This window comes from Phoenix dactylifera, chromosome 7, assembly GCF_051530095.1.
Source record: "Phoenix dactylifera cultivar Ajwa chromosome 7, Ajwa_hap1_PhDact_Kaust_v1.1, whole genome shotgun sequence".
Taxonomy (NCBI): Eukaryota; Viridiplantae; Streptophyta; class Magnoliopsida; order Arecales; family Arecaceae; genus Phoenix; species Phoenix dactylifera.
In genome coordinates this window covers 17,887,720-18,031,898 of record NC_143196.1, presented here as the reverse complement: position 1 = coordinate 18,031,898, position 144,179 = coordinate 17,887,720, and the positions used below count along the sequence as shown (strand labels likewise).

Genomic DNA, 144,179 nt, shown 5'->3' with positions numbered 1-144,179 from the left:
TAAACCATCACTATGCATCATAACAAACCCAAATGACAATAGTTTAGTTTTTAAAGGAATAAGACGTGGAAATGTGTATGTTGTAGACCTTAAGGATCTAGCCAAATACAACCCATGTTTAGTTGTTAATGAAACTAAGGATAATGATGCTAGTTGGTTATGGCACCGTAAGCTAGGTCATGCAAGCATGGACACCATATCTAAACTAGTTAAAAGAGATTCTGTGATAGGTTTGCCAAAATTAAAGTTTGAAAAGAATAAAATATGTGAAGCATGTCAATTTGGCAAACAATCAAGGAACTCCTTTAAATCTATAAATTGTGTCTCTACCTCTAGACCTCTAGAACTGCTACACATGGACCTATTCGGACCAACTAGAACCACAAGTCTAGGTGGAAATAAATATGGTCTAGTTATCATAGATGATTATTCTAGATATACTTGGGTCATGTTCTTAGGCCATAAGGATCAAGCATTTTCAATTTTCAAGAAATTTCATAAAGAAGTAACAAATGCTAGAGATACTTCAGTAATAGCTATTAGAAGTGACCATGGTACCGAATTTGAAAATCATTTATTTGATGAGTTTTGTAGTAAAAAGGGGATAACACACAATTTTTCTGCACCTAGGACACCACAACAAAATGGAGTTGGGGAGAGAAAAAATAGAACTCTAGAGGAAATGGCTAGAACTATGTTGTGTGAAAGTAACCTCCCTAAGTACTTTTGGGGAGAAACCGTCATATATTAAATAGAGTTTTATTGAGACATATTATAAAGAAAACACCTTATGAACTTTGGAAAAACAGAAAACCAAAGGTAAATTATTTTCATGTCTTTGGATGTAGGTGTTTTGTTCATAATAATGGGAAAGATAATCTAGAAAAATTTGACTCTAAATCTGATGAGGGTATATTCTTGGGGTACTCCACAACTAGTAAAGCCTATAGAATCTTTAATAAAAGAACCCTAGTTATAGAAGAATCCATACATGTTGTTTTTGATGATTCTAGTGATATCTCTTCTAGCAAGAGAGTTAATTTTGATGATGATGCTGAAATTCTTGAAGAAAAGATAGATGAGATGACATTACAAGATGATAATCAAAAATTAATTGGAAATGCATCATCAAGCCAAGAGGCTATTATGAATCATGGGCTGACTAAGGCTTGGAGGTTTGCTCACGGGCATCCTAAGGAATTAATTCTAGATGATCCATCTCAACCAGTTAGGACTAGAGCATCCCTTAGGAACTTAAATAATCATCTAGCTTTTGTCTCACATTTTGAGCCCAAACACATAGAAGAAGCCGAAAAAGATGTAAATTGGATAAATGCAATGCAAGAAGAATTAAACCAATTTACTAGAAACAAGGTATGGAATCTAGTTGAAAGACCTTCTGAATATTCAATTATCAGTACCAAATGGATTTATAAAAATAAACTTGATGAAAATGGAATTGTAATAAGGAATAAGGCTAGACTAGTAGCAAAGGGTTATAATCAAGAAGAAGGTATAGATTTTGATGAAACCTTTGCTCCTGTAGCTAGACTTGAAGTAATTAGACTTTTACTAGCATTTGCATGCTCTAAGGACTTCAAATTATTTCAAATGGATGTAAAAAGTGCATTTTTAAATGGGTATATTAATGAGGAGGTATATGTAGAACAACCTCCTGGTTTTGAAAATCATCAATACCCTAATCATGTATATAAATTGAGCAAAGCACTTTATGGTTTGAAACAAGCACCTAGAGCATGGTATGAAAGACTTAGCAAATTTCTACTAGATCATGAATTTTCTAGGGGAAATGTAGATACAACACTATTTTTGAAAAAGGAAAACAAAGATATGTTATTAGTGCAGATTTACGTTGATGATATTATTTTCGGTGCTACTAACAATCGTCTCTGCGAAGAATTTGCTGACTTGATGCAGAGTGAGTTTGAAATGAGCATGATGGGAGAGCTGAACTATTTCCTCGGGCTTCAAATCAAACAATCTGAAGAAGGCATCTTCATCAATCAAGCTAAATACATCAAGGAAATGCTTAAGAAGTTTGATATGGAGGGGAACAAGTCAATCAGCACCCCCATGAGCTCATCATGCAAACTAGACCAAGATGAATCAGGTAAATCTGTAGATCAGAAACTATATAGAGGTATGATAGGATCTTTATTGTATCTTACTGCAAGTAGACCTGATATCATGTTTAGTGTTTGCATGTGTGCTAGATATCAGTCTAATCCTAAGGAATCTCATCTAATTGCAGTCAAGAGAATCTTTAAATACCTAATAGGAACAAAGAATATAGGGTTATGGTATTCTAAAGAATCTAGCCTGAACTTAATAGGATACACAGATTCAGACTTTGCTGGATGTAAACTTGATAGAAAAAGCACCAGCGGGTCATGTCAATTCCTAGGAGAAAACTTAATTTCATGGTTTAGCAAGAAATAAAACTCGGTTGCATTATCTACTGCTGAAGCTGAATATGTTGCAGCCGGAAGTTGTTGTGCTCAAATCATGTGGATCAAACAACAATTGGAAGATTATGACATTAAACAAGATAAAATTCCCATTAATTGTGATAATACAAGTGCCATTAATCTAACTAAAAATCCAATTCAGTATTCAAGAACTAAACATATTGAGATAAGACATCACTTCATAAGAGATCATGTACTGAATGGTGATGTGACACTTCAATTTGTTTGCACTGATGATCAATTAGCTGATATTTTTACAAAACCCCTAAGTGAAGAGAGATTTAGTGTGCTTAGGAGGGGATTAGGAGTGATTGATCCATCCTAGTGGTATTTTCCACTAGTTCATTGATTTTGATGATAAGATTGTGGTTAATATAGAGCTTCTTTTCAATAATCATCAAATCAGATCATAACTTAGTGATTTTTCCTCATTCGGCACGAACATAGCATGATTTTAGGTGCGTGCCAGAGTTCGAGACGACTCGAGTAAGTTTCAGAGTCGGCTCGTAAGGGGGAGTCGACTCGCACATTTACGGGAGTCGACTCGAGATCGATGGCAACAGAGGGGGAGTCGACTCGCATATAGTCGGGAGTCGACTCGAGGTCAATAGGCGCATAAGGAGAGTCGACTCGCGCATATTTTGGAGTCGACTCGAGGTCGAGTCGACTCGCGACTCAGTGGAGTCGACTCGCAGTCGGGATCCGATTTTTTAACCCTAACTTCATCGTTTACTCAACACTTCTATTCACCGCCGCCACTGTTCACAGGCCCTAGAGCCGACTCCTAGAGCGTCTCCGGCCGACCTTAAGGTTTTTCCCGTCCATCTTCCTCGCTTCTTTAGGTTCCTTCCTCTTTCCTAGGTCAAAATGCCTCGTAAAGCCGTTGTCCGGAAGAGACCCCAACCCGCGACCGGTGCCGAGCGGCGTTCCAAGGCTCGGAACGATCCCGCGAGGCCACAACCTCCGGCTCGTTCCCCGCCGAGGGAGGTTCCCTCGAGGCCGTGCGCCGGGAAGGCGGTCTCCACCGGGAGATAAGTCGATTTCGACTATCTCTCCCGAGAGGGCTTTACTATAGGAGAGAGACTGCGGGCCCAGGGCTTAGAGTATTTTTGTTCCCTAGATCTCCCCACATATCCTGGCCTAGTTAGGGAGTTCTACGGTACTGTACATAGGGGCGATGGGGGTATCGAGGGCATGGTAGCCGGTGTCCCATTGTTCATTTCGGAGGATATCATTGCTCAGGTCCTCCATCTTCCACAAGTAGGGGTGGCTCCCACACACCCCGAGGATAGGACTGAGGCCCTTACGGCCATTCTAGGACATCCACCTCAGTCCTCCTTAGATGAGGTGTCCGCTAGCTCACTTTCAGTTGAGATTCGGCTCCTCTTGAGTATCATCTCTAGGTCCCTCTTCCCGAAGACTGGCCGCTTCGATTTTGTATCTGAGAGAGACCTAGCTCTTATGTTCTACATCCTCTAGGACACCCCAATCAACTTTCCCAAGATGATGTATAGATATCTATGTGAGCCACTAGATAGACCGAGGCTCACCCTCCCCTATGGCATGATGTTCACTTTTCTGTTTAGGGAGGCCGAGATTCCCATTCCTGAGGGGGAACCCTCTCGCGCATTGCGATGGACAGATCGCATGCGTCCGGGAACCCTACACAGGATGGGGTTTCAGAAGGTCGAGGGAACCTGGGTTAGAAAATCATCCACCTCCACACATACCACCAGACATTCCCCCAGTCCTGACCCAGACTCAGACTATCCTACCTTTTCCTCCACTTCTGCTCCCACCACCTCAGCCGGACCCTCCTCCTCAGCTCCACCTACTCAGCCCATGGAGGTCCGGATCGCTCCTGAGCAGCTCCGGAAGTTGCGGCAGGAGATAGTTAGAGATCTCCGGGACGACCTACTTAGGGAGCTCCGGGGTTCAGTGCCTGCTCCTTCTCCTGCACCTTCTTCAGCGTTGGTCCCTTCCCTGTCCGCCGTGGCTGAGATGACGGCCCATGTGCGGGAAGAGATCGACAATGTAAGGTTCCTGATCCAAGCCCAGTTCCACAGCATGAGCGAAGTCACGAGCACTACTCGGAAGATGCGCGATAACGTCCGACAGAATATGGGCACCACTACCCAGGGGGCAGAGCGCTTGGTGAATGTACTGATCGCCAAGTTGGACACACTGCAGGAGACCCTGACCGAGCTCTCCACCACACACAGCAGGGCCACTTCGGCCATTATCTCCCAGCTTGGGAATGTCACAGACGAGGTCATTCTCCTCATGGAACAGAACAGATTGAGAGGAGGAGCCACATCCTCGAGAGGAGGAGCCACATCCTCGAGGAGACCCTAGCTGCTTTTGTTTTATTTTGACATGTATCTTTTGCTTTACTTATTGTATTCAGAAATATATTTATATATACATCAATACAATGAGTAGACATATTCATTTCAATACTGTGCCAATTGATCTCTGCTTGCTTGTGTGTTCTATTCACTTCCTTTTTGATACGATGACAAAAAGGGGGAGAAATATGTAATAGATATGTAAAAGGAATAAATGAAAATCAATAAAAAAAAACTTTTAAAACACACAATAATTTGTTCTTAGTGGATTTGATACCTCGAGGCTCATTATCTCTCTGTTGGGGCTCCTAATGGAGTAATCTCCAGAATCTATTCAAGGATATTCGGAGATTAGTTGAATCCTACTCAAGAACAAATTGACAGATTTTCCCTCTAAAAACCAAATACTTAAGTTCAAAAACTTCAATGCATTAAAAGAAAATTCAAAGAATCAAAACAAAGTAGAATGCATATGTTGAGGGAGAGAATCTGAATTTTTAAAGCTAAATCATTAAATATATAAGCGAAACAATTGATTGCATGATATGAAGGCTTATATAATTCCAAATGGAAGGGAGAGCTTTAACTCCAAAATTTATTATTTCACACCTTTCAAGCTTGGATAAATTAAATAACCAGACACTTGAATTCATTTATAGATCTTATTTCCTTGTTTATTAAGCAATTCACTTTACATATACTCAATGTTTTGTCATCATCAAAAAGGGGGAGATTGTGGAGTGATTGATTAAAACCCTATTTGATTTTGATGAGCTCAAAGCATTTGAGTATATCTTTTGTTTACTAATGAATTCAATTGAGTGTTTCAGTGAAAATCTTGTCTAAGTGTTTCTAGATTTGGTTCAAGATATTTTGATAAGTTAAGAAGTCAGTTTGAGCCAAAGTCTGAGACTCGAGTCGACTCCAGAATAGTACGAGTCGACTCCAAGCGTATCAGAATCCCTGGCACGGGCTCGAGTCGACTCCGGATCATTACGAGTCGACTCCGACTGAGAACAGACAGACGAACAGAAAGACTCAACTCAAAACCTGTCAGCGAGTCGACTCCTGAAGTGCGCGAGTCGACTTCGATGCTTACAGAGTCGACTCTGGAGTAGTATGAGTCGACTCCAAGGAGTTACAGACAGAAAAGTCAGAGAGCGATTTTCGACCCTGAGATTCGAGTCGACTCCTGTAGAACGCGAGTCGACTCCGATGGTTGGCAGGTCGACTCCAAAGAAAGCGAGAGTCGACTCTCAGTGGTACACAAGGCAAAAGTCAGAGAGCAGTTTTCGGACTCTGAGATCCGAGTCAACTCCCGCAATGCGCGAGTCGACTCCGAGACAGCGCGACCCCAAAAAGACAGAAGACCGAATTATTGTCTCTGAGAGCCGAGTCGACTCCCAAACAGCTCGAGTCGACTCCAAGGCAGCGCTGCATCAAAAAGGCAGAAGGCTGTATTTCGGAAACTGAGAGCCGAGTCGACTCCGGAACAGTCCGAGTCGACTCCAAGACTGGACGAGCCAAAAGACAGAAGATCGGGAGTTCGGGCTCTGAGCGCCGAGTCGACTCCCAGGATTGTCGAGTCGACTCGAGTGGGCCAAGTTGAAAAATTAGCTCCATGGACTTCATGGGATGAGCCGACTCCGAAAATGGCAAGTCAGCTCCAGAAGTTGGCGAGTCGACTCCGGGTTAAGTCGAGTTGACTCCCAGTCGCGGAGGTCACTTTAATTCAAATCCGGAATCGTTGCCGAGCCGACTCCAGAAAAGCATGAGTCGACTCCCTCTACAGCCGAGTCGACTCCAGATCGCGCGAGTCGACTCCGACCCCAACGGACATATTGTCAGGATGTGCAGAGTGTGCAGAACGGGCAGAAAAAGGTGTCTAATGGCTAGTTTCCGTGGGGGATGGCTTAAATAGCCACAGAGGACTGTAGCAAGGTAGAGAAGCACTATTCCACTCAAAGAAATCAAGCATCCTATCTCTGCCAACTGGTTTTCAACAGAAAAGAAGGAAGAGCGCCATTAACTCCATCCAGCTACCTCTTCCCAGCATTTAAAGAAGTCTCCTCCTGCCTTCAAGTCGACCAGACATTCAAGAGGAGACTCACAGTTCAAGAAGCCCTACTCTACTCCAACTCAAACGTGTTTGAGGGCTCTTAACTTCTCTCTAGTTTATATCGCTGTATATCTGCTTTTTAGAAGCTCTGTTTTTCGGTTTGTCTCTGTTTTTTCCATCTTATCTTTGCTTGATTCAATCAGGGGATTGAATCAAGAGTGTGTAGAGGTTGGTTGGTGAGCCGAGGGTAAAACCAACGTGTAAGGGTTCGATTGTGATCCCGGAAAAACAATCGGGGTGGTTCTAGTCGGTGAGCCAGGGAAAACCGACCGAGTTCGTTGTGAGCTCGTAAAACAACAAGTTGGGTTGTGAGCTTGTAAAACAACCGGCTGTAATCCGAGGGGTTATAGTGAATTCCCAAGTGAGACTTGGGGAGTGGACGTAGGAGCTAGGGTAAGCTCCGAACCACTATAAACATTGTGTTTGTGATTGCTTGTGTCTCTTTCTCTCACTCTCATTTCACTCACAGCACATAGCAACTAATTATTCATCTTGCAAAAGTATTAATTAGTCATTCACAAACGTTTCAATTGCAAAATTATTTTTAAACCCAATTCACCCCCCCTCTTGGGTTGTCTATCTGGGCAACAGATTATCTTGCTTTTGTTTCACAATTAGAACCTAAGACTTATGAAGAAGCTGAAAAAGATACTAATTGGATAAATGCCATGCAAGAAGAATTGAATCAATTTAAAAGAAGTAATGTATGGACATTAACTGAAAGACCAAAGCATAACTCAGTAATTGAAACAAAATGGATATTTAGAAATAAATTAGATGAAAGTGGATTAGTCATAAGAAATAAGGTTAGACTTGTAGCTAAGGGATACAATCAAGAAGAAGGAATAGACTTTGATGAAACATTTGCTCCTGTAGCTAGATTAGAGGCTATTAGATTACTTCTAGCATTTGCATGTTTCATGGATTTCAAATTATATCAAATGGATGTGAAGAGTGCTTTCTTAAATGGTTTTATTGAGGAGGAAGTATATGTAGAACAACCTCCTGGTTTTGAGAATCATGAATTGCCAAATCATGTGTTTAAACTACATAAGGCATTATATGGATTAAAGCAAGCACCTAGGGCTTGGTATGATCGATTAAGCAAATTTCTGCTTAATAATGACTTTAGTAGAGGAAATGTAGATAAAACTCTATTTCTCAAAAGAAAGGACAAAAATCTATTAGTGGTACAAATATATGTAGATGACATAATCTTTGGTGCCACAAATGATACTCTTTGCAAAGAATTTGCTGATTTAATGCATGGAGAATTTGAAATGAGTTTGATGGGAGAACTAAGCTTCTTTCTTGGATTACAAATCAAACAAACTAAAGAAGGCATTTTCATTCATCAAACTAAGTATACAAAGGAAATACTAAAAAAGTTTGGGAATGAAAATCATAAGGAAGTAGGCACTCCAATGAATCCTACTAGTAAGTTAGACAAAGATGAAAAAGGGAAGAGTATTGATATTAAGCTCTATAGAGGACTAATTGGATCCTTGCTCTACCTTACTGCTAGTAGACCCGACATCGTATTTAGTGTAGGAATATGTGCTAGATACCAATCGGATCCTAAGGAGTCACATTTAAGTGCTGTTAAAAGAATCCTTAGATATTTAAGAGGAACTACCAATATAGGATTATGGTACTCAAGAGACTCCTGTCTAGATTTGCTTGCATATTCAGATGCGGATTTTGCCGGATGCAAATTAGATAGGAAGAGCACAAGTGGCACATGTCAATTCTTAGAAAATAACTTAGTATCATGGTTTAGCAAAAAGCAGAATTCAGTGGCACTGTCCACAGCTGAAGCTGAATATATAGCTGCTGGTAGTTGTTGTGCTCAAGTATTATGGCTTAAGCAACAACTAGAGGACTATGGAGTTAAGCTAGATAATATTCCTATTAAATGTGATAATACTAGTGCCATCAATCTTACTAAAAATCCAGTTCAGCATTCTAAAGCCAAACACATAGAAATAAGGTATCATTTTATTAGGGATCATGTGCAAAATGGAAATGTATGTATTGAGCATATATGCACTGAAAAACAATTAGCCGACATATTTACAAAATCATTGAGTGAAGATAGATTCTGCATGCTAAGGAGGGAATTAGGCATATGTGATCCTTTTTATTGAAGAAATATAAAAGGGAGCTAGTAGTCTCATGATACATTCCTCTAATTTCTAAAATCTCATGAAACATGAGTCAAACTTGTTATTTATAGATTCCTTACTCATGTATCATTGTCCCAGAAAGGATTTATAAGGATTGGAAGCAAAAAAAATTTTTAGAAGCAAAAAGGAAGAGAAAAAGAAAAATTCTGCACTTGGGTCGATCCAACCCAGAATAGGGTCGACCCAACGTTGAGTCGACCCAAGAAAATTCTTGAGTCGACCCAACGTCGGGACCCCACTGTTAAAAGGAGACCCGAGAGCAAAATTAGGGCACTGTTTGCCCTTGTCCTCTTCTGAATACTCTAATCGCCACTCTCCAAACTCCTCCAAACTCCTCCAAACAGTAGATTATCTTAAGATCTTGGAGAAATGGGACCCAAAAGAGCCGTAGCCAAGAGATCCGGAAGAGTCACACGGATCCAACGTGAGGAAAGGCAACCTACGGAGCCATCTATCATGTCTCCACGACGTGAGGCACGTGCGGAGCCACCTCCTCCTCCATCCCCCTCTACTATACTTGCAAGATTTGCGGGGAGACCGGTTACAACGGGGAGAAGGATCCATTCCGAGTTCTTTGATCAAGAAGGGTTTCGGTTGAGGGAATGGATCCAAAGGCAAGGTTGGGAGTATCTTTGCTCCCTAGATGTGTTGATCTACCCCGGATTGGTTCAATAGTTCTATGCCTTCCTTAAAATTGGTATGGGAGGGCTTGTTTCGGAAGTTCGAGGAGTTCGAGTTCGAGTTTCCGAGGAGAGCTTGAGTGAGCTACTTCATCTACCCTGCGTAGGAGCCACTCCGGAAAAGCCTGAAAATAAAATGAGAGCCCTACAGTTGATCATGGAAAATGAGAACTTCGACTTCTCCGAGAAGGTAATAGCTAGTTCTCTTTCTGCTGAAATGAGATTGCTGCTCAGTATTATAAATAGGATTTTATTTCCAAAGACCGGGAGATTCGATCTCATCACAGAGCGAGATCTAGCAGTGATGGAGTGTATGATTCAGGGGAGTCCCCTAAATCTTCCGGCCATGATACTGAGACAGATGAGGAAGGTGATCTGCAACTCGAGGGTATCACTACCTTATGGTATGATACTCACTTTGATTTTTCGACAGCACGGTATATCTCTCGAGGGGGAGGCATCCAAGAGTCTGCATCATACTGACACATACACTGCACGAACACTTATACGCATGGGATATGAAAAAGTGAACGGGCAGTGGCTTCACACTGGAGCAGGCATTCAGGGTGAGGCACCAGAGAGAGATGCACCAGAGGCTGAGGATGAGGAGGATATGGATCATCCTACTGCACCTTTAGAGGCTGGACCATCGTCATCCGTTCCTCCGAGAGATACGGATGAGTTCTGGAGCAGGATGACTGAGCTCATGTCAGCTCAGGCGAGGACGATTACTGACGGGCGGACGAGCCGATTGGACGCCCGATTGGACGTCATGTCTGCTGAGATCAGTGATCTAAGGCAGCAGATAGGAGCACTCCGGAGAGAGAGAGAGACCCATGGACCATCTGTGCCACAGGCTGCTGAGTCAGAGATTTCGGCACAGAGTCATCCAGCTCGTCGTGCTCCACGCCAGACACAGTCTCACCAGGCTCGACCTCCCCTCGCCACGTACACTAGAAGGATGAGGACTAGATCCCAGCCATTAGATTCTCCCTAGGCTGATCTTAGCATTTCTGTTTAGAGCCTAGGCTAGATATCTATGTTGCCCAGATAGACAACCCAAGAGGGGGGTGAATTGGGTTTTAAAATAATTTGGGTATTTAAAACGATGTGGATAAGTAATTAAAACTAGTGTAAGTTATTTAATTAATTACTATGTGCTGTGAGTGATATGAAAGGAAGAAGAATAGAGACACGCAATCACAAACACCAAGTTTTATAGTGGTTCGGAGCTAACCCTTGCTCCTACGTCCACTCCCCAAGTCTCACTTGGGAATTCACTATAACCCCCTTGGATTACAGCCGGTTGTTTTCCAAGCTCACAACCAAACTTGTTGTTTTACGAGCTCACAACGAACTCGGTCGGTTTTCCCAGGCTCACCGACTAGAACCACCCCGATTGTTTTCTCGGGATCACAATCGAACCCTTACACACGTTGGTTTTACACTCGGCTCACCAACCAACCTCAATCCCCTTGATTCAATCCCCCGATTGAACCAAGCAAATACAATGTGTAAATAAAAAGAAGAAACAGAAAAATACAGCTTCTCAAAAGCAGATAAAAGACAATATGAACAATAAATGAAGTTAAGAAGCCTCAAACGCTTTTAGGTTGGAGAAGAGGAATGGCTTCTTAAACTTCTGGTCTCCTCTTGAGTGAGTAGTCGACTTGAATGCAGGAGGAGAAGGCTTTAATTGCTGGAAAGATGTAGGTGGATGCAGTAAATGCAGATCTTCCTCTTTTTCGTTGAAGAACACGTTGCAGAGCTTGAATGCTTGATTAGTTGGAGTGGAATGGTTCTTTTCTTTTTTTTACCTTGCTACAGTCTTCTGTAGCTATTTAAACCAACCCCCACGGAAACTAGCCGTTAGAGAGCTTTTTCTGCCCGTTCTGCACACTCTGCGCAGCCTGACAATGTGTCCGTTGGTGGGTTAGAGTCGACTCGCACGATCAGGAGTCGACTCGGCTGTAGCGGGAGTCGACTCAAGCTTTTCCAGAGTCGACTCAGCAACTGTTCCAAATTTGAATTAAAGTTGCCTTCACGACTGGGAGTCGACTCGTCTTGACCTGGAGTCGACTCGCCAACTTCTGGAGCTGACTTGGCAATTTCGGAGTCGGCTCATCCACTGAAGTCCGTGGATCCAATTTTGAATTTGATCCACCCGAGTCGACTCGACTGTCCTGGGAGTCGACTCGAATCTCAGAGCCCGAACTCCCGAATCTCTGTCTTTTGGCTCGTCCAGTCTTGGAGTCGACTCGAACTTCCTCGGAGTCGACTCGGCTCTCAGTTTCCGAAACTTGGTCTTCTGCCTTTTTGATGTGAAGCTGTCTTGGAGTCGACTCGAGCTGTCTGGGAGTCGACTCGAATCTCAGAGGCAGTAACTTGGTCTTCTGTCTGTTGATGGTCGCGGAGTCTTGGAGTCGACTCGCATATTGCGGGAGTTGACTCGAATCTCAGAGTCCGAAAATTGCTCTCTGACTTTTTCTTGTGTTCCTCTGAGAGTCGACTCTTACTATCCTGGAGTCGACTCGGTGAACATCGGAGTCGACTCGCGCACTTTGGGAGTCGACTCGTTGACAGGTTCTGAGTTGAAGCTTTCTGTTCTTCTATCTGTTCTCAGTCGGAGTCGACTCGTACTGATCTGGAGTCGACTCGAGCCCGTGCCAGTGAACTTGATACGCTTAGAGTCGACTCGTGATACTCAGGAGTCGACTCGAGTCTCAGACTTTGGTTCAGGCTGACTTCTTAACTTATCCAAAATACTATGAACCAAGTCTAGAGACACGTAGACAGGATTTTCACTGAAACACTTAATTGAATTCATTAGTAAACAAGAATTATACTCAAATGCTTTGAGCTCATCAAAATCAAATGGGGTTTTAATCAATCACTCCACAATCTCCCCCTTTTTGATGATGACAAAACATTGAGTATATGTAAAGTGAATTGCACAATAAACAATGAAATAAAATCCATAAATGAATTCAAATGTCTGGTAATTCAATTTATCCAAGCTTGAAAGGAGTGAAATAATAAATTTCGGAGTTAAAGCTCCCCCTTTCATTTGGAATTATATAAGCCTTCGTATCATGCAATCAATTGTTTGGCTTATATATATTTAATAATTTAGCTTGCTTAAAATTCAGATTCTCCTCCTCAACATATGCATTCTACTATGTTTTGATTCTCTGAATTTTCTTTTAATGCTTTGAAGTTTATGAACTGAAATTTTTAGTTTTTAGAGGGAAAATCTGTCAATTTGTTCTTGAGTAGGATTGAGCTAATCTCCGAATATCCCTTGAATAGATTCTGGAGATTACTCCATTAGGAGCCCCAAAAGAGAGATAATGAGCCTCGAGGTACCGAATCCACTAAGAACAAATTTGTGTGTTTTAAGAGTTTATCTTTTTATTGATTTCCATTGATTCCTTTTACATATTTTATGCATATTTCTCCCCCTTTTACATATTTTATACATATTTCTCCCCCTTTTTGTCATCATATCAAAAAGGAGGTAATCAAAACACACAATCAAACACAAATCAAAAGGCACAGTATTGAAGAAAAATGCGGCTACTCATTGTATTAATTTGTATGTAAGTACATTTCAGAATACAATAAGTAACGTAAAGCAATACATGTCAAAGCAAAATACAAAAAGTAGCTACAGTCTCCTCGAGGATGTATCTCCTCCTCTCGAGGATGTGGCTCCTCCTCTCGAGGATGTGGCTCCTCCTCTCAATCTGTTCTCCTCCATGAGGAGGGTGACCGCATCTGTAAGATGCCCGAGCTGAGTGATGATGGATGAGGTGACCCTGCTGTGTGTAGTGGAGAGCTCAGTCACCGACGTCTGAAGTGTATCCAGCTTGTCGATGAGCACATTCGACAAGCGCTCGGCCCCCTGGGTGGTGGTGCTCATGTCCTGTCGGATGTTATCGCACATCTTCCGAGTGGTGCTCGAGACTTCGCTCATGCTATGGAACTGGGCTTGGACCAGGAACCGTACATTGTCGATCTCTTCCCGCACATGGGCCGTCATGTCAGTTACGGCTGTCAAGGAAGGGACCAACGCTGACGAAGGTGCAGGAGTGGGAGCAGGCACTGAACCCCGGAGCTCCCGAAGTAGATCATCCCGCAGGTCTCTAACTATCTCCTGGCGCAACTTCCGGAGCTGCTCAGGAGCGATCCGGACCTCCATGGGCTGAGGAGCTGAGGAGGAGGGTCCGGCTGAGGTGGTAGGAGCAGGAGTGGATGGAAGATCTGGTAAGTCGGGGTAGTCAGAATCGGGCTCAGGACTGGGGGAAGGTCTGGTGGTCTGTGTAGTGAGGGACGACTTCCTAACCCAGATGCCCTCTCTCTTCCGAAACCCCATCCTGTGTAGGGTCCCCGCTCGCATGCGATCTGTCCATCGCAATGCGCGAAAGGGTTCCCCCTCAGGAATGGGAATCTCGTACTCCCTAAACAGAAGGGTGAATATCATGCCGTATGGGAGGGTGAGCCTAGGTCTATCTAGGGGCTCACACATATACCTATAGATGAGTTTGGGGAAGTTGATCGGGGTGTCCTGAAGAATATAAAACATAAGAGCTAGGTCTCTCTCATTTACAAAATCAAATCTCCCTGTCTTAGGGAAGATGGACCTAGACAGTATACTCAAAAGGATTCTCACCTCAATCGGAAGTGAGCTAGCAGAAACCTCGTCTAGAGGTAACTGGGGTGGATGCCCTAGAACGGCCGTAAGGGCCTCAACCCTGTCCTCATGGTGTGTGGGAGCCACCCCTATTAATGGAAGGTGGAGGATGTGGGCAATAAGATCCTCCGTAACAAACAGAGGGACACCGGCTACTGTGCCCTCGATACCCCCATCTCCCCGATGGACGGTACCATAGAACTCTCAAACAAGGCCAGGGTAAGTGGGGAGATCTAAAGTGAGGAAGTACTCTAATCCCTATGTCCTAAGCCTATCACCTATGGTGAACCCTTTCCGGGAGAGATAGTCGAAGTCGACATATCTCCCGGTGGTGACGGCCTTCCCGGCCAATGGCCTCGCGGGAACCGCCCTAGGCGGGGAACGAGCCGGAGGTGGTTGCCTCGCGGGATCGTGCCGCGCCTTGGAGCGCCGCTCGGGACCGGCCTCGGGTCGGGACCTCTTCCGGACAACGGTCTTATGCGGCATTATGACCTAGACGGAATGAAAAACCTAAAGGACGGAGAAAGGTCGACGGAGGAGGCTTGGGACCGACCGGGGGCGACCTAGGAAGGGATGAAAAACCGAAGAACCGGTGAAAGATCGACGGAAAAGGGGTTGGAGACGATCGGGGACGACCTAGGAGTCGGCTCTAGGGCTTTTGAACAGTGGCGGCTTGAGAGAAAAGTGTTTTCGAAACGACAAATCTAGGGTTAAAAAGTCGGATCCCGACTGCGAGTCGACTCCACTGAGTCGCGAGTCGACTCGACCTCGAGTCGACTCCAGAATATGCGCGAGTCGACTCTCCTTATGCGCCTGTAGACTTCGAGTCGACTCCCGACTATATGCGAGTCGACTCCCCCTCTGCTGCCATCTTTGCGAGTCGACTCCCGCAAATGCGCGAGTCGACTCCCCCTTAGGAGCCGACTCTGAAACTTACTCGAGTCGTCTCTAACCTTGGCACGCACCTAAAAATCAGGCTATAATCGTGCCAAATAAGAGAAAAACACTAAAGTATGATCTGATTTGATGATTATTGAAAAGAAACTCTATTTTAACCACAATCTAGTCATCAAAATCAATGGATCTAGTGGAAACCACCACTAGGATGGATCAATCACTCCTAATCCCCTCCTAAGCACACTAAACCTCTCTTCACTTAGGGGTTTTGTAAAAATGTCTGCTAATTGATTATCAGTACAAACAAATTGGAGTGTCACATCACCATTCAATACATGATCTCTTATGAAGTGATGTCTTATCTCAATGTGTTTAGTTCTTGAATGTTGAATTGGATTTTTAGTTAGATTAATGGCACTTGTATTATCACAATTAATGGAAATTTTATCTTGTTTAATGCCATAATCTTCTAATTGTTGTTTAATCCACAAGATTTAAGCACAACAACTCCCGGCTGCAACATATTCAGCTTCAGCAGTAGATAATGCAACCGAGTTTTGTTTCTTGCTAAACCATGAGATAAGATTTTCTCCTAGAAATTGACACGACCCACTGGTACTTTTTCTATCAAGCTTACATCCAGCGAAGTCTGAATCTGTGTATCCTATTAAGTTTAGGCTAGATTCTTTAGAGTACCATAGCCCTATGTTCTTAGTTCCTATTAAGTATTTAAAAATTCTCTTAACTGCAGCTAGATGTGATTCTTTAGGATTAGCCTGATATCTAGCACACATGCAAACACTAAACATAATATCAGGTCTACTTGCAGTAAGATACAATAAGGATCCTATCATACCTCTATAAAGTTTTTGATCTACAGATTTACCTGATTCATCTTGATCTAATTTGCATGATGAGCTCATGGGGGTGCTGATTGACTTGTTTCCCTCCATATCAAACTTCTTGAGCATCTCCTTGATATACTTGGCTTGATTGATGAAGATGCCTCCTTCAGACTGTTTGATTTGAAGCCCGAGGAAGTAGTTCAGCTCTCCCATCATGCTCATCTCAAACTCACTCTGCATCAAATCAGCAAATTCTTCGCAGAGGCGATTGTTAGTAGCACCGAAAATGATATCATCAACATAAATCTGTACTAATAACATATCTTTGTTTTGCTTTTTCAGAAATAGGGTTATATCTACATTTTCCCTAGAGAATTCATGTTCTAATAGGAATTTGCTAAGTCTCTCATACCATGCTCTAGGTGCTTGTTTTAAACCATAAAGTGCTTTGTTCAGTTTATATACATGATTAGGGTATTGATGATTTTCAAAATCAGGAGGTTGTTCTACATATACCTCCTCATTAATATACCCATTTAAAAATGCACTTTTTACATCCATTTGAAAAAGTTTGAAGTCCTTAGAGCATGCATATGCTAATAATAGTCTAATAGCCTCAAGTCTAGCTACAGGAGCAAAGGTTTCATCAAAATCTATACCTTCTTCTTGATTATAACCCTTTGCTACTAGTCTAGCCTTATTCCTTATAACAATTCCATTTTCATCAAGTTTATTTTTATAAATCCATTTCGTGCCTATAATAGGATATTCAGAAGGTCTCTCTATTAGATTCCATACCTTATTTCTAGTAAATTGGTTTAATTCTTCTTGCATTGCATTTATCCAATTTACATCATTTTCGGCCTCTTCTATGTGTTTGGGCTCAAAGTGTGAGACAAAAGCTAGATGGTTATTTAAATTTCTAAGGGATACTCTAGTCCTAACCGGTTGAGATGGATCATCTAGAATTAGTTCCTTAGGATGCCCGTGAGCATACCTCCAAGCTTTAGTTAGCCCATGATCCACAATAGCCTCTTGGCTTGATGGTGCTCCCTCACTCAACTTTTGATTATCATCTTGTAATGCCATCTCATCTATCTTTTCTTCAAGAATTTCAACATCATCATCAAAATTAACTTTCTTACTAGAGGAGATGTCACTAGAGTCATCAAATACAACATGTATAGATTCTTCTATAACTAAGGTTCTTTTATTAAAGACTCTATAGGCTTTACTAGTTGTAGAGTAACCTAAGAATATTCCTTCATCCGATTTAGAGTCAAATTTACCTAGATTATCTTTCCCATTATTATGAACAAAACACCTACATCCAAAAACATGAAAGTAATTAACTTTTGGTTTTCTGTTTTTCCACAGTTCATAAGGTGTTTTCTTTATGATGGGTCTTAATAAAACTCTATTTAATATATGGCAAGAAGTATTAATGGCTTCTCCCCAAAAGTACTTAGGGAGGTTACTTTCACATAACATAGTTCTAGCCATTTCCTCTAGAGTCCTATTTTTTCTTTCCACAACTCCATTTTGTTGTGGTGTCCTAGGTGCAGAAAAATTATAGGTTATCCCCTTTTTACTACAAAATTCCTCAAATGACTGATTTTCGAATTCAATTCTATGGTCACTTCTAATGGCTATGACTGAAGACTCTCTAGCATTTGTTACTTCCTTATGGAACTTCTTAAAAACAGAAAATGCTTGATCCTTATGTACTAGGAACATGACCCATGTGTACCTAGAGTAATCATCTACAATAACTAGACCATATTTATTTCCACCTAGGCTTGTTGTTCTAGTTGGTCCGAATAGGTCCATGTGTAATAATTCTAGAGGCCTAGAGGTAGAGACACATTTTATGGATTTAAATGAGTTCCTAGATTGTTTGCCAAATTGACATGCTTCACATATTTTGTTCTTTTCAAATTTTAATTTTGGCAAACCTATCACGGAATCTCTTTTAACTAGTTTAGTTATTGTGTCCATGCTTGCATGACCTAACTTACGGTGCCATAACCAACTAGCATCATTATCTTTAGTTTCATTAACAACTAAACATTGGTTATGTTTTGCAAGATCTTCTAGGTCAACAACATATACATTTCCACGTCTAATCCCTTTAAAAACTAAACTATTGTCATTAGGGTTTGTTATAATGCATAGTGATGGTTTAAACATAACATCATATCCTTTATCACATAATTGACTAATGCTTAACAAGTTATGCTTAAGACCATCAACATATCTAACATTATCTATAAAAGTTGAAGGGGTGATTTGAACTTTACCAATACCAATGATGTGACCTTGGTTGTTGTCTCCAAAAGTCACAGCACCTCCCTTCTTAGCTTCAAGGGTGAAAAATTGATCCTTATCACCCGTCATGTGCCTTGAGCAGCCACTATCCAAATACCAGCAGTTTTTGTTGACCTTGGCTGCAAGACACTCCTACACAAGCAAATCATGTCAACTTAGGTACCCAAGTTTTCTTGGGTCCTTCATGGTTAGTCAAGTTGGTTTCTTTTGGAACCCATACCCTTTTAATTTTCCTTCTTGATTTACCTTTCCTAAAATTACACACATTTGCTTTATGACCTATAGTTCCACAACAAAAGCAGGTTATTTTCTTAGTTTTAGTTTCCCCAGCTTTAACAAAGAAGTTACTAAGAAGTTTTTGTTTATTTCTTGGTTTATATCCTAAACCCGCTTTATTAAATACTGCTCGTTGACTATTGAGTATCATATTTAACTTTTCAGAACTATATGTAAATTTTTCAACTAAGGGTTTGTATTTGTTAAGTTCTTTAGTTAGTGTTTGATTTTCTGTTTTTAGATCATTTAGTTTGTTTGTTAGATCCTTGTTTAAGATTTGTTTATGGTTTTTAAATTCTGAAAATTTTTTAGTTAGTTTTTCATTATCTTTAGTTAAGGTATTAGTCTTTTGAGTTAAAAGTTGGTTGCTTGTCTTAAGTTCTATATTTTCTTTGGTGATTAAATCCTTATCCTTAACTAATTTATCGTATTTATGTAGGTATGATTGATTAGTTATTTTTAGTTCTTTATTCTTAAGATTTATTGCCTTATATTCTATCATTAATTCATTAAAAGCATCATAAAGTTCATCATATGTAAAATCAAGCTGTGTTTCGGAAGTTACCTCATTTTCATTGGCCATGAAGCAGAAATTGGCCTTCTCTTCTTGTTCTTCATCCGATGATGAAGATGATGTGTCGGAGTCCGATAGGGTGGTGACAAGGGCTTTCTTCTTCTTGTACTTGCTGCCCTTCTTTAGTAAGGGACACTCAGCTCTGATGTGTCCCGGCTTTTTGCACTCATAGCACCCAATCCCCTCATTTTCTCTTTCCTTACCTTTGTCCTTGCGGTAGGAATTTGAGGGGCCTCTCCTTTGATGATAAGCCTTCTTGTGGTTGATGAATTTTTTGAACTTGCGCACAAGAAGTGCCTCACCATCATCTTCCTCATGTTCTTCTCCTTCACTGCTGCTACTGCAAGATAATTCCTTGTTAGATGAAGTAGATTTTAGAGCTATTACCTTTTTCTTGTGGGAGGACTCTTCCTCGTTGTGTTGCTTCATGGTTAGCTTGTGCGTCATTAAGGATCCAAGAAGCTCCTCGAGTGGTAATTTGTTCAAGTCCTTGGCTTCTTAGATTGCCGTCACTTTAGCTTCCCACGACCTTGGTAGACACCGAAGGATTTTCCTGACAAGCTCACTATTAGTATAGTTCTTGCCAAGGCTTTTTAGGCCATTGACAATGTCAGTAAACCTAGTGAACATGCTAGTGATTGTCTCATTAGAATCCATTTTAAATAGTTCATACTTATGAACCAATATATTAATTTTGGATTCTTTAACTTGATTTGTGCCCTCATGGGTCACTTCAAGTCTATCCCAGATCTCTTTTGCAGAGTTGCAAGTAGAGACCCTATTGAATTCATTTCTGTCTAAGGCACAGTAAAACACATTCATAGCTTTAGAATTTAGTTGTGCCTTTCTCATGTCATGTTCATCCCAATCCTTTTCTAATTTGGGTACCGTGATACCCTCTACATATGTGGATGGGATGTATGGGCCATTTACTACAATGGTCCACATCTCATAGTCTTGGGCTTGGATGAATATTCTCATCCTAGCCTTCCAGTATGAGTAGTCGGATCCATTAAAGAAAGGGGGTCTTTGGGTGGACTGACCCTCAATATGGGAAGATCCAAATAGGGTTGTCATTTTGATCTTTTAACTCTTGGTTGGAAGAGTTTAGGCTCTGATACCACTTGTTGCCCAGATAGACAACCCAAGAGGGGGGGTGAATTGGGTTTTAAAATAATTTGGGTATTTAAAACGATGTGGATAAGTAATTAAAACTAGTGTAAGTTATTTAATTAATTACTATGTGCTGTGAGTGATATGAAAGGAAGAAGAATAGAGACACGCAATCACAAACACCAAGTTTTATAGTGGTTCGGAGCTAACCCTTGCTCCTACGTCCACTCCCCAAGTCTCACTTGGGAATTCACTATAACCCCCTTGGATTACAGCCGGTTGTTTTCCAAGCTCACAACCAAACTTGTTGTTTTACGAGCTCACAACGAACTCGGTCGGTTTTCCCAGGCTCACCGACTAGAACCACCCCGATTGTTTTCTCGGGATCACAATCGAACCCTTACACACGTTGGTTTTACACTCGGCTCACCAACCAACCTCAATCCCCTTGATTCAATCCCCCGATTGAACCAAGCAAATACAATGTGTAAATAAAAAGAAGAAACAGAAAAATACAGCTTCTCAAAAGCAGATAAAAGACAATATGAACAATAAATGAAGTTAAGAAGCCTCAAACGCTTTTAGGTTGGAGAAGAGGAATGGCTTCTTAAACTTCTGGTCTCCTCTTGAGTGAGTAGTCGACTTGAATGCAGGAGGAGAAGGCTTTAATTGCTGGGAAGATGTAGGTGGATGCAGTAAATGCAGATCTTCCTCTTTTTCGTTGAAGAACACGTTGCAGAGCTTGAATGCTTGATTAGTTGGAGTGGAATGGTTCTTTTCTTTTTTTTACCTTGCTACAGTCTTCTGTAACTATTTAAACCAACCCCCATGGAAACTAGCCGTTAGAGAGCTTTTTCTGCCCGTTCTGCACACTCTGCGCAGCCTGACAATGTGTCCGTTGGTGGGTTAGAGTCGACTCGCGCGATCAGGAGTCGACTCGGCTGTAGCGGGAGTCGACTCAAGCTTTTCCGGAGTCGACTCGGCAACTGTTCCAAATTTGAATTAAAGTTGCCTTCACGACTGGGAGTCGACTCGTCTTGACCTGGAGTCGACTCGCCAACTTCTGGAGCTGACTTGGCAATTTCGGAGTCGGCTCATCCACTGAAGTCCGTGGATCCAATTTTGAATTTGATCCACCCGAGTCGACTCGACTGTCCTGGGAGTCGACTCGAATCTCAGAGCCCGAACTCCCGATTCTCTGTCTTTTGGCTCGTCCAGTCTTGGAGTCGACTCGAACTTCCTCGGAGTCGACTCGGCTCTCAGTTTCCGAAACTTGGTCTTCTGCCTTTTTGATGTGAAGCTGTCTTGGAGTCGACTCGAGCTGTCTGGGAGTCGACTCGAATCTCAGAGGCAGTAACTTGGTCTTCTGTCTGTTGATGGTCGCGGAGTCTTGGAGTCGACTCGCATATTGCGGGAGTTGACTCGAATCTCAGAGTCCGAAAATTGCTCTCTGACTTTTTCTTGTGTTCCTCTGAGAGTCGACTCTTACTATCCTGGAGTCGACTCGGTGAACATCGGAGTCGACTCGCGCACTTTGGGAGTCGACTCGTTGACAAGTTCTGAGTTGAAGCTTTCTGTTCTTCTGTCTGTTCTCAGTCGGAGTCGACTCGTACTGATCTGGAGTCGACTCGAGCCCGTGCCAGTGAACTTGATACGCTTGGAGTCGACTCGTGATACTCAGGAGTCGACTCGAGTCTCAGACTTTGGTTCAGGCTGACTTCTTAACTTATCCAAAATACTATGAACCAAGTCTAGAGACACGTAGACAGAATTTTCACTGAAACACTTAATTGAATTCATTAGTAAACAAGAATTATACTCAAATGCTTTGAGCTCATCAAAATCAAATGGGGTTTTAATCAATCACTCCACAATCTAGTTCTCATATGTATCTTGCTTTTATCATGTATCTTTAAATCTTGATTAAGGAACATTGTACCTGTTGTTGTTTTTGAACTTGAATGTACTCAAATGTTCCTATTTTGATCAATGAAGTTTGAATGGTTGTTATTTATTGCATCTTTTCCCATGTACCTATTTGATGATAACAAAAAGGGGGAGAAGTAAAGAAAGAGTAATAGGAGAGAAGTAAAGATATCTTTAGAGTAAATAAAGTAACAAAAAGGGGAGAAGTAAAAGAAAGAATAACAAGAGGAGAAGTAAAGAAAGAAAAATAACTTGTAAAACAAATTGAAAATCATGTAAGAAAGCATATACATCTAAGGGGGAGCAATTTGCAACAAAGAAAATGTTCAACTCAAAAATTTATATCAAATTTCAGAATTTGGCACACATAATTTCAGAATTTGGCACGCACCTTTCACACCTCGATACATAATCTGAAACTCATGTTTTATCTCAAATTTTTGGAGTTTCATCTTTAATGAATTATAAATGAAAGGGGGAGTAACACAAAAAGTCAAATTGGCAACATTTAAATGAAATAGGGGGAAACTTCACTCCTATATATGAAAAGCTGAAATTCAGCAAGTTAAACTCTTTCAAAAACTAAATTTAAGATAAGTATCAATTGGCTCATACTCTTTATTTTGTAATCATCAAAAAGGGGGAGATTGAGGATGATAGTGTTATTTTGATGATTAACAAGCAATTATCTAGAGTATGTTATAAGTTAAATCGATACTTCATTTATAAGTTTATTACTCTTAGTACATTTTGAATAAACTGATATAGATACATTTGAATGAATCTAACCTTGAGATGCAGCAAAGTGTGGATTGAGTCGACCCAAAGGATGATTGGGTCGACCCCGGCACATCAAGAAAACATTTGGCACACTTCTGCAAAAATGGCAAAGATGAACAGTGAGTTGGGTCGACCCAAGGAAAGCATGAGTCGACCCAAGGATCAAGATCCTCAAAACAAGACAAAAAAATGGTTCTCTGGATTTACTGAGAGGGTCGACCCAAACAGTAGTTGAGTCGACCCAAGCTTGAGTCGACCCAAACCCTGAGAGGGTCGACCCAAAGGCAAGATAGAAATGAAGACAGAAAAGGTTCTCTGGAAATCCTGTTAGGGTCGACCCAAGAAGAAGTTGAGTCGACCCAAGTGAACTTTGAGTCAACCCAAAGAAAGGTTGGGTAGACCCAAGTGAAGGAAGGCTGAATTATAAAGTTTCTGTGTTTCTGAGAGGGTTTGGGTCGACCCAAGCAAAAGTTGGGTCGACCCAAGGACAGGTTGAGCCGACTCAAACACGGGATGAAGCATAACGGCTAGTTCTGCAGATGTACTTTTTGTCCTTCCAAAAGTCAGAACGGCTAGTTTTTGAATTCTAACCATTGGGGCTTGTCCAATGGATGTAGGAAGCTATTTAAAGTGGCACTATTCATCAGATAGAACATCCTTTCCAAAGAATATCAAAGAGTACACAAGAAAGAGAAAGTGCCCTAATCTTCTTCATCCAAGTGCTTCATTCAAGAATCAAAGAAAGGGGTTGAGCAGATTCAAAGAGTCATCTAGAGCTCCATCCTCCCTTGAAGAGTGAAGCATCCTTGACAAAGAAGAGAGAAGTCACTACAAGCGATAAATACTTTCTAAACTCTTCTTTGTAGTTTATATTGTTTCATTTGCTCATCTAGGAGTTTAAATCTTCTTTCTTAGTTTATTAAACTACTTGTAAAGGTTGGTTGGTTAGCCCGCAAAACCAACAGAATAGGTTGATTGGTGAACCCGAAAAACCAATTATAAAGGTTCGTTGGTGTTTCCGCAAAACCAACAAAGGTTCGTTGGTGAGCCCGTAAAACCAACATAGGTTTTTGGTGAACCCGGAAAACCAAAGTGTAAAGGTTTTTGGATTGTGAGCCCGGAAAACAATCCAACTGTAATCCGCGGGATTATAGTGAATTCCCAAGGGGTTGCTTGGGGAGTGGACGTAGGTGCTAAGGAGAGCACCGAACCACTATATTTTGTGTTGTTTGTATTGTGATTTGTTTTAGCTTACTAATCATACAATTGACTTAAGTAAGTTAGTTAAAATCGAAAGAAATCAATTCACCCCCCCCCCCCCTCTTGGCTTGTCACCTTGGGCAACAAGAGGCATCATTAGTCTCATCAATAATAAGAGTTCTTTTGTTGAAGACTCTATATGCCCTACTTGATGTAGAGTATCCCAAAAAGATACCTTCATCAGATTTGGAATCAAATTTTTCTAAGTTGTCTTTGCCATTATTATGAATAAAACACCTACAACCAAAAACATAAAAATAGTTTACTTTGGACTTTCTATCTCTCCAAAGTTCATAAGGTGTTTTCTTATAATAGGTCTCAATAAAACTCTATTTAGTATATAACATGATGTGTTAATAGCTTCACCCCAAAAATACTTTGGGAGATCACTTTCACATAGCATGGTCCTAGCCATTTTCTCTAGGGTTCTATTCTTTCTTTCAACCACTCCATTTTGTTGTGGAGTCCTAGGTGTAGAAAAATTATGAGTTATTTCCTTTTTACTACAAAATTTTTTAAATAGATGATTTTCAAATTTCGTTCCATAATCACTCGTAATAGCTATAACTGAAGCATTTCTTGCATTAGTCACTTCCTTATGGAATTTCTTAAATACTGAAAATGCTTCATCTTTATGAGCTAAAAACATGACCTATGTGTATCTAGAAAAAGCATCTATAATGACAAGACCACACTTGTTTCCACCAAGGCTTATGGTCCTAGTTGGTCCAAAAAGATCCATGTGAAGTAGCTCAAGGTGTCTAGTAGTAGAGACACAATTTATAAATTAAAAGAACTTCTAGATTGTTTGCCAAATTGACACGCTCTACAAATTTTATTTTTCTCAAATTTTAGCTTTGGCAAACCAATCACAGAATCCCTTTTAACTAATTTAGATAGTATATCCATACTTGCATGACCTAATTTACGGTGCCATAACCAACTTGCATCATTGACCTTAGTATCACTAGCTACTAAGCAGCGGCTATTTTTGGCAAGATCTTCAAGATCTACTACATAAACATTGCCATGTCTTAGTCCTTTGAACACTAAACTATTGTCAATTGAGTTGGTTATGATGTATAAAGATGGCTTAAACAGAACATCAAAACTTCTATCACATAATTGACTAACGCTAAGTAAGTTATGCTTAAGACCATCTACAAACCGAACATTATCAACAAAGGTTGAAGGTGTGATTTGTATTTTACCGATACCAATGATGTGATCTTGGTTATTATCTCCAAAAGTCACCGCACCTCCTTTTTTATACTCTAGGGTGAAGAATTGCTCCTTGTCACTCGTCATGTGTCTTGAGCAGCCACTATTCAAGTACCAACAGTGTTTATTGAGCTTGGCTGTAAGACAGTCCTACACAAAGAAATCATACAATCTTAGGTACCCAAGTTTTCTTGGGTCCTTCAAGGTTAGTTATGTTGGTTCCTTTTGGAATCCAAATCTTTTTAATCATTTTTTTAGCTTCTATTTTTCTATGGTTATATATATTAGCTTTATGTCCTACTCTACCACAACAAAAACAAGTTACATTTTTAGTTTTACTTTCACCGGCTTTTACAAAGAAATTTTTGAGAAATTTTTGTTTGTTCTTGGGCTTATATCCTAACCCAGCTCTATTAAACACAGCTCTTTGACTATTAAGGATCATATCAAGTTTTTCAGAGCTATAGGTAAACTTCTCAACAATAGGTTTATATTTTTTAAGTTCTTTTGTTAAGTTCAGTTTTTCTGTTTTTAGTAAGTTTAAATCTTTTATAAAGTTATCTTTTAGAGTTTGATTACTATTTTTAAGTTCTGAAATTTTCTTAGTTAGTCTTTCTTTATCTTTAATTAAGGTACCAGTTTTTTGAATTAGCAATTGGTTGCTTGTTTTAAGTTCTAAGTTTTCTTTGACGATAGAGTCCTTATCCTTATTTAATTTATCGTTTTTATGATATCAGAGCTTCCTTAATTACGGCCTCCACCAGCGTCACCATCCTAGTGTTCTATTCCATCCTATTCAGTAGTTTGGATGTAGCAGTCGCTGAAAAATTCTTACCCCTTTTTTTTCCTTGTTTTTGGTGAAAACGGCAAAAAATTATTATCCTTAGCGTACGTGATGGCACTTCCAAGCAGCCGACGAGCCTCTCAAGTGATCGCACATTTGCTGGTAGGTTCCCGATCACGTACATCCAAATGTTTTAGATTTAGGATTGATTAGTTAGCTTCAATTCTTTGTTTTTAAGGTTTATTGACCTATATTTTGTCAAAAGGGGGAGAAATATCTGAGTATATGCTCATAATGTTTTATGTGTTGATTATGTTAAGTTGATTAAATCTAAAACATTATCATGAAGTATGTTTTAAATATGCATGTTTTCTACTTCATGCAACTTAGCTATGCATTAGTTCTAAAACACAATCTATTTTATATTGCATATACTCCAAGTTTTGTCATCATCAAAAAGGGGGAGATTGCTGACCCAAAGATTGATTTTGATGATTATAAAACCTTGAAGTATAATTACTAATGTTTGTGTTGCAAGAAGATAGATAATTTGTTTTGTAAAGAAAATAGCAAGTTGAAAAAATACAAGGAGGCCTCAAAAGCTCTCAAAAAAAGTTGGAGGAAAGCCACACTTCATTAGCCCAAGGTTCAAGTTCAAAGAATTCAAGTTGAAGGAGCAAACTCCAAGAAAAATTCAAAAGAACAGTCCTCGAGTCGATTCCTGGAAGTTCAAAGTCGACTCTAGCACTCTGGAGTTTCAAAGAACAGTTCTCGAGTCGACTTCGGGACTCTGTGAGTCGACTTTGACTGAGAACAGACAAAAAGACAGAACGTTAGTTTTTGAGACCCTGTCAACGAGCCGACTCGCGAAGCCTACGAGTCGTCTCCCATATCAGCCGAGTCGACTTCCCGTTTGTCCGAGTCGACTCCTAGAGGAAAGCAGTCAGAAAGGTGGAGAATCAGTTTTGGAGATCCTGTGAATGAGTCGACTCCAGATGTTCCAGAGTCGTCTCCCAAGTCATCCGAGTCAACTCCTAGTTTGGCCGAGTCGACTTGTGAGAGAAATACAAAAAGTTGGATTTCTGGAACCCTGAGAATGAGCCGACCCCTAAGTGCCCGAGTCGTCTCCAGCTGTTGGCGAGTCGATTCTAGTTTGGTCCGAGTCGACCCCAAGACAAGGCATGCACTTTAATTCAAATTTGGAACAGTGGCCGAGTCGTCTCCAGTAAAGTGCGAGTCGACTCCAGTAATAGCCGAGTCGACTCCAAATCATGCGAATCGACTCCGATCCCAATGGATACAGTGTCAGAATGTGCAGACGGGTCATAACGGCTCTATTCTAGTCTCTAACGGCTAGATTTTTGTTCCCACGCCATCCAAAGCTATAAAATCAAAGAGAGAGCTAGGGAAGAAGTTAAGAAAGTGGGAGAGAACACATAGGAAAGAGATTTCAAGAGAAACTTTCCAAAAGCACAAAAGGGCCATTCAAAGCTAAAGAGAGAGAAGAAGAGCATCCGAGTGAATCCCAAAGCTTTCTCTCCAACTGTATGCTGCCTCAGTGATCCTCTACCTCTTGCAAAATCAGAAGAGGGTCGAGTAAAGAAGAAGCCAAGTTTCTTCATCTACAAAACTTGTTTGAGGGCTTCTTCTCTTTACTCTATTTGTTTATATTGTTATATCTACTTGTTTAAGAAGCTTGTATTTGTTTTAAACTCTTATTCTAATATCTTGTAACTTGATTCAATCAAGGGATTGAATCAAGGGATTAAGGTTTGTTGGTGAGCCAAAGGGAAAACCAACGGTGTAAGGTTGTGGTTGGTGAGCCAAAAAAACCAACTGGGTTTGATTGTGAACCCGGAAAAACAATCGAGTGGTTCTAGTCGGTGAGCCTGTGAAAACCGACCGAGTTCGTTGTGATCTCGTGAAAACAACAAATTAGGTTGTGAGCTTGTAAAACAACCGACTGTAATCTGAGGGATTATAGTGAAATTTCCAAGAGGTCTTCGGGAGTGGATGTAGGTGCTGGGGTGCACCGAACCACTATATGTTGTGTTTGTGATGCTTTCTTTCATTGTTTAATTACCTCACTTACTTACTTAGATAAATACCTTATCCGCGCATCCTTTAGTTACAAGTATATTCAAATTGTTTAATCAAGTTTCATTTAATAAAATGCATTAAGATACATTGTATTGAAATGCTTGCTTGGGAAATCTAGACTAATTGTTTATTGAGTCCGCTGCTTAATAGTTTTAATTTTGATCAGACTAGAATCAAACTGTTGCTAAGTTTTAATTCCACTATGCATCTATACAACTTAGCTTAATTAATTGAAAAAGTTTAGAAGTAGTTGAAAAGTTTTTAAAAGACCCAATTCACCCCCCCTCTTGGGTTGTATCTACTGGGCAACAAACAACCTGACACATCTTTATTCTGTAGAAAGACAAATAGGATAAAGAATATGATGCTTGAATTATGGAGTTATTAAGAAGATGGATGAAATTGCTTTCACATATCAATAACTTCCATTAACCATGATCTTCATTATAAATATCAAATTTAGTTAATATTTTATTACAGATATCAAATTAATATTATATGTTTAATTGAGGGTGAGTCTACTATAATAGTAGGTTGCTTCATTGTGACTTGCAAGATAAAATTTCAAGACATGGGAAGTGCCTCTCTGTATATAGATATAAGTCTACATATATCCAGCTCTCCCCAGACCTTGCAATGGTAGGAGTCTTGTACATTAGACCACCATGTTGTTATATTAAGCTAGATTGAATTTGAGCCCAATACATGATTGGTGCATTCTATGTTTCCAACAACTTTGCCATGCTAAAAGTCATGCAATGCATGTGTACATTTCGATTTTTTTATCACAAGAAAAATATACACAAGATGCGAGGTATTATGGAATGGGATGTGTTAGCCCATCATATGGCATCAAAGGAGATGTTTGCCGATAAAGCAGTAAACAGTTTGTATCAAAAAAAAAGAAAAAAGGAAAAAGAAAGAAAGAAAGAAAGAAGAAGTAAACACTTGAAGCATTTCACATGATTCTTTTCTGCATCTCTTTTTGGGCATCTCTGCTAAGATGCTTGAGCGTTGAGAGGATTTTCACTTGATAAGCATCTAAAAGGAGAGGCTGGAGAGAAGGAAAAATATGGAGAGGGTAAAATGTTTGAGGATAAACCAAGCTTTGAGATATTTTAGTGGTGCAAATGGGTTAGGCAGGATTGGGGCATGAGTAACTTCGACCTGACTTAGTTTCTTGTTTAGGTCCAGATGTTAGACCCAAACCTAACCCAATAGAAGATTGGGTCGGATCCAAAGCTAAATTTTTTCAGTTTTTCATGCTCTAACCAAACACATTAAAATTGACTACTATTAAGTTCATGAAAAGGTAGCTCTTGGACATCTTATCATTCAGTACATACCCTTTTATTGTCAACTGGTTGACATTTTCACCAAGCCATTGTCGAAGCATGCTTTTGATTTGTTATATGTCAAACTGGGCCTATGGATTTCTCCTTGAAATAGTTTGAGAGGGGCTAATAATGATATGATCATATGAGATCAAACCTATTGCTGGAAATTGGACCCGGGGGCGATCGTCCGTCGAGGAGGGGGAGCTGTCGGCGGACGTGAGGGAGTGATGATGCGTCGGCGGGCGGCGTCCTCTGTCGGGGTGCCTGCAGAAAAGCCGGTGGCCGGGTCTTCCTGCGCCGGCCCTCCGATGCTTAAGTTAGAGGGGGCAAAATAGTGTTTAAAGAAAATGGGAGCAGTAGTCTTCTTTCCTTCTCTCTTCCCCCCTCCCCTTTTTATAGGGGGGTTTACCTGCGATGTGACCGGACAAGACCGTCGTACAGCTCGGCATGTTGCTTGATCCGGTGCACGGACAAGTAAATAATTACACTGATGTCGGAGGTAAGGCCGTCGTACGACCTGAGCCGTCACACGATCAGGTGAATCATTGCATTGATGTCGGCGGTGAGGCTGGGGTCAGACTTATCATGGCGGACAGGACTCTGGCGAGCTGATTTGCCGTGGAGAACTGAGGATCCGTAGATGAAAGGAGCCACGCGCATTAATTGTTGCGTAGGCCGGAGATTCACATTAATTGTTGCATAGGCCAGAGATTCACATTAATTGTTGCGTGAACTGAGGATTTGCCGGGATCATGTGTAATAAATGCTGGGGCAGTGGCAAGATATGGCCCTTGGCCGGACCTCGGAGAGGTACGGCCGCGGCAGGTGGTCGACAAAGACCCGCCTTTGAGGTCGGAAGTCCTTTAGGTCGGATGATCCGGGATCGGACGCTCTGGGGTCGGGCGCCGACCTCAGTCGTCCGGGGTCGTCGACTGCGTAATCTTCCGGTGGCAGGGTTATTGTATTACTGGGGGAAAACCGTATTCCCCCAACACTACCCCCCGACTTCCGAGTTCGAGCTGCAGGCTCGGACGTGGGAAGTAGAAGTTGTTAACGTAGTTATCGAGGTCGAAGGGGACCACGCCCGCACCCCTAAAGCTTCTGTAACGAAGTCCGCGCCTTTTGAACCTTCGAGGTCGCTTCATGTGGTGGATTTATGATGAGGTCCGCGCCCTTAGGCATTTCGAGGTAGTTATGGCGTGGGCTGCGCCCTTTGGCCCGTCGAGATCGCTTTATACAGCGGACTTATGACGGGGTCTGCACCCTTACGTATCTCGAAGCAGCCATGATGATGATTACGCCCTTTAGATCTCCGAGATCACTTTGAACGGCGAGCTCATAACGAGGCTCCCCGGGCCCGATGAGGTGGCGGCTCGACCTTATAATCGATGCCGCCTCCTTAAATAGGCACGCCGTTTTGCGCTTCGAAATGAGCACGTGGCATGATCTGAGGTCGGACGTTTTCGATTTTGTATTGGCGGAATAATGATCTGGGAGGCTGGGGTTATCTCGGCGCTCCACGTGTCCCTGAGGTTTATTAAATGAAGGGAGCGGAGGTGATGTCCGCTCGTCTTTTAAGGTGATCCGGTTTAGTGGGCCTATGATGAGGCCGTGAGATCTGATGGGACGGCGCCTCGATTGCATACCCCGGATATTGATCCGGAGTAAATGCGGTGCTTCGGGTTCCGAGGTTGAACCTGGCGCGATCTGGACGGGGGATGGAAACTAAGCCCGCCAATCCGGGCCGTCAGGGGGGTCTATATAAGCCCCTCGAGTTTGCCCTAATAGTCCTATTTGGTCGCCCTTTGCTTTTGTCGTCCCTACCTCCATTCTCTCTCCCAACGATACTTTGCCGACGGTCCCCGGAGCGGTTTCCGGCAACTCTTTCCGTAGGTTCTTGCCCCGTGCTATTTAGGGTTTACCTCCTTCTTCTCCTACCTACTCCTCTCATCTTTTAGTTTACTTCAATTTTCTGAAAAAATGGGTCTTGGTCCGGAGGAGGTAGGGTCAAGCTTATCGGGGGAGGAGCTGGAGTTAATCCGCTCCCAGTTCTTCTTCCAGCCCGGGTTTCGTCTCGAAACTGCATGGCCGGAAGACAGGGTGACGCGGCCGCCCCCAGGTCGGATCGCGATTTACCGCGAGACGCTCTGGGCCGGCCTGCGGTTCCCTGTTCACGAGTTCGTGAACAACTTGCTGGTGGAGTATCAACTCGTCCCAGCACAGCTTGCTCCGAACTCGTGGAGAACTATCATCGGGTTCTTGTCCTTGTGCCTCGCGCACGGGATTTCGATCTCGGTGAGCATTTTCCGCCGGTGTTTTTTATTAAAGAAAAACCCGACGGATGCAGAGTGACTATACTTCGCCTTTCGGGGCGGTATGTCGCTCTTCCAGGGTGCCCCTTCCTCTATTCATGAGTGGAAGGGGAAATTTTTCTTTCTTGCATCTGAGGCGCCGTGGGGGTTCAACCCGAGGTGGGGGCATCCTCGGTTGAAGACTCTCAACAGGCTCTCCGATCCCTCGGGGAGGGAGCTGAGGGTCTTGGACTCCCTACGGGCCCTCGGGAAAGGATTCAACCTAACCGAGCTCCTACGGGAGGGCGCCTTGGCGAGCGTGGGTTTGAGCTCGGCGCGCCCCGAGGGTAAGAATAGTTGTCTCGTCCTATTTTTACCTATTTCTTCTTTTCGCTAACACTGGTCTGACACTCGAAAAATTTTTTGGTTTCAGACATCCCCCACATGCCGACTAGCAGCACATCCCTCTTTTCTCGGCTGAAGAGGCGGGAGGCCGAGGCCGGCGGGGCCATCCCTCAGCCCCGGAAGAAGTCGAAGTCGGCCGCTGCTTCCACCTCGGCTGGGACGGGAGGCCCGGAGGCGGGGGTCTCTGCGGACGCCCGAAGGCGGGCGCCAGATACCGGCGATGCGGGCTCGGCAACCCCACTCCGTCCTACCCCTGTCGCCCAGCGGGGAGGACCGATGGTGATCCGACTGCGGCCTTCAGAGCCCGGGCCGAGCAGGGGCCCCGAGGTCCCCAGCTCAGGCGAGCCGAGCTCCCCGAGGGATCAGGCGGGGAGGTCAGCCGAGCCGGGGTCCCCAATCCTTGAGGGGAGCTCGGCCTTCCACAATGCCGATACCGCGCGCGCGGTATGTCGGCACGCCATGCTTCCAACGGACCGGGCTGAGTTCCGGAGGGCGTCGCTGGAAGAGATCGTCGACAGTACCTACTGTAATACTGTTCGGGTGAGCTATTGCCTTAACCTCTCATTGGCTACTAACTTATGCATACACTGCCTGCTTTTTACTTATAGCTGCTTTCTTCTTCTTTTTTCCTCTTTTGCAGCGTATCCATGAAGTCGACTCCCTGGTGTTTATTGCCCAAAGTTGCCAGGCGGAGACTCGACGACTCAGCCGGCAGTTGGAGCCGGCCAAGAAGAGGGTCGCTGAGCTGGAGGCCGCGCTGGCCGAAGCCGAAGCGCGAAGGGAAGCCACCGAGGCCGGGCCACTCGCCGTGGTCGAGGTGCTCGAAGAGGAGAGGGCCGCCCATTCGTTGACGAAATCGGCCCTGCGTGCCTCGGAGGCGCGCCTGGGGGAGGCCCAGTCCGAGGTCGCGGGTCTGAAGTACGAGGCTGGGGTCTTCCGCCTCAAGATCGAGCAGCTCGAGGCCCGGGAGAAGAGGGCGCTCGAGCGGGCCGAGAACGCCGTGGAACTCTTCAAGGAGTCAGAAGAGTTCCGCGATATGTTAGAGGAGGAGACTGTGGACGGGTTCCTCCGGGGCTTTGACAACTTCCGGAAGCAGATGGCCCGGATGTGCCCTCAGTTCGACCTCTCGACGGTCCGTCTGAGGATGAGGTTCGGGTACGGCCCCGACGACGACGACGACGATATCCCCGCTGCCCTCGTGTCCGAGGAGGACCTTGCTGAGGTCGAAGCCGAGGCAGTTGAACCGGCGAGGGCGGAGGCCATACCTCGTGAAACCAGCGAGGTTGTTCCCGCGGCGCCAGCCGAGGCCCCCGCCGTAGACCCTGAGCCCGCGCCTACTGAAGACCCGCGCAGGTCATTCCTGTAGACGACGAGGGTGATGCTAATGAAGCCGCCGCCTCTTAGGACTTCGGTTTTTTCTCTGTTCATTGTAAACGAGGTCGGCCTACAACTTTGTAAAAGGCCGGCTTCTAGTTTTGTACTTAGCCTTTTGGCGTTTCATCAATGAAAGCTTTTTCTTTCACTTCTACATTTATTCTTCTTCTCTGTCTTTTTCACTCGGAAACGAGGTCGGTACTTCTGCCGACTCTCGACTTCGTATCCGAGCCTTCGGATAATATTAATAAAGACATTTTCTTTGGCTATGTCTTACCTTTCTTCTGGTGTGTATAAGTGTCCGAACTCTGATTACGCTAGCTGGGGGGGCTCCGAGCTTAGACTTTAGGAAATTTCACCAAGTCTTGTAGCTCGGATTCGTAGGTCGCAGAGGTTGCCAAGTTTGGCTTTTAGGTTCTCATGGCTCCGGGTTCGGGCTTCGGGCCCCCAAGTGGGGCCGCGCTAGACCTACATAGGTCGCTACCGAGGTGCTCGGCCAAGCTTTTGAGCCTGGCTCTTGGGGCGCAGGCCCGTAAGAAAGTTGTCCCCCAAAGGGGAGCTTAGGCCAATAGTCACATCGTCGCCAGGTTTTTCGCAGTCATTGCCCTCGAACTCTGCCGAGATTCAGGCGAGCGAGATTGGGGCCTGTAAGGAACACCTCGGCCTTTGAGGTTATCTTCACAGGTTGACATCGGAGTCTGGGCATGGGGGCTGAATTTGGCCCTTGCCCATAAGGGTTTATATGAGTTGTGGTGGAGATCGTCGGTAGACGAAGCATGCACAAGGTCAGCGGGAGATTAATCTTACACCGACTTGTAGAAGCAATCCGACCTTGGCCAGATTAAGGTCCCGATTTCAATCGGGATTTCACTGTCAATACGTAGATAAATATAACAAGGCGAGCATCAAATAGGATGTACCTTTTGTGTCTCCAAAATTGCGCCCCTCGTATCAGAGTAGGTGGCCTTATCTCCTCGCCAACTTCCGAAGTCATTCTTTGACTTTTGAGGAGCTCGGGCTTCTCATGAGCCCTATGGCGCCCGCCGAGGTTGAGGGGGTTTGGGGATGCTCCATCAATCTGCGACTTTTCCCGAGGTCGAGGGAGTTTGAGACTCTACGGTCGAGCCTCGGGGCATCTCGACCTCAGTCGAGGGATCGTGCGCCAGGTCGGTGGGTCTGGGAACGCGCTACCGACCTGCGACGCTTCCCGAGGTCGAGGGAGTTTGGGACTCTACGGTCGACCCTCGGGGCATCTCGACCTTAGTCGAGGGATCGTGCGCCAGGTCGGTGGGTCTGGGAACGCGCTATCGACCTGCGACGCTTCCCGAGGTCGAGGGAGTTTGGGACTCTACGGTCGACCCTCGGGGCATCTCGACCTTAGTCGAGGGATCGTGCGCCAGGTCGGTGGGTCTGGGAACGCGCTACCGACCTGCGACGCTTTCCGAGGTCGAGGGAGTTTGGGACTCTACGGTCGACCTTCGGGGCATCTCGACCTTAGTCGAGGGATCGTGCGCCAGGTCGGTGGGTCTGGGAACGCGCTACCGACCTGCGACGCTTTCCGAGGTCGAGGGAGTTTGGGACTCTACGGTCGACCCTCGGGGCATCTCGACCTTAGTCGAGGGATCGTGCGCCAGGTCGGTGGGTCTGGGAACGCGCTACCGACCTGCGACGCTTCCCGAGGTCGAGGGAGTTTGGGACTCTACGGTCGAGCCTCGAGGCATCCCGACCTTGGCCGAGGAATCTGGGGATCACAAACGACCCAAGGTTAGAAGAGATAACTGTAATTATTGGAATGGTCGGATCATATGTAAAAAGGAGACCGAATCCGTATTTTTGGTTGTCTTGAACCCCTAGGGGTCTTATTGGTAGTACATTCGTAGATTCTCGGAATTCCAGCTTCGCCGAATGGAGGTCCCTTCGAGAGATTTCAACTTGTATGCTCCGGGTCGTTGTGCTCGGGCGATTTGATACGGCCCTTCCCAATTCGGGGCGAGCTTTCCCTGCTCAGTTGGCTGAGAGGCCTCGGCCCTCCTGAGGACGAGGTCCCCTACTTTGAAGAGCTTGGGCTTGACCCGAGAGTTGTAGTATTGAGCCGTTTTTTGTTGGTATCTTGCCATACGGACCCGGGCGACCTCTCGTGTCTCTTCGACGAGATCCAGGTTGTTTCTGAGCCGAGAAGAGTTGGAGTCAGGATCGTAATGCTCCACTCTTGGGGAAGGGAGGCCGATTTCCAGTGGGATGACAGCCTCCGTGCCATATGCCAGGTTGAAGGGGGTCTCGCCGGTGGGCAATCGGAACGTAGTCCGATAAGCCGAGAGGACGTTGTACAGGTCCTCAACCCATTGTCCTTTGGATCGGTCAAGCCTGGCCTTGAGTCCCTGTAAAATAGTACGATTCGTTACCTCAGTTTCCCCATTCGTCTGGGGATGGGCGACCGAGGTGAAGCAGTGGTCGATGCCGAGCTCAGAGCAAAATTCTCTGAAGTGGACGTTGTCGAACTGCCGGCCATTGTCGGATATAAGGATACGGGGGAGTCCGAATCTACAGATAATGGACTTCCACACGAAGTCCCGCATCTTATGCTCGGTGATCCGAGCCACAGGTTCAGCTTCGACCCACTTGGTGAAGTAGTCGATGGAGACGACCAGAAATTTCCTTTGTCCGGTTGCCAGAGGGAAGGGTCCCAGAATGTCGATTCCCCACTGGGCAAACGGCCAGGGGGCGGTGATTGAGGTCAGTAGGGCCGAAGGTCGGCGTTGGATGTTGGCGTTCCGCTGGCACCGGTCGCACCTCCGAACGAAGTCCGTCGCATCCTTCTGGAGGGTGGGCCAGTAATATCCTTGTCGCAGGATCTTATGGGCTAACGACCGACCTCCCAGGTGGTTTCCGCAAATTCCTTCATGGACCTCTCGGAGGGCATAGTCCGCCTCAGAAGGGCGGAGACATCTGAGGAGGGGAGAAGTGAATGATCGACGATAAAGCCTATTTTCGTATAGGACATACCATGGAGCTTGACGCCTGATCCGGCGAGCCTCAATCTCATCTTGAGGGAGGGTTCCGTCCCGGAGATAACGGACGAGCCCGTCGATCCAGCTCGGCTCGAAGTCGATGCACATGGTGGGTTCGGGTTCCTCCGTGCTGGGTGTCCGAAGATATTCGAGCGTCGTCTCCTTAGAAAGCTCGCTCATGCGGGAGGTCGCTAGCTTGGATAACAGGTCCGCCCTGAGATTCTCCGCTCTGGGAATGTGCTGGATGTTGAAAGAACCTAGGGCGGACGTAAGTTTCCGCACTTTTTGAAGATACTTTTGCATTGATGGCTCTTTCGCTTCAAAGTCCCCCTGGACTTGGCTCACTATCAGCTGGGAATCGCTGAAGGCCTTCAAATCTTCCACTTTCAGTTCTTTCGCCAATTTAAGCCCAGCAATAAGCGCCTCGTACTCCGCCTCGTTGTTTGAGGCCGGGAACTCGAGGCGGAGGGCTTGCTCGGCCACCACTCCGTCTGGGCTGGTGAGGATTAATCCAGCCCCGCTACCCCCCGAAGCTGAAGACCCGTCCGAATATAGAACCCACGGTTGCTTCGGGGTTCCATCCATAGGCGCAGATGGTGGCTCAGGGTCGTCCGGCAAGGTACATTCCACAAGGAAGTCGGCGAGAACTTGAGCTTTGATGGCCGGCCTGGGCCGATATTCGAGGTCGAATTACCCGAGCTCTACCGCCCACTTGGCGATCCTCCCTGCACGGTCCGACCTCTGCAATATTTGCTTCATAGGCTGGTCGGTCAGTATGACTATTGTATGTGCTTGAAAATAAGGGCGGAGTCTCCGAGCCGAGATGATAAGGGCGAAAATTGTCTTCTCAAGTTTAGAATATCGGGTCTCAAGATCCCTGAGGACCCGGCTGATGTAGTAGACTGGCTTTTGGAGCTTGTCCTCTTCCCGGACCAGGACTGAGCTTACCGCGGTCGGGGAAACGGCCAAGTATAAGTAGAGGACCTCCCCCCGCTGAGGCTTGGTGAGCAGCGGGGGAGAGGCCAGAAGGCGTCTGAGCTCTTCAAAGGCTCGCTGGCATTCTTCTGACCACAGAAAGTCCTTTGGCCGCTTAAGGATCTTGAAGAAGGGGAGACAGCGCTAGGCCGATCGGGAGACGAACCTCCCCAAGGCGGCGACCCGTCCAGTGAGTCGCTGCACTTCTTTGACTGTCTTTGGGGGCGTCATCTCCTGCAGCGCCCGAATTTTCTCGGAGTTGGCTTCAACTCCATGCTGGGTCACTATGAAGCCCAGGAATTTGCCAGAGGTGACTCCGAAGGCGCATTTTGCTGGGTTGAGTTTCATTCGGTACCTCCTGAGCTTGGAGAATGTTTCGTTGAGATCGACCACATGGTGCTCTGCCACTTGGCTTTTCACCAGCATGTCGTCCACGTAGATCTCCATATTTTGGCCGATCTGGTCCTCAAATATTTGGCTGACCAGCCTCTGATACGTGGCTCCAGCATTCTTCAAACCGAAAGGCATCACCTTGTAGCAATAGGTGCCCTTGTCGGTGATGAAGGTCGTCTTCTCCTCATCTTCCGGCGCCATCCGGATCTGATTGTATCCGGAGAAGGCGTCCATGAATGTCAGTAGTTGATGTCCTGAGGTAGAATCCACGAGCTAGTCGATACTTGGGAGGGGGAAGCTATCCTTCGGGCAGGCCTTGTTCAGGTCAGTGTAGTCCACGCACATGCGCCACTTCCCATTGGCCTTCTTTACAAGGACTATGTTGGCGAGCCAATCTGGGTAGGAGACCTTCCGGATGAAGCCGGCTTTGAGGAGTTTGTCTACCTCCTCGGCTGCGGCCCGTTGTCGTTCCGGGGCGGAGCCCCTCTTTTTCTGCTTCACAGGTCGGCTGGTTGGCTTCACCTGGAGTCGATGGACTATGACCTCAGGGTCAATTCCCGGTACGTCAGCGGGCGACCAGGCGAAGACATCAGCATTGTCCCGCAGGAAGCTGATGAGGTGACCCCTCTTGCGGACGCCAAGGCCGGAGCCGACCTGCACAGTTAGCTCGGAAAGATTTTTTCGTAGGGGAACTTGAACAAGCAGCTCACCAGGCTCTACTTGCTTCTTCCAGGGATTATCCCTTGCGTCCAGGGTTTCTATGGGTAACGAGGGACCCGTTGCCTGGGCCGGCGCCTCGTTTGGCTGCTTCAGTCTGTGAGCCGCCATGTAGCACTGCTTGGCGACCAGCTGATCCCCGCGGGCTTCGCCTACTCCTCGGTTGGTGGGGAATCGCATGAGTAGATGTCGGGTCGAGACCACAGCTCGGAGGGCATTTAGCCCTGGTCGCCCCAGGATGGCGTTGTAGGCCGAGGGTAGACGGACCACAAGGAAGTCCGTCCTCACAGTGCTTTCTCGAGGAGCGAGGCCGACCGTAACAAGAGAGCTGACCTCGCCCTCGACCGGGACCGAGTCTCCGGTAAACCCGATAAGTGGGGCATTAATTTTTCGGAGTTGTCCTTCTGGTGACCCCATTTTTTGGTAGGCATGATAGTACAAAACGTTGGCTGAACTTCCATTGTCAACTAGGACACGTTTTACATCGAATTTATTGACAATCATGGAGATGACCACAGCGTCATCGTGAGGGGTCTCAACCCCTTCCAAATCCTCGTCCGAGAACGAAATGACTTCGGCAGTACGCTGGCGCTTCGGAGAAATTCCTTGGGCTGGTCCTCCCGCCGAGGCTTCTCCGATTACATTGATGGTGCCGGCGATGGGCCTGTTGTCATCCGGATTCTCGGACGGTGCTGTGTTTTCCACTGGCCTCCTTTCTTCGCGTCGGTTCCGAACGAACCGATTGAGCACCCCACGGCGAATAAGCGCCTCGATCTCGTCTTGGAGCTGAATACAGTCCTTCGTGTCGTGTCCGCGGTCTCGGTGGAAGCGACAGTACTTCCTGGGGTTGCGCGGGAATCCCGTATCCCGCATGGGAGGTGGAGGTCGGAAGAAATCCCGGCCTTCGATCTCCATCAAAATTTCGGCCCAGGGAGCGTTGACAGGGGTGTAATATTCGTACCTCCCTGGGTGTGTCCGAGGCCGTGGTGGGGACCTTGGTCGTGGTGAGGTCCTCCGTTGAGGTTGTCCCACTGCCGAGGCGGGCTTCTCAGTCGGGGGAGATTCTTCTCTCGGCGAGGGGATCGGCTTCTTTGGCGGCCGCGCTCCTCGCGGCGTTTCTTCTGCTTTCTTGAGGCTGGCTCGATTGCGCCTCGCCTAGAGGCGATTGCATCTTCGGCCTTAGCGTACTTCCGAGCTCGGGCCAGCATCTCGGTGAAGTCGGCCGGGAAGCTCTTCTCGATGGAGAAAAGGAATCGATAAGAGCGGGCCCCAGTCTTTAAAGCCGACATGGCTATGGACTGGTCCAGCTCGCGAACTTCCCATGTGGCGGCGGTAAAGCGGTCCAGATACTCCTTCAGGGACTCTCCCTCCTTCTGCTTGACATCCAGGAGGGAATCCGACGTCCGCCGTTGGCGTCGGCTGGCGGCAAAATTGGTGGCAAATTGTCTGCCAAGTTGCTCGAAGGAAGATACTGTGCTCGGCTTTAGCCCAGAAAACCAGAGTCGAGCTGTCCCTCGAAGAGTCGCCGGGAAGGCCTTACAAAGCACAGCCTCCGAGGATCCTTGTAGGGCCATAAGAGCTCGGTAGCTCTCCAAGTGATCGAGGGGGTCGGTGACTCCATTGTAGGGCTCCACTTGAGGCATTTTGAACCTCAAGGGGACCGGCTCATCCTCGATCTGGCAGGAAAAGGGGGACTTGGTGGTGAACTCAAAATCCCCATCTTGTCTTGCCTTCTTGCTGTGGAGCGCTTCAATCTGGCGCTCCAAGTGCTCGACTTTCCTATCGAGCTCCCCAACCCGAGGAACCGTCGCCGTGGTTTGCTCCGGCTCACGGTGGTCTGGGGCAGATTCGGCTTCAGAGGGTTGGGGTCTTCCGTTGGGACCTTCCCCAGGCAGCTCTCTCCGGGGGGAGGTCCGCCCTTCATTGTTGGCCCTTGAAGAGCCATGAAGATTCTGGCCCTGGGGGACCGGACCGTTGGGAGGGGACTCCGGCAAGAGCTGGGCCTGCGGGGGGAGCGTTGGTAAGGCCTCCTCACGTCGCAGGCCTTGAACGGCGGCCGCCAAGGCCTGGACTTGCTGCACCAGGGCATTGAATTGCTCCGGCTGGACCTGAGGAACCGGGTCAGCCGGAGCAGGTGAATTCTGGACGGAATGTCCAGGACTCTGTGGGGGACGCCGGGAGATGTTGGAGGCTCCCTTACTTCTCAACTTCATGATCGCAACTCGGGCCCTTCCTCTAGCGCCAACTGTTGCTGGAAATTGGACCCGGAGGCGATCGTCCGTCGAGGAGGGGGAGCTGTCGGCGGACGCGAGGGAGTGATGATGCGTCGGCGGGCGGCGTGCTCTGTCGGGGTGCCTGCAGAAAAGCCGGTGGCCGGGTCTTCCGGCGCCGGCCCTCCGATGCTTAAGTTAGAGGGGGCAAAATAGTGTTTAAAGAAAATGGGAGCAGTAGTCTTCTTTCCTTCTCTCTTCCCCCCCTTTTTATAGGGGGGTTTACCTGCGATGTGACCGGACAAGGCCGTCGTACAGCTCGGCATGTTGCTTGATCCGGTGCACGGACAAGTAAATAATTACACTGATGTCGGAGGTAAGGCCGTCGTACGACCTGAGCCGTCACGCGATCGGGTGAATCATTGCATTGATGTCGGCGGTGAGGCTGGGGTCAGACTTATCATGGCGGACAGGACTCTGCCGAGCTGATTTGCCGTGGAGAACTGAGGATCCGTAGATGAAAGGAGCCACGCGCATTAATTGTTGCGTAGGCCGGAGATTCACATTAATTGTTGCGTAGGCCGGAGATTCACATTAATTGTTGCGTGAACTGAGGATTTGCCGGGATCATGTGTAATAAATGCTGGGGCAGTGGCAGGATATGGCCCTTGGCCTGACCTCGGAGAGGTACGGCCGCGGCAGGTGGTCGACAAAGACCCGCCTTTGAGGTCGGAAGTCCTCTAGGTCGGATGATCCAGGATCGGACGCTCTGGGGTCGGGCGCCGACCTCAGTCGTCCGGGGTCGTCGACTGCGTAATCTTCCGGTGGCAGGGTTATTGTATTACTGGGGGAAAACCGTATTCCCCCAACAAAACCGATTCTCCAAATCTTCATCAACTTGGCAAGAAAAATCATGCAAATCCTCTATAATTACGTGACTGCTATAACAACTCCACTCTTCCTTTTACATTGACGAGATTCTTTATATTGAAGAGATTCTTTCCGTTATTTCTAATTTAAGATTTGAACATAGTATTCTCTGTAATTTTAAATGATATACAAATTATGTACTCTTATTATAAATACAATAACATAAATGCTCAATTCTCATGTTGAAATTAAGCCACCAAAAGACTATTATCTTCCGCTTTCATGTGTGAAATGCAGGAGAGGAACTAGGCAAAAGAGCAACTCTGAATAAGAGAGTTGGCTGACTTCGGATCAGAGAGGACAGATCGAGCATAAGCATAATGAGAGAGAGAGAGAGAGAGAGAGAGAGAGAGAGAGACCAAAAATGGTAAAAAAACTATCCTCAACATATGCACCCACCAATTCTCCCATGGCATGAAGCAAGTTCATACGGATGTCTAAATGTTATCTGCTTACCTCATATTTACCTCATACATGGGGAAAAAAGTGTCTTGAAAAATATCTAAAAAAATGTATGGATGTTGAAAAAAATTCAACCTTTTTTTACAAAATTGTATAATGATTTGTTATGCAAAATTATCTAAAAAGAATGAAAGTACGCTTAAAGTACATTATAAAGATTGGTAGAAGAATTAATAAGACACTATCTTGCACGATTACCCTAACACCTGATAAAGTGTATATATATATATATATATATATATATATATATATATATATATCCTCAAATGTCGAAAATGATAATTTATATAAATTTAGGAATAGGAACATGGAACACATGCATATGGATATAGATACCATATTACACTTGATCTATATGGGTATGCGTCTAAGGCAAAAGGTGTAATCATATTACTCTTGATCTATTTGTGTATGCTTCAAAAACAAAAGGTGTAAAATACTATCTTTACACCCACTAATATCTCCACACAAAAAAATAAATAAAAAATAGAACATGACATCCACTATAAAAGTCAAAGATTAGAGTGGTTAAGTGAAAATATAAACAATTAAATGTGAATTAGAAAATCTAAAATGCCTCTAGCAAATTATACGTTTTGGATCTCTTGCCTATGCATCAAAATATCCTAAATTAGTAATTATGACAGTGCCATATAACGTATTAATTTTTGAACAACCTGATGCATAAACAAGAATCTTGATAACACTTAAACTTGTCTCCAAACATTTTATATCATGTAGATCACATCATTAGTTTGAATCCTCATTTTGCAATCATGATCATTGAATTTCATGTAGTATATGACACCATCTTTACAACTTGCATGCATTATAACCTTGTGCACGCAACTACATATAGGCCATTGCTATGATACTTGTCTGAAAAAAGAGAACCTAAAAAGGGGAGGGGAAGAGAGAGAAACATGTGCAAAGATAATACAAGTTGTTCCTTGAGCACATCTAAGGTCACTGAAAATTTGTTAAGGTATTTAAATTGATAAATGTCGGTGATAGCTTAATATTAAAAATGTATATAATGATATTCGTCAAGCAATTAAAACTAGAAGTCCCTTCATGACAGATGAGAGAGAGAGAGAGAGAGAGAGAGAGCCAAGTATCAACAAATTTTGCAGACATCAATAGGGAACCTCAAAGTGGAGTGCCCATTTACATTGTGGCTTGCAATGTCCAATTATACAAAAGTGCTGACCCTTCTAGAACTCCTAAAAATGAAACGTCCGGGTAAAATAGCTATCTTGTTGCTGTTTTTTTATACCTAAATATGATGATCCAAAGTTGGTCAAACCTGTTGATTTCCAAATAGATGGACAAAAAGGTCATGGTTTGAACACCTGCAGACACACACAGAAGAAAAAAATATATATCAGAAGATCAGCAAGACAGTATCATTTTTGGTACACATGAGTTCAGCCTTGAGATGGTAAACGTAACAAGCGCATTCTGTGGCTACAACATGATAGTCTCTTCTGCTAAAAAGCATTCAAAAAGATGTCTGCCAAGAAATGATCTTATGTATTAAAACTCTTCCCATAGGTTAGAAAACAGGATGCAAATCAAACAAGCACATCATCATATTAATTATATAAGTTCTTTTTCTACTATTGGATAGACAAGTTAAATTCTTGTTTATCAAAATTGATAACAAGCAAGAAAATTGTGAGAACCCAGAAGAAAAAAAAAAAAAAAAAAAAGAGAGTTGACGGGCCGGCCCGAAAAGACCGGGCCCATCCACCTATTACGATCGTGCCCTAGGCACGATCGTGGAAGAGGGGAGTTGAGGGGGGGCGGCGGCGTTAGAGGGGATCGATCGCCAGAGGAGACCGAGCGCCGGGGAGGGAGCGGTTCCGAGAACCGGCCGGCCGTGGAGAGGCCCCCCACAAATCGGGTGAAGAACCTTGGATCCGTGGGCTTTGATCCGAGCTTACTCAAGGATTCCTGATAAGTGCTTAATAATTTATAATTTAGTTATCTTTCCATAGCACTTATCAATGTTTTTAAACTGATAAATACATATTTTACCATGAAATTGAATAAACATTGAATTAAATTTAAATTATGGTAAGAGGTAAATAATTCTTTTCTTAAACCAGATTCTGAACTTGTCTCTCTCTTGATTGCAATCTTTAATGAAAACTATAGAAAAACATATAAGGAGATTGTGTTGACCCGGCTAAGGTTATAATTAAATGGGCTTTGGTCCTGATTAGATTGAAAGTTATAATTGTATGGAAAAATATTTGATTAACCCTTTTATTAAGTTACGGTCCTGCTTTTAGCCTTGTTGAGTCCGGTCTGAAGCAGTTTAGCAAGAATTAAATTTAAATGACATTGGGCTCGAGAGTAAGTTCAAGCAAATCAACGATCATGACCCACCTCAAACCCAAAGTCAATTCCCAACCAAATTCATTACCTGCCTTCATATAAAATTTATAAATTTAAAACAAGAAAAAAAAATAATGAATATAATAAAATAAATAAAAATAATTTCGGAAAGAATCACTGGATTCACTGTTCATATGAACAGTGTCCCGTGAAAATACTGTTCATATGAACAGTGTTACAAAAAATATATATATATAACTAATCCTACTATTCATCTTCTTCCTCCCCGTAAGCATCCCGACCGTCCACGGCTTCCTCCCGTCGAGCCCGCCAGCCAGATCCGCAACCCGATCCTCCCTCAGCCGCGTGCCAAACCCAAGAGGGAAATCAGCCGGGCGTCTTCCGCATCTAACTGTGGCATCGTCTTCATCCCCGGATGTTCCGCCAGCGACCACTCCTCCGCTGCAATCAACGAGCCGCTCCAACCGCCAGCGACCACTCCTCCACTGCAATCAACGAGCCGCTCCAACCGCCAGCGACCACTCCTCCGATCAGCCCGTTCCAGCCTGAGAGATCTTCCACAAGATCTTCCACACGGTGCAGCCTCTCTTCCCAATTCCTCCGCCTCTTCATCCGCAGCTGAGATCCCGCTCTTCCGCATCAGTCCTTTCCAGCTGCAGTCGATCCCATGGATTAGCTCTGTTCCCGTCTTCTCCGAGATCCCAGACTCCCATGATTCAGCCACCCAGCCAACTTTTTCCGGATTAGCGCCTCCATCCCACGGTCAGCTCCAGCCGATCCCATGGATTCCGTCCCAACGATCACGCACGCGTTCTTCCTCCTCTCCACGCGAAATCATGGATCCACCGTTGGCTGATTCTTGGTGGGGATCTATAAAAGGAAGAGGGGAGAAGAAATGAGGAGGGAGCTCGGTTGAGGAAAAACAGGGGAGACCCTGTTTCGGTGAAGAGAAGAAGAGAGCCGAACCAGAGAAAAGAAATTAAAAAAAAGAGAGGAGGGAGGGAAAGAGAATATTTTGTGATATTTTGGGAATGATGGAAGGTGAAGGTTTTCTTTTGAAGATGAGAGGTCGTCCGGAAGCCATGCTCGGCTAAACGTCTAGTCTAGGGCTGGATGAAGCCCTAGCAATGTATCAGGGCATTGTAGTTCTTATTTTCTTTATTATTTTGGAGCTTGTTTAAATTCTTATCTTCAATGAAATATTTCTTTTATGATGTTTAAACCTTGAGCATGCCACTTACTAATCATGTTTGCTAAAGTAGTCTAAGATGATTCATGCCTAGGAAGATGAAGTGTGCTGCATCCTAGATTAGCATACTTAGGTAGACACTTCATGCTACACCGAAGATGGATCTTCCTAACACTCTTTATGCTTTTATTTTAAAAGGCTTGTAGCCAATTTGCATGCCTCTCCAAAAGATAAAAATTAAGAACACAGTCCCTAATACAATGCTACGCGGTGGATTCCAAACCCTAGATCTATTTACGTTGATAAATTTCAATTCGTACTCATAGATTAATTTAGTTAAATCAAGTTAGCACATCCTTCTTCTTGATTTATTTTTAAAAGAAAAATAACTTATTCTTCAATCCCTGTGGACCGACACCCGTAATTACTATCCTACAGGATACGTGCTATTGCGTGGTTTATTTTCAAAATTGAAAGAACCGATCAATTTTTGGCGCTGTTGCCGGAGATTGCTAGCATAGTTATTTTTCCTATCATTAAAAAAATAATTAATTAAAAAAACAAACTTTCAAAAAATATATATATATCTAAAATAAAATAAGAAAAATATTTTCTATTATTGTAATTTTTTTATCTCCTTTTTCTCTTCTACTAATTTTTATTATTATTATTATTATTTTTCTTTTGGTCTTATTTGATCAGGAATCGAAGAGGAGATCTGGCTATCAAAAAGGAATGCTTTAGAGGTTTACTTAAAAAAATTTTAAATTGCTGGGAAAATTTTCTTTGGTAACCTCTAAACCTTTCTTATTTAAATTAATTATTAGCTTGAAATTTTGTGGTGATTGTTTGATTTTAATTTCAGCAAAAGTGTGAATACATGCTTGATACACATACACAAATTAATCCGCACATAGTAAGGGCAATCACCCCAACAAGATAAGAGCCGGATTTCATCACCGGATTCTTGCCCAACTTAGGTGAACTCAATCTCACATAGTGTCACTTTAATTAAAATCAATTAGACGTTGGCTCCTAGGGACATTCGAGCTCAATAGGACGAAGATCACCAAAAGTTGCACCAATTTCGCTCTGTGGCTTAGTTGATGTCTAGGCAAGCTTTGTCCCTATAAGGGAGACAGTTCATCTGTTCGAGGCAAGTGGGTTTTAAGTGGGACCTTTGCGAACGCATCGTGACCCCTCCACTTACCTGGGAGCTTACCTGGTCAACTCGGTTCATTAGACCGGATTGGAGGCTTAGGTACCCTCTTCAAACCAGTTAGGAGCTGTCTAGTGATTTTAGGACAAATACAAGAATTTATGTGTTTTTCTTTTATTGCATGCTTGATTGATCAAGTACTAGTGTATGCAAGGGAGTCGTTCTAGAGTACGTGACCTATTACCTTTTGACCCTGAAATAGAACGGACCCTTAGAAATATTCGAGCTGAGATCAGAACCTTAGAATCATTCCCACCCCCTGAGATGGCTGAAGAACAACCCAAACTCCTGAGGGAGTACTTTACTCCCACCATTTACACTTCCCCATCTTGCATTCGATTACCTGAAGTAGCAGCTGTACAATACGAAATAAAGTCTAGTGTGATCCAAATGCTCCCATCTTTTTATGGGCTCACCAACGAAGAACCATATAAACACCTAGATGAATTCCTTGAGATTTGCACCACTGTTAAGATTCAGAACTTCACTGATGATGCTCTAAAACTTAGATTATTCCCTTTCTCCCTTAAAGATAGAGCCAAACAATGGCTGAATTCTTTAGAAGCTAACTCGATTCGTTCTTGGGATCAAATGCAACAAGAATTTCTTAAAAAATACTTTCCCATAGGAAGAACGAACCAGTTTAGACGTGCCATTACAAGCTTCTCCCAAACTGAGGGGGAAGAATTTCATGAAACTTGGGAGAGATTTCGGGACCTAATCCGTAAATGCCCTCATTATCAAATACCTAAGTGGCAGCTAGTGCAATGTTTTTATGACGGATTGACTGAACGAAACCGTCAGATGATCGATGCTGCATGCGGGGGGACTTTCATGCTTCAAAATGAGCATGAAGCATGGCAATTATTTGAAAATCTTAATGAAAACTCCCTCCACTATGCTTCCTGTTCTCATCAAGTACCTCCGAGTTCTCAAAGAAAAGGGACCATTTGTGAAATAAGTCATTCTATGGACCTGTCTAGCAAGGTAGATGCATTGTCCCATAAGATTGACCAACTAATGATAGGAGGACATGTCATTAGCTCTTCCCAAGCACAAGTATGCGCTATCTGTTCTAGCCCATCGCATCCTATTCATGAGTGCCCCTCAGCACCCCAATTCTCCGAACTCGTGCAAGAACACATCAATGCTGCTCAAACACAACCCAGACCGGGTAATGATCCATTTTCCAATACATATAATTCGGGATGGCGGAATCATCCAAATTTTTCTTGGAGGCAGCAAGCTTCGAATACTACCCAACCCTACTCACAAAATTTTCAAAACCCTCAGAATTTTCATCTCTACCGTCCCTCAACTCAATTTCAATACCTTCCTCCTCCAACCCAAAGAAATACAGCCTTTGAGGAGAAAGTGTTGACTACCCTTCAAGGTTTGGAGGCAAACACACAACTATTACACTCTCACACGCAATCAATTGCTAAGCTAGAATCCCAAATGGGTCAACTAGCCAATGCATTAAACAAACGAGAGGAAGGTAAGCTTCCAAGTCAACACCAATGAGTAATCCTAGGGGACAATACGTGGCTCAAGAAACTCGACTAAATCATGAGCAAGCCAATGCTTTGACTACCCTAAGGAGTGGATGTATAATAGATAATAAGGTTGGGGAGGGTAACAATAAGGAAGGTGAAGAAGAGGAGAAGAATGTATCACATGAAAACCCAAAACCTTCTTCAGCTAGTCCACCATCTGCCACAACCCACATTCCAAAGGCTCCATTCCCTGAAGTACTTAATGCACCCTCTCCCTTTGGCAAGAAGGGAACTTCATTAGAAGAGATGATGGAGGTCTTCAAACAAGTTAAAATCAACCTCCCACTCCTTGATGCCATCAAACAAGTTCCCTCCTATGCCAAATTTCTCAAAGACCTTTGCACCCAAAAGCGGAAATCTAGAACACATGTGCCTAAAAAGGTCCTCCTAACTGAGCAGGTAAGTTTCATTCTCCAACACAACACCCCTCCAAAGTTCAAAGATCCTGGTGCTCCCACTATTTCCTGTGTCATAGGAAATAACTCCATCGACCGAGCACTCTTAGATCTAGGGGCAAGTGTGAATCTTCTACCCTATTCAGTCTATGAAAAATTTGGGTTGGGTGAATTGAAACCTACCTCGGTATCTTTACAATTGGCTGATCGATCGGTGAAGATGCCAAGGGGGTGATTGAAGATGTTCTTGTCAAGGTAGACAAATTCTATTTTTCAGTAGATTTTATCGTCCTTGACATGGAACATGTGCCCAACCTTAAAAAACAAATCCCTGTGATTCTTGGTCGTCCCTTTTTAGCGACAGCCAATGCATGTATTAACTGTAGAACTGGGGCAATGGATATATCATTTGGGAACATGAAAATTAAGTTGAATTTGTTTCATGCCGCTGACCAACATGTGAGGGAAGACGAGTGTTGCCTAATTGACGAAATGGATGATCTTGTAGAGAACGCCCTTCCCTATATCTTAGCAAATGATCCCTTAGAGGCATGTTTGGCCCATTTTGATATTGACAACTTTGATATAGACAAGGCCGTAGAAGAAGTTAACATCTTACTCGACAATCAATCTCCCATGAGTTCCCTTGGAAGATCCGACCTGAACCTCTTCCCCCTATTGCTAGCGCACCACTTTGTCCTTCCATTGATTCTCCACCTAAACTTGAGTTTAAGCCACTTCCGACAACTCTTAAGTATGCCTTTCTAGGACCAAAAGATACCCTCCCTGTAATCATCGCGGCCAACTTATCTACTGAACAGAAGGCTAAACTTTTAAGGGTGCTAGAAGAGAATAAACATGCCATAGGATGGTCTGTAGCCGATTTGAAAGGGGTTGACCCCTCTGTTTGTATGCATCGAATTCATCTAGAAGATGATGCAAAGCCCACCCGAGAAATGCAAAGAAGACTCAATCCTAACATGAAGGAGGTAGTCAAGAAAGAAGTGGTGAAGTTATTAGATGCCAGAATTATTTACCCAATTTCTGATAGTAAGTGAGTCCGACACAAGTGGTACCCAAGAAATCAGGTATCACTGTGGTTGAAAATACGGAAGGAGAATTGATACAAACACGCACAACCACGGGTTGGCGCGTGTACATTGACTACAGGAAACTTAATTCAATGACTAGGAAGGACCATTTCTCTCTGCCTTTCATAGATCAAATTTTGGAACGGTTGGCTGGTCAAGGTTTCTACTGCTTCTTAGATGGTTATTCTGGATATAATCAAGTACCTGTTTACCCGGACGATCAAGAGAAAACCACCTTTACTTGCCCATTTGGGACATTTGCATATAGGAGGATGCCTTTTGGATTATGCAATGCACCCGCAACTTTTCAACGATGCATGATGGCCATTTTTTCAGATATGGTGGAAAACTTTCTAGAAGTGTTCATTGATGATTTCTCAGTTTTTGGCCTATCTTTTGATGATTGTCTGAACAATTTGACCTTAGTTTTGAAAAGATGTAAGGAGACCAACCTAGTATTAAGTTGGGAAAAGAGCCATTTCATGGTTCAAGAAGGCATAGTTTTAGGACACGTCGTGTCCAAGAGGGGCATTGAAGTAGATAAAGCCAAAGTCGATCTTATTTCCAATCTCCCTCCACCCAAAACTGTGAAACAAATCCGATCATTCCTTGGCCATGCTGGCTTCTACCGTCGCTTCATTCAGGATTTCAGTAAAATTTCCAAACCCTTGTGCAATCTTCTTGCCAAGGACACTCCCTTTGCTTTCAATGAAGCATGCAAAGAGGCATTTGAAAATCTTCGCTCGAAATTGACCACTGCACCTATCATACGGCCTCCTAATTGGACCCTTCCATTTGAATTGATGTGTGACGCATCTGACTATGCCATTGGGGCAGTTTTAGGGCAACGGCTAGATAAAGTACCTCATGTCATCTACTATGCTAGTAAAGCACTCTCAGATGCACAATTGAACTACACCACCATTGAGAAAGAATTGCTAGCTGTAGTATTTGCGCTAGACAAGTTTCGATCTTACCTATTAGGATCCAAGGTTACCGTATTCACTGATCATGCTGCCCTTCGACATCTTCTTGTAAAGAAGGACACCAAACCCCGTCTGATTCGATGGATTCTTTTACTACAAGAATTTGACCTAGAAATTCGGGACAAGAAAGGAACTGCAAATGTCGTAGCAGACCACTTATCTAGGATTCTTCTTGAGCCCTCTAAGAATACCTCACCCTTACATGATGCTTTCCCAGATGAACAATTATTTGGGGTACAAGGAATGAAAACGCCATGGTTTGCAAACATAGTAAATTACCTTGCCATAGGACGAATTCCTGATGATTGGTCAACTCAAGACAAGAACCGATTCTTTTCACAAGTAAAGTTCTATTATTGGGATGATCCCGATCTATTCAAGTATTGTCCCGATCAAGTAATCCGTCGATGTGTCCCCGAATGCGAATTTCAAAGTATTCTTTCATTCTGCCATTCACAAGCTTGTGGGGGACATTTTGGGGGTAGAAAAACTGCAGCAAAAGTTTTACAGAGTGGATTTTATTGGCCCACACTTTTCAAAGATGCCCATAACTTTTTCCAAACTTGTGAACAGTGCCAATGGATGGGTACCATCTCCCGTAGAGATATGATGCCTCTCAATCCTATTTTAATTATAGAAATCTTTGATGTATGGGGTATTGACTTTATGGGCCCTTTTCCACCATCCTTTGGTTTCGAATACATTCTGGTAGGGGTTGATTATGTTTCAAAATGGGTAGAAGCTGTCGCCACCAAAACTAATAACCACAAGGTTGTGATTAAATTTTTACATGAAAACATCTTTTGTCGTTTTGGCACACCCCGAGCCATCATCAGTGATGGGGGATCTCATTTTTGCAACCGGTCTTTCGAGGCTTTGGCTCGCAAATATAACATCACCCACAAAGTTGCTACCTCATACCATCTCCAAACGAGTGGACAAGTCGAGGTATCCAATAGGGAGTTAAAACACATCTTAGAAAAAACGGTACGTTCCGATAGGAAAGATTGGTCTCAAAGGATAAATGATGCTCTCTGGGCATACCGTACTGCCTACAAAACTCCTATTGGCATGTCCCCCTACCGATTAATTTTTGGAAAAGCTTGTCACTTACCGGTAGAACTTGAACATAGAGCTTTCTGGGCTATCAAAAAGTTTAACTTTGACATGGCAGCAGCTGGTCCTAACCGAAAACTCCAACTAAGTGAACTTGAAGAGTTGCGCAATGAGGCCTATGAAAATGCTAAAATTTATAAAGCGAGGACTAAGGCTTTTCAGGATAAAAACATTAACCGTAAGTCCTTCGAACCTGGACAAAAAGTTTGGCTATTCAATTCCAAGTTGCGACTCTTCCCGGATAAACTTCGCTCTAGGTGGGATGGACCATTCGTAGTGAAAAATGTTTCTCCTTATGGTGCAGTAGAGATCCAACACCTCAATGGTGGACCTGTTTTAAAAGTCAATGGCCAAAGGTTAAAACCTTATGTGGACTGTGTTACCGATGGGCAATTGATCGAATCCCTTAATTTGACGAACCCTGTTTATCAAAATAATTAAGGATGCACTGTGTCTGGCTGAAGACAATAAACTTAGCGCTTGTTGGGAGGCAACCCAATTCTCTTAAATTTCTTTAACATTGAGGGCAATGTTAGGTTTAGGTTTGGGGGTATTTTTAAGTATTTTTAAGCATTTTTTGTTTAATTTGCATCTCTTGCATTCGTTTTCACTTCACAATGTCAGGTTTATGTTTGGGGGTATTCATCTTGATTTTCATCCAAAAAAAAATTAAAAAAATATAAAAATAATAAAAAAAATGTGTTCATTTTTTGAAATAATAATAAAAAAATTAAATTAAAAAAAAAGTTTTTGCTTTTAAAAACCTAATTTCTATACATTTATGCGAGAATGATAAACACACAAGTTATATAAAATCTAAACAGCCCAATGACTAGTCGGAAGTAATATAAATTTAAGTTCTTTTTATTAAGTCTCTCTTAGGGAGTTGTAAGCTAATTAATACCTTGGAATTTCACTACACACTGGCCGACCCTTCTAAGGTCTAAGCTCGACATTATGTTGATAGTATAGTAGCAACCTTGGACCCTGATGAATCATATTTATCGAATCCAAAAAAAAAAAATCATCAATAATAATGGATTTAGTCAGGAACATCGAAAAGGGCTACCTATTGTCAAGGATCAAATAGGCTTGTGATGAGAACTCCGAGCATAAATCCGTAGGGGAGTCTTGATGCCTGACACCTTGTGCCAACTGGTGTGAGAGTTGTCGACTGATTGCTCGTTACACGGAGAAATCACCACAAGAGTAAAAGTGCACAATATATATATAAAAAGGAACAAAAAAAAAACTCTGTATTGACCTTGAAAAAGACAATAGTGTGAAAACCGTCGTTGTAAAAATTCGAGTAAACTGGAATATTACCGATAAAGCCCGTGAGGTACTAAAGTAAATATCCACAACTCTCGAAATTCTGCAGATAAGATAATTTTGAATCAGTGAACAGGTCCTTTCGACCAATTCTTGGAAACTACTAGTCTTTGCAATATTTTGTGGATCCGAACCCTTAGCTTGTGTACGGTCCAGATTTCACCGAGCACTCCAGTATAAATAAGTCTTATAACTCCCTAAACGGAAACTTAACAACTTTAACTTAGACTGCATATTAACCTAGAATTTGGGCTGATTTAGTAAATAAAACCGTGTGTGCTTTGAAATTCTTATCATTTATGTATCTTAAATTAGATTTAAAAAAAAAAAAGAAGTTTTCGAAATTCTTAGCTAGTATGCATTTGAAATTTGATTTTCACTTCATAGATCAATCGAATTTAAAAAAAAGGAATTAAAATAATAATAATAATAATATATATATAATAATAATAAAAATATAAAACAAACAACAGCAACAAATTAATCATAACAATGAATGATTTATTGAAGTTTGTGGGTATCTTCGCTGGAAACCCTTACGAGACTATAACTCGTCCACTAGGGTAACCTAGGGGTTTAAAGCCTTGTTGCATATGGTAAATGCAATCACGATGCCTGCGAAAGTGAGTTAGAGTTTTTTCTAATTTTATTTTGCTCGAGGACTAGCAAAACATAGGTTTGGAGGTGTGATAAGTGCTTAATAATTTATAATTTAGTTATCTTTCCATAGCACTTATCAATGTTTTTAAACTGATAAATACATATTTTACCATGAAATTGTATAAACATTGAATTAAATTTAAATTATGGTAAGAGGTAAATAATTCTTTTCTTAAACTAGATTCTGAACTTGTCTCTCTCTTGATTGCAATCTCTAATGAAAACTATAGAAAAACATATAAGGAGATTGTGTTGACCCGGCTAAGGTTATAATTAAATGGGCTTTGGTCCTGATTAGATTGAAAGTTATAATTGTATGGAAAAATATTTGATTAACCCTTTTATTAAGTTACGGTCCTGCTTTTAGCCTTGTTGAGTCCGGTCTGAAGCAGTTTAGCAAGAATTAAATTTAAACGACATTGGGCTCAAGAGTAAGTTCAAGCAAATCAACGATCATGACCCACCTCAAACCCAAAGTCAATTCCCAACCAAATTCATTACCTGCCTTCATATAAAATTTATAAATTTAAAACAAGAAAAAAAATAATGAATATAATAAAATAAATAAAAATAATTTCGAGAAGAATCACTGGATTCACTGTTCATATGAACAGTGTCCCGTGAAAACACTGTTCATATGAACAGTATTACAAAAAATATATATATATAACTAATCCTATTGTTCATCTTCTTCCTTCCCGTAAGCATCCCGACCGTCCACGGCTTCCTCCCGTCGAGCCCGCCAGCCAGATCCGCAACCCGATCCTCCCTCAGCTGCGTGCCAAACCCAAGAGGGAAATCAGCCGGGCGTCTTCCGCATCCAACTGTAGCATCGTCTTCATCCCCGGATGTTCCGCCAGCGACCACTCCTCCGCTGCAATCAACGAGCCGCTCAAACCGCCAGCGACCACTCCTCCACTGCAATCAACGAGCCGCTCCAACTGCCAGCGACCACTCCTCCGATCAGCCCATTCCAGCCTGAGAGATCTTCCACAAGATCTTCCACGCGGTGCAGCCTCTCTTCCCAGTTCCTCCGCCTCTTCATCCGCAGCTGAGATCCCGCTCTTCCGCATCAGTCCTTTCGAGCTACAGTCGATCCCATGGATTAGCTCCGTTCCCGTCTTCTCCGAGATCCCAGACTCCCATGATTCAGCCACCCAGCCAGCTTTTTCCGGATTAGCGCCTCCATCCCACGGTCAGCTCCAGCCGATCCCATGGATTCCGTCCCAACGATCACGCACGCGTTCTTCCTCCACGCGAAATCATGGATCCACCGTTGGCTGATTCTTGGTGGGGATCTATAAAAGGAAGAGGGGAGAAGAAATGAGGAGGGAGCTCGGTTGAGGAAAAACAGGGGAGACCCTGTTTCGGTGAAGAGAAGAAGAGAGCCGAACCAGAGAAAAGAAATAAAAAAAAAAAGAGAGGAGGGAGGGAAAGAGAATATTTTGTGATATTTTGGGAATGATGGGAGGTGAAGGCTTTCTTTTGAAGATGGGAGGTCGTCCGGAAGCCATGCTCGGCTAAACGTCTAGTCTAGGGCTGGATGAAGCCCTAGCAATGTATCAGGGCATTGTAGTTCTTATTTTCTTTATTATTTTGGAGCTTGTTTAAATTCTTATCTTCAATGAAATATTTCTTTTATGATGTTTAAACCTTGAGCATGCCACTTACTAATCATGTTTGCTAAAGTAGTCTAAGATGATTCATGCCTAGGAAGATGAAGTGTGCTGCATCCTAGATTAGCATACTTAGGTAAACACTTCATGCTACACCGAAGATGGATCTTCCTAACACTCTTTATGCTTTTATTTTAAAAGGCTTGTAGCCAATTTGCATGCCTCTCCAAAAGATAAAAATTAAGAACACAGTCCTTAATGCAATGCTACGCGGTGGATTCCAAACCCTAGATCTATTTACGTTGATAAATTTCAATTCGTACTCATAGATTAATTTAGTTAAATCAAGTTAGCACATCCTTCTTCTTGATTTATTTTTAAAAGAAAAATAACTTATTCTTCAATCCCTGTGGACCGACACCCGTAATCACTATCCTACAGGATACGTGCTATTGCGTGGTTTATTTTCAAAATTGAAAGAACCGATCAATTCCTCCTCCGATTTCTCGCCGGAAAGGTCGCCGGAACACCCAACTGACGGAGGTAAGCGGGGCACATTCCCTTTGCGCTGCATTTGCTAGATTATAGGGCTGCTTTGGTTGGGGTTTGGCTGGTGAGATCCTCGGAGAAAAGTCCAAAACAGGGTACCTCTGTTTCGGCTTTTCTCTTCCGGATCTTGCCGCCGCCGGCCGCCGGGATTGGCCAGGATCCATGGCATTTGGGCGTTGATCGGGTTTGTGTGGAGATTGGTGAAGGATTTCTAAGGTTTTGTTGGAGATGGGGATTGGTGGACCGAGGTCTTCTCCTCGTGGTTCCATCTTCTTCTCCTCTTCCTCTCATCGGTTGGCCACCGGCGGTGACGACGGCGGTCGTGGGCCACCGTGGCTGCCGTCGGGTGGGGGGGGCGAACCACCATTATGATGGTCTTCGGTTGATGTTGGAGGAGGGGAAGGGTGAGCATGTCGGTTCTTGGGGAAGAAGAAGAAGAAATCTCTTCTTCCCTTCCTCGAGGTTCTGCCGGTTCTTGGGAGAAGAAGAGGAAGAGACCACTTCTTCTCTCCCCCCTTGGCCGGCCACCATCGCCGGTGACTGCAACAGTGGCGGCCGGCGATGGTTCGGCCAGTGGTGGCCGAGGTGTGTCAGGTTGGGGAAGGTAAAGGCACAGCCACCACTAAGAGGTGAAGGATGGGAGACATTCCCATTCGTGAAGAGAGAAGGGTCTTCTCCCCTTCTCTCTCATCCACCCCTTCTTTTGGTCTCTTCACCAGGACCGGCCATCGTCGCCGGCATGGCGGCGGCTATGGCTGGCGACGACATAGGCCGGTGGTACAAGGTGGGAGTCGGGCCACCCCGACTGCCCTAGATCTGGAGGGATAGAGATGTTTGGGGACCTGGTGATGGACCCCATAGTAGATGTGAATTATGGTTTAGAATATTTAAATATTAAATAATTTAGTTTGTGATTTATAATTGATGTTGTAGGGGAAGAGTCAGCGGTGCCAGAAGATTTTGATCAGGGGACTCAGCACCCCAGCGCGTAGGTTGTGATTCGGATCCGTATTTGAGTCAGTCTACAATTTCGGTAAGAATCCCTACATCTGAGCACCTCTATGCATATGTTTGATTTATCGTTGAGATTATTTTATAATTATGTTGTTATTTGTTTTATGAGCTGATATGACATATATGAGGTGTGCATCTTGATTGCTATGGAAATATTAAAATAATTCAATTGGGAAGAATTATCATGTTTTTGAAAATACATGGAATATGTAATGTGATTGGAATTGGATTAAACATGTATGATTAGACATGTAAAGAAAAATGGGTTGGACTAGCCTCGTCATGAGATAGCCTCTACGAGCTTATGCGTAGGATAGCTGCCACGAGCTGATGCGTGGGATAGCCTCCACGAGCTTATGCGTAGGATAGCCTCCACGAGCTTATGCGTGGGATAGCCTCCACGGGCTTACGCGTGGGATAGCTGCCACGAGCTTATGCGTGGGATTTGTGCAGTCTTGGACTGGGTTATGATCTTGGTTAATCCAAAGCCAGAATGAAAAGTCTTAAAACATGGGGATCAGAGTAATACGAAAGTGGATCACATAATGTGTAAAAAGGATTTATGTATATGTACTGATTATATATACTTGTTGTTTGTTGAGCTTTTGAAATGATGAAATGACATTTATTTGTTACTTTGATTATTTTATTATTATTACTGTGTATGGCTGTTAGGATTCTTACTGGGCTGGAAAAGCTCATACTACACTTACTTTCTTTTTCAGAGGCACTGAATTTGTAGAGACTATTAGGTGGGACGAAAAATAAGATCAGCATGGAGTCTGACTGCTAGATAGATAGAAGTTAATTTATCTTTTGCTTGTGGACATTTGAAATTATGTAATTAATCAGTACATTTTAGTTGGATTTGGTTTAATTACATTAATCATTAATTTTGACATCTATGTGAATATTGTACCTTTTAGGCCTTACATGATCTCTAGGGTTCTACTTTAGGGATTATGTGGCCGTGTCACGTGGTCGACCCGAGTGATGGGTCTGGGGCGTGACAGATTTGGTATCAAAGCTTAAAGTTTAGGAATCCTAGGGTTTAGGCTCGAGTAAGCCTGAGTGGGGAAAATCACTAAACACGTAAGATATTATAATGGTGTGATTAGCATATTAAGGATGCAAAATTGTCTCAATCTGATAATCTTGATGCTGGAAAAATTGTATAGGTTGATATGGCGCGAGGGCGTGGTCGGGGGCGTGCCAGAAGGCCGACCCGATTTGCGGACGGCTCCACGGCTTGGGCACCCTCTGGACAGCAGGAGGGTACCTCATCCACGCCGACTCGGGGTGTGCCACAACAGGAGCACACTATTGACCCTACTGGCAGTACTCCAGAGATGGGAGCTCCAGAGATTGGGACATCCGAAGGACCAAGTATTCAGCTTGAGGATACGATAAGTGCTTCACAGTTGATGCAAATGATGGTACAACAGCAAGCTGCTGCCAGGGCAGACATGATGAGCATGGTGGAGGTACAGCAACAATTCTTGCAGCAACAGTTGCAGCAGCAGCAAGCAATGTATCAACAATAGCAGCAGCAGCAGCAACAGCAACAGTTTCAAGGCACTACAGCTCAGTCGGAGCATCGAGTCAGTCTGTTGAATTTCCAGAGATATGCACCCCCAGCATTTAAAGGTACGGCTGACTCGATGGAGGCTGAGAGCTGGCTGAAATAGATAAAGTCTTTCAAGCTCTGAGGTGCCCTGATGAGGAGAAAGTCCTTTTTGCCACCTTCATGTTACAGGATGAGGCAGCTGACTGGTGGGAGATGGAGAAAGGGAAGCTTGGTCCGGATGATGCCCCCTTCATTTGGGAAGAATTTAAAAAGATTTTCTATGAGAAGTATTTTTCCCAGGGTATCCGATTCCAGAAATATAGGGAGTTTGACCGACTAAAGCAGGGTGATATGATAGTTGCCCAATATGCAGCAAAGTTTGAAGAGATGTCCTGATATGCTCCGACCTTGATATCAGAGAATAGTGACCGAGCAAGAAAATTTGAAAATAGACTCAGGAGACGGATTCAACAAGAAGTCGTTGCTTTTGAACTGTCTAGTTATAAAGATGTAGTTAACAAAACCCTGGTGATAGAAAAAGGGCTTGACAATGCCCAAGCTGCTAGAGAAAAGAATTTGAAGAAAAGGTTTCGACCCACTGATTCTCCGAGCCAAAACAGTAGACCTTTCAAGTCGAAGGATTAGAGACCGAATCAAGTTGTTACCAGAGATAGAGGACAAGCCCGAGGTGCTATTAGATGCTACCGTTGTGGAGGACCTCATCTCAAGCAAGATTGCACTTGGGTTGGAGGGACATGTTTTTCTTGTGGTCAAAAGGGGCGTAAGGCTATTGTTTGTCCTAATGGAAAAGAACCGCAGAGGCGACAGGCACCTCAGTCCTCTCAGAGATCCCCTATAAACCGAGCACCTCAGGAAGGACAACAGCAAGAGGGAGGGCAGCAGAGGCCTAGGACCCAAGGGCAGGTCTATACACTCATAGAGCAGGATGGTTTAGGGATGGATTTATTACCTCTATAAAATCAAGTCCACCGCGTAGACATTCAGTGGTGATAGGTAATAAATCCATCCCTAATACTCTCTCTTGTTTGGCATGTCATAAATTTTGTTAGATTATATATGTTTGTGCATGTATGGTTAAAGATTGTGATTAGGTTCCTTGTGACTATGTTTACAGGAATGATTAGATTATTGTCTTATGATGTGAATGTTTTATTTGACTCTGGTGCTACCACTCATTCATATCGGCCAATTTTGTTAGAAAGAATACTGAAATATCACCTGTGCCATTAGAATTCGATCTCTGTGTCTCAACGCCAAGTGGAGATGTTATATTAGTTAATTCAGTTTGCAAGAACTGTATTTTGGATATTGAGGACAGAAAAATGAATGTAGACTTGCTGGTCTTAGAGATGAATGATTTTGATTTGATCCTTGGTATGGACTGGTTGGCAGCATACCATGCTACTGTTGATTGTTTTGAGAAAACGATCAAGTTTCAGATCCCTGGTCAGCCAGTGTTTGGTTTGGTGGGTAGCAAGTCACCTCATCAAATGAAGTTAATCTCGGCTCTACAAGCTAAGAAGCTTCTCGCAAAAGATTATGAAGGATTCTTAGTTGCTGTGTTAGACACCTAGAAAGAGGAGCCCAAGTTAGAGGATCTCCCTGTGGTGACAGAATTTCCAGATGTGTTTCCAGATGAATTGCCAGAATTACCCCCTGATAGGGAGATTGAATTCTCCATCGACTTGATTCCTGACACTGGTCCAATTTCAAAAGCTCCATATCGAATGGCTCCAGCTGAATTAAAAGAGCTGAAGGAACAACTACAGGAGTTACTGGATAAGGATTTTATCAGGCCTAGTGTTTCTCCTTGGGGCGCTCCTGTATTATTTGTGAAAAAGAAGGACGGTAGCCTCCGACTTTGTATAGATTACCGGGAATTAACAGGGTGACGGTACGAAATAAACACCCACTACCAAGAATTGATGACTTGTTTGATCAACTGCAAGGGGCTCAGGTTTTCTCGAAAATTGATCTTCGTTCAGGCTATCACCAATTGAAAATAAAGGCAGAGGATGTGCCCAAGACAGCTTTCAGGACCAGATACGGGCACTATGAATTTTTGGTCATGCCTTTTGGTTTGACAAATGCACCGGCTGCCTTCATGGATCTTATGAATCGGATATTTAAACCTTATCTGGATCAGTTTGTAGTAGTGTTCATTGATGATATTTTGGTGTATTCAAAGAGCTCACAGGAACATGAAGAACATCTAAGGGTAGTATTGCAAATTCTTAGAGAAAAGAAGCTGTATGCTAAGCTATCAAAGTGTGAGTTCTGGTTGGATAGTATTTCTTTTCTTGGACATGTAATCTCCAAAAAAGGTGTCTCTGTTGATCCAATGAAAGTGGAGGTAGTAGTTGGGTGGTGTAGACCTACCAATGTAACTGAAGTGCGCAGCTTCTTAGGATTGGCTGGATATTATAGAAGATTTGTTGAAGGATTCTCCCGTATTGCCATGCCTCTAAGTCGCTTGACTCAGAAGCAAGTAAAGTTTGAATGGACAGATGACTGTGAACAGAGTTTTCAAGAGCTGAAAAAGCGTCTGGTGATAGTCCCAGTGCTAACTATTCCATCTGGAACAGAAGGCTTCACCATCTACAGTGATGCATCTCGTAAAGGACTTGGGTGTATTCTGATGCAGAATGGGAAGGTGATAGCTTATGCCTCTAGACAGTTAAAGTCATATGAACAGAACTACCCTACACATGATTTGGAGTTGGCAGCGGTAGTTTTTGCTCTAAAGATATGGAGGCATTACTTGTATGGAGAACACTGTGAGGTTTTCACAGACCATAAGAGTTTGAAGTATATCTTCACACAGAAGGAGCTAAATTTGAGGCAAAGAAGATGGCTAGAACTACTGAAGAATTATGACCTGACTATCAGTTACCATCCAGGGAAAGCGAATGTAGTGGCTGATGCTTTGAGCAGAAAATCCTCAAGTGGGCCGGCAGCATTGATCACTACGCAGAGGCATATTTTATTAGATTTGGAGAGATCAGGGATTGAGTTACGACTACATGATCCTAAGGTACAATTGGCTACCCTCACAGTGTAACCTACTTTGATTGAAAAGATCAAGATGTCTCAGAGAGACGATCCAGAGTTACAGAAGATCAGAGAAACAGTAGAGTCAGGTGTGCAGTCAGAATTCCGAGTGCATGAAGATGGCTCTTTAAGATTCGGAAACAGGGTATGTGTGCCGAAAATACCAGAAATGAAGAAAGAGATTCTTGATGAGGCCCATAACTCAGCTTATATAGTGCATCCAGGAGGTACTAAAATGTACAGGAACTTGAAGAAAAATTTTTGGTGGAGTGGCATGAAGCGAGATATAGCTCAGTATGTTGCACAGTGCTTAGTGTGTCAGCAAGTGAAAGCTGAGCATCAGAGGCCTGCTGGACCATTACAGTCTCTTCTCATACCTCAGTGGAAGTAGGAGCACGTCACCATAGATTTTGTGACTGCCTTGCCTAAGACCCCTCGGGGTAATGATGCAGTGTGGGTAATTGTTGACCGACTGACCAAGTCAGCACATTTCTTGCCTTTTAGAGTTGGCTTTTCTTTGGAAAAATTGGCAAGTTTGTACATAGAGCAAATTGTGAGGCTGCACGGGGTTCCAGTTTCAATTGTGTCTGACAGAGATACTAGATTTGTGTCACAGTTTTGGAAGAGCCTTCATAAAGCCCTTTGTACAAGACTGGACTTCAGTACAGCTTTTCATCCACAAACTGGTGGACAGTCGGAGCGCACTATTCAGATCTTGGAGGATATGTTAAGGGCTTGTGTCATGGATTTGGGTAGTGCATGGGATAGTCATTTGTCGCTGGTTGAGTTTGCGTACAACAATAGTTATCAGGCCAGCATTCAGATGGCTCCTTTTGAGGTATTGTATGGCAGAAAATGCCGATCTCCAATTTGTTGGGATGATGTGGGAGAAAGAAAAGTATTGGGTCCAGAGATAGTACATCAAACTGTGGATAAGATACAGGTGATCAGAGAACGGCTCCTTATAGCTCAGAGTAGACAAAAGAGTTATGCTGACAATATAAGAAGAGAACTGGAGTTTCAGGTTGGTGATCATGTTTTCTTGAAAGTATCTCCTACTAAAGATGTGATGAGGTTTGGGGTTCGTGGCAAATTGAGCCCTAGGTATGTTGGTCCGTTCGAGATCTTGGACAGAGTTGGAGAAGTGGCATATCGTTTGGCTCTACCACCAGCTTTATCAGGTGTACATAATGTATTCCATGTTTCAATGTTGAGAAAATATATTCCGAACCCGAACCATGTGGTAGATTTTGAGCCTATACATCTGCATGAGGACCTGACTTATGAGAGTACTCGGTACGGATTGTGGATAGAAAGGATCAAGTGTTGCGGCGTCAGACCATTCCTTATGTAAAGGTGCAATGGAGCAATCATTCAGAAAGAGAGGCTACTTGGGAGCTCGAGGAAGAAATAAAAGCCAAACACCCCCAACTCTTTGGTATTCCAGGTACGTAAATTTCGCGGACGAAATTTTTTTTTAGGAAGGGAGAATGTGAGAACCCAGAAAAAAAAGAGGGTTGATGAGCCGGCCCGAAAAGACCGGGCCCATCCACCTATTACGATCGTGCCCTAGGCACGATCATGGAAGAGGGGAGTTGCAGGGGGGCGGCGGCGTTAGAGGGGATCGATCGCCGGAGGAGACCAAGCGCCGAGGAGGGAGCGGTTCCGAGAACCGGCCGGCCGTGGAGAGACCCCCCACAAATCGGGTGAAGAACCTTGGATCTGTGGGCTTTGATCCGAGCTTACTCAAGGATTCCCCCTCCGATTTCTCACCGGAAAGGTCGCTGGAACACCCAACGGACGGAGGTAAGCGGGGCACATTCCCTTTGCGCTGCATTTGCTAGATTATAGGGTTGCTTTGGTTGGGGTTTGGCTAGTGACATCCTCGGAGAAGAGTCCGAAACAGGGTACCCCTGTTTCGGCTTTTCTCTTCCGAATCTTGCCGCCGCCAGCCACCGAGATTGGCCGGGATCCATGGCATTTGGGCGTTGATCGGGTTTGTGTGGAGATTGGTGAAGGATTTCTAGGGTTTTGTTGGAGATGGGGATTGGTGGACCGAGGTCTTCTCGTGGTTCCATCTTCTTCCCTCTTCCTCTCGTCGGTTGGCCACCGGCGGCGATGACGGCGGTCGTGGGCCACCGTGGCTGCCGTCGGGTGGGGGGGGCGAACCACCGTTATGATGGTCTTCGGTTGATGTTGGAGGAGGGGAAGGGTGAGCATGTCGGTTCTTGGGGAAGAAGAAGAAATCTCTTCCCTTCCTCGGGGTTCTGCCGGTTCCTGGGAGAAGAAGAGGAAGAGACCACTTCTTCTCTCCCCCCTTGGCCGGCCACCATCGTCGGCGACTGCAACAGTGGCGGCTGGCGATGGTTCGACCAGTGGTGGCCGAGGTGTGTCGGGTTGGGGAAGGTAAAGGCACAGCCACCATGACTGCTGCCTTGGACTAAGAGGTGGAGGATGGGAGACATTCCCATCCGTGAAGAAAGAAGGGTCTTCTCCCCTTCTCTCTCGTCCACTACTTTTGGTCTCTTCACCAGAACCGACCATCATCGTCGGCATGGCGGCGGCCATGGCTGGCGACGACATAGGCCGGTGGTACAAGGTGGGAGTCGGGCCACCCCGACTGCCTTAGATCTGGAGGGATAGAGATGTTTCGGGACCTGGTGATGGACCCCATAGTAGATGTGAATTATGGTTTAGAATATTTAAATATTAGATAATTTAGTTTGTGATTTATAATTGATGTTGTAGGAAAAGAGTCAGCGGTGCCAGAAGATTTTGATCATGGGACTCAGCACCCCAGCGCGTAGGTTGTGATTTGGATCCGTATTTGAGTCAGTCTACAATTTCGGTAAGAATCCCTACATCTGAGCACCTCTATGCATATGCTTGATTTATCGTTGGGTTTATTTTATAATTATGTTGTTATTTGTTTTATGAGCTGATATGACATATATGAGGTGTGCATCTTGATTGCTATGGAAATATTAAAATAATTCAATTGGGAAGAATTATCATATTTTTGAAAATACATGGAATATGTAATGTGATTGGAATTGGATTAAACATGTATTATTAGACATGTAAAGAAAAATGGGTTGGACTAGCCTCATCATGAGTAGCCTCTACGAGCTTATGCGTAGGATAGCTGCCACGAGCTGATGCGTGGGATAGCCTCTACGAGCTTATGCGTAGGATAGCCTCCACGAGCTTATGCGTGGGATAGCCTCCACCGGCTTACGCGTGGGATAACTGCCACAAGCTTATGCGTGGGATTTATGCAGTCTTGGACTGGGTTATGATCTTGGTTAGTCCAAAGCCAGAAGTGAAAAGTCTTAAAACTTGGGGATCAGAGTAATACGAAAGTGGATCACATAATGTGTAAAGAGGATTTATGTATATGTACTGGTTATATATACTTGTTGTTTGTTGAGCTTTTGAAATGATGAAATGATATTTATTTGTTACTTTGATTATTTTATTATTATTACTGTGTGTGGCTGTTAGGATTCTTACTGGACTGGAAAAGCTCATACTACACTTACTTTTTTTTTCAAAGGTACTGGATTTGTAGAGACCATTGGGTGGGACTAGAAATGAGATCAGCATGGAGTCTGACTGCTAGATAGATAGAAGTTAATTTATCTTTTGCTTATGGACATTTGAAATTATGTAATTAATCAGTACATTTTAGTTGGATTTGATTTAATTACATTAATCATTAATTTTGGCATCTTATGAATATTGTACCTTTTAGGCCTTACATGATCTCTAGGGTTCTACTTTAAGGATTATGTGGCCGTGTCACGTGGTCGACCCGAGTGATGGGTTTGGGGCGTGACAAAAATTCTTGATGTTTTCACATGTTCCTGAAAGTTCATTTCCAAGGAGTCATTACAGAACTTTTGACGATACGCTTTGTTGAGACATAAGTGTTAAATGCCAATAGGTAAATTAACAATGAGACAGAAATAGTGGTTGATGCAGATAAAATAAGAAAATAAACAAAATGTGAAAATATTTACTAGATACCTGCTCATGAATGCACAGCATCAAGAATCCGCATCAACAGTGCATCGAATCTTGAATCCACACCATCACAGGTAAGTGATGCAGTGACCGACTTTGATTATATTGGTGCAGTACAAATATATATTCTTCATCACAAAGATTGTCAACAGTTCATTGGTTCCAAATAGATCACTTCTAGTTCTGCTATATCTTTTATCCTATCCATATTCTTTAAACCTGAGCTTTGGGGTACTCAAAAACAATCCCTTCTGCCACGCTTCTTGCTCTTGCATGACCAAAGAACTTGCTCACGATAGCAAGTGAAAAATCCATTACAGTACCAAGGCCCCTGCAAGTAATGAGTTTTCCATCAATTACAACCCCGGCTCCATCAGCAACTTGGCCAGTGAGGTTGTCAATAACAGCAGGATGAGCAGTTACAATTTTATCCTGTTTGGCATCATGTCAATTCAAATTCCTGTTCTAAGATTTATATACAAAATATTAACATTCTAAACTCGTTATATTTTACCTTGAGTAAGCCTTGCTTCTGCAACAAAGATGGAGACGAGCAGATCCCACCATATATCCTTCCTGCTTTTTTTTGTTCTTTAAGTAATTTCTTGAGCATTCTAGACTTGTGCAACCGCTCTACTCCAGCAATTCCCCCCTGCAATTTTAAGCCAATATGTTCAAAACTGAAAGAAAATTTATGAAACGTAAATAAGCAATGAAGAAGCTTTAACTTTTCATTTGTAAGTGAAACTCCCAGATATGAAATAAGCAAAGGCAAAATCTTCTGCAACATTAGGAGAAACAGTTCACACAGGCCACATTAGACATGTAATGATACAAAGCAAGTGCTGCATGCTGCTTGATTTCTTGAATTTCTGGACTATTGTAGCTTGACTCTATTTAGGAATTCTTTGGTACAAGCAGATGAAAGGCAATATGTTTACTTTGGATATAGAACTGCTTTTCTGTACATAGAGAAAAAGATTATAACTGGTAACAGGTATGATATGGAAGCTCATTTTTGAACTATGATGTTTTCAGGTTAGCTTGACTGTATGACCTGGAAATAACATTTTACAACAGTCCATGATAGATTTTGTAGGTCTTCCATATTTGTAATATCAATAATATTTGCTTTTTTTGCTTTGACTGTTTCTGTTTAATATCATTACTGTGAGCTGAGTTTTAACGTTCTTTTAGAGTGTTCTAAACTTACAAGCACTTTTGGGCATCAGAATTCAGTAAACATGACCATCAAACCTTGTCACTACCATTTATTTTCAGACATGCATCAAATTTTACCAATGAATTAGAAAAATTGCCCTTTCTTTTAAAGAAATCTGTCAATTTGAGTCCAAACTTTCCCAATTATGCTAGTTATTCCCTCAAGTCCTTGCTCAAGAATCTCTATGACCTTTACCTTTTTGTCTGTGGTAACATGCATCTAGTTATTCTTATATTTCTTTGTTCAAGTATTTGTCATAGCTTTTATTAATCCTTAGCTAATCATCAGATATTGCTCCAACTTCCAACTATTCGTTTGGTCTATTTGCAGGTTAACTTGATTGCATCACCTGGAGTGGGCAACATCCACAATGAAATTTGAAGATCTTGCATAATTATATCATATTAATTTGATATTTTTGGCTTATTTAGATAATGATGATATGGTTAATATGAATTGAGGGATTAGGGTGTTTTCAGTGTAAGCAGACATGACCCTACAAGAATTTTTATGCATTAAATTTCTAAACACAACTATCAAGCCCTATCCTTATCATTTTGGGGTCAGCTATGCATTAGAAACTACAAAGAACAAAACTAAATGTTTCCTACAAGAAAATCCTAAATATGAAGCATGCTTCCTTTATCACACCATCTTGAGTCCTCGTTAGAAAAAAATATTGTATGACTAGTACTTTTGAAGATAACAAATGCTAAGATGCCTCCTGTTGTTTTCTACTCTAGACTAGGTATATTAATCAGTAGACTTTAATCATGAAGCCTCGTTCCAATTAATCAAGGTTGATACCTCTGATGTTACTGCAAGCTTTCCTAATCATTTCACAAAACTTCCATCCATGCAAGCTTAGGCTATCCCTCCCTTTTAGCAGGCCCTTTCAACATGGACTCAAACATCCTTCTTAACAAGGATCCCTTGACTCTATGTAGCATGTTTCTGTACCATCTCATTAGGTTCTCCACCCAAAATTATCCTTACTCCCTCAGCAACACCTTACAATGGTCCATCCATATCATCTGAAATTGTTTTAGTCATTCTTTATACTAATTCTTCCCATGGTGTATAAGCACTTCATATATTATTTGTCTCTTGATCTAGAAACTAACTTAATAGCTAATTTGTTATTAGTTATCCTTAAACATTCACATTTTATCCTCCGTTTTCTATACACCAATATTCTACTCCATTTAAATTTTTATCTTCCCATGCAATTAAAAAGATTCTACGCATCATTAATTTTAATCTTTTTCAGTTGTTTGTAAGCCTGCAGCATTGTTTCTTCTTCCCACCATTTTCTGCTCCTCTCTATCTATCTATCTATCTCACTTTCCCCATTTCATTTGGGGATCTTCTCACCAATCTTGAGACACAATTACCACGCTACTTTTAGACGATAACCTATCCTAGCGAACCTCTGTTGATTTTTCACCACAATCAAGTTAGTGGCATATTGCTCACCCATGAAAACCCAGTTAAACTTTGTCCATTTCTTACCACAACCTGGTTATCTGATGATACATTACCTATGAGCAATGAACTACTAATTTCTTACCACAATTGATTCACACTGTTGCTTGCTGCATCATTTTTCATGCAAGTATCATGACAAAGTTGAACAATTGAAAAGAGTAGGTATAAGCAATGATGTACAAGATTGGAGTTTTTAGTTGTGCAATGTATATTTTGAAATTTCAAGCAAAACTACAACACTTAAGATAATGCTACTTAAGCAAGCTATCATAAATGTAACAGATTTGCCAGCTTTTACCCTTAAAGATTGATATTTCTGAAAAATATTGCAAATTGAGGCTGAACAACAAGTTACAATAAGAGATTTCCTTTCAAGTCTTGCCGCACCACCTCCCCACCACCCCACCCCACCACTAACCCCAACCAAAACAAAAAAAACAAGCATGCTACATCATATATGGAGAATGCAATATCTAAGATCCTCAGCAAGATTTGCTTATTTACTTAATTGAGATGAACTCAAAGAGGAGCCAAAGGCTAAACAAAAGCTACAGATCAAAAAACAAAATATTGATGAGAAATGAGTATATATTGAAGTTGCCCATTATTTTTCTCCATTATATCATTACTATATTGATGAGGAAGTTCCTAGTTTTTTTCAGAAGGGAAAAAAAATGATCCCCACACAAAGATCAAAATATCAAAACCTTATAATCTTCAGGAGTTTGTTATGAAGCCTGAGGGATATGAGTTGTCTTGATGAATGATCAAGAATAGAGGGATAAGAGAGAGATTGATGAAAGAGACAATAATGCTGAGGTGATCCAAGTTGTTGATGCTTTTGAAGGAAAGAACTCTGGTCACTTGACTGAGGCGGTTTCCATGCCAGTGATATATTTGTTTTAAAAGATGTCGATCTTGTTATTCAAATATCTTGAGTCTTGACAGATTTCTAATCAAGTATTTGGAGATATCTAGCTCCTTCATATAAAAATCATTATCAATCCTTGGATCATCACCTAGGGTGAGAGGGGAAGTTAACAACTTGCACCAGTGAATGATGAAGAATAGCATGCCAACGAGGTAGATTCAGGACCATAATTAAGATATTAAAAGGAAAGAAGTGGCAGTAGTAAACTGCATGGTTTTGAAAAAGGAACAAGTTTATCCTTAAAGTAAGCTAATGATGCAATACTCAACCATAAAACTATGGAAACCTTAAATTTTAGGGAAAAATACCTTTTGACCTGCTCAAGTTTACCTGATCTGCACATGGACCCCCTCAACTATAAAAGTTTACAACTAAATCCCTTATCTTAGATATTTGATGCAATGTGATACAGACATCCGTCAGCCTCTTAACGCCGTTAACATAGTGCTTCAAAAGTCCAAAATGCCCCTTAATACTAAAAAAACTCCAAAAAAAATTAATAAATCAGAAAAAGAAACAAGAAAGCACAACTTGAACGGATAGAGGAGGCCATAAATGCCCACCATGACACCTTCCCACGGATGAAGAGAGAGAGAGAGAGAGAGAAACTGGAAGAATTGCACTACAATGCACTGAGTAACTACAAATTATTGGATGTCGAAGTTTCCTTATACTCTTCTTCCAGTGTCACATATGCTCCTCCCTCTGGTCTCCAGCAAGCAAGCACCCACAACCACCTATCACCAACCCAAACAACACAAAAGATAAGGAACACTTCTTTCAACCAACTTTCCAAAATAAACCATCTTATCATTCCACAACATGATTGTCACGCCCCGAACCCGTCATCTGCATTCGGCCATGTGACACGGCCACATGAATTCTAGAGCTCATGCAAGGCCTAAGATGAACCAATTCCAAATAATTCCAGAAAGTTAATCAACAATTAATAGCAAATTAATCCAACTAAATAAATCCACTATGATCAAATAACTAACTTGCTCAATTACAAAATTTTCAATTGTTCGTTAGTACCAAAAAATAAACTAACTGACTAAAGATTCCATCGCTTGAACTCCATGCCCAAACCTATCCAAAACTAGACATCCTGCGACTTTGGAAAAAAAAATACAATAGATGGATATGAGCTTTTCAGCCCAATAAGAATCCTCCATGCACACACACCAGCATGAATGTGATCTTTTAGCAAATATAAAGCTATTAGAAAAATAATCAGATTTGTACATCAACAATCTAATAATTAATATTGCTTAATAGATCCCGTGTATATATTTATAAACACCCATATAAGCCATGCAAATATACACATCAAGTTTTGACCACAGCAACACAATCCCATATATATCATCATAGATGGAAGTCTCGAGATAGATGCCATATATCACCATAGTTCTGTGTAAACACATCACATATCACCCAAATCAGCAATTTTATTCAACAGTAAGTCAGTGAGGTTACTTATCATTAACCAATTAATATAGTTTAGATCCTGACAACGTTATTGTTCCGACACCGGACTAGTCCCACCCATGCTCCAGCCCGTGGCAAGCCAAAACACACACCACGTTTCAGCCCGAGGCCAGCAACCACAATATTGAACACCACATTTCACACATGTCGGCTAGCCCAATTGCCTCTCTTTTCCCCAGTCTCATTGTTATGCAAAATTCAATTAAACACAATTTATTTTCTTGATTTGCTTTCAGCATTGGACTAGTCACAACCATGCTCCATCCAGTGGCAGCCCAAACACATACCATGCTTCCGTCCATTGCCAACAACCATAGTATCACAACTCAGTCCACAGTTGAACACCATATTTTACACATGTACGGCTAATCCAGATGCCCCCTATTTTTCCCACGCTTACTAAAAATTCAGTTTAATTATATCACAATTATGATTAAATTGCAGTTAGTTACCTGGAATAGACTTTCGGGTGAACTAGTTACAGCTACGCTCCAGCCTGTGGTAGGCCAAACATAATGCAGCACCCCAGCCCAAGACTGACCCAATACATATACCACGTTTCTTGCACGGCCAACCAATCCAAATGCTGCCCATACCCCATCTTATAATTGTAGCAAAGTCTTGATTTATTTATAGTCACATGATTTCTATAATAATTCACTAATTAATAAGTTTCATACGGAGCTAGACTAATATCATAATCCAAGTAACATCACATTTACACATAATACACAACAATATGTATAAAATACCCACAATCGTGCAAGATACATTTAGATATAAAACTTCCATAATAATGTAGATGATTGTGTTGAGGAATTTTTACCTCTACTGGTCTCAAACTCAAGTACAAAAACACCAATCAACTTTTGGGTCTACAAACATGGGGCATCAAATAAATCTACCCAACACCTTCTTGTCTAGACGATTGCTCACCTACAGAGACAAATCCCATCATTAGAATAATCATAACCGTCCATGGATTACGGCAGATGATCATAATAAGGTCAACCTAAATCCTCTCCTAGAGCCGCATAACGCCAATTCGGAACCCTCCTAATGTCGCATAACGCAAATCCGAAAGACTCGGGACCCCTCTTAGGGTCAAGGGTCATCCAGGCCCATCAAGACATCTTGACCTATATAGGTCCACAAGATTTCTAGAGAGAGGAAGAGTGTGAAGAGAGAGAGAAGAGGAGAGTGAAAAAAGAAAACTCCCTCTCAAAACCTAAAATCCCGGCAAGCGCTCAACTAAAATATCCGATGAGCACTGTGAGCCAAGGCCATTGGACACTAAGAGGAGAAGAAAGGAACCGACGACAGTTTAGCAGTGACGATTGGCAAAACCTATCGGCAGTGAGGCAAAAGAGGATGTGGGGATCTTTAAATAGTCGTTGGAGGCTAGGTTTTCTAGCTCTTGTAAAAATTGGGATGGAGGAGTCCTCCTACTTCAAGTCAAATAGGTCTCTATCCTTTTTTTTTCCATATGCTCCAAGTCGAACAAGGCTCTATACTTTTTTTTTCGTCTCCTACTCTAACTCGTACATCTGGGCCAGTCAATGGACTAGGCCTACTTCCTTATTAGCTGAGCTAAGTGTTACAATAATAAAACTATTTTATCTTCCATCCATAGAATTCTTTTTTTCTCCTATATAGAAGTTCAAAACTCCAATAAACTGAACAAAATACTCTTTAATTTTTCTACCTAAAATGTCAACAGCTACTCATTAATAATATATTGTTCTTGCTACTTAATGATCAGAAATCAGATTCAAATGCCCTATACATCATCCAGTTACAGGGTAAATACATGTTTCAGATAATTAATCTAAAACGAATGAGATAGATATAACAATTTGTGAGGGGAGCGATGAACAAACAGCAATCCCACTGTGGAAATATGTTACAAAAACAACTGAAGAAAACAATGATAAGGGTAGCAGACAAAGCTCAAAATCCATTTGCAAATTTGGTTGTGGTGAGGAATCTTTCACTGGTTCATATTCTTGTATTAGAGCCCACCTAATCGGGTATCTTTCCCGGCAGGCAGCAGAAGGAACCTCATTGTGCTCTAAGAGTACTAAGATGGAGAAAGAACTTTTGGGAAAAAAAGAGGAAGAGGCCAAAAAAAGGCATCTGACAGAAAGCCAAGGTATAGCAATCTGTTTCTTCATGCTTTTCCTGTTCAAAACCTCAATTTCAAACTTTTTCTAATCAGAGGCCAGGGAAAAACTGTGGAATTGATCAATACAATAACTAGATAATATGTGAATTCAGAATTGCACATTTCTTGATTATGAACGGCATTCTATTCAATCTTGCACGATCACCTTCCAATGCTAAAATGTTGGTACCATTCATAATGCATCAAGGGGGTAAATTGCTCTTAGTTATGAAACACTAAGAACAACCTTGTTAGACGTGGACCAGACCCAAGTAGAAAATGAACTTGTTCCTATAACAGCAAAATGGTCAACTATGGGGTCTCCATTGTTTCAGATGAGTGGAGAAACATAAAAATTTGGACCTTATAAACATCTTGCAGACTCTAGTAGCAAGGCAGTCTGCATTAATGGGATTGATTGTTCATTGCCGAACCATTGGTTATCTTTGGGATACTATCTTATTTTGATGTCAAGTGGTCTATCTTCCAATAATTACTTAACAAAATGTGTTTCTTGGTGATTTGTTTTCTCCTGGAGGACCAACCAAAAAGAAAAAGGAAGATAATTTCTCATTTCACGCTAAAGTGCAGGCCCATGGCAGGCACCACCGTTAAGTTCAGCTTTGGTATCTTTCGGCACCATAGGATCTATCAATTTGGCTGTTACTGATGTTGCAGACATCTGTTCCTCAATGTGCAAACAAAGTATATTGCAATCAATGATGACCAAGCTCGCCATTTCATATGGCAAAGAAAGTCTCCTTACTATATGTTTCTCTTTGGGCTACATACTATGAACCTGTTGATGTGGGCAAGCACTATATTGGTGTTTGTTATTACCCATCAAAGTGTCAGTGCATTATGCACCGTGACTTTCAAGCAGTGTTACAATTAACACACACACACCCCCCCCAAGTGTCGGGGTTTTCATACTTTTCAACTTTCACCATGCTCACCACTATTTTACAGCATGGAAAGTCTCCTTACTATACCTTTTCTCTTTGGGCTACACCCTGTGAAACTGTTGATGGGGAGCAAGCACTATATTGGTGTTAAGTGTCAGTGCATTATGCACCATGAGTTTCAAGTAGTGTTACAATTACCCTCAGTGTCAGGGTTTTCATACTTTTCAACTTTCACTATGCTCACCATTATTTTACGGCATGGAAAGTCTCCTTACAATACCATTCTCTTTGGACTACACACTGTGAACCTGTTGATGGGGGGCAAGCACTATATCGGTGTTTGTTATTACCCATTAAAGTGTCAGTGCATTATCCTCCATAAGTTTCAAGCAGTGTCACAATTACCCCCAGTGTCACAGTTTGCATGCTTTTTAACTTTCAGAATCTGATAAAGCAACAATATATGAACCATAAACAAGGAGATCTTTAGGTAAATAAGGGCAAAATAAGACAACATGATTGCTTGAATCCAAAGGTTTATGCATATAAAGTATTACAAGAAAATTTTTATTTTATGTCTATGCACATAAGCATGTGCAAACTTCTTAAACAGCTAATAGTTTCTCACATGCATACTAAATTCACTCCTAAGTCTTAAAAGAATAAAAATATTCCATGTCTGTTGCCTAAAGATTGTGTATACATGTCTCTACGTTTGTAAAATTGAAACTATGATTATCCTGTCTATGAGTAATTACGACAAAAGTTAAGACAATTTCAACCTCAATGGGAATATATGAGCTACACAGACTAGATCCTTATGCCTCAACTTAAACAAGGAAAAAATACTGTAACAAGGCTTAATTAACTTACAGGAAGAATTATCAAATCATATGTTGACTCTGAAGCATCAGCTAGAGTCTTGTCTGCAACAATCTTCGTACTCTGTGATCCAACAATCGGCATGGATTTTTCAATTGATGCAACCACAACATCCATTTTGGCACGCCTTAGAATATCTACTAATATTACCACTTCCATTTCTTCAGAACCATTTGCAATTGGAACAAGAACCTGTTTCATTAGAAAACAAAACTATAAATGATACAACCAATCTAATTCATCCATTATTTTTCACAAAACAAGATACCTGTTTTAGCAATGACACTGAAACATATTGTCCCATATATTTAACATGCATGGTGGGCATGATTTTCCAGTTTCAATGAGATAAATTTAACTACTTTACATTTTCATACTTATTTGTATATATTTATGTAATGAATCACCAAAAGAAGCTTGCAGTGTGATTCACGAGCACTATTTGGGTTAATATCCAGTCTACACTGCAATACTCAGATGCAATTTGGAAGCCTGAGCATCAAGAGAAATCCACTAGGTTGAGTGCTTTTGATGTTTGATCAATTCATAATTATGTAGAAAGTTTTATTTTGAAGTTCATGGCAAAAAGCTTTTCTTCTTTTATTCTTTTAGGAGTTCAGGTACTAATAACTTGTTCAGGGAATATAGTTTGCATCATGGTATGTCGAACCGGTCCGGCCAGCTACCGGTACATGCCGGTTCCGGTACGGAGACGAAGAAGACGAAGAGAAAAAGAGAGCGCGGAGAAGAGAGAGAGGGAGACTACCTGTGGCCGCCATCGGAGAGCCGCGGAGGGGCAGCGGAGGCCGGGGGGGCGGCAGAGCCCGGCAGAGGGCGGGGGAACCCGAGGGGACAAATCAATTGCCGACTTCACTTAAAACCCCCAAATTAAAAAGCCGCGGCCGCCCCCGCCCCCCGCCAGGCTCCGCCGTCCCCTCTGACCTCCGCCGCCCCTCCGCGGCTCTCCGATGGCGGCCACAGATGGTCTCCCTCCCTCTCTTCCCTGCGCTCTCTCTCGTTCTCTTCTTCTTCCCCGGCTCCGACAGAGAAGAGCTTCTCGGTTCGTACCATCCGATTTTGGTACGAACCGAAACCGTACCAGTCCGATAGGCAACCGGTACGCCTACCGGATCCGGTACGGCGGACCTTGGTTCGCATAATACATTTCTGGATCTTAGTTGAAGAAGTCACATAAGTGGAAAAGTAATGAAGTGGTTGCTGGCAAGGTCCACCGTACCGGATCCGGTAGGCGTACCGGTTGCCCACCGGACCGGTACGGGCCGGTTCGTACCGTGCTCCGGGCGGTACGAACCGGGAAGCTCTTCCCCGCCGGAACCGGGGAAGAAGAAGAGCACCAGAGAGAGCGCGGGGAAGAGAGGGAGAAAGCCCACCTCCGGCCGCCATCGGAGAGCCGCGGAGGGGCGTCGGAGGCCGGTGGGGGGCGGCGGAGGCCGGCGGGGGGCGGCGAAGCCCGCGGGGGTGCTGCGGAGGCCGCGGCCGCGTCCACTGTTTCGTAAGAAACAGGGGACGCGGCCGCGTTTTTAATTTGGGGATTTTAAGTGAAGTCGGCACATCGGTTGCCGACTTCACTTAAAAATCCCCAAATTAAAAAATTTGAGGATTTTTAAGTGAAGTCGGCAACCGATTTGCCGACTTCACTTAAAATCCCTAAATTAAAAAACGCGGCCGCGTCCCTGTTTCTTTCGAAACAGTGACGCGGCCGCGGCCGCGGCCTCCGCAGCGCCCCCGCGGGCTCCCCCGTCCCCCGCCCGGCTCCGCCGCCCCCCACCGGCCTCCGACGCCCCTCCGCGGCTCTCCGATGGCGGCCGAAGGTGGACTCCCTCCCTCTCTTCCCCGCGCTCCCTCTTTTTCTCCTCGTCTTCTTCGTCTCCGGCGAGGAACCGGTTCGTACCGGTTTCCACGGCTCCGCCGTACCGGTAGCTGGCCGGACCGGTTTGTACCGGCCCGTACCGGCCGGTACGAGCCGGTTCGGCATACGCTGGTTGCTGGTATTTTTAGGAGATACTTTCCCATTTAACGTGTCCTACTTTACTAATAAGAGAAATCATAAAATTTCGGAAAAAGCCTATTAGACATGGATGAATGATCAAAACACGTGGTTTAATTTTAAGAATAAGAAGAAAACACTTCAAACCAGGTCAGCTCCTCCTCTCCTCTAACTTTGGCTTGCTTACTCTTCGTCTATTATTTATTGAACCTGTGATCTTTTCTTCATTTCCACTTTAATACTTCCAAATACTGCTGTGCAGAACTTATTACTGCATTTAATCTACTAACTGAATTAATTTGATTCCTTGGATCGAGGTTTTAAATCCTGTGGGATGGGGCATCTCGATTTTCCCACATAACAGGACACCCCGTATCCCACCCCATCGTAGTGGCCATCTCGATCGAGCATCCTGATATGTGCCTAGAGAGAAATAAAAATAAAAATAAAAAAAGCAAAAGGCATTAAGGAGCCATGGGGGAGGGGAGGGGAATGAGAGAGAGAGAGAGGAGCATATGCACCACCAAATCATCAACTGCTCGTTTAGAGAGTTGTGCGGATAGATAAAGAGGGAGTATTGAATGCTTTGATATATGTGGTATTGGTGATCGAATGGCAAGAAGGAAGAGAATGCTTCTTTCATGTGAATCTGTGTGAGCATGACCGGTCCACTCCGCGTTTGCATCGAGAAGGGAAAAAGAAAAAAAAGGCATCAAGCACTCTATTGAGCGCCCATGACTCCATCTTCCCTTCTCCCTCCTGCCACTTGAGCAGTCCGAGGCTTTGGGTCCGTGCTGCCCCCTCCCTCCGTCTTCCCTGCATCAGAAAAACAAGAAAGCTTCCTCCCTCCATCTTTTCAAGCGATCTGAGTCATGCTCTACTTATCATGGGAAAAACATGGAAGGAGCCCACAAATCGAGCTTCCTCCCTCCTCCTTCCTAGCGACGATGACGATGCATCAGCGGAAAAAAAAGGTAGAGCTCCTTCCGACGATGAGCCGAAGGCCAAAGCATCGTCGCAAAAAAAAAGAGGCACATCCTGATCAGGATGACTGTATCGGCATGTGACCCAACCAAGATGAAGGCGAGATGGCCGGGATGGGGGCGAAAGGGAGTTTCCAAGACCCACACCTATCCCACGTGTCATGATCTCACTAGAATGGGACAAGTGGCCAGGACGGCCCCCGTCCCACCAGTTCTTCGGTCCTTGCTTTTGATATACTTTAATGGTTATAAATTGATTTCAATTTTTGGATCTAAGCGTATTGTTTTCTCCCAACTCCTTTTATCATGGATCTAAACCTTAATCATCTTTCTTCACAAATTTGCAAGCAAAGCAATCTGAATTTAAGTTCAAGGTAACCACTGAACTGATTCTTCAACACCTAAAAATCCAGAAAATTTTCGCTAGCATCTTTCCTCATTATCTAAACACGAGGACATGCTTATTTGTTTTTTTCTCTGATCATAGTTGTTGTAAGTTCCCACCTATCCTATTTGGACAGTTAACTAGATCTTTGATCTTAAAGTTAGATTTCTTTATCGGTGAAATCTTAAAGCTAAATTAAACCTATTCTTGGGACCTCCCATGCATCATCTTGGTAACAAAGCAAAGGATTTCTGCATCCTTTGCTTTAAGTCCATTTCTCTCTTTCTATTTTTTTTCCTTTGTTTCACAACCTTTTCATCAACATCGGCTAATTTCTCGTCAAAGACACCAAATATCCAAAGATGTCTTTTGCGAAGATACATGATGAATTAATGTCAATCATGAAATTTATTGGTAATGATTGCAGTTAATAAAAGCTATGCTATATGCATCAGAGCAGCATTAAGGTTGAAAAACGTTTTTAGCCAAACTACATATTATGATATCCAAAATTTAAGGCCATAAAAAAATAGTGCAAGAAGAGCCCCCAATTGAAGCTTCATCACATGGAGAGCCTATGACTAAAGGTCCATCACACAAATAAACTAATATTGAAGACCTGTTAATAAAGAATCCTGCAATTGAGGATCTATCTAACATCTTGGCAGAATAGGACCCAGAAAAAAAACAAAGAACAAAGAACTCGTGACCATAAATCACAACTGATCATTGTTAGTGTGAGGACCCGTGCGGGCATGTATTTAGTTCCACATTGATTATTCGCCAGGAAGATCTTTAGCACTTATATAGGACCAAAGAACCCAAATAATACCTTCCGGCTAATCTTTTTAGATGAGTTCCTGGATTGTGACAAATGGTATCAAAGCAGACCTAGCTTATAACCTATGTGGACTAGGAGACACTACAGCACAGGTATTTTTGAGCTAACTACAAGCTAATCGTAGTGTTTATGATTGAATTTGAATGGATTTGAACCCTTAGCCTGACAAGAATATCAGGGCTTGAACCGGGGAGAGTATGTAAGAACCCGCGTAGGCATTTGTTTAGTCCCACATTGGTTATTCGCTGGAAAGATCTTGGGTACTTATATAGGATCAAAAAACCCAAATAATACCTTTCGGCTACCATTTTTGGATGAGTTCCTGGGTTGTGACAGTTAGTTAACAGTTCAGGTTAAGCATATATTTCAAGATTTCGCTTGATTCTCATTCGAAGAATCCAGCAGTTAGCTGTGCTTGATGATCGATCATGTGGACATGATATGTTGATCAAGAGACTACATCAACCATCTAATTTTTAAGTTGCCAAGAACTCTTATATTAGTTCTAAAAACAAATATTGAAAATCCAACAGCAGATATTGATATTGTCATTAAGATCTTGATGGTGAGAATCATGCAGCAAAAATGGATCATGCAGAATCATTCTTTGGGCCCACACCTAGATGCAGTTAACATGATTGGACACAATTTTAAAGCTAGATCGTCATGAGAAATCCAATGTTTTGAGTCATTTTTATGTTTTATAACACTTTGCTAAGTTCTATTTTGAATTTAAAAGTCTTCTTTTAGGGGATTATTTACCATTACACTGCCCGTGCTGCAGTCGCCTTAAACAATGACCAAGTGCCAAAAGCTTGCTATATTGGTTTTTTTAGGAATCGAAGTTGGACAAATAAGTTGGTCAATGGGAGATAGTTTATATAAAGAAATACACTTTTTAATTTAGCTATCCTAGTTTACTACTTGGAGAAATGAAAAGTTTATAAAAAGCCTTCTAAGATTTGGACAAAAAGATTAATATGGGAGGTTTACTTTTCTAAGAATAAAAGAAAAAACTTCAGGCAAGGTCAGAGAAACCGATATCGGGCACCATACCGGTTTTCCGGCGAAACGAGCCGATACGGGCCCGGCCCGGTAATGAAGGGGAAACCTGCCGAAGATGGAGAAGGAGAAGAGAAAAAGAGAGTGAGCGGGGGAGAGAGGAGCGGCGGTGGACGCCGACAGAGGGCCGCGAGGGACCGGCGTCCGCCGCCGCTCCTCCCTCCCTTCCCCGCTCCCTCTCTCTTCTGTTCTTCTTCTCCAGCTCCGGCAGTGAGCCATTTTAAAAGCCGGAATTATACCGGTGAGCACCGGTATGGCTCAGTTTTGGATAAGCTGAAAATAAGCATATTTATGTATTTAGGACATCAGAAAATGCAGTAGTGAAATTAAAAAGGATAAAGAAAAAGACATCTTTGCAATATTTTTCACAATGCCTATAAGACAATATAAATTGCCCTCTAGCAGCTGCATGTAGCCTTTTGGCTTTGCTATAGACATATGTATAGGATATCTCAATAATAGATTATTTAAGAACCCAAGGGTTCATTTGGATCGTTGTTTATAGGGTCTGTGGATAAGTGCATGAAGGGGAGAAAGAGACTGGGAGAAAACAAAGACAAAGGAGATCATTTTGAGGGATCAGTATAATGGATTCAAATGAAAGGTGAATTATTTATCCCTCATTTAGAGATAATGGATTCCATAGGGTTCTCTAGAACTGTAACTTCTTCATGAACTCCTCCAAAACATTCCCACCAGTGCATACTTTATCACCAGATAACCAAAGCCAACATCCAACCAGGGTCCAAAAGGATTGTTTATGCACCGTGCAGATATTACATTTCTTATTATAGTCTATGTTAGAACTTATATTATCATGTCTACAGAGTGACTTATATCCAGTCCCTTGACAAGAAGGTTATCCCTTTGACACCATGAAGTTTGTGAAAGGAGCGAAGGAGCACTGTCACAAAATTTCATCAAAACAAATTACTATAATCATGATTATCATAATCTTTACTACCAAATGAAGATACAGCATATGATATCATATCAAGGTTTTGTTAGAATGTTTATTGTGCCTTGGCTGACGTCTAAATGACTTTGTAGTATTTCAATATTTTTCTGACTTGGTCATTTATTATCACACATAAGCTAGAAAAAGTTACAACGCAAAAAAAAAAGAGCTGTGTTAACAATATATAGTCTCAAAATCATCACAAAGGAGAAAATACTTACTCGAGGTTCTCGATTAAATGACCACTCGACCTTATTAAATTCTTCCTTTCTTTGATGACCACCATCAGCTTGCATTAACTATGTAAACAAGATTAAGAAGATTAAGAATCCAAGAACTATTAGCAATAGAAGATTTAACCTTTCAACAACCAAGTGCTACTTCATAAACAAAAGCATGTTTACAAATTCATGAAGCAGAAGCGCCACATAAAGTATGACAGCTTTGATAAATTCACAGAAACCCAAAAACATCTCATAAAGGTGATAGTAATTGCATGCAACGTATGCATCATAAGTATTTATTCACATGAAGAAACTAAAAGCATGCATATAGCGTGAAAATAAATAGAACAAACTTTACAACAAGCACAAGACAATCAACGTAAAAGCATACAAGAACCTTCTCACCTGAAAAAAATAAATACAGTAAAATAAAGACCAGCAAATGACTTCTTATCTAAACATCTCATCTTTCTTCAGTAAAATTTATTCTATATTAATCACAAAACATTGAACAAACTTATTGAGTCTATTTATAATATCCTTATGCACAATGTAAAACATTGTTTACATACTTGGGGCATCAAATGCCTTAAACCAATTACTTTTAGATGAAAAAACTAAGGTTTCTAAGGAACTGAAATATGGAAATGAGTATCCTCAGCTTCACTTTTTTCACACTTTTTACGGTCACCAAAGAGGAAGACCAAACTCAGAGAGCTAGATTTAAAACATAAATATTGCTGATATTTCAATTTGAACCCAACATAGAATTTGTTTAAGTTATTATATTATCAATCTCATTTATACAATCACAAGCAACCCGGCCAGTTTGGGGTGGACTGAACCAGACTGGTCAATTACTGACAAGGTTCAGCCCAAGGTACGCGGTACCGAGCGTACCGACGTACTGGTCGGCTCCGGTAATGGTACGGTACCGATGCCGAACCGATACCGTACCGATGGGGCTGGTTCGGCCTGGTTTCCACCCCATCGCCTTTTTTTTTTTTTAGAGTTCTCGCACTTTTGGATACTTTTTTGATGTTTCTATGTTCAGATTTAAGGTTAAAACTAGATGATGCAACTTATTACTTCCAATGATTCAAATAATGAGATGAAGAACATAAAATATCTTCAAATTAAGATACAATCAATTACATATATTTAAAGCACTCTCGGATATCTAAAATCGAGTCGAGCGGCGATGCTTCTCGTCAATATCTGGATCATCAGCATAATATGGAGGCAAATCAACCCATCCCTCTAACCAAGCAGCGTTGTAGTCTTGTATGCTCAATCCCCGAGGAATGCGCGTCGGGTCATAAGAACTCTCGGATCTTTCACTAAAGCTCTGGCTTTGAGAGGTGTCCTAATAATATGACTATGAAGGGGCCTATCCGAATATGCCGGCACCAAAATTCGACCCGTAAGACCCTCCGGGCTGCGCAGGATAGTAGCCACCGGAAGATGACTCCGATGTACCATATCCATAGGCTAGCTGAGGCCGCGGATAATAAGAAGACTCGGAACTTGATACATCAATGGATTCGACTCCACATGGAAGGTCATCTGCAGCTGCATCCTAGCCTCCTGAACGACCTCGAGGAGCCCTTCTTCGATATGCAATGGTATCCAACCAGTCTATATCAGACGACCTACCGTGGTCCTTATCTTGTGTAGCATGCGTAAACTGAGACTCACCAGTGTATCGAAAATCTTTCTCCAACTGTCTCATAAGTAGTACCATACTGTCCTCCACTCCCTCCATGGCTAGTAGATCCATCACCACCAGAAGCTTCATCGCTGCTGGTCCAAGTCTCCTCAACACTCTCCATTGGGATTCTTTCCTTTTCTTTTCTCGTTTGCTGGGATTGACACCCTCCTGATCGAGTCGACTGGGTACTAGAGCGTCCTCGTCCTCGCATGAGAGGATCATCTCTCTGAATGGGAGCATCGTACCAGTCATGCGATGACTGGCTTCCCTCTAGCCACGTCCTATCAGCTGTAGAAGTGCGTGGAATGTTGCACTCAGCCCATTGCCGTGGATCGACCATAGCCTCGGTGGCTATGATGCTGGTTGGTCGTCGAGGCGATCCTGGCTCATCAAACTCGGGCTCCTGTTGCTGGACCACAAACCAGTCTAGCATTAGATTATCATCATCATCTGTAAAAGTCCTATAGATGGGATCTGCATACTTGAGCTCTACTTTCTTCTAAATGCATTTTAGCCTCAACCGCAGATTGTAGTGTACATAAACTAGATCGTTGAGGCGCTTTTGTGTCAAACGGCTCCTCTATTTGCTGTGGATGAGGGCGAAGGTGGACTAGTTGCGCTCACAGCCACTTAAGGAGACCGTTTGAGAGAGGATCCGGATAGCTATCCGCTTAAGATTTTTTGCGGATCCGCTAAAATGAATCCACCATTCAGCTGCAAAAATATTAAAGATAATTACATTTTACATATATGATGGCCTCATAGTTGAAGATAATTCAGCTGCAAAAATATCCTGCAGATTTGTATTGTACCTGGATTCATAGTTGTCTTGCTCACGACAGCTGGTCGCTGTCCAAAGCTGTGGCTGCCCTCTCTAAATAATTTGGCCTGTGAAAAGAAGCTTATTGTAGTATGTTAATAATATAATCCGATATATTTACATATGCTACTAAATCATAGTTACCTCTTCTATACATAATGCGGCGACTTCTGGATCAGGCTCCATCTTATAAATAACATTACATAGAACATCAAGAAATTCATCATCCATACCAATTCCACTTTCGTATTGAAACCGGAGATTCAGGTAGTATGCTGCACATAGATGACACCATCTTAGTATAATTATGCAAATATATCAATCAATATAATTATCAATATTATCGCTTACCTGCTAGATGTAATTTTCTACCCATTTGGGCTCCCCACCGCCACTCAATGATGTCGATGTACTCGTGGGCATGGGCTACATCTGCCTCCATGATCTAAGCCTTTGCCTTCTCCATCATGTGATACAAAAAGCCCATCTAAGGATACCTCTCGCTATCCACGGCCCGCAACACTTCATATAATGGTTTGATAGCCTTGACTATCGCATTGGCCCGCTGCCAGAATGACTGCCTGCTTACCAAGTCTTCCATCCTGCTTTCTTCAGTGCCGGCCTGGGCATATCTACTTTCCTACCACTCGGGACTGACAAACATCAAACGTAGGGCTCCTTTCTTCTCGATAAGGCTATCAAGTGCAATGTAGTTAGTAGCAAACCATGTGACTCCTGGTCTAAGAATCTCTCCCTCTGTATACTTTCTCATTAATGAAAGAACCCAAGTATGGCTATAAATATACCTGGTGATGCGTTGAGCTATCTCCACCATATATTGCACTCTACGGATCTTTCCAATGTCCATCAGGATGAGGCCGATGCAAAGTGCAACACATGGGATCCAGAAAATTTGTGGTCGCGCTCCATCAAGACCTCCCCGGCCAACTTATATTGCGGCCCATTATCAGTGACGACCTGCACGATATTCTCCTCTCCAATCTGATCAATCACCTCCTTCATAAGTCTGAGGATGTATGAGGCATTGTGCACCTTATCCGAAGCATCAAGTGACTTGTGAAAGAAGGTCTTCGTATCACAGTATGTCAGAAAGTTGATGGCCCGCTTTGTCGGACCGGTCCAACCATCACATATCAGAGTGAGCCCATATGTGGGCCACTTGTTCTTATATGAGCCAATCTAATTCTGTAGCTCCTCATTGTTGTCAAAAAGCTCACCGTAGATGTTCTTCGATTCTGAAGGATCGACACCGGAACCGACAGACTGTATGGCGGAAATGGCAGACTTATAGTATGTATTGTCTGCAGCATTCGTTGGGATATGGTTGAAGTGGAACCAAGATCCAATAGCTCGCCACATATCCTTCTTCTCCTTCTTCCACATTGTGTCTACCCTTTGCTGCTTCGAATCTCTCCTGAGGAAGGCATGCGAATCTACATCATAGATTGACGCTCCTGATGAAATCCCTCCGGAAGACTTCTTTCGGCTACCAAAACTACCCAGGATAGATGCAATCCGGCCACGTCCTCTACCCTCGCCCTTCCTGATTGAGGTTGTCCTTTGAAACTCTGGATCTTGTCTGTTTCCACCAGAACCGGCACTCGACTCGAAAAATGAGGGCCCAAATCGAGCCCGATGCCTCGCCACCTCCTCCTGCTGCCACCGATCATCCAGACTCGCCCGCATGGCAGCCTGGATCTGTGCCTCCTCCTCATCTGGACCCTCGACCTCCTGTGACTCCATGAAGTAATAGAAAGGTGCTTCTGCAGCTTGGCGTTCCACCTCCGCTTTCTGTTTTGCAGCCCTCTTCTTGGTTGCTTTGATCTCAGCGAGTTTTTCCTCATCAACTGACGGATGCTCGGTGGGCACTCCGAGCATGCAGATATCTCACGATAATTTCCGGCTAAGTGCTGCTTTAATCTGGTTATCCCTCCTTCCTTGAAGCACTTATGACAATAATTGCACTGAAACTGATGTCGTTCACTAAGCATCTTCCCATGCTCCCAGTCAATATTACGCTCTTGGGGTTGCCCTCTCGATTGCTCCATTCCTACGACCACATTAATATTTTTTAAATTTCAAATTATTTTTAATTAAAAATTAATTTTTAAAATTTTTAATTAAATTATAAATTATATAAATTCTGTAAAAACAAAAGTTAATGTCACCATTAACATCATCCATATATCGACAACATATAAAAAATTCAAGACGAAATGGAATCATTTAATCATTTCCTATTTTTTGGCAATTTTTGACTTAATTTTTTTAAACAATTTATATGAAATATTAGAAAAACAATGTAGGGGAAAGAAATTTTACCTTATTTAATTTTTGCTGGATTTTTCTTGAAGAAAAACGACGCTCTCTGACCCTTCTAAATTTTTTTCACGCCTTTGTTTGTCTTTCTCTTCTTTTCCTCCTTTGTCTCTGCCTTTCCTTTCACATTATTTCTGGCTTTGGCTGATGAATCGCTCGGCTTTTATAGCCAAACAAATGCTAAGACAACTATGCTACGAGTGAAGTAAATGGCCAGTGTTGTGGCACTTTATGCCGCCATTTACTCTTTGCTGTGGCACTTTTGATGGCGCCACAGCGCGTGGTAGGGTGGAAATCATCCGAAAAAATCATCCGTTGTCGTGGCACTTTCAAAAGTGCCATATTTTGGCACTGTGGCACTTTAAGGGGCACTTTTGAAAGTGGCTCTGGTCAAAGTGCCACAGCGCTGGCACTTAGCGCATGTACCGGTGCGAACCGGGTGGTTCGCACCAGTATTAGGCAAAAACCGACCGGTTCCGACCCAAATTGGGTCCGAACCGATTTTCACCCCCGTACTGGACCGATCCGGTACGGGCTGAGCCGACCGGTACAGGTCGGTTCAGCAGACACTGGTTCAGCCAGTCGAATCAAGACTATTAAACCCTCGAAGCACTCCAACTCTCCCAATGACCTTGAAGGCCAAAGCCCTCGCCTCCCCTCTCCCGCGCCTGCCTCCTCCTCCAACCTCTGTCCTCCGACGACACTATTCCATGGCATCTCGTCCATATTCGATGACGCAACAACGTTCTGGTTAGGTAAATCCCTGCTGCTGATTATGAAGACATTGGACGGCTCACAGCCCTCATCTTCCCTCTCTCCCTCTTCCACCTCCTCCTCTGGCCTATCCTCCAACGATGCATCCAACAGCATCCTATCTATGTGCGATGGTGATGTTGACATTCCAGCCAAATAAGTCCTCTCTCTCCACATCCATTCTTTCTCTCTCAAGTGAGTCTGGAGGCCTTGGCCTCTCTCTCTCCCACCCTTACTCCCTCTCCTCTCCCACTAGCTCCAATATGCCACTAGTACGTACCATACCAAACAAGTGACAGGCCAACATGACTCCCAATACCGGTTTGATGTGTGCGTGTAAACACGCGCATGCACAGAGCATAAACACATATGTATATACATACACAAATATATACAAGGTTTGCCGTCTCGATATCGGATTCCGTACCAGTATCATCCTATTACAGTATCAATACATTGTACAGTACGGTAAGCAGTGTCTGCTGAACCGACCTGTACCGGTCAGTTTAGCCCGTACCAGACCGGTACCGACTGGCTCCGGTCCGGTAGGGAGTGGAAATCGGCTCCGACCCAATTTGGGTTGGAACCGGTCGGTTTTTGCCTCGTACCGGTGCGAACCGGTACATACTCGAACCGATGCGAACTGCTAGGTTCGCACCGATTCGAGGTAATGGAGGGCAGCGCGTGGCTACGGCCACGCGCTAAGTACCAGTGCCACAAAGTGCCACAGCACTGGCCAGAGGCACTTTCAAAAGTGCCACAGTAAAGTGCCACAATGCCAAAATGTGGCACTTTTGAAAGTGCCACGGCGTGTGGCACTTTCAAAAGTGCCACAATGCCTCAACGGATGGTTTTTTCGGATGATTTCCACCCTGCCATGCGCTGTAGCACCATCAAAAGTGCCACAACGAAGAGTAAATGGCGGCATTTGAAAGTGTCATACGCTGTGGCACTTTCAAAAGTGCAACAGCGCTGGCCATTTACTTCACCCGTAACGTGGTTATCTTAGCATTTGTTCGGCTGTAAAAGCCAAGCAATTCATCAGCCAAAGCCAGAAATAAGGTGAAAGGAAAGGCAGAGATAAAGGAGGAGAAAAAGAAAAGAAAAGCAAAGACAAAGGCATGAAAAAAATTTAGAAGGGTCAGAGAGCGTCGTTTTTCTTCAAGAAAAATCAAGCAAAAGCTAAATAAGGTAAAATTTCTTTCCCCTATATTGTTTTTTTTAATATTTCATTTAAATTGCTTAAAAAATTAAGTCAAAAATTGCCAAAAAATAGGAAATGATTAAATGATTCCATTTCGTCTTGAATTTTTTATATGTTGTCGATATATGGATGATGTTAATGGTAACATTAACTTTTGTTTTTACAAAATTTATATAATTTATAATTTAATTAAAAATTTTAAAAATTAATTTTTAATTAAAAATAATTTGAAATTTAAAAAAAATTAATGTGGTCGTAGGAATAGAGCCATCAAGGAGAGGGCATCCCCAAGAGCGTAATATTGGCTAGGAGCATGGGAAGATGCTCAGTGAACGACACTAATTTCAATGCAATTATTGCCACAAGTGCTTCAAGGGAGGAGTACCAGATTAAAGCAGCACTAAGCCGGTAATTCTCGTAAGATATCTGCGTGCTCAGAGTGCCCACCGAACATCCGTCAGCTGATGAGGAAAAAAATCGCTGAGATCAAAACAACCAAGGAGAGGACCGCGAAGCAGAAAGCAGAGGTGGAACGCCAAGCTGCAGAAGCACCTTCCTATCACTTCATAGAGTCACAGGAGGTTGAGGGTCCAGATGAGGAGACACAGATCCAAGCTGCCATACAGACGAATCTGAATAATCGGTGGCAGCAGGAGGTGGCGAGGCATCGGGCTCGATTTGGGCCCTCGTTTTTCGAGTCGAACGCCGGTTCTGATGGAAGCAGACAAGATCCAGAGTTTCAAAGGACAACCTCAGTCAGGAAGGGCGAGGGCAGAGGACGTGGCCGGATTGCATTTATCCTGATTGGTTTTGGTAGCCGAAAGAAGTCTTCCGGAGGGATTCCACCAGGAGCATCAATCCATGATGTAGATCTGCATGCCTTCTCCAGGAAAGATTCGAAGCAACAAAGGATAGACACAATATGGAAGAAGGAGAAGAAGGATATGTGGCGAGCTATTGGATCCTGGTTCCACTTCAGCCACATCCCAGCGAATGCTGCAGACAATACATACTACAAGTCTGCCATTTCCGCCATACAGTCTGCCGATTCCGGTGTCGATCCTCCAGATCCGAAGAACATTTACGGTGAGCTTCTTGACAATAATAAGGAGCTACAGAATTGGATTGGCTCATATAAGAGCAAATGGCCCACATATGGGCTCACTCTGATGTGTGATGGTTGGACCGATCCGACAAAGCGGGCCATCATCAACTTTCTAACATACTGTGATACGAAGACCTTCTTCCACAAGTCAGTTGATGCTTCGGATAAGGTGCACAACGCCTCATACATCCTCAGACTTATGGAGGAGGTGATTGATCAGATTGGACAGGAGAATGTCGTGTAGGTCGTCATTGATAATGAGCCGCAATATAAGTTGGCTGGGGAGGTCTTGATGGAGCGGCGACCACAAATTCTCTGGACCCCACATGCTGCACATTGCATCGACCTCATTCTGATGGACATTGGAAAGATCCGTAGGGTGCAACATACGGTGGAGATAGACCAACGCATCACCAGATATATTTATAGCCATACTTAGGTTCTTTCATTAATGAGAAAGTATACAGGATAAAAGATTCTTAGACCAGGAGTCACACGGTTTGCTACGAACTACATTGCACTTGATAGCCTTATCGAGAAGAAAGGAGCCCTACGTCAGATGTTTGTCAGTCCTGAGTGGCAGAAAAGTAGATATGCCCAGGCCGGCACTGAAGGAAGCAAGATGGAAGACTTGGAAAGCAGGCAGTCATTCTGGCAGCGAGCCAATGCGATAGTCAAGACTATCAAACCATTATATGAAGTGTTGCGGGCCGTGGATAGCGAAAGGTACCTCCAGATGGGCTTTTTGTATCACATGATGGAGAAGACAAAGGCTCAGATCATGAAGGCAAATGTAGCCCATGCCCACGAGTACATCGACATCATTGAGTGGCGGTGGGGAGCCCAAATAGGTAGAAAATTACATCTAGCAGGTAAGCGATAATATTGATAATTATATTGATTGATATATTTGCATAATTATACTAAGATGGTGTCATCTATGTGCAGCATACTACATGAATCCTCGGTTCCAGTACGAGAGTGGAATTGGTATGGATGATGAACTTCTTGATGCTCTGCGTAATGTTATTTATAAGATGGAGCCTGATCCAGAAGTCGCCGCGTCATGTATAGAAGAGGTAACTATGATTTAATAGCATGTGTAAATATATCGGATCTTATATTATTAACATACTACAAAAAGCTTCTTTTCACAGACCAAATTATTTAGAGAGGGCAGCCATAGCTTTGGACAGCGACCAACTATCATGAGCAAGACAACTATGAATCCAGGTACAATACAAATCTGCAAGACATTTTTACAACTGAATTATCTTGAACTATGAGGCCATCATATATGTAAAATGTAATTATCTTCAATATTTTTGCAGCTGAATAGTGGATTCATTTTGGCAGATCTGCAAAAAATCTTAAGCGGATAGCTATCCAGATCCTCTCCCGAACGGTCTCCTCGAGTGGCTGTGAGCACAACTGGTCCACCTTCGCCCTCGTCCACAACAAACAGAGGAACCGTTTGACACAAAAGCGTCTCAACGACTTAGTTTATGTGCACTATAATCTGCGGTTGAGGCTAAAATGCATTCAGGAGGAAGTGGAGCTCAAGTATGCAGATCCCATCTATAGGACTTTTACAGATGATGATGATAATCCTATGCTCGACTAGCTTGCGGCCCAGCAGCAGGAGCCCGAGCTTGATGAGCCAGGATCGCCTCGTCGACCAGCCAGCATCATAGCCACCGAGGCTATGGTCGATCCACGACAATGGGCTGAGCGCAACATTCCACGCACTCCTACAGCTGATAGGATGTGGCTAGAGGGGAGCCAGTCACCGCATGACTGGTACGACGCTCCCGTTCAGAGAGATGATCCTATCATGCGAGGACGAGGACGCTCTAGTACCTAGTCGACTCGATCAGGAGGGCGTCAATCCCAGCAAACGAGAAAAGAAAAGAAAAGAGCCCCAGTGGAGAGTGTCGAGGAGACTTGGACTAGCACGATGAAGGTTCTGGTGGTGATGGATCTACCAACCATGGAGGGAGTGGAGGACAGTATGGTACTACTTATGAGACAGCCGGAGGAAGATTTTCGATACACCGATGAGTCTCAGTTTACGCATGCTACACAAGATACGGACCACGGTAGGTCGTCTGATATAGGCCGGTCGGATACCATTGAATATCGAAGAAGGGCTTTCCGAGGTCGTTCAGGAGGTCAAGATGCAGCTGCAGATGACCTCCCATGTGGAGTCGGATCCATTGATGTATCAAGTTCCGAGTCTTCCTATTATTCGCGGCCTCAGCCAGCCTATGGATATGGTGCATCGGAGTCATCTTCCGGTGGCTACTACCCTGCGCAGCCCGGAGGGTCTTACGGGTCGGATTTTGGTGCCGGCATATTCGGATGGGCTCCTTCACAACCATATTATCAAGACACCTCTCAGAGCCAGAGCTTCAGCGAGAGATCCGAGAGTTCTTATGACTCGACGCGCATTCCTCGGAGATTGAGCATATAAGACTACAACGTCGTTTGGTTAGAGAGATGGATTGATCTGCCTCCATATTATGTTGATGATCCAGATATCGACGAGAAGCATCGCCACTCGACCCGATTTTAGATATCCGATAGTGCTTTAAATGTATGTAATTGATTGTATCTTAATTTAAAAATATTTTATGTTCTTCATCTCATTATTTGAATCATTTGGAAGTAATAAGTTGCATCATCTAGTTTTAACCTTAAACCTAAATATGGAAACATCAAAAAAAATCCAAAGGTGAGAGAACTCCACACAAAAAAAAAACGACGACGGGGTCGAAACCAGGCCGAACCAGCCACATCTGTACAATATCGGTTCGGCTCGGTTCGGCATCAGTACCGTACCGTTACCGAAGCCGACCGATACGTCGGTACGCTCGGTACCGCGTACCTTGATGGTAAGGTTCAATGTATCGAGTATCAGTACGATACATGGTGTGTGTATATATATATGTGCATGCTTATGATTGGGTAATTTAGCTAACTGAAGCCTTGTAGCTATAAATGAAATGCAAAACCATTGATCAAATATTTAAATTAAATATCCACATTTTCAAGTTTTACCTACAATATCTAAATGCTTCCAATTTCCAATGGTCCAAAAATGAACTATCTTAATGTCAAGAGGAAATTTTTTTATCAAGTTTGGATCTTAATTATGTTTTATCGACTCTTTCTTTTAGATCAAGTCTTAGGCCCTGCTTGGAATTGTTGTTGGCAGCAGAGCTTTTGGAAGTAGAGTTTTCATAAAAAGCTATTTGTTATTTGGCTATTACATTTCTAAAGTGTTTTAGAATTTTGGAAGTACAGCTTTTAACTTGCTATTTTGAAATGATAAAATTACAATAAAAGATATTGCATATTATTGTATAGTAGAGTATAATACAATATAATATTATACTATATATTAAAATATTATTATATTATATAATATTATTATAATATAGTGTAATATAACATTGAGTACTATAGCCTAATAATATAACATAATATGATATGGTATGATATGATATGATATAGTAATATATTATTAATAGTACAATATTATAACAATATAATATAATATTATTATCACTATAATTTAATATATAATTAATATAATAATATTTTAATATAATATAACAATATCATACAGTGGATTATAATCTAATCTAATAATAGATTATATTATATTATTATTATTATATAATAATAAGATATTGTTATTAAATATTATTATATTAGATTGTATTATTAATTATATTATCATAATATTACTATTATATTATAATATAATATTATGATTGTAATAATAGGTTATAATAAGCTTATAGTATAATATAAGAAAATAATGTATTACAATTATGTATTATTACAACAATATAATACATTATTATATTATATTATCATGATATAACCGTTATTATTATAATATAATATTATGATTGTAATATATGTTATATTATGCTTATAGTATAATATAAGAAAATATTATATTATAATTATGTATTATTACAATGACATAATACATTATTAGATTATATTATATTATGATATAGTATAAGATATAATTATGAGATTTGTTGGTTGGCATTTGGCCATAAAAAAAAATCATTAGAACCAAAACAACTTTCCAACATTGGCCAGAAAGCACTTTTGGGGAGAAGCACCAACATGGAGCTTTTCCCAAGTAGACTTTTTCAGCTTTTTGGCAAAGCCAAAACAATTTCGGATCTTTTACTAAACACCACTGTACCATCCATCCAAAAGTATTTTTAAAGAGCCAAAAAGTTCTTTCTGGCCCTCCAAAAGCTTTGCCAAATAAGGCCTTAATATGTTCAAGGTGAGAAACGATCTATGGAAACCCTAAACATATCATTATCTTTAGATTAAAATCTACTATTAACCAAGAGCATATACAACCGGTACATGAAAATTTTTCTCACTACCAGCTGATTCTTACTTCGATATATGCTACATCAATTTAAGGTTGGATGATGATGTATATAACCCTTGACATTCAGTTTGAGGAGTGGAATATTCATGTATGAATACTCTCTCTCTAGAGAATCATGATTGTAGGTTACTCTTGAATACAAACAGAAATATTCTTTACCAGCCATATGGTCTGCTGTAGTCCTATATTCGAGCTTCTTTCCTTTGTTATTCCCTATTTGTGATAATGCAATGACAGTTCATATTAGCCTTTCCATTGGTCTCTTTTAGGTAGCATTCCATTGATGGTTAGAACCTAAAATTCAGAAACCAATATGTCTTTAATATAGTGTAAGGTTCAAGATTCATTTAGAAGAATCAAAGTTGTGCTTCATTGTCCAAAACATGTTATTGCTGAGTAGAAAAAAAATCAGAAAGCAGCTAAGCTGGGAGAAAAAAGTCTTACTCGTACTGGATTTGAAAATTTAGGCAATCATGATACACCCTTATAATAGCATGCGCAAAATACAAGGTACTTCAATAGTTCAATCCTTGAACCTATAATGAATTGCCCACTTCTGTTTCTTCATGAAGGACTCCCCATAACTGCTAGCCATGCAGGACATAAGAAATAGGTTCTCACTTTACTATCAAGGTCAAATAGCATGTAACGCTCACAACATGACAATCTACTACACTATGCTTCCTATACTTGTTCATTATACTCTCTAGCCCCACACTTAATCATGGTGTCTTAAATGAACAATATGGTGTTCCATGTGGGGATTGAAGCATATAAAGATTGAGTTCTCTACTATGTACCTCACTTTCACCAACTCAAAATTTGTTTCTTAAAATTGAGTCAATTAAGTAATGCACAGACCATACAATTCTGTTAACTAAGCTGACCAGCCAACTTAGACTTCAGCATGAAGACTCATACTATCATGTCCCGATGTATATGATAATGGCTTGAATTTGGGAAGTTGAGGCAAAGATGTTGATTTGATGCATCATGTGTAAATTCACCCACACATGCATTATAATGGTTCATAGTCTACTGAAAATGTATACACATAAGTTATCATTACCCACATCCCATATGGATTATTACATTCAATTACTGGACATACATAATCATTTGCTCTAATAATCATTGACTCCTCAATCTGTTAATTGTGGTATCATAGAGAGAATAAAAACTATGTTGATAACAGCATATAAATGATTAACTTTGGAAGCAAACTGAAGAATAACTCAAAAGCAATACTTGCCATTTAAGGGCATGTTTGGATGATTGGGATGAAAATCCTATTGGATTCGTAGATTGGGCCAGTACGACCAGCAAGATCATAGGATTACTGGCTCGGCTGGGCCTATATTCATAAGTACCCAGGAATAGCTTTGGAGTGGACTGGCCCGAATCCCTTAGGTTGAAAAAAAAGACCTAGGTCCAATTCACAAATATAGGCCCAATGCAAAGCTATTCCTAAGTAATTATGAAAATAGGCCTAGCCCAGCCTATAATCTTATGATCTTGTTGATTGTACTAGCCCAATCCACAAATCCAATAGGATTTTCAGCCCAATCATCCAAACAGGCCCTAAATCTTATATAACGAAATTGCAATTCAAAAAGAAAAGGGATAAAGTGTAATATTTTAAGGGCAAACCAGCTTTTCCCCAATATCTTCTGACACAGTGCTGCCAAACAGTTGGTCAACTAATGATTGCACAAATTCAAAGGTTGTCGCAGGACCACGACTTGTGGTGAGCTCACCCGAAACTTGAATGTTTGATGTAACTGCCCGGAAAGTAGGAAGCTTGTCTATGAAGGCTGGATGGCAAGTAATCTAGCAATCAAGCTATACACTATCACAAAACGTTCTCATGACTTTATGATACAAAATGAACGAAAACTTACCTGTTTTCTCCTATGCAGACCCCAAGGCATAAGAACAACCGCAGGAGCTGCACATATAGCACCATATAACCTTTTCTCCTCTGCTTGCTTGATTGTCATCTTTCTGAGGATTTCACAATCTCTCAACCGCACAGCACCTGGCATTCCCCCCTAAAATAAAACCAAATTGTTTACTCAGGATGATAGCATGAACCTGTGAATAAGTGAGATGGAGTTCCAAATGAAAAATGTCATAAGATTAAATAATAAGTGAACAAAGGTTGTAACTAACAGTGAAAGGTGTTTAAGGCTCTAACACAAGGAGAATATTTCAAAGCTAAGTTGGGAAAGTTGAAGGAAATGGAGAAACTAAAACAAAATCATTTGTTGCCGAGAATAGGATACAAATAACAGAACCATTCAGTAAGAAAATAAAAGAATATGTTCCTGTTCTAGCAATTTTCTGTTGAGATATAAAATACCATATGGAAACTTCAAGCCAAAATCCTCATTACACAAAGTTCAGAAGCTCAAAACAATAAAATTCTGCTTCAAATCATAGAACTGCTGCTCGAATCTAAACAAAGCTACTTTGGAATCAGGATACTGGAAAGTTATCTATTTAAGCTTATCACTTTCTTGCAAAATCAACAAACCAGAATCCGGTCATAATAGGGTGTGAAAAGAAGCTTTTCACAGAAAACATAGGTGCTTCTCTCCCCCTGTCTGCTTTTCACTGAATTAAAACCATTTGAGCTTGGGGTGTCAATGACCTGGTTGGGCCTAGGCCTGAAACCAGCCTGAAGCTTAAGCCTCAAGCCGGAGCCCAAACTGGCCCAAATGCAACCCGGCGGTACACAGCCCAAGCATGGTCTGACTTGGAGAATATTTTCGGGCTGGCTCACATTTAGGATGGGCCGCAAGTCATTTTTACTCGCTTTCTAGCTTTCGCCCGGCCTAGAAGCCGGTCGGGCCTCAATTTCCAAGCCCAAGCGCAGTTTTTTTTTTTTTGGGGGGGGGGGGGGGGGGTTGTATTAGGTCTTTGGGCTGGCTCGGACCATTGACAATCCTATTAAGCCACCTTTCCTAAGTTACAACTTACAAGAAACAATGGATTTCAGAAAGCAGATCATGATTGGGTTTAAATCAATGATTGAAGTGTTGGATCGTGCAAGGTTGTACTCGAACCAAGCTTGATCAAGCTCGGGTCAGATCAAGCTTGGTTTGAAATTAATTTCGAGCTTGAACTCCAAGATCAAGCTTGATCTGTTTGCCATTATCTCAAGCTTAATTTCAAACCAAGCTGGACAAGAGCCTATTTGATCAGCTTGACTATCCTAGGTGAAATCAACTCGGGACTAAATGAAGCTTAGTTCAAACTTGAATGAAAGCTCAATTCTTGATTTCAAGCTTGTTTCAAGTTTTGTTTCAGACATGTTAGTTGATCCAAAGAATAAAAAAATTGCAACAATTAAAACCTTATCCGATCAATCACATATAAAATTTATTTTTATATATTCAAATATATTCAAGCCTTATCCAATCAAGCTTGATCAAGCTGGCCGATATTTGGCTTGGTTTGAAATAAAAATTTTGAGCCTATATTGTTGGTTCAAGCTTGGTATGTTTAGCTTCAAACCAAGCTTGATTCAAACTCTTCCCCTGCCAAGCCCAGGTAGAGCTTGAGCTGCTTAGTTCATTTGACACTCCTGGTCTTTAGAGGCCTGAGCTAGCATTTGGCAGGGGCCATTATTGCAATTTGACTAATCTATTCCATATTGACTCATGCTAACTCAACATTGATCAATACTGCTTGTTAACATTCTTATCAAGCCTTAGGTGGCCCCAAAGCTTCTTTGTTTGCATCTCCAATCATTTGAAGTAGCAAGAAATGTTTTCGATGTGGTTGCAGCCTGAGGGGAACAAGAATTTCAGCTTCAACCAAAAAGTGAAGAAAAAACAATGGGTTGAAGCCCAAATCGTTACTTTTTCTTTGAAAGTCCTTATAAAAAAGGACTAAAAAAACCTATTTTTTTGAAACTCATTGCTAGCAACAACTTATTATGAGATTTGCGTCTGATAACAACAGTTTCATGATATGAATTTGGGAAAAAAAATAGGTGTTTTTTTGGGAGAAATGAGTTCCACCCAAAATCCTCCCCATGATACATTTAAAATTTGAAAATAACTGAATAAAATGCAGTGAATCTAGGTTGATTTTCATATATGCAGTCGAAAAGAACCAAAGTTCGTCGTTTTGATACCGAACCCCATACTGATGCCACGCTAGCATAGTGTCGGTACAGTACGGTACGTGGTTTTTATGGTGTATCGAGTATCGGTACGCCACCAGTACCGATACCGGTACCGAACCAATATGGTACGGTACGCCCGGTACCATTCGGTTCGGTATGGTATAGCATACCATGAGAAGAACCCAATCTATAAACCTAACAAAAACATTTTTAATTCAAGCAATTATGGTTTCCTAAAATCAATTTTTTAGAAAAATATTTGAGAATCACAAGAAAACTCTGTTTTAACGAAAAATATGGTAGCATATTTGCGCTAGACACCTCTCAATTGTAGCTTAATTTGATTAATTTTGCATGATGGAGGTCATGCAGACAAGGTCATAGAGGCCTCTAAGCCTATTCACTTACCAAGTGTAATAATTTCAAGCAAAATCTTGGTCAGAGTACCATAAATAATGACCCACTCCCATATATGAATATCAGGAGGAGCCCGGACAAGTAATAGAGAGCTATTGACAACAATGAAAGACAACATCGATCTAGATGGAGGCATCATAAGGTCATGGATGCTATCATGGATGGATTTGGATCAATAGGGGATGACTAGTTCTGAGAATAAGAGTTCACCAATGGAGTGGATCATCCAAATTTCTGCTTCATACCGACATGAATTTCATGACACCTTTATCTCTTGGTCGGTTGATTGAGGGGATCCTTCATTCCCTCCAGCAAACATAGTCAGTCATGTTCATGACTTGATGTAAACAAGTCTCATATGGCCTATGTGGCTATAGCCAGACAAGGCATCTCTGGTCAGAGGCAAATAGAACAAAGTCATACTAAATTGTTGAGAGAGAGAGAGAGAATGCAGAGTTTTTAAATGGGAATCGTATGGGAGGGCTGCACCTTGGCTATGCAAGGGTACTACTTCTAGAAGATATTGCTCCTTGTGCTGCACTCACATGTGAGCAAAATTGATCATCATTGCAGAATAATCTTGGTGTCAGCTCAGGCAATCTATTAAAGATTTCAAAAAAGTAAATAAAAAAATTTTCATGGTTATACAAAATAAACTCTCACTTTTAAAGATTTTGCCTCAGGCCAATAAGTAAACAAGTCCACAATGATGTGTGCACCAGCAATTGCAGATTTTGGACTCAGAACATTTAGCAAAATAACAAAGAGCTACAAAGGATAGATGTTGTGCTCTAGAACAACAAACTTGACCTCACTTCTAACTTGTGGTTGAAAATGGTCACAAACTATTCTATTTCTAACCCATTAGCTTGACATTTTCATAATTCTCAACTGGAATTTTGTACATACATAATATTTGGACTTAGTCGCCATGTTAAAATCTAAACAATAACATGCACATGCATGAAAGTAACTTACCCTATAAAATGTTAGAAGTTAGAACCATAGTAAGTCGTACAACCCTGAACTGTCCGGTTCAGGGTATACCAAACTGTACAACCACCAAACCAAGACATACGCCTCCTCGGCATGGTTCAAGCCCAAACCAAGCAGTTCGGACCTGAATTGAGCAAAACCAGTCTAAAACACCTAGTTCGGCTCTTTTTAGGGCAACTTAGGACATGTTCCTCTTAAATAATTGAAAGGGATGCATAGAAGGCCTCTCGTACCATATCTACCTCTCTCTTTCTATTTTTTTCACTCAAAAGAGAGTAAAAAAAGAGAAAATTTTCATGGAATTCCACTCAAATCAAACCCAAAATCACATAAAAAGCCCCCTCCCCTTCCCCATCCTCTTTTTCTTCTTTTTCATGCCGAAAATCAACCAAAAATGGGAAAAATGAGGAAAGATCATGCCAAAATTTTGAATTTTAGCATAATTTCATGATATGTTGTAGATTTATGGATAAAAATCAAAAATTTTCATTAAGGATGCAAAGTTTCAAAATAATACCCAAGGATAGACACAGACGAGGAACTTCTAACCGTCCTATGCAATGTGGTCTATAAGATGGATCCTGATCCCGTGATGCATGGAAAAGATAAAAATTAATTTTAATAGTATACAGGATCATTACTTTATCAACTTAACAAAACATTGACATCACATAATATGTGAATGTTTCACAAACTAAAGCATTTAGGAAAGGCTCCCACAGCTTCAACGATAAGCCAACTATGGCAAGAAAAGAAAGCATGAATCCAAGTATTTTTAAACATCGACTATAACTAGTTTGATATTCTATGATAAGTAGTGTCAGATATGCAATTTGCTTGATTGCATTTGCAGTTGAATGATGGTTCAATTTCGGGCAGCCATCTAAAAACCTAAGGTTAGTGATCTGGATCCTGTCATAGACGATCTCTTCTAATAGCTGCAAGTGCAACTGGTCTACCTTCGCCCTAATTCACAGCAAATAGATGAATAATCTCACATAGAAGCAATTGAATGACTTGGTATATATTCATTATAATCTGAGACTCAAATTAAAGTGTATTGAAGAGGAATTGGAGATGAAGTATGATTATCTACTTTACAATGATTTCGTATACAATAAGGTGGATTTGACGATTGGTTGGGTTGAGGGTCAATAAAAGCAGCTAGAGCTTGATAAGATAGAATCGCCTCCTCAACCGACCAATTTATAGAAAAAGAGGCTAAGGTGAATGCAAAATAATGGACAGAATGATACATGGTGATGCTCACATCCAACCGAGCAGCCACAAAGGTCGGAGAGAGTCAATCATCATCACAATGCTCCTTGACCGAGACATCCTCCTATAGATTTGACAGAGACATGCTAAGAAGAGGCTACCAAAATTCTCGATCTAGTCGAGGTGGTGGGCACAGTCAAACCACCCAATAAACAAGAACGCTAGGACATTCAAGGGAAGAAGGTAGTTCCTCAAGTTAGCAAAATAAAGAAAGAAAAGGGAACTGCAGTTTCATTGAAGAGAGCTAATAAAGAGTTGGTCAATCTGATATGAAGACCACAGTCCTCGACAGACTAGTTGCTAGATCATCTCGTGATATTAGGGATGATAACGATGACAGTTCGAATGATGATGCATCTAGTGACCAAAGAGGTAGCAATAGGCATGATACGGCTATATGACTCATAACTCCAATGTTTTTGATTCACCAGTGAGTCTCAATTCAGTGGATATAGCACTACTGCTGCAGATGACCTCGTACGTGGAGTAAGATCTCTGGACATATCTGGATCCGAGCTATACACCGGATTCTGTTTCATACAACCAAACTATGACTTGCATAGATATCCTTCAACCATGACCTCATATTCAAGCGAGTGCTACCCTCCATAGTATCAGGGAGATTAGTATCAGAGTGGCTATCCAACAAGTGCAAGTTATAGGATACAAGAATATAGGGTACATTATCTGGAAACTTTGTAATATCTCAGTCCCAGACGATGACCATGATCTTGATGTCTTCGAGGGACATAGGCGCTCCACAAAATTTTAGATATTGGTACATATTTTGTACTTTAAGCCTATTATATTATATGTATATTCAATTATATGTACTTTAATTGTACTTCAAGTCCAGTTGATAATAAAAAAAAGAATCAAAACAACATCAAAATCCTAAATCAAACAACCATAATGATTAAGACAATAACTAAAATTAGAAAAGATTGAAAAAAAATAAAGATACTGAAGAAACAAAAAAAACAAAGAAAATGGCTTATTGATCAGATGACCGATACATAATGTACCATATGTCAGTACAGTATCGAACCGGTACCGTACTAATATTGGAATATCACCACTTATGATCATAGCATCCGATGAGTCAAGGTTCGAGGAAAAGAGCCTTATATACTTTGGTTCAATCTATCTTTCGGTAACAGCCTCTAGTAGTAAGAGTCGAGCAGAGATCGCCCTCAATCACTTAGTAAATTAGCTAGCAAGATGCTCATCTTCAAGAATTTTCCAACCAAACTAAACAATGAGATACGGCACCTAGTACCGGTTCAATGGACCTTGGTTAGAACAATATCTTGCACATGGCACACAACAGTAACCTGCAAATGCATAACAGCTACCTTTATAGTTATAAGTCAAAATGGTAGTTTGGATATAAACATAATCGTAACCTGCATATCTACAAAAATGTTTAAGGACTCTATAGATTTAGAGTCATAGTCCACATTTTGCACAAATAGCATAGATAGTTAGACATGTACATTGACTATTTGCACAAGAAAGAACCTATAGTATTACTCGAGGAAGGCGGAACTGTCCCAAACCGTCCGATTCGGAGCGTATAGAGCCATCCGACGGCGAATTGGGACGATTCCAGTAATGAAATTGATGAATTGGCGAGCTAGGGGGAGAGGGAGAAGGAACGAGAGGAAAAGAGAGAGAGAAAGGGGAGAGGAAAAGGAGGGGAGAGGAAGGGAGGGAAAGAAAGGGAGAAGGTGGCGGTGAGCAACGGCAGTCGGAACAGGGACGAGGGAGGGGGGAGGGAGAAGAAGGAGAGGAAGAGAGAGGGGGAGGGAAGAGAAAGAGAGGGAGCAAGGGAGGGAGAGAGGGGGAGAGGGCCGCAGTGAGCGACGGCCAATGGAAAATGGCCGAGGGAGGGGGGATAGAGGGCTTTCAAAGCCCTCTCTCCTCCGTGCGTAGGAACTGGGGTGAAGCCCTTGTTTCGAAAGAAACAGGGGCTTCAGTCCCTTTTTTATATATATTTTTTAGATTTTTTAAGTGAAGTTGGCAAGGACTTCCCTGATTATTTTCTTCTCTACTCCCCAAGTCAGAAAGGTGATTTTTACATTTTCTTCTCTTTTTTCTCTTCTCTTCTCTCCAATTTTCTCAATCCAGACAGTGCCTACAGGAGAAACAACTTAAACAAAGCCCATGAGACAAGGGTGCAGAATACCAAGCCATCGCCAACAAGTTTCATGACATCATTAACAATGAAAATAACCTATGAAATTACAACCTTCAAGAGAAAGCAATAATTATCTCGTTTCATATAACCTCCTATGAAAATTAAAACATAAGAAAATTATAATCTTATAAAAGGTTGTTCTTTTGCTTAAATTTTGATATGAAAAGTTCACATAGTATTATAAATTTGGAGTCCGTCCACAGGAGGCACCATCAAAATAACTAGCGGCGGAAATTACTAACCGGTAGCGCCACAAGATCAAATATCTCGTTGGCACAGGCTGCAATGCAAGTGTCAGCCACAAGCTTTGTGCCCGAAGAGGCTTCCACCTCAAGCCCCGGCTCTACGGAGGCCATGAGAACGTCAGCACCAGCTCGGCGGAGGACATCCACGAGAATGACGGCTTCCATCTCTTCCGTGCCCAGGCCTACGGGAACTAGAACCTTCACGCCCAAGAAGAGGATCTTATTAGGGCCCAGGACCAAATGAAAGCATGGTCAGAGAGAAGCAGGGAATGAGAGATGTGGACCTTCTTTTTGGTGGGAGGGGGAGGAGAGAGAGAGGAGGCAGAGGTGAGGGGAACCGTTCTTCTCGCTCTACGCGTGGTTGCAGCCTCCGCTGCCGTCCTTTGGGATCCGCCGGCAAGCGTGGTGCAGTTCAGCGGCCGGAGCGCCATAGCCGCCATCTGGGGAGGGTGGGGGGAGAGCGGAGATTTCGCCCGTGTGGAGTAAGCAAGGTGAGTGGAGGAAGAAGGGATGAAATTATAGAACAGGAGCGGAAGGATGGCGGGTAACTCCGAATACGATCCGCATCCGACCCGATTTGTTGTCTGATGGTAAATTCCGGCGCACCGAGGCGCTTCAACAACCGGTGCTACCGTAGTGCCTCTCCCGCACCTTGCGTCCCATCCATTTACGCCAAAAAAACTAACCAGAAATTGTATTGGAAGATGTTAACTAAATATAATTTATCTGTTGTAATTATGCAAGTACCCTTAGAAATCTGAAATATACAACAAAAGAAGTAAAGCCAAGAAAGGGCTACATTAAGTGAAAATTTACTCTTCTTTTGTTATACTGGACCCCCACCAAAATTGTTGTTGACCCGTTATAACGGCTATTATTCATTCTGTAATGTTATAAATCTGCAGTGCACCTTAAATCCAGGGCGTAACAGATGCTGCTGTTGGGGGGAAAAATATAAGTCGTCACGCTTGCATGAACATCCGAGCAGACCTCCTCCGATCTGGAGGCGCCCGAGTGGCCTCTCTGACCTGGAAGCGCCCGAGCAGGCCTCCTCCGACCTGGAGGCGACCGAGTAGATCCTTCGACCAGGAGACCCGGAGGCACCCGAGTGGCCTCCCCGATCCGGAAGCGCCCGAGTGGCCTCTCCGACCTGGAAGCATCCGAGCGGATCCTCCGACCTGGAGGTGCCCGAATGGCTCCTCCGACCTGGAGGCGACCGAGCAGATCCTTCGACCAGGAGACCCGGAGGCGCCCGAATGGCCTCTCCGACCTGGAAGCATTCGAGCAGCTCTACCAACCCAAAGACGCCCAACTCGCGCACTGTGATCACATCTCCCCGTAGCGCGACCGAAAAACTACACCTTGCCTTCGTCGACAATCAATGCGTATGGCTCCAACAGGCATTAAGTTTACTCAACAATCAAAGCGTATGGCTCCTACATGCATTCAGTTTACTCAACAATCAAAGCGTATGGCCCCTACAAGCACTCAGCTCCCTCAACAATTAAGGCGTATGACATCTGCTGTCTACGGACATCAAGCCTCTTACGGCAAATCCGCGTGGCTACGAATGATGGCATGACTCCACGATGATTTGGGAGCTTCGACCTAATCTTCTGCAGCAACAGCATTGATTCACACGATCGAGCATTAATTTCTTAGCTACATGCTCAATCGTACGACAGACCGTTTGCCCAGTCACATCACAGGTATCCCAGCCTCCTCTATAAAAGGAAAATTTCTCCATTTTAGAGGGGATCGGAAGATTGAAACTCGGAATATTCACCACTCTTCCCGTTCATACACTTGCCCCCCCTCTGACTTAAGCATCGGAGGGCCGGCGCCGGAAATCCCGGCCACCGGCTTCTTGCAGGTCTTCCGGAGGACGTCACGCGCCGCCAGACCGCCACTCGCCGATTCTTGCCGGACCACCACCACCTGCTGATCCAGCACCGGAGCTCCACCTTTCTAACCCAGTGGTCGCCCCCGGGTCCAAATTCCAGCAACAGCTGCATACCTATAAAGTGAACCATACGAGCATGCAAGACTAGAGATCAATTAATAACAATCTCAAAGCGATAATAATAATTCTTCAATCATCAAAAACTAATTTAATCAAAATCTAAACAAAATCATTCCCATAATCAATTATTACAGAGTGCCATAAGTCAACAATTGCTAACTACTAACATCAATCAAATAAAATATTCTAACTAGACTGACTTGAGCTTATCAAAACCTAGGTCGGGTCGAGCTTGGGTCGAGCTCTACAGCAGAAATGAGGCCCGATGGCTATACCCAGGCCCGGCCTGGTCTGACTGTCGGGCTTAAATTTTTGTCCAGGCCCGATTCGACTTTATAAATTGATCGGTTATTTCAATTTTGAAAATAAACCACGCAATAGCACGTATCTTGTAGGACAGTGATTACGGGTGTCGGTCCACAGGGATTGGAGACAAGTTATTTTCTTTTAAAAATAAATCAAAAAGAAGGATTTGCTAACTTGATTCAACTAAATTAATCTATGAGTACGAATTGAAATTTAATCAAAGTAAATAGATCTAGGGTTTGGAATCCACCACATAGCATTGCATCAAGGATTGTGTTCTTAATTTTTATCTTTTGGAAGGCATGCAATTTTGGCTATAAGCCTTTTAAAATAAAAACATAAAGAGTGTTAGGAAGATCCATCTTCGGTATAGCATGAAGTGTCTACCTAAGTATGCTAATCTAGGATGCAGCACACTTCATCTTCCTAGGCATGGATCATCTTAGACTACTTTAGCAAACATGATTAGTAACTAGCATGCTCAAAGTTTAAATATCATAAAGGAATATTTCATTGAAAATAAGAATTTAAACAAGCTCCAAAATAATAATAAAAATAAGAACTACAATGCCCTGATACATTGCTAGGGCTTCATCCAGCCCTAGACTAGATGTTTAGCCGAGCATGGCTTCCGGACGACCTCCCATCCTCAAATGAAGTTGATCACCTCCCATAATTCCCAAAATATCCAAGACTCTTCTCTTTCCTCCCCTCTCTCTTCTTTTTTTTATTTCTTTCTCTCGGCTTTCTTCTTCTTCTTCACCGAAACAGAGCCCCCCTGTTTCTTTCTTCTCCACCGAGCCTCCTCCCTCTGTTTCTTCCCTCTCTCCCTTTTATAGATCAATCGTTGAAGCATCGAGAGGGAGAGGATGCGTGATTGCTGGGGATCCGATTGCTTGGGGGCTGGGATTTGGAAACGGAAGGAGGGCGTCAATCCGTGGGATCACCAGCTGCATTTGAAACGGGCGGAAGAAATGGGAGCTTGATCGACGGGAGGAAATCACGGAAGAGGTGCTGGGTCCTTGGGTCACAGTGCTTGCAGACGCGGAGGCTTGAAGCGTGGGATGCATCACCGGCGGAAGAAATGGTGCTGGAGGACCACTGCAGACGGACGCTGGGAACTTGGACTGGTGCTTAAACTTGGAAGCAGGATCGCTGGGATCACGGGGACGTTGAAAGGAGCTGGAGATCCGGAAGAGTGGAGAACATGGATCCGTGGTTGCAGAGGCAGGAAGGAAGATGGCTGCGTTGCCTTGATCACGGATGGGTGACTTCCGGCTGCTGGGAGGATCGCTCCGAATGGTGGGTGGCCGCGGGATCAACGGGGAGATGCCTCGACGCGGCTTGATGGCGGAGCTGGATCTCGGCTGCGGGCTACGTCACAGGCGGAGGACGAGGCGGAATCGATGGGAAGAAGGGGAACGGCCCGGATGCACTGCGGGGGAGAAGATGAACAGTGGCTTCTTGTTTACATTATTATTTTTTTTTGTAACACTGTTCATATGAACAGTGTTTTCACGGGACACTGTTCATATGAACAGTGAATTCCCCGAAATTATTTTTATTTATTTTATTATATTTATTATTTTCTTCTTTTTTTTTTGTTTTTAAATTTATAAATTTTATATGAAGGCAGGTAAAGAATTGGTTGGGAGTTACTTTGGGTTTGAAGTGGGTCATGATTGTTGATTTGGCTTGAACTCGTTCTCGAGCCCAATGTCATTTAATTCTTACTAAACTGCTTCAGATTGGACTCAACCAGATCAGACCGTGACTTAATAAAAGAGTTAATCAAATATTTTCCTATACAATTATAACTTTCAATCAAATCAGGACCAAAGCCCATTTAGTTATAACCTTAGTCGGGTCAACACAATCTCCTTATATATTTTTTTGTAATTTTCATGAAAGATTGCAACCAAGGGAGAGACAAGTTCAGAATCTAGTTTAAGAGAATAATTACCATATTTTAAACTTACTTCAATGTTTGTTCAATTTCATGGTAAAATATGTATTTATCAGTTTAAAAATATTGATAAGTGCTATGGAAAGGTAACTAAATTATAAATTATTAAGCACTTATCACACCCCCAAACCTATGTTTTGCTAGTCCTCGAGCAAAATAAAACTAGAAAAGAAGAATTCTAACTCACTTTCGCAGGCATCGCGGTTACATTTACCATATGTAACAAGGCTTTAAACCCCTAGGTTACCCTAGTGGACGAGTTGTAGTCTCGTGAGGATTTTCAGTGAAGATACCCACAAACTTCAGTAAATCATTTATTATTATTGTTATTCTTAATTTTTTTTTTTTTTTTTTTTTAGATCGATTGATCTATGAAGTGAAAATCGAATTCCAAATGCATACTAGTAAAGAATTTCTAAAACTCTTTCTCTTTTTTTATTAAAATCTAATTTAAGATACATAAATGATGAAAATTTCAAAGCACACACGGTTTTATTTACTAAATCAGCCCAAATCCTAGGTCAAGATGCAATTCAAGTTGAAGTCATTAAGTTTCCGTTAGGGAGTTGTAAGACTTATTTATACTGGAGTGCTCAGTGAAATCTGGACCGTACCCAAGCTAAGAGCTCAGATCTCCAAAATATTGCTAATACCAGTAGTTTCCAAGGATTGGTCGAAGGAACCTACTCACTGATTCAAAATCATCTTATCTGCAGGATTTCGAGAGTTGTGGATGTTTACTTTAGTACCTCACGGGCTTTATCTGTAATATTCCAGTTTACTCGAATTTTTACAACGACGGCTTTCACACTATTGTCTTTTCGGTCAATACAGCTTTTTTTTCCCTTTTTTTTTCTTTTTTTTAAGAAAGATATATAAATTGTGCACTTTTACTCTTGTGGTGATTTCTCCGTGTAACGAGCAATCAGTCGACAACTCTCACACCAGTTGGCATAAGGTGTCGGGCATCAAGACTCCCCTACGGACTTATGCTCGGAGTCCTCATCACAAGCCCACTTGACCTTTGACAATAGGTAGCCCTTTTCGATGTTCCTGACTAAATCCATTTTTATTGAATTTTTTTTTTTTTTTATTTTTTTTATTGGATTAGATAAGTATGATTCATCAGGGTCCAAGGTTGCTACTATACTATCAACATAATGTCGAGCCTAGACCTTAGAAGGGTCGGCCAGTGTGTAGTGAAATTCCAAAGTATTAATTAGCTTACAACTCCCTAAGAGAGACTTAATAAAAAGAACTTAAATTTGTATTACTTCCCACTAGTCATTGGGCTTTTAGATTTTATATACCTTGTGTGTTTATCATTCTCGCATAAATGTATATAAATTAGGTTTTTTTTTCAACAAAACTTTTTTTTTTTAATAATTTTTTTATTATTATTTTATAAACACATTTTTTAAAAAAAAATTATTTTAAAAATTTTTTTTTAAAGATGATTTTTTTTTATTATATTTTTTTTAAAAACTTTTTTTTTGATGAAAATCAAGATGAATACCCCCAAACCTAAACCTAACATTGTCCTCAATGTTAAGAAATAATCTAAGAGAATTGGGTTGCCTCCCAACAAGCGCTAAGTTTATTGTCTTCAGCCAGACACAGTGGGTCCTTAATTATTTTGATAAACAGGGTTCGTTAAATTAAGGGATTCGATCAATTGCCCGTCGGCAACACAGTCTACATAAGGTTTTAACCTTTGACCATTGACTTTTAAAACATGTCCACCATTGAGGTGTTGGATCTCTACTGCACCATAAGGAGAAACCTTTTTCACTACGAATGGTCCATCCCACCTAGAGCGAAGTTTACCCGGGAAGAGTCGCAACTTGGAATTGAATAGCCAAACCTTTTGACCAGGTTCGAAGGACTTACGGTTAATATTTTTATCATGAAAAGCCTTAGTCCTTGCTTTATAAATTTTAGCATTTTCATAAGCCTCATTACGCAATTCTTCAAGTTCACTTAGTTGGAGTTTTCGGTGAGGACCAGCTACTGCCATGTCTAAGTTAAATTTTTTTATAGCCCAGAAAGCTCTATGTTCAAGTTCTACCGGTAAGTGACAAGCTTTACCAAAAACTAATCGGTAGGGGGACATGCCAATAGGAGTTTTGTAGGCGGTACGGTAAGCCCAGAGTGCATCATTTATCCTTTGAGACCAATCTTTCCTATCGGGACGTACCGTTTTCTCTAAGATGTGTTTTAACTCTCTATTGGACACCTCGACTTGTCCACTCGTTTGGGGATGGTATGGGGTAGCAACTTTGTGGGTGATGTTATATTTGCGAACCAAAGCCTCGAAAGATCGGTTGCAAAAATGAGATCCCCCATCACTGATAATGGCCCGGGGTGTACCAAAACGACAAAAGATGTTTTCATGTAAAAATTTAATCACAACCTTGTGGTCATTAGTTTTAGTGGCGACAGCTTCTACCCATTTTGAAACATAATCAACCCCTACCAGAATATATTCGAAACCAAAGGATGGTGGGAAAGGGCCCATGAAGTCAATACCCCAGACATCAAAGATTTCTACAATTAAAATAGGATTGAGAGGCATCATATCTCTACGAGAGATGGTACCCATCCGTTGGCACCGTTCACAAGTTTGGCAAAAGTTATGGGCATCTTTGAAAAGTGTGGGCCAATAAAATCCACTTTGTAAAACTTTTGCTGCAGTTTTTCTACCCCCAAAATGTCCCCCACAAGCTTGTGAATGGCAGAATGAAAGAATACTTTGAAATTCACATTCAGGGACACATCGACAGATGACTTGATCGGGACAATACTTGAATAAATCAGGATCATCCCAATAATAGAACTTTACTTGTGAAAAGAATCGGTTCTTATCTTGAGTTGACCAATCATCAGGAATTCGTCCTATGGCAAGGTAATTCACTATGTTTGCAAACCATGGCGTTTTTATTCTTTGTACCTCAAATAATTGTTCATCTGGAAAAGAATCGTGCAAGGGTGAGGTATTTTTACAAGAGGGCTCAAGAAGAATCCTAGATAAGTGGTCCGCTACGACATTTGCAGTTCCTTTCTTATCACGAATTTCTAGGTCAAATTCTTGTAGTAAAAGAATCCATCGAATCAGACGGGGTTTGGTATCCTTCTTTGCAAGAAGGTGTCGAAGGGCAGCATGATCAGTGAATACGGTAACCTTGGATCCTAATAAGTAAGATCGAAACTTGTCTAGTGCGAATACTACCGCTAGCAATTCTTTCTCAGTGGTGGTGTAGTTTAATTGTGCATCTGAGAGTGCTTTACTAGCATAGTAAATGACATGAGGTACTTTATCTAGCCGTTGCCCTAAGACTGCCCCAATAGCATAGTCGGATGCATCACACATTAGTTCAAATGGAAGGGTCCAATTAGGGGGCCGTATGATAGGTGCAGTGGTCAATTTCGAGCGAAGATTTTCAAATGCCTCCTCGCATGTTTTATCAAAGACAAAGGGAGTGTCCTTGGCAAGAAGATTGCACAAGGGTTTGGAAATCTTACTGAAATCCTGAATAAAGTGACGGTAGAAACCAGCATGGCCAAGGAATGATCGGATTTGTTTCACAGTTTTTGGTGGAGGAAGATTGGAAATAAGATCGACTTTGGCTTTATCTACTTCAATGCCCCTCTTGGACACGACGTGTCCTAAAACTATGCCTTCTTGAACCATAAAATGGCTCTTTTCCTAACTTAGTACTAGGTTGGTCTCCTTACATCTTTTCAAAACTAAGGTCAAATTGTTCAGACAATCATCAAAAGATAGGCCAAAAACTGAGAAATCATCAATAAATACTTCTAGAAAGTTTTCCACCATATCTGAAAAGATGGCCATCATGCATCGTTGAAAAGTTGCGGGTGCATTACATAGTCCAAAAGGCATCCTCCTATATGCAAATGTCCCAAATGGGCAGGTAAAGGTGGTCTTCTCTTGATCGTCCGGGTAGACAGGTACTTGGTTGTATCCAGAATAACCATCTAAGAAGCAGTAGAAACCTTGACCAGCCAACCGTTCCAAAATTTGATCTATGAAAGGTAGAGGGAAATGGTCCTTCCTAGTCATTGAATTAAGTTTTCTATAGTCAATGCACACGCGCCAACCCGTGGTTGTGCGTGTTTGTATTAATTCTCCTTCCGTATTCTCAATCACAGTAATACCTGATTTCTTGGGTACCACTTGTGTCGGACTCACCCACTTACTATCAGAAATTGGATAAATGATTCCGGCATCTAATAATTTCACCACTTCTTTCTTGACTACCTCCTTCATGTTAGGATTGAGTCTTCTTTGCATTTCTCGGGTAGGTTTTGCATCATCTTCGAGATGAATTCGATGCATGCAAACAGAGGGGTCAACCCCTTTCAAATCGGCTACAGACCATCCTATGGCATGTTTATTTTCTTCTAGCACCCTCAAAAGTTTACCCTCCTGTTCAGTAGATAAGTTGGCTGCGATAATTACAGGGAGGCTATCTTCTGGTCCTAAAAAGGCATACTTAAGATTTGTTGGAAGTGGCTTTAACTCAAGTTTAGGTGGTGAATCAATGGAAGGACAAAGTGGCGCGCTAGCAATGGGAGGAAGAGGTTCAGGTCGGCTCTTCCAAGGAAGGGAACTCACTGGAGATTGATTGTCAAGTAAGATGTTAACTTCTTCTATGGCCTTGTCTATATCAAAGTTGTCAATGTCAAAATGGGCCAGACATGCCTCTAAGGGGTCATCTGCTAAGATATAGGGAAGGGCTTCCTCTACAAGATCATCCATTTCGTCAATTAGGCAACACTCGTCTTCCCTCACATGTTGGTCAGCGGCATGAAAAACATTCAATTTAATTTTCATGTTCCCAAATGATATATCCATTGCCCCGGTTCTACAGTTGATACATGCATTGGCTGTTGCTAAAAAGGGACGACCAAGAATCACAGGGATTTGTTTTTTTAGGTTGGGCACATGTTCCATGTCAAGGACGATAAAATCTACTGGAAAATAGAACTTGTCTACCTTGACAAGAACATCTTCAATCATCCCCCGTGGTATCTTCACAGATCGATCAGCCAATTGTAAGGACACCGAGGTAGGTTTTAATTCACCTAACCCAAATTTCTCATAGACTGAATAGGGTAGAAGATTCACACTTGCCCCTAGATCTAAGAGCGCTCGGTCAATGGAGTTATCTCCTATGACACAGGAAATAGTGGGAGCGCCAGGATCTTTGAATTTTGGAGGGGTGTTGTATTGGAGAATGGAACTTACCTGTTCAGTAAGTAAGACCTTTTTAGGCACATGTGTCCTAGATTTTCGCTTTTGGGTGCAAAGGTCTTTGAGAAATTTGGCATAGGAGGGAACTTGTTTGATGGCATCAAGAAGTGGAAGGTTGATTTTAACTTGTTTGAACACCTCCATCATCTCTTCTAGTGAAGTTCCCTTCTTGCCAAAGGGAGTGGGTGCATTAAGTGCTTCAGGAAATGGAGCCTTTGGAGTATGGGTTGTGACAGATGGTGGACTAGCTGAAGAAGGTTTTGGGTTTTCATGTGAAACATTCCTCTCCTCTTCTTCATCTTCCTTATTGTTACCCTCCCCAACCTTATTATCTATTATACGTCCACTCCTTAGGGTAGTCAAAGCATTGGCTTGCTCATGATTTAGTCGGGTTTCTTGAGCCACATATTGTCCCCTAGGATTACTCATTGGTTGACTTGGAAGCTTACCTTCCTCTCGTTTATTTAATGCATTGGCTAGTTGACCCATTTGGGATTCTAGCTTAGCAATTGATTGTGTGTGAGAGTGCAATAGTTGTGTATTTGCCTCCAAACCTTGAAGGGCAGTCAACACCTTCTCCTCAAAGGCTGTATTTCTTTGGGTTGGAGGAGGAGGATGCTGAAATTGAGTTGAGGGACGGTAGAGATGAAAATTCTGAGGGTTTTGAAAATTTTGGGGGAAGGGTTGGGAGGTATTAGAAGCTTGCTGCCTCCAAGAAAAATTTGGATGATTCCGCCATCCCGGATTATATGTATTGGAAAATGGATCATTACCCGGTCTGGGCTGTGTTTGGGCAGCATTGATGTGTTCTTGCACGAGTTCGGGATATTGGGGTGCTGAGGGGCACTCATGAATAGGATGCGATGGGCTAGAACAGATAGCACACACTTGTGCTTGGGAAGAACTAACGACCTGTCCTCCTATCATTAGTTGGTCAATCTTATGGGACAATGCATCTACCTTGCTAGACAGGTCCATAGAATGACTTATTTCACAAATGGCCCCTTTTCTTTGAAAATTCGGGGATGCTTGACGAGAACATGAAGCATGGTGGAGGGAGTTTTCATTAAGATTTTCAAATAGTTGCCATGCTTCATGCTCATTTCGAAGCATGAAAGTCCCCCCGCATGCAGCATCGATCATCTGACGGTTTCGTTCCGTCAAACCGTCATAGAAACATTGCACTAGCTGCCACTTAGGTATTTGATGATGAGGGCATTTACGGATTAGGTCCCTAAATCTCTCCCAAGTTTCATAAAATTCTTCTCCCTCGGTTTGGGAGAAGCTTGTAATGGCACGTCTAAACTGGTTCGTTCTTCCTATGGGAAAGTATTTTTTAAGGAATTCTTGTTGCATTTGATCCCAAGAACGAATTGAGTTAGCTTCTAAAGAATTCAGCCATTGTTTGGCTCTATCTTTAAGGGAGAAGGGGAATAATCTAAGTTTTAAAGCATCATCAGTGAAATTTTGAATCTTGACAGTGGTGCAAATCTCAAGGAATTCATCTAGGTGTTTATATGGGTCTTCATTGGTGAGCCCATAAAAAGATGGGAGCATTTGGATCACACTAGACTTTATTTCATATTGTACAGCTGCTACCTCAGGTAATCGAATGCAAGATGGGGAAGTATAAATAGTGGGAGTAAAGTATTCCCTCAAGAGTTTGGGTTGTTCTTCAGCCATCTTAAGAGGTGGGGATGATCCTAATGTTTTGATCTTAGCTCGAATGTTCCTAAGGGTTCGTTCTATTTCAGGGTCAAAAGGTAATAGATTTTGTACTCTAGAACGACTACCGTGCATACACTAGTACTTGATCAATCAAGCATGCAATAAAAGAGAAAAGCATATCAATCCTAGTCTTTGTCCTAAAATCACTAGACAGCTCCTAACTGGTTTGAAGAGGGCACCTAAGCCTCCAATCCGGTCTAATGAACCGAGTTGACCAGGTAAGCTCCCAGGTAAGTGGAGGGGTCACGATGCGTTCGCAAAGGTCCCACTTAAAACCCACTTGCCTCGAACAGATGAACTGTCTCCCTTATAGGGACAAAGCTTGCCTAGACATCAACTAAGCCACAGAGCGAAATTGGTGCAACTTTCGGTGATCTTCGTCCTATTGAGCTCGAATGTCCCTAGGAGCCAACGTCTAATTGATTTTAATTAAAGATGACACTATGTGAGATTGAGTTCACCTAAGTTGGGCAAGAGTCCGGTGATGAAATCCGGCTCTTATCTTGTTGGGGTGATTGCCCTTACTATGTGCAAATTGATTTGTGTATGTGTATCAAGCATGCATTCACAATTTTGCTATAATTAAAATCAAACAATCACCACAAAATTTCAAACCAATAATTAATTTAAATAAGAAAAGTTTAGAGGTTACCAAAGGGAATTTCCCCAGCAATTTAATTTTTTTTTTTTTTTGCAAACCTCTACAACATTTCTTTTCCGGCAGTTCTCCTTTTGATCATCCCAGATTTTTTTCCTCGATTCCTGATCAAATAATATAAATAAAAATTAGTAAGGGAGAAAAAGAAGATAAGAAAAGTAACAATAATAGAATTTTTTTTAAAAGAATTTTTTTTTTAATTTTTAAATAATTTTTTTTAATAAGAAAAATAACTATGCTAGCAATCCCCGGCAACGGCGCCAAAAATTGATCGGTTATTTCAATTTTGAAAATAAACCACGCAATAGCACGTATCCTGTAGGATAGTGATTACGGGTGTCGGTCCACAGGGATTGGAGACAAGTTATTTTTCTTTTAAAAATAAATCAAAAAGAAGGATTTGCTAACTTGATTCAACTAAATTAATCTATGAGTACGAATTGAAATTTAATCAAAGTAAATAGATCTAGGGTTTGGAATCCACCACATAGCATTGCATCAAGGATTGTGTTCTTAATTTTTATCTTTTGGAAGGCATGCAATTTTGGCTATAAGCCTTTTAAAATAAAAACATAAAGAGTGTTAGGAAGATCCATCTTCGGTATAGCATGAAGTGTCTACCTAAGTATGCTAATCTAGGATGCAGCACACTTCATCTTCCTAGGCATGGATCATCTTAGACTACTTTAGCAAACATGATTAGTAACTAACATGCTCAAAGTTTAAATATCATAAAGGAATATTTCATTGAAAATAAGAATTTAAACAAGCTCCAAAATAATAATAAAAATAAGAACTACAATGCCCTGATACATTGCTAGGGCTTCATCCAGCCCTAGACTAGATGTTTAGCCGAGCATGGCTTCCGGACGACCTCCCATCCTCAAATGAAGTTGATCACCTCCCATAATTCCCAAAATATCCAGGACTCTTCTCTTTCCTCCCCTCTCTCTTCTTTTTTTTATTTCTTTCTCTCGGCTTTCTTCTTCTTCTTCACCGAAACAGAGCCCCCCTGTTTCTTTCTTCTCCACCGAGCCTCCTCCCTCTGTTTCTTCCCTCTCTCCCTTTTATAGATCAATCGTTGAAGCATCGAGAGGGAGAGGATGCGTGATTGCTGGGGATCCGATTGCTTGGGGGCTGGGATTTGGAAACGGAAGGAGGGCGTCAATCCGTGGGATCACCAGCTGCATTTGAAACGGGCGGAAGAAATGGGAGCTTGATCGACGGGAGGAAATCACGGAAGAGGTGCTGGGTCCTTGGGTCACAGTGCTTGCAGACGCGGAGGCTTGAAGCGTGGGATGCATCACCGGCGGAAGAAATGGTGCTGGAGGACCACTGCAGACGGACGCTGGGAACTTGGACTGGTGCTTAAACTTGGAAGCAGGATCGCTGGGATCACGGGGACGTTGAAAGGAGCTGGAGATCCGGAAGAGTGGAGAACATGGATCCGTGGTTGCAGAGGCAGGAAGGAAGATGGCTGCGTTGCCTTGATCACGGATGGGTGACTTCCGGCTGCTGGGAGGATCGCTCCGAATGGTGGGTGGCCGCGGGATCAACGGGGAGATGCCTCGACGCGGCTTGATGGCGGAGCTGGATCTCGGCTGCGGGCTGCGTCACAGGCGGAGGACGAGGCGGAATCGATGGGAAGAAGGGGAACGGCCCAGATGCACTGCGGGGGAGAAGATGAACAGTGGCTTCTTGTTTACATTATTATTTTTTTTTTGTAACACTGTTCATATGAACAGTGTTTTCACGGGACACTGTTCATATGAACAGTGAATTCCCCGAAATTATTTTTATTTATTTTATTATATTTATTATTTTCTTCTTTTTTTTTGTTTTTAAATTTATAAATTTTATATGAAGGCAGGTAAAGAATTGGTTGGGAGTTACTTTGGGTTTGAAGTGGGTCATGATTGTTGATTTGGCTTGAACTCGTTCTCGAGCCCAATGTCATTTAATTCTTACTAAACTGCTTCAGATTGGACTCAACCAGATCAGACCGTGACTTAATAAAAGAGTTAATCAAATATTTTCCTATACAATTATAACTTTCAATCAAATCAGGACCAAAGCCCATTTAGTTATAACCTTAGTCGGGTCAACACAATCTCCTTATATATTTTTTTGTAATTTTCATGAAAGATTGCAACCAAGGGAGAGACAAGTTCAGAATCTAGTTTAAGAGAATAATTACCATATTTTAAACTTACTTCAATGTTTGTTCAATTTCATGGTAAAATATGTATTTATCAGTTTAAAAATATTGATAAGTGCTATGGAAAGGTAACTAAATTATAAATTATTAAGCACTTATCATAAATCCGGTTCCAGGCCCGACCCAACAAGCCCGATCCGACAGGCCCACCCCGACAGGCCCAATTTTTTCTTTGTTTGGAATCCGAAAATGGGCCAGAATGGCTTAACAGCTTAATGGGCTCTTTAAAACTGGATGTATTTTTCTACCTTTATATATAAAACACGGGTCGGGCCGGGCTGGGCTATTTTTAAAAGTTTTCAGGCGTCGCTCGTTTTTTTGGTCGGGCCGCTTTTCCTACCCAGCCTCGACCCATGGGCCTTTTTTTTAATGCCCAAGCCCAAAAAATTTCGAGTCGGGCTGGGCGGGCCAGAAGGCCCGTGATCAGCTCTAGACTGACTAAAACTCCAATGATTAGAAGTATCTTCAAAAGAACTAGCGCATTCCCCAAGTTTCGAGCAATCATGCATCTGAATCTGAAAAATATATAAAAAATAATAATAATGAGCTACAGTAGCCCAATAAGCAACATAATATCCCAAAGTAGGATCAAAGCATACCAAATAATTAGTTAAAAGCACGAAATATTGGCTGAAAAATAAATTATTTCTCAAATAATGCATATCTCTTTTTGAAGTATACTATAGTTTTTACAAGAAATATTAGAAACCAGATATCAGGATATGGCCACATAATTCAATGGTATGGGTCAGAATGCATAGTGCCAAAAACCACTATTATTAACCACCAGTGGCACAGTGTCTAAATACTACTATTCTAATCACCAATGGTGCAGTGTCAAAACTAGTTCTTATAGATTATAGGTCGATAAGGCCAACGAATATCTCTATTGATGGGGTTAGATCATATCATAGCCGTACTGAGAATGCATACTTATAAAACAGACTTTTCATGATTGACCTAGTCCCATTTTCTTTAGATTTCATAACATAGCACAAAATATATTTTAAAATAATCATAACATTAACTTGCCTGACCCGTTTAACTAAGTACAAAATAGATATTATAATTATATTTAATCAACTAATTATTATTTTACCAAAAATTCGGAAAATATACTTTGAAACATTAAGTTACTTACCTCTTATCACTTCAAAATCTCGCTCCATTTAGATGGGTCAAGCGCACCTATTTTAATATCATTAAAATATTATTAATTTCATTATCATCCTAGAAGCCAAGCGAAGTTCAAAAAATTAAGATACTATTGGGAATATGACCTCATGCCCAGTAAAGATAGAAAGTCCTGTGGAGACAGAAAGTCTAGTAGAGAGAAAGCTCATTAAAGAGAGAAATAAGAGAGAGAAGGGATGGAAAAGAGTGAGAAGAGAGAGGATGGGAAAGAGTGAGAAGAAAGATAGAGAAAATAAGAGAGAGAAATAAGAGAGGGATGGCTCTCTCTCTCCTCTACTTTTCTCTTCTTTTTTGGCAGAATAGAGGATGGAGGAGGCTTTGACTGGTAGCTGACCATGGTGGTCCAGCAAGGTAGTGATAGTGGTGGAGACATGAGGCAGAGGGCAGCCAGCCGGCCAAAATCGAATCAAAAAAAAGAAAGGCCAAGCAGGGATGATTTCGTTCCTCAGTGTATTCGGATCCCAACCCGCTTGCCGGCGGCTGGGGTCAGGCTCCGACCATGGACCAACATGGGGAAGCGGCCGATGGCTTTGGAAATGAACATTGCCAATGAACATTGCCGAAAAAAGAGAAAAAGAGGCAAAACAGGGGATCCTTATCCGGTCCACTTTTGGCCGATTTTGCAGCTGGCAACCATTACATCGGGTCATAGGAAGAAAAACAAGGAATCGTGAAGAGGGTCAGAGCATTACCTTGACTCAGTCGGCGTCGCCAGCTTTAATTTTTGGTAAGCACAATGACTAGGAATTGGCGACGCATAAGAAGAAGAAAGAGGGGAAAAGAGGTGACGGTGGTCGGCAATCGTTGGTGGTGCTTGAAGAGGAGTTGTGATGTCACGCTCCGTGCCCATCACCCGGGTCCGGCACGTGACCGGCCGCGTGAGCCCTAGAGCAGTGCCCTAAAGATCATGCAAGGCCTAAGATAAACAACAATTCAATAAACCCACAACTAATTAATTAATTTAAATCGACAAATCCGACATGTCCAAATAAACAATCGGTTCAATTACAAGATTTTCAAATGTTCATCAATAAAAGATAAGCTGCTTCTAACTATCTAGCAGTCAGACTCCATGCTGATCTCACTTCTTGTCCCATCCGACAGATTCTACGAATCCAGTGCCACTAAAAAAAATGTAAGTGTAGTATGAGCTTTTCCAGCCCAGTAAGAATCCCAACACCCACACACAGTAATAATCATAAAATAATCAAAGCATCAAAATAAATGTCATTTCATCATTTCAAAGGCTCAACAAACAACAAATATATATAACCATTTCAAAATAAATGTCATTTTCACATTATGTGATCCATTCCTGTATTACTCTGATTTCCAAGTTTTCAGACTTTTCACTTCTGGCTTTGGACTAACTAAGTTCATGACCCAGTCCAATACTGCACAAATCCCACACATAAGCTCGTGGCAGCTATCCCACGCGTAAGTCCGTAGAGGCTATCCTACGCATAAGCTCATAGAGGCTATCCCACGCGTAACCCCATGGAGGCTATCCCACGCATCAGCACGTGGCAGCTATCCTATGCATAAGCTCGTAGAGGCTATCTCATGATAAGGTTAGTCCAACCCATTCTACATGTCTAGTTTTACATGTTTAATCAAATTCCAATCACATCACATATTTTCTTAAATTCTCAAAAATATGTTAATTCTTCCCAATTTAATTATTTCAATATTTTCATAATAAAATGCACATCTCATATGTGTCATACAAGCTCATAAAATTAATATTAACATACTGATAAAAATATATCCAAAGATAAATTCCATACATGCATAAATAGAGGTTCTCAGTTGTAGAGATTCTTACAGAAATTGTAGACTGACACAAACACGGATCCGAATCACAATCTACGCGCTGGGGTGCTGAGTCCCCTGATCAAAATCTCCTGGCACTGCCGACTCTTCCTCTACAACATCAATTATAAATCACAACTAAATTATTTAATATTTAAATATTCTAAACCATAATTCATATCTACTATAGGGTCCATCACCAAGTCCCCAAACATCTCAATTCCTCCAAATCTAGGGCAGTCGGGGTGGCCCGACTCCAACCCTTGTACCACCGGCCTATGTCGTCGCCAGCCATGGCCGCCGCCATGCCGGCGACGGTGGCCGATCCCGGTGAAGAGACCAAAAGAAAAGGATGATTCCTCTCTCTTCATGGTTGGGAATACATCTCCCTCCCTCAAATCTTTTTGATCCAAGGGCAACAACCATGGTGGTTGTGCCTTTTCCTTCCCCAATCCGACAACTCGGCCACCACTGGCCGAACCATCGCCGGCCGCCACTTTTGCGGTCGCCGGCGAGGGTGGCCGGCCAAGAGAAAGGGAGAAGAAGAGATCTCCTCTTCTTCTTCTTCCTCTCTAGAACCGGCAAAGGGGTTCCCCCCTCTCCTCCATTATCAGCTGAAGACCACTCTTCGCCTCCTCCAATCATCCACCGAAAGCCCTCCTAACAGTGGCTCGGCCCCCACCAGACAGCAACCCGAGTAGCTTCCCCCCCTCCCCCCGCTGTCGTCGCCGCCGGTGGCCAACCGACGCGAGAGGGAGAGAAGAAGAAGGTGGAACCATGCAGAAAGCCCTCGGTCCACCAATCCCCATCCCCTACAAAACCCTAGGAACTCATCTCCAACCCTCACACAGATCCGATCAAGCCCCTTCCCGCCATGGATCTCGGCCAACCGGCGGCCGGCGGCGGCAAAAATTCGGAGGAGAGAGGCCGAAACAGGGGTACCCTGTTTCGGGCTCTTCTCCGATGATTCACCGGCCAAAAATCCCTCCAACGCCACCCAAAATCCAGAACATGAAGCATAAGGAAGGGAGCCCCACTTGCCTCGGTCCGACGGCATGCTCCGGCGACCTTTCCGGTGAGCAATTGGAGGAGGAAATCTGTGAGCACATGCACAGGTCCATGATCTCTTCACCAATTTTTTTTTGTGGGGATCTTCTTGAAGGGAGGAGAAGCTTTCCGACTTCCTCCACGGCCGGCCGGTTCTTGGCTCCGGCGCTCGGTCTCCTCCGGTGATCAACCTCATGCCGCCGCCCCCCATGCAACCTCCTCTTCCACGATCGTGCCTAGGGCACGATCGTAAAAGGGAGACGGGCCCGGTCTTTTCGGGCCGGCCCGTTATCCCTTTTTTTTTCCTGGGTTTTCACATTGTTGCCCAAGGTGACAAGCCAAGAGGGGGGGGGGTGAATTGATTTCTCTTAATTTTTACTATATTACTTATGTCAATTGATGAGTTAGTGGAATTTAACAAAGCACAATACAAACACACAAGAAGTATAGTGGTTCGGTGCTCTCCTAAGCACCTACGTCCACTCCCCAAACGACCCTTTGGGAATTCACTATAATCCCGCGGATTACAGTTGGATTGTTTTTCGGGCTCACAATCCAAAAATCTTTACACTTTGGTTTTCCGGGTTCACCAAAAATCTATGTTGGTTTTACGGGCTCACCAACGAACCTATGTTGGTTTTCCAGGCTCACCAACGAACCTTTACAATTGGTTTTACGGGTTCACCAATCAACCTACACCGTTGGTTTTGCGGGCTTACTAACAAACCTTTACAAAGTGATTAATAAAAGAAGTAAGAAGATTTAAGCTCCTAGATGAGCAAATATAACAATATAATCTACAAAGAAGAGTTTAGAGAATAGTTATCGCTTGATGAGACTTCTCTCTTCTTTGTCAAGGATGCTTCACTCTTCAAGGGTGGATGGAGCTCTTAATGACTCTTGGAATCTGCTCAACCACTTTCTTTTTACTCTTGAATGAAGCACTTGGATGAAAGAAGATTAGGGTACTTATCTTTCTTGTGTACTCTTTGATATTTTGCAAAAGGATATTTTCTCTGATGAATAGTGTCACTTTAAATAGTTTCCTTCATCCATTGGACAAGCCCCAATGGTTAGAATTCAAAAACTAGCCGTTACTCACTGTTGGAAGGATAAAAAGTACTTCTGCAGAACTAGCCGTTATGCTTCTGCCCGTGCTTGGGTCGACTCAACTTTTACTGGGGTCGACCCAACTTTCACTTGGGTCGACTCAACCTTTCCTTGGGTCGACCCTCTCAGAACCACAGAATCTTGCAATTCAGCCTTCCTTCACTTGGGTCGACTCAATATCTTTTTGGGTCGACTCAAGATTCAGTTGAGTCGACTCAACTTTCACTTGGGTCGACCCTCTCAGGGTTTCCAGAGAACCTATTTTGAATGTCATTGCCTTTGGGTCGACCCTCTCAGTGTTTGGGTCGACTCAAGTTTGGGTCGACTCAACTTTCTCTTGGGTCGACCCTCTCAGTGTTTCCAGAGAACTGCTTTCTTGAGGCTTGAGAGGCTTGAGGTTTGGGTCGACTCATACTTTCCTTGGGTCAACCCAACTACTGTTCATCCGTGCATTTTTGCAAAAGTGTGCTAGATGCTTTCTTGATGTGCCGGGGTCGACCCAATCAACCTTGGGGTCGACTCAATCCACACTTTGCTGCAACTCAAGGTTAGATTTATCCATATAAACAATAAAATGCATCTTTATCTTATTATACGAATATACTGAGAGTAACAGACTTATAAATGAAGTATCGAATTAATTTGTAACATACTCTTGATTATTGTATTAATCATCAAAATACCACTATCATCCTCAATCTCCCCCTTTTTGATGATTACAAAATATAGAGTATGAGCCTATTGATACTTATCTTAAAATTAGTTTTAAAAGGGCTCAAGTTGCTGAATTTCAACTTTTCAAATTTGAGAGTGAAGTCTCCCCTTATTTCATCCAAATGTTTCCAATTTGACCTTTTGAATTACTCCCCCTTTCTTTTATATTTCATTAAAGATGAAACTTCAAAAATTTGAGATAAAGCATGAGTTTCAGATTATGTATCGAGGTGTGAAAGGTATGTACCAAATTCTGAAATTCTATGTGCCAAATTCTGAAATTCAATATAAATTTTAGATTTGATAATTTTCATTGTTACAAATTGCTCCCCCTTAAATGTATATGCTTTCCTATTATAATTTTCAACTTGTTTGACAACTTATTTCTCTTTCCTTGCTCAACTTATTTCTCTTTCCTTACTTCTCTCCATTTTTGTTATCATCAAATAGGTGCATGGGAATAGACACAATAATTAACAAACATTTAAACTTTATTGATCAAAAAGGAACATTTTAGTACAATAATGCCAAAACAAAAATAAATACAATGTTCCTCAATCAAAGTTCAAAGTACATGATCAACACAAAATACATATGAGAACTAGATACATATCCTAGGCTCTAATTATAATGCTAATATCAGCCTAGGGGGTATCTAATGGCTGTGATCTAGTCCTCATCCTCCTAGCGTAAGTGGCGAGGAGAGGTCGAGCCTGATGAGACTGAGTCTGGCGTGGAGCTCGGTGAGCTGGATGACTCTGTGCCGAAATCTCTGACTCAGCTGCCTGGGGCACAGATGGTCCATGAACCTCTCTCTCTCTCCATAGAGCTCCTATCTGCTCTCTAAGATCACTGATCTCAGCAGTCATGATATCTAGTCTGCTCATCAGCCCATCAGTGATAGTCCTCGCCTGAGCTGACATAAGCTCAGTCATCCTACTCCAAAACTCATCTGTGTCTCCCGCAGGAACAGATGACGAAGGTCCAGCCTCTGAAGGTGCAGTAGGATGATCCGTATGCTCCTCATCCTCAGGGATGGGGTCTCCAATCTCTGGTGCATCACCCTGAATCCCAGCTCCAGTACGTACCCACTGCTCGTTCACCTTCTCGTAACCCATGCGAATAAGGGTTCGTGCAGTGTATGTGTCAGTGAATAGTAGATGCCTGGAGATCTCTTCCTCTACAGATATATCGTGCTGTCGGAAGATCAAGGTGAGTATCATACCATAAGGCAGGAAGACTCTGGAGTTGCAAATCACCTTCCTCATCTGCCTCAGTATTATGGCCGGGAGATTCAGGGGAATACCCTGAATAATATGCTCCATCACAACTAGATCTCGCTCTGAAATGAGATCAAATCTCTCGCTCTTCGGAAACATAATCCGACCAATGAAGTTGTGCAACAACCTCATTTCTGCAGAAAGAGAGCTTGCTATAACATTGTCCGAGTAATCGAAGTCTTCATTCTCAAGAATTAACTGCAAGGCTCTCAATTTATTTTCTGGCTTTTCTGGAGTTGCTCCTTCGCAGGGGAGATGTAGCAACTCACTCAAACTCTCTTCGGAAACTCGAACCCTAACTCCTCGAACTTCCGATATAAGCCCTCCCATCCCAGTTTTGAGGAAGGCATAGAACTCACGGACTAGTTCCGGGTATATCACCACATCTAGGGAGCAAAGATACTCCCATCCCTGCCTTCGGATCCATTCCCCCAAACCGAACCCTTCTTGATCCAAGAACTCGGAATGGATCCTTCTCCCCGTTGTAACTGGTCTCCCTGCAAACATTGCAAGTTGTACTGAAGGGGAGGGAGGAGGAGGTGGCTCTACACGTGTCTCACCTTGTGGAGACACTGTAGATGGCTCTGTAGCTTCCCTATCCGCACGAGTGATCCGTGAGACTCTCCCGGATCGCTTGGCTACGGCTCTCTTGGGTCCCATTTCTCCAAGATCTTGAAGTAATCTACTGTTTGGAGATAATTGGAGGAGATTTGAGAGTGGAAAATAGGGTTTTCGGAAGAGGACAAAGTGAAAACAGTGCCCTAGATAGCTCACGGGTCCCCCTTTTAACAGTGGGGTCCCGACGTTGGGTCGACTCAAGAATTTTCTTGGGTCGACTCAACGTTGGGTCGACCCTATTCTGGGTTGGGTCGACCCAAGTTCAGAAATTTTTCCTTTCTCTTCCTTTTTCCTTCTAAAAATTTTCCTTGCTTCCAATCCTTACAAATTCTTTCTAGAACAATGATACATGAGTAAGGAATCTATAGATGACAAGTTTGACTCATGTTTCATGGGTTTTTAGAAATGGGAGGAGTGTATCATGAGACTGCTTGCTCCCTTTTATATCTCTTCAATAAAAAGGATCACATATGCCTAATTTCCTCCTAAGCGTGCAGAATCTATCTTCACTCAAGGGTTTTGTGAATATGTCAGCTAATTGTTTCTCAGTACATACATGCTCAATATATATGTTTCCATTTTGCACATGATCTCTAATAAAATGATATCTTATTTCAATGTGTTTGGCTTTAGAATGCTGAACCGAATTTTTAGTAAGGTTGATGGCACTAGTATTATCACACTTTATAGGAATGTTATCTAGCTTAACTCCATAGTCATCTAGTTGTTGCTTAAGCCATAGTACTTGAGCACAACAACTGCCGGCAGCTATATATTCAGCTTCAGCTGTCGACAGTGCCACTGAATTCTGCTTTTTGCTAAACCATGATACTAAGTTATTTCCTAAAAATTGACATATTCCACTAGTGCTCTTCCTATCTAATTTGCATCCAGCAAAATCAGCATCTGAGTATGCAAGCAAATCTAGATAGGAGTCTCTCGAGTACCATAATCCTATGTTTGTAGTTCCTCTTAAATATCTAAGGATTCTTTTAACAATACTTAAATGTGACTCTTTAGGATCTGATTGGTATCTAGCACATATTCCTACACTAAACACGATGTCTGGTCTACTAGCAGTAAGGTAGAGCAAGGATCCAATTAATCCTCTATAAAGCTTAATATCAATATTCTTTCCTTTCTCATCTTTGTCTAGCTTACTAGTAGGATTCATTGGAGTGCCTACTCCCTTGTGATTTTCATTCCCAAACTTCTTTAGTATTTCTTTTGTATACTTAGTTTGATGGATGAAGATACCTTCCTTAGTTTGTTTTATTTGTAATCCTAGAAAGAAACTTAGTTCCCCCATCAAACTCATCTCGAATTCTCCGTGCATTAAATCAGCAAACTCTTTGCAAAGATTATCATTTGTGGCACCAAAGATTATGTCATCTACATATATTTGTACCACTAGCAGATTTTCGTCCTTTCTTTTGAGAAAAAGTGTTTTATCTACATTTCCTCTACTGAAGTCATTATTTAGTAGAAATTTGCTTAATCGATCATACCAAGCCCTACGTGCTTGCTTCAATCCATATAATGCCTTATGTAGTCTAAACACATGATTTGGCAATCCATGATTCTCAAAATCAGGAGGTTACTCTATATATACTTCTTCCTCTATAAAATCGTTTAAGAATGCACTTTTTACATCCATTTGATACAATTTGAAATCCATGAAACATGCAAAAGATAGAAGTAATCTAATAGCCTCTAATCTAGCTACGGGAGCAAATGTTTCATCAAAATCTATCCCTTCTTCTTGATTGTATCCCTTAGCTACAAGTCTAGCTTTATTTCTTACAACTACCCCATTTTCATCTAATTTATTTCTAAAGATCCATTTTGTTCCAATTACAGAGTTATGCTTTGGTCTTTCAGTTAATGTCCATACATTACTTCTTTTGAATTGATTTAATTCTTCTTGCATGGTATTTATCCAATTAGTATCTTTTTCAGCTTCTTTATAAGTCTTAGGTTCTAACTGTGAAACAAAAGCAAGATAATCATTTAAATTTCTAAGAGAGGATCGAGTTCTTACCCCTTGAGATGGATCACCAATGATTAAGTCTTTAGGGTATCCATATGCATACCTCCATTTCTTTGGCAAGTTTTGAGATTGTAGTGGCACGCAGTCATTTTCCTTATCTTGAATTGGCACGTCATCAAGATTCAACTTTTCAAAGTTAATAATTCCTGCATCATCATCAAGAATATTTTCTTTTCTAGCAGACTCACTATCAGACTCATCAAATATAATATTAACTGACTCTTCGACTACAAGAGTTCTTTTATTGAACACTCTGTATGCCCTGCTAGATGTGGAGTATCCTAAGAAGATACCTTCATCTGACTTGGCATCAAATTTACTTAGATTCTCTTTGCCATTGTTTAAAATGAAACATCTACATCCAAATACTCTAAGATATTTAGCGGTTGGTTTCTTATTCTTCCAAGGTTCATAAGGAGTTTTCTTGGTTATTGGTCGTATTAAAACCATATTTAGAATATGGCAAGCAGTGCTTATAACTTCAGCCCAAAAGTACTTTGGAAGATTTGACTCGCACAACATCGTGCGTGCCATTTCTGCCAAGGTCTTGTTTTTTCTTTCAACAACCCCATTTTGTTGAGGCGTTCTAGGTGCTGAATATTGATGTGAGATACCGTTTTTATTACAAAATTCTTCAAAGTATTGATTTTCAAATTCAGTTCCATGATCACTTCGAATTGCTACTAAGGTGAGCTTCTTTTCATTTATGATATAATTATAATGTTTCAAGAATTCTGAAAATGCTACATTCTTATGTGCCAAAAATGAAACCCATGTATATCTTGAAAAATCATCTACTATAACTAGTCCATACTTCTTCCCTCCTAGACTCGCAGTTCTAGTGGGTCCAAATAAATCCATATGTATGAGTTCAAAAGGCCTAGTTGTTGATACTATATTATTTGATTTGAAGGATGATTTTGTTTGTTTTCCTAAAGAGCATGGTCCACAAATTTTGTCATTTTCAAAGATTAATTTTGGCACATCTTTTATTAACTCCTTCTTGACTAGTTTTGATATTAATTTCATACTAGCATGTTCTAGTCTACGATGCCAAAGCCAACTTGTTTCATTTTTCTTTTCTTCATTAGTAATTAAACATAATCCATTTTTCTTGCCTAACTCATGAAGATCTACCATGTAAATATTTCTTTGCCTTTGTCCTATAAGTATAATGCTATTATCTTTAGGATTTGTGATTATGCATACTGATGCTTCAAATGTGACTTTAAACCCTTTATCACAAAATTGACTTATGCTAAGTAGGTTATGTTTCAAACCATTAACTAATAAGACATTTTCTATGAAGGTAGATGGAGTAATGAAAATTTTACCCTTTCCAATGATATACCCTTTTTCATTGTCTCCATAGGTTACTACTCCACCTTTCTTAGATTCCAAGGTGACAAATTGGTCTACATCACCGGTCATGTGTCTTGAACAGCCGCTATCTAGATTCCATCATTTTTCCACTTTGTTAGCTGCAAGACACCCCTGCAATCAAGATCAAGAATGAGCTTTAGGTACCCAAACTATGTTGGGTCCTTTAGGGTTAGTACTTGATGTTCCTTTTGGAACCCAAACTTTCTTGAATTTAAGCTTATGATTATTACTCAATTTGTTTTGACTGGACTTTCTATAGTTACATTCATATGCTTTATGTCCTAATTTATTGCAGCAATGACAAGTAATATTTTCATTTTTAGCTTTTACAAAAATATTCTTTAAGTATTTTTGTTTCCTATTTGTTTTATATCCTAATCCAGCCTTATCATATACAGCTTTTTGACTATCAAGAATCATATTTAATTTGGTTGAACTAAGTGTAAACTTATCTACTAAAGATTTATATTTTTCAGCATCTTCTTTTAACTTGACATTTTCAGCAATTAGATTCTTGGTTTCATTTGTGAGTATCCTACTTAATGTTTCATAGTTATGAGATAGTTTTAATTTATCTTTGATAAGAGATTGATTTTCTTCTTTTAGAACTTTATTTTTATTGATTAGTTTTTTATGTTCTTCCATGAGTTCTAAAAATGCATCATATAATTCATCAATAGTAAAATCACATTCAAGTTCAGAATCTACCTCATCGTCATTGGCCATATGGCATATTTGGGCCGTCTCTTGATGATCTTCCTTTTCCAAACTTGACTCCTCACTTTCACTCCATTCAGCCATGAAGTTCTTCTTTTTAAGTTTTCTTGCCATCCACTTTAATTCCGGGCAATCTATCTTATAATGTCCGGATTTGTTACACTCATAACAAATAGGTGTTTTTTTTTCTTTTCTTTGTCCTTACCCTTTTCTTTGCTTGAGCTACCTTTGAAGAAGGGTTTTTTTTTTATGAAATCTATTCTTACCTCTCATAAATTTTCTGAATTTTCTTTCAAGCATAGCCATTCCTTCTTCATCAAATTCATCATCATCATCAGAATCTTCCGACTCAGTTTGTTGTTTTGGAGTGGTAGACTTTAAGGAAATGGTCTTTCTTCTCTTGACCTCATCTTCTGAATTTTGCCTCATGATCAACTCATGGGTCATGAGTGATCCTAGAAGTTCCTCTAATTGCAGTGTATTGAGGTCCTTTGCTTTCTGAATTGCAGTTACCTTGGCCTCCCAAACTCTTGGTAGAGACCTGATAATTTTTTGCACCAATTCAGAATTAGTATAAGACTTTCCTAAACTCTTTAGCCCATTTATAATTTCAGTAAAACGAGTAAACATATCAGTTATGGACTCAGTGGATTCCATTTTAAACAATTCATACTTATGTACTAATATGTTTATTTTTGACTCCTTAACTTGATTAGTTCCTTCATGTGTGACCTCAAGTTTGTCCCAAATTTCTTTTGCAGAGATGCATGTAGATATTCTATTGAATTCACTTACATCTAATGAACAGTAAAGTACATTAATCGCTTTAGCATTTTATTGTGCTAATCTTCTATCACTTTCATTCCAATCCATTTCTGGTTTGGGTATGATAGTGCCCTCTATACTAATTGTGGGTGTGTGAGGTCCTCTAGTTATAATATACCACAATTCATAATCTAGAGCTTGAATGAATATCCTCATCTTAGCTTTCCAATATGTGTAATTTGTGCCATTAAATAGAGGAGGTCTATTTGTGGATTGCCCCTCACTCATAGAACATCCCATTTGGGTTGTCATGATCTTTAACTCTTGATTGTGAGATCAATAAATACTATTGGAGCACCTTGCTCTGATACCACTTGTTGCCCAAGGTGACAAGCCAAGGGGGGGTGCATTGGTTTCTCTTAATTTTTACTATATTACTTATGTCAATTGATGAGTTAGTGGAATTTAACAAAGCACAATACAAACACACAAGAAGTATAGTGGTTCGGTGCTCTCCTAAGCACCTACGTCCACTCCCCAAGCGACCCCTTGGGAATTCACTATAATCCCGTGGATTACAGTTGGATTGTTTTTCGGGCTCACAATCCAAAAACCTTTACACTTTGGTTTTTCGGGTTCACCAAAAATCTATGTTGGTTTTACGGGCTCACCAACGAACCTATGTTGGTTTTCTAGGCTCACCAACGAACCTTTACAATTGGTTTTACGGGTTCACCAATCAACCTACACCGTTGGTTTTGCGGGCTTACCAACAAACCTTTACAAGGTGATTAATAAAAGAAGTAAGAAGATTTAAGCTCCTAGATGAGCAAATATAACAATATAATCTATAAAGAAGAGTTTAGAGAATAGTTATCGCTTGATGAGACTTCTCTCTTCTTTGTCAAGGATGCTTCACTCTTCAAGGGTGGATGGAGCTCTTAATGACTCTTGGAATCTGCTCAACCACTTTCTTTTTACTCTTGAATGAAGCACTTGGATGAAGAAGATTAGGGCACTTGTCTTTCTTGTGTACTCTTTGATATTTTGCAAAAGGATGTTTTTTCTGATGAATAGTGCCACTTTAAATAGTTTCCTTCATCCATTGGACAAGCCCGAATGGTTAGAATTCAAAAACTAGCCGTTACTCACTGTTGGAAGAACAAAAAGTACTTCTGCAGAACTAGCCGTTATGCTTCTGCCCGTGCTTGGGTCGACTCAACTTTTACTGGGGTCGACCCTCTCAGAACCACAGAACCTTGCAATTCAGCCTTCCTTCACTTGGGTCGACTCAACATCTTTTTGGGTCGACTCAAGGTTCAGTTGAGTCGACTCAACTTTCACTTGGGTCGACCTTCTCAGGGTTTCCAGAGAACCTATTTTGAATATCATTGCTTTTGGCTCGACCCTCTCAGTGTTTGGGTCGACTCAAGTTTGGGTCGACTCAACTTCCTCTTGGGTCGACCCTCTCAGTGTTTCCAGAGAACTGCTTTCTTGAGGCTTGAGAGGCTTGAGGTTTGGGTCGACTCATGCTTTCCTTAGGTCGACCCAACTACTGTTCATCCATGCCATTTTTGCAGAAGTGTGGCAGATGCTTTCTTGATGTGCCGGGGTCGACCCAATCAACCTTGGGGTCGACTCAATCCACACTTTGCTGCAACTCAAGGTTAGATTCATCCATATAAACAATGAAATGCATCTTTATCTTATTATACGAATATACTGAGAGTAACAGACTTATAAATGAAGTATCGAATTAATTTGTAACATACTCTTGATTATTGTATTAATCATCAAAATACCACTATCATCCTCACACATTCTCCCCTCCTAAAAAGAATTTCGTCCGCGAAATTAACATACCTGGAACACCAAAGAGTTGAGGATGTTTGGCTTTTATTTCTTCCTCAAGCTCCCAAGTGGCCTCTCTTTCTGAGTGATTGCTCCATTGCACCTTTACATAAGGAATGGTCCGACGTCGCAACACTTGATCCTTTCTATCCACAATCCGTACCGGATACTCTTCATAAGTCAGGTCCTCATGCAGACTTATAGGCTCAAAATCTTCCACATGGTTCGGATTTGGAATATATTTTCTCAGCATTGAAACATGGAATACATTATGTACACCTGATAAAGCTGGTGGTAGAGCCAAACGATATGCCACTTCTCCAACTCTGTCCAGGATCTCGAACGGACCAACATACCTAGGGCTCAATTTGCCACGAACCCCAAATCTCATTACACCTTTAGTAGAAGATACTTTCAAGAAAACATGATCGCCAACCTGAAACTCCAGTTCTCTTCTCCTATTTTCTGCATAACTCTTTTAACGACTCTGAGCTGTACAAAGTCGTTCTCTGATCACTTACACCTTATCTATAGTCTATTGCACTATCTCTGAGCCTAAAAATTTTCTCTCGTCCACATCATCCCAATAAATAGGAGATCCATGTTAAAACATTCCAAGTCTAAGACTAATCAAGGAATCATCAACCGTAAATGCTAAATTTAACATGCCCAAGATTCTTCCAAAAGTTGTCAACAATAGAAGAATCCACTGGTGAAAATTACATAGCTACCTTTAGATCATCCATAGAATCAACAACATTCTCCTGAAACTAACTCAAGTATTCGATCATAATGCCTTTTAGATCAAATATTAATGATCTTAACCAGTTTCAAAATAAGTCAAACCACCACACTTTCGCTGCACACTCTGATTTAATTCATTTAATTCTCTAAAGTCACAAAATGATTTCTGACTAAAGTATCACTTTGCATTGAGACTAATAAAATCCAAATTTCAAAATTTTCAAGTAGAACTAGAGCAAAACCTCTAGATCTTTTTGTCCTCAATTTATATAGAGCGTACTTACCATAACTAACCCCCAATCCTTTAGTTAAGTTTAAGGTCACTACGTAATCTCCACAACCTTCTTAAAATCCAAAATATCTAAGTTTAATTTAAAGGGGGTAATTCTTGTATTTCCTTAGCAATTTAATTAGAAAATCTACATTGATTTTTCTTCCAACAGAATTTACTTCAAACTCAATGGGTTAGAACTGTTGAGCCAATATCACTATGAGTAGGAATTAACTCTATCCACCTCCAAATTCTTCTTCACCAAAATTCTTGATGTCTATGATCAATGCTACACATAATAACTCACATAAGCATCTCAAAATCGAAATCTCTACTCAATATTGTATTTTACAATGACAAAAATTTCTAGTTAGATCATAAACCTAGACTTGAGTTCAAGTTAACACATCCAAAAGTCTCCAACAATTATAAAAAAAATTCAGTAGCCCAATCCAAATATACAAATTCAAATAATTAGAATACTCCACCAATTTGCATACTATATGGCCTTTAGAATTTAATCTACTAATAGAAATACACCAATTTACAATATTCAAATATGTCAATTCCAAATATAATCCACATATAGATTTAACCTCAAAAAAACATTCTGCACTAATACTATGAAAAATCTTTCTTAGCCCACTTCAATAAGACGGAAGATCTATATATAAATCACACTCTAATAATTAGTAGCAAAACCAAAATTATGATCATATCACAACCCATATCAAGTTTGAACTTCCAAGTTATTTAAATAATATCTGAACATGGTATAACCGGTGTGCCGTTGTTAATCTTTCTACACTTATCTTAGATCAAACCTCTCTTATCATGATCAAAGATAATTTATACTTTCCTTCCACACTCATCGAAAATTAAACCCGATGCATACATTTTATCACAATGCCCAGTGATCTTACATCTTAAGCACTGAATTTAATTGTCATATCCTAAGTGAAAGGCCACAGTCCCTAGTGGTCTTAAACCTTAGATTAAAATATCATTCTTGTTACAATCTCAAGTGATTATAATGTTAGAACCCGCCCATGCCGCTGATATTTCAAAACAAAATCAGATAGCAGCGGAAGGGGCATGTGCGGGATCGACGTTCATCGCATGAACATCGTTTGATAACCGTTCATAGTTAGGTAAGGATTAAAAACTTTTAATAAATTTAGGAAGATCAGATCTTCACCTTGTGCAGGTAGATGATCACCGCAAACTGAAGTTCGTGGTTTAGGATGAAGGTTCGCTTGAAGCCGTTCAAGTGCCCGGCCTCTACGGATATCCACATGAAGTAGAGGACCGATCAAAGCTTCCTTGTCTCCCTGGGGTGCTAGCTCCCTTGCAGAGACAACTTTGGATGGCTGATTTCCTCTCTATCAATCAATCCTTGATTGTGCTTGAGAGGAGGAAGAAGAAGAAGGGACCTTGAAGAAGAATCAAAGCCTTCACTGCAGCCTTTCTTTTCCCTGCGTTGGATGAAGGAAGGGAAGGGGAGGAGGCCACCAAGGCTTCTTCTTCCTTTCTTCTTGCTTTCGGCTGAAACAAGGAGAGGAGGAGGGGAGGGCGTACGGCAGCAAGAGGAGGAGCTTCTCATCTATCAGGTCAGCCCCCAAGCCTCCTCTTTTTATAACATCTAGGGCTCCTACAAGTTAGGAGCCCTTGATGTATTACCAAGAGGGGCGCCAACCCCTCTTGTTGCCGCACCAAGGGATCAAAGGAGGAGGGGCGTGAGCCCCTCCCTCTCATGTTGCCCTAATCCTCATCTAATGAGGATTGGGAGGCCCTAATGTGGTTTAGCCCTAATCCAATTAGGCTTAGCCCAAGGGTGAACCAATTTGGATCCAATCTAGGTAAGTCCTAATCCAATTAGAACTTAAATCAATTTTGACTCAATTGAACTCTTCAATCCTAATCCAATTAGGAGTCTTATTGATTCATTAGATTAATAATTAATTGAGACTTAAGAAACCCTAATCCAAATTAGGACATATTTAATTTTAGTCCTAATCCAATTAGGACTCTATTTGAATCCGAAGTCCTAATCTGATTAGGACTCTAGGAATCCTACTCCAAGTAGGAATCCGATTTTAATTCAAAACTCCTAATCTCATTAGGATTGTAGGAATCCTATTCCAAGTAGAAATTTCAGTCCTACTCCAACTAGGATTTCCAGTCCTAATCCAATTAGGACTCTAGAAATCCTACTCGAAGTAGGACTCTTATTTCAAGTCTAATTAATTAATTTCCTTTGTTCCTTCTTCAACTGAATATCAATCGAATTGATTACTTGTGATTCCTAATCACGATTCAACCATCGGATCGGTCAATACTTCTAGTATGTGTGACCCCATAGGTTCTACTCTGACTGGTAGTGAGATATATTATGATCTCTATCATAATATCATTGAAAACTCCTTTCAATGGACTGGAACGATTCCAACTCTACTCATTAGGGTTTATCGATCATCGAGATAGTCCCTGTGAGTCCCACCATCCACCAGTGACACCTAGCAGCATGTAGTTGCTACCCAGTAGAATAGAATGATGAACCTCTAGGTGCAGTTATCATGTGATACAGTCCTACTATCGTGGATCCCTACAGAACGGAGGTCATGGACAACTCGTCAAACCCCATCGTCTGTCATATGTGAAGATTTATTTGACTTAAGTTCGAGAGTGGAAAACTCTTTCTCCACTGTGCATACTGCCCCGGCCGAGGTCTTACGAACTCAGTCTTATAAATCACATAGGATCTCTCCTTATCTATCAAAGGTCGATAGATTCCTTATAGGTGCATACCCTACTCCTACAGTGAACTTACTGCAGCCAATCTACACTGCATGGACCCATATGGCTAGAGACCATGTGTGTGTGCAATCAAACTACAATAACCTCACTGTGAGTAGCCGAAGCACCGCAGGTCAAAGGACCAGTCACACTACTGCAACATCAAGCAAGTCACTGACGAGTGGATAGACATCCAAGTGACTTCTTGTATTGGTCACGCTCAGTACCCTTGTTCTTAACAAGCACCTGTACTATTACTTCAGTGTCGCTACACTGTGGACTCGAGTCTCGTCCATTCATAAGGAAAGTAATCTGTGCACTGATCTCATCGGATCGATCACCGTCCTCGTAATGATCCATCGATCAGGAGCGTTTAGAAATTAATCACTAATGATATATGGCTCAAATTCTCAACTCTTGAGAATATGCATCATCATCTTATTAATTCCTTGGACGATTCATAGACACAATAATCATATGAATGAAAAAGATGCCTTTCATTTATTCAATAATAATAAAGTCAAGTACAAATTATGTTCTAAAATTAATAATGTGTCAGCCAAAATTGGCTTCTAGGGCATACATCTAACAATCTCCCACTTGCACTAAAGCCAATCAGTCATATATCTTAGTCCCATCTTCTCAAGGTGGACTTCAGTCTTTTGCTGACTTAGCTATTTAGTGAACGGGTCTGCCACGTTGTCCGCGGAGTCTACTCTCTGCACTTCGACATACTTCTTCTCAACATAGTCGCGTATGAGATGGAAGCACCGCTCTATATGCTTGGACTTCTGATGAGACCTTGGCTCCTTAGCAAGGGCTATGGCGCCATTATTATCGCAGTAGAATGTTATGGCATCTGATGACATTACATCCAATTCCGCAATGAATTTCTTGAACCAGAAGCCTTCCTTAGTAGCTTCGGAGGCGGCGATGTATTCAGCTTCCATAGTAGAATCAGCAATGATCGGTTGTTTGGAACTCTTCCAATTCACCGTACCACCATTGCACAAGAACACATATCCAGATGTTGACTTCCTATCATCGACATCAGTCATGAAGTCTGAATCTGGGTACCCTTCTACTTTTAACTCTGATGATCCTCCAAAGACTAAGAATAAATCTTTAGTTCTTCTCAAGTACTTAAGAATATTCTTCACAGCTGTCCAGTGTTCTTCACCTGGATTCGACTGATATCTGCTTGTGACACTCACAGCAAGAGCTATATCAGGTCGTGTACATAGCATGGCATACATGAGGCTCCCTATTGCCGATGCATAAGGGATCTTGCTCATGCGTTGAATCCCTTCAGATGTGTTAGGGCACATCTTCTTGGAGAGATGAATTCCATGTCTTAGGGGTAAGAGACCCATTTTAGAGTTTTCCATGCTGAACCTTTTTAGCACTTCCTCTATGTACATCTTCTGTGATAGGCCAAGCATCCTTTTAGATCTATCTCTATAGACCTTAATTCCCAAAATATAGGATGCTTCCCCAAGATCTTTTATGGAGAATTCTTTTGACAACCAGACCTTAACCGAGGTTAGCATGGAAATATCATTCCCTATCAGGAGGATGTCGTCCACGTACAGTACGAGAAATACGATAGCGCTCCCACTAACCTTTTTGTAAACACACGGTTCCTCTTCGTTTTTGATGAAATCAAACGTTTTGATTGCGTCATTGAAATGAGTGTTCCAACCCCGAGATGCTTACTTTAGTCCATAAATGGACCTTTGCAGCTTGCAGACCTTGTGATCTCCATCACTGGAAGTGAAACCCAAAGGCTATTCCATATAGATATCTTCTTCAAGATATCCATTTAGGAAAGCAGTTTTCACATTCATCTGCCAGATTTCATAATCATGAAATGCTGCAATGGCAAGCAATGTTCAGATGGATTTCAGCATGGCTACAGGTGAAAAAGTCTCCTGATAGTCAATGCCTTCGCGTTGACTATATCCTTTCGCCACCAGCCTTGCTTTATAGGTCTCTACCTTTCTATCCGAACCTATCTTCCTTTTGTAGATCCATTTACATCCAATAGGTACAATACCTTCTGGTGGATCTACTAAGGTCCAGACTTGGTTGGAATGCATGGAATCTAATTCTGACTTCATAGCTTCCAACCATTTCTCGGAATCGATATCAGATATCGCCTCGTTGTAGGTTTTGGGATCCTGTACGTGATCCCTATCTCCCACTAGGAACATTTCCTCAGTATCCTCTTCTAGTATATCTAAGTATCTATCGGGAGGATGGGAGACCTTACTTGATCTGCGAGGTGGTTGGGGGACATCGTGTACTAGCTCTATATTAATGGGTTCGATAGGATCCATGACTCGTTGCTTTTCAGAGACTTTCTCTTCAAGCTCAATTTTCCTCCCACTGCCTCTGTCAAGGATTCCTAGCCTCTAGTTTGTCCGCCTGTAGTCTTTTGACGTGGGCCGGACATCCCTAAATCTTGAGATGACCAAGACTTGGTTTCTTACCATGCCATATCTCAGACGGTGTGGTAGGAACGGATTTAGAGGAAACCCTATTCAGTATATATACTGCGGTAAGTAAGGCATCTCCCCAAAGAAACATCGGTAGATCAGTGAAGCTCATCATGGACCGGACCATATCCAATAGAGTCCGATTTCTCCTCTCTGACACCCCGTTGAGTTGAGGTGTACTCGGAGAGTCCATTGTGAGACTATGCCATTGTCCTTGAGATAGTCCCGAAATTCTCCACTAAGGTATTCTCCTCCTCGATCTGATCGAAGAGCCTTAAGGAGTTTTCCAGTTTGTTTTTCTACTTCATTTCTGAACTCTTTGAATTTTTCGAAAGATTCAGATTTGTGTCTCATAAGATACACATACCCATACCGTGAATAATCATCGGTAAAGGTAATGAAGTATGAATAACGTCCCCTGGCTAGCACATCGAATGGGCCACATATATCTGTATGTACCAGGGTAAGTATTTCAGTGGTCCTCTCTCCATGTCCTACAAAGGGCAATCTGGTCATTTTTTCTTGAAGACAGGACTCGCAAACTGGATATGACTCGGAAGTCAATGAGCCAAGAGGCCCATCTTTATCCATTTTGTTCATTCTGTCTTCTCCAATATGGCCAAGCCTAAGGTGCCACAAATACTTTTGGTTTATCTCATCCCTGGATCTTTTGGATCCTTTGGCACTCACTTCTTGCTCAGACACATTTATAGATACATCCAATCAAATGATAGCGACTATTTTATTTCTAAAATAAATAGAACAGCAGTCTTTGTCAAATGTAAAAACATGACCTTCCTGTGCTAGACATGAAACAGAAATCAAATTTCTGCTAGCAGCAGGTACATAATAGCAGTCTCTAAGTAATAAACTAAAATCAGACGGTAGTCGCAGATGGTAGGTGCCCACAGCCACAGCAGCAACTTTTGCCCCGTTGCCAATCCGAAGGGTTACCGCACCTTCCGCCAGCCTTCTACTTTCCTTTAGACCCTGCATGGTAGTGCACAGATGAGCACTAGAACTAGAATCTATAACCCAACTAGAAGTAGAAGAAACTGTTAGATTAGTTTCAATTATAAGCAAGTCTATACCTTCTGAAGGTGTGTCACCTTTCTTGTTCTTCAGGCTCTCGAGGTATGAAGAACAGTTTCTCTTCCAGTGGCCGTCGACATTGCAGTGGAAACATTTTCCTTTGTCATTAGCCTTTTTCTTTTGAACTTCCTTCTTTGGCTTCTTGTCTTTCTTCTGCTTCTTAGCAGGCTTCTTTTTCTTCCAAGCAGACTTTCTCTTGGAACCAGAAGTCAACTCAGCAGCAAGGACATTGCCCCTTGAACCTTTCAAGGCTCCCTCAGCAGTTACCAACATATTTATCAGTTCAGTCTTAGTGCATTCAATCTTATTCATGTGGTAGTTTACTATAAACTGACCAAATGAATCAGGAAGGGATTGAAGGATCAGATCAACTTGCAATTCCTTGTGCATGTTCATACCGAGCTTCTCAAGCTCCTCAAGGTCCTTGATCATAGTCAGACCGTGATCATGGACGGACTGCCCTTCGCACATCTTTGTCTTGAAGAGCCTCTTGGACACTTCAAAACGAGCTGTGCGACTCTGCTCACCATACAACTCTTGCAGGTGTGCTAGTATATCCCTAGCAGTCTTGAGATTCTCATGCTGGCATTGGAGTTCATTGGACATGGATGCCATCATATAGCACTTGACTCTAATGTCATCATCCATCCACTTTTGATGCATCTGTCGCTGAACATCAGTAGGACGTGCTGGTAGTATGGGGATATCTGAATCGAGTATGTAGCCTATTTTCTCACAGCTCAAAACAATTTTGAGATTTCTAAGCCAGTCCTTGTAATTTGTACCGGTCAATCGGTTGGTCTCAAGAATACGGGTCAAAGAGTTTGAGGCTGACATTATGATCTGCAGAGAGTAAAGATTCTAGTTAGATTTTTGTACTTGATCCTTAATCTGTTCTAAGAACTTTTAGAACGAATGTACCTCCCACTATTTTCTCGAATTCCTCACACTCCTCTGGTAAGAAAACGGAAATCCTACACGACTATGGTTTCTAGTGGGTACTGCGGTTCCACCGATTTACATGCCACCTCACGTAACAGTAATTAGTGACACATAGATTAATGAATGTACAACTCTTGTACAATGCTTCTCAAGCATGTTGCAGTGCAACTTGGTCTCTAAGCCATGAAAACCTCACCTAACAGTTATTGGTCCCATTTCTTAGTTAAGTCAGACCCACCATATAACCGTAGGAATAAAGTCGTCATTGGGTTCTCACCTAACAGTTATTGGTGCCCAACCCCACCTTTACCCTATAACATCTCATGTCTATAGAGAGGTCCAGCCCCCCGATGCAACTTGCCCACTGTGTCCAGTCGAGACAAATCAACATCAGAAAGACCTTAGCAGCTCTACTACGGTGGAAGACCTATTGACTTAATATTGGTTAATCAGGTCTTAGTGTTTGCAGCTTGAGCTCTTCATAAGAGGTAATCGAACAATTGGCCAGGTAAGCAGGTGGGAGGCTCCCCTTACTCAGAGAGTAAGGTCCTAATTAAGTAACCACCTTTCATGCTTTCCTAGACACCAATTAGATCAATTAATCTAATATGACTTGCTCATGTCGGTTCACTCTCGACTTGATTGAGGAGGTTTTAGTTTAGGTCTCATTGGGTTTGCTACATCACATGTAAACCTATCTACCCGACTCTCATTCACATCACATGCAAACGGCACATTGCAGGCAGTTATAAACGCAGCAATAATTAAAGCTAAACTTTAAATAGGTGATGATCATGGATTCTAATTAGGTCATATTACAAGCACATGCACGTCAATCGATCAACTTGTCTTCAACTCTTGAATTGGTTCCAAGCCTTCTTGACTCGATCCTTGACCAACTCTTGATCCAATCGCCATCAACCGCTTAGACCCCTGCTCATCTCATGCATCATCTTTGACTTGATCGTTGACGTACATCACATCACGAAAATACAACCAGATATAAAATAAAAATAAAAATAAATTACATCTTCCTTTTAGGAGGCACGCAGGCCTCTCAAAACATTAAATAAGATGCATGCAAGCATCTGAAAAATTATATGACATTGTAGATCACATCGCAGGTCTTTACATTTAATACCAAAAGGGTTTGAATCCTATGATCATCACCGCATGCAACAATTATACTTTTCAGATCTGAAAACTAATTGATTATCTTATGACATAAGTTGCTGATCATGCTAATCATGATTCTAAACTTTGTAATTCCATTAATAATGCAATTAGAATCATCTTTTTATCACATAAAAATCAGCATGTAAAAATCAGCACCCTAGAAAAAATCTGCATGCAGAAAATTTTCAGCATGCATGATTATTCAATTTTCAGATCTATTAAGCCTATTAATAATTAATCCTTACCTTAATCTACGATGCCTAGGCTCTGATACCACTGTTAGAACCCGCCCATGCCGCTGATATTTCAAAACAAAATCAGATGGCAGCGGAAGGGGCATGTGCAGGATCGACGTTCATCGCATGAACATCGTTTGATAACCGTTCGTAGTTAGGTAAGGATTAAAAACTTTTAATAACTTTAGGAAGATCAGATCTTCACCTTGTGCGGGTAGATGATCACCGCAAACTGAAGTTCGTGGTTTAGGATGAAGGTTCGCTTGAAGCCGTTCAAGTGCCCGGCCTCTACGGGTATCCACACAAAGTAGAGGACCGATCAAAGCTTCCTTGTCTCCTCGGGGTGCTAACTCCCTTGCAGAGACAACTTTGGATGGCTGATTTCTTCTCTATCAATCAACCCTTGATTGTGCTTGAGAGGAGGAAGAAGAAGAAGGGACCTTGAAGAAGAACCAAAGCCTTCACTGCAGCCTTTCTTTTCCCTGCGTTGTATGAAGGAAGGGAAGGGGAGGAGGCTGCCAAGGCTTCTTCTTCCTTTCTTCTTGCTTTCGGCTGAAACAAGGAGAGGAGGAGGGGAGGGCGTACGGCAGCAAGAGGAGGAGCTTATCATCTATCAGGTTAGCCCCCAAGCCTCCTCTTTTTATAACATCTAGGGCTCCTACAAGTTAGGAGCCCTTGATGTATTACCAAGAGGGGCGCCGGCCCCTCTTGTTGCCGCACCAAGGGATCAAAGGAGGAGGGGCGTGAGCCCCTTGTTGGGAACCCGCCCATACCGCTGATATTTCAAAAATTTTTCAGATGGCAGCGGAATCGGCATGCACGGGTTCGACGTTCATCGCATGAATGCTTGTTTCGAGACCTTTCGTAATTAGGTAAGAATTAAAGCTTTTAAAACAATAGGAAGATCAAATCTTCACCTTGCGCGGGTAGACGATCACCGCGAATCTGAATTCGTGGTTATGGGAGAGGGTTCGCTTGAAGCCGTTCAAACGTCCGGCCTCTACGGGTATCCACACGAAGTAGAGAACCGATCAAAGCTTTCTTGTCTTCCCGGGGTGCTAGCTCCCTTGCAAAGACTCCTTTGATGGCTGATCTCTTCTCTTTCTTTCAACTCTTGAAAGTGCTTGAGAGGAGGAAGAAGAAGGTTGAAGAAGAGGAAGAAGAAGAATCCCCACGCAGCCTTCTTTCTTTTCCCTGCGTTGGAAGGAAGAAGGGAGGAAGAGGATGCCGCCAACCTTTGGCCTTGGTCTTCCTTGCTTGCGGCTGATCACAAGAAGAGAGGAGAGGGAGGCTCACGGCAAGGAGAAGGAGGAGTTCTTCTATGCTTAGGGCGCCGGCCTCACACCTCCTTTTATAGCCATCTAGGGTTCCTACTAAGTAGGAGCCCTAGACATCTTTCCAAAGAGGGGGCGCCGGCCCCCTCTCTTGTGCCGCACCAATGGATCAAGGGGGAGGGGCTTGCGCCCCTCCCTCTTGGTAAACCCTAGTCCACATTAGGGTTTGCATTGCCCTAATGTGGTCAAGCCCTAATCCTATTAGGTTTAGCCCAAGGGTGAACCAATGGATCCAATCTAGGTAAGTCTTAATCCAATTAGAACTTGAATCAATTTTGACTCAATTGAACTCTTCAATCCTAATCCAATTAGGAGTCTTATTGATTCATTAGATTAATAATTAATTGTGACTTAAGAAACCCTAATCCATATTAGGATGTATTTAGTCCTAATCCAATTAGGATTAGATTTGAATCCGAAGTCCTAATCCAATTAGGATTCCTAGGAATCCTACTCCAAGTAGGAATCCGATTTAGATTCAAAATTCCTAATCTCATTAGGATTGAGGAATCCTATTCCAAGTAGGAATCCCAGTCCTAATCCAATTAGAACTCTAGGTATCCTACCCGAAGTAGGATTCTTGTTTCAAGTCCAATTAATTAATTCCTTTTTCCTTCTTCAACCTTTTATCAATCAAATTGATTTCTTGTGATTCCTAATCACGATTTCAACCATCGGATCGGTCAATACTTCTAGTGTGTGTGACCCCATAGGTTCTATTC

General features: G+C 42.0%; 2 protein-coding genes, 2 non-coding genes and 1 pseudogene across 7 annotated transcripts; 2 read left to right on the top strand and 3 right to left on the bottom strand.

Moving 5' to 3' along the window:
- Nucleotides 1-43,836: 43,836 nt before the first annotated feature.
- DJ1C (Class I glutamine amidotransferase-like superfamily protein) lies at nucleotides 43,837-104,160 on the bottom strand. 4 transcript variants are annotated; one of them, XM_088701271.2, is made up of 9 exons: nucleotides 103,938-104,159; nucleotides 103,651-103,851; nucleotides 96,284-96,433; nucleotides 96,033-96,212; nucleotides 82,015-82,092; nucleotides 75,548-75,748; nucleotides 66,988-67,125; nucleotides 66,477-66,804; nucleotides 43,837-44,073 (listed from the first exon to the last, which is right to left on the bottom strand). In XM_088701271.2, the coding sequence occupies exons 1-8, from the start codon at nucleotides 104,091-104,093 to the stop codon at nucleotides 66,709-66,711; spliced, it is 1,200 nt and encodes a 399-aa protein (XP_088557397.2). In that variant the 5' UTR covers nucleotides 104,094-104,159; the 3' UTR covers nucleotides 43,837-44,073; nucleotides 66,477-66,708. The 4 variants fall into 4 exon arrangements, with proteins under 4 accessions (XP_088557397.2, XP_088557396.2, XP_088557398.2 ...); XM_088701270.2 differs by having other exon boundaries at nucleotides 66,477-66,905; nucleotides 103,938-104,158; XM_088701272.2 differs by lacking the exon at nucleotides 96,033-96,212 and having other exon boundaries at nucleotides 66,477-66,905; nucleotides 103,938-104,160.
- On the bottom strand, nucleotides 48,134-48,239 carry LOC120112278 (small nucleolar RNA R71). The gene has a single exon (XR_005513753.2). It is a non-coding gene; the product is annotated as a small nucleolar RNA R71 (small nucleolar RNA).
- On the bottom strand, nucleotides 85,265-86,767 carry LOC149753164 (uncharacterized). The gene is made up of 3 exons (XM_089924095.1): nucleotides 86,020-86,767; nucleotides 85,830-85,870; nucleotides 85,265-85,748 (listed from the first exon to the last, which is right to left on the bottom strand). The coding sequence occupies exons 1-3, from the start codon at nucleotides 86,615-86,617 to the stop codon at nucleotides 85,416-85,418; spliced, it is 972 nt and encodes a 323-aa protein (XP_089780221.1). The 5' UTR covers nucleotides 86,618-86,767; the 3' UTR covers nucleotides 85,265-85,415.
- On the top strand, nucleotides 90,243-91,668 carry LOC149753163 (uncharacterized; annotated as a pseudogene).
- Nucleotides 104,161-114,424: 10,264 nt separating the features above from the next.
- LOC149753162 (small nucleolar RNA R71) lies at nucleotides 114,425-114,530 on the top strand. The gene has a single exon (XR_016396068.1). It is a non-coding gene; the product is annotated as a small nucleolar RNA R71 (small nucleolar RNA).
- The last annotated feature ends 29,649 nt before the right edge of the window (nucleotides 114,531-144,179 follow it).

Bases quoted from the DNA above. Each gene is read 5' to 3' on its own strand.
- DJ1C (XM_088701270.2), bottom strand. From the start codon at position 104,093: ATGGCGGCTATGGCGCTCCGGCCGCTGAACTGCACCACGCTTGCCGGC. The intron at 96,213-96,283 runs GTAAGTTTTCGT...CTTGATTGCTAG, and splicing joins GTCTGCATAGGAGAAAACAG to ATTACTTGCCATCCAGCCTT. The intron at 66,906-66,987 runs GTAAAATATAAC...GATGCCAAACAG, and splicing joins AGAAGCAAGGCTTACTCAAG to GATAAAATTGTAACTGCTCA.
- LOC149753164 (XM_089924095.1), bottom strand. From the start codon at position 86,617: ATGGAGCAATCGAGAGGGCAACCCCAAGAGCGTAATATTGACTGGGAG. The intron at 85,871-86,019 runs GTCAATCTATGA...CGAATGCTGCAG, and splicing joins GGAGGGATTTCATCAGGAGC to ACAATACATACTATAAGTCT. The intron at 85,749-85,829 runs GTCGGTTCCGGT...CTACAGAATTAG, and splicing joins CCATTTCCGCCATACAGTCT to ATTGGCTCATATAAGAACAA.